The sequence below is a fragment of the Pan paniscus genome, chromosome 8 (genome assembly GCF_029289425.2).
Source record: "Pan paniscus chromosome 8, NHGRI_mPanPan1-v2.0_pri, whole genome shotgun sequence".
In the NCBI taxonomy this organism is placed as follows: Eukaryota; Metazoa; Chordata; class Mammalia; order Primates; family Hominidae; genus Pan; species Pan paniscus.
The window spans coordinates 130,138,721-130,282,899 of NC_073257.2; the positions used below are offsets into that span (position 1 = coordinate 130,138,721).

The 144,179-nt window shown below is 39.2% G+C and overlaps 1 protein-coding gene and 1 long non-coding RNA gene across 6 annotated transcripts; one reads left to right on the forward strand and one right to left on the reverse strand.

Moving 5' to 3' along the window:
- Window positions 1-32,933: 32,933 nt before the first annotated feature.
- Window positions 32,934-68,845, reverse strand: FAM204A (family with sequence similarity 204 member A). Of its 5 annotated transcripts, none has more exons than XM_063607915.1 (9): window positions 64,946-65,082; window positions 60,457-60,635; window positions 59,408-59,646; window positions 58,784-58,871; window positions 58,626-58,656; window positions 58,344-58,443; window positions 49,350-49,439; window positions 34,392-34,498; window positions 32,934-34,095 (listed from the first exon to the last, which is right to left on the reverse strand). In XM_063607915.1, exons 2-9 carry the CDS (start codon window positions 60,467-60,469, stop codon window positions 34,044-34,046), a joined length of 720 nt encoding a protein of 239 aa, XP_063463985.1. In that variant the 5' UTR covers window positions 60,470-60,635; window positions 64,946-65,082; the 3' UTR covers window positions 32,934-34,043. The 5 variants fall into 5 exon arrangements, with proteins under 5 accessions (XP_063463985.1, XP_024786227.1, XP_034787481.1 ...); XM_024930459.4 differs by having other exon boundaries at window positions 59,408-59,649; XM_034931590.3 differs by having other exon boundaries at window positions 59,408-59,649; window positions 60,453-60,635.
- Window positions 65,082-91,487, forward strand: LOC100972217 (uncharacterized). Its single transcript, XR_004664868.2, has 3 exons — window positions 65,082-65,175; window positions 80,782-81,103; window positions 87,949-91,487. It is a non-coding gene; the product is annotated as an uncharacterized LOC100972217 (long non-coding RNA).
- The last annotated feature ends 52,692 nt before the right edge of the window (window positions 91,488-144,179 follow it).

Genomic DNA, 144,179 nt, shown 5'->3' on the forward strand with positions numbered 1-144,179 from the left:
TGGCTCTCTTCTATCCTTGATATTTCCTTTCCCACCCCCACAAAACAATTGCAAACCAAGCCATGGTGGCAGAGTTTAATATGGCCAAAAGGCAGGATATACAGGGCTTACAAGTGTGGCTTCCAAAGTCAGTCTACCTAAGTTTCAGTCCTGGGTTTTCTATATACTAAGTAAATAATGTTAGGAAACTTACTTAAACTCTTGGTATCTCAGTTTCCTCACATATAAAATGAGGATAGTAGTACCTACCTCACAGGGTTGTTGGAAAGATTGAATAAATTAACACTTGTAAGCACTTTCAACAGGCACATAGCAAATACAGGATATGTGTTAGCAACTATCGTTTACTCAAAAAATTCTTACACTAGGCAAGTATCTCATACCCTAAGTTTACTAAGCCATTCTTGCATTGCTATAAAGAAAAACCTGAGACTGAGTAATTTATAAAGAAAAGAGGTTTATTGGGGCTCACATTCTGCAGTCTGTATGGGAAGCGTGGTGCTAACATCTGCTTGGCTTCTGGGGAGGCCTTGTGAAGCTTACAATCATAGTGAAAGGTGAAGGGGGAGCAGGCACATCACATGATGGAAGTAGAGCAAGAGAAAGAGAGAGGAGGTGCCACACACTTTTAAATGACTAGATCTCATAAGAACTCACTATCACAAAGACAGCACCAAGCTATGAGGGATTCACCCCCATGATCCAGATACCTCCCACCAGGCCCCGTGTCCAGCACTGGGGATTACAATTCAACAAGAGTTTTAACCAGGGACAAATATCCAAACTGTATCACTTAGTAGCCAGCCTCCAATATGGCCCCCAGTGTTTCTCATCTCCTGTCATTCATGCACTGCATAGTTCCTTCCACACTGAATAGGGCTACTATGCAACCAATAGCACATTGAGGAAATGATGGGGTGTGACTTCTGAGGGTAGGTTGCAAAGTCACTGCAGCTTCCACCTTGTGCTCTCTGGGATCACTTACTTTGGTTCACTTGCCAGCTGCCATGCTGTGAGGAGACTCAAGCAGCACTGTGGAGTGGCCCATGTAGGGAGGAACCGAAACTGCCTACAAATAACCAGAGTTAATTTACTATCCATGTGGCTAAGCCACCTTGAAAGTGGATCCTCCAGCCCCAGTCAAGCCTTCAGATGGCTGCAGCCCCAGCCAACATTTTGATTGCAACCTGATGACAGACCCTGTGCCAGAACCATCAAGCTAATAGCAATAGATACATTGGGCTTTGCACATTTAGAGGTGGAGGAGCAGGGCCAGAATCAGCAGGGGTGGCTTTATAAACCAGACACTCATGTGTTCACTGCCACCCACAGGTATGCAGAGAGATGCCCAAGTGTGCATCCCAGTGGGGTTCTGAGGTGCCCCAGTGGGCTGTGGGAGACAGAAAGAAATTCAAGGAAAATCCACGCCAGAGGCTTCCTGTAGTTTTGCACCTCACCCTTCCCATACCTTTTCTCCTCATCTTCCCAGGCATCCACTGTGAACAGACCTTAGGAGGGTCAAGCAGGGAAGATGTATATAAGCACCAAAGGCCAGCACTGTGTCCTAGTGGGCATGGCCTCTTCCAGACTTAGATGAGTTCTTAGGGGGACCAAAAAAGAGAGATCTGCTGAGGTTGCAAAGGCATCTGCTGGGCAATAGCATAATCAGGGATGAGGGTGGAGGGATGGGATTGATCATGAGAAAGACCTGATCACATTCTCCAGAAGTGGCACTTTTTCAACAATTGTTCAAAGGCTGTATGTTTACTTACTACTGGTTAGAACCATGCAGGAGGATATGAAAAAAGTGACTCATTAATGTGAAATCGAAACATCAGCAGCCAGACCAGGAGACACATTAAGAAGGTAAGCAAATGCTGGCTGCTTTTCTTGTGCCTCCCTCCTTGCCCCTGCTTCTGATTTTGGAACATGGCTCTTTCTGCAGCTGAGAACCCCTGGCACATTCTCCTGCTGAATCCTACTGCCGTTTTGCAGGCACTCTGAAAGCTTCATCTAAACACCCATGTGAGAAACCAGCCATGATGAGGACACCCCAAGGCCACCCAGGGAAACTTCATTCAGAGAAAACAGGAGACATTCCAAGTGTTGGACTGGAACAATAAACCTCTCAATGTCAAAGAAGCCCTGCTTCCCTTTGTACTCTCCATAGGCTTGGGAAAGCCCTCTCTCCCTCCCCAGGGAGGGTTAGTGCGACAGATTGTTAGATAGGTGATGACTGATAGCACCAAGAGAGGAATCATTGCCTTGTACCTGTGGCCAGGTGCTTTTGTCTCTGGCTCACCAGCTCTCAACAACATCACTCAGGATAGAGCGAAGACCAAAGCTGTGCTGCATCCCCATCTCCACTCTACGTTTTCTCTCTGCTAGTGATAGGAGCATCCTGTTTCTGGGTGCCATTTTAGTACTAAAAGGGGGCTTTCAGTGTGTTTCTGCTGGGTGCCCAGTCTCTCTTGTCATGGCAGACCAGAGGAGGAATTTCACTAGGTACAGGCCTTCCTTCAAAAAGGTCACAACATCCCAGGAACTCACCCACCATAGTAGAACACAGCAGGTACTACTTGACCGACTTGAGCAGGGGGAACAAGGTGCTTTAGGGGTAGAGGGACAGGAGGGATCGATTCTGCTTGGAGATAAGAGAGAAAGGGAAGTGTTTTCAAAACGTAACCTGGATCATACTGTGAACACTGTTGTTTTATCTTACATTTAATTTCTTAATTTTGTAAGCCCATATTCTCTTAAATTTTATTGAAAGTATCAAGCAGAAGCTATCCAAAAACTTTTGTTTCCTTAGATAAACGTTTTTCAAAATATTGATTTTTTTTTTTCTGCATCTTCAGTTATGTTCTTCTCTTAAGCTACAGGCCCATCTTTTCTTCTTTTTACTCAATCAATTGCCCATATTCTCTTTCTCTCTCTCTCTCTCTCTCTGCTTCACTTCCTTCCCCCTTCTTCTCTTTTTTTCTCCCTTCCACCTCCTTATTCTCCTTTATCTGTGAATAAAGAAGGACTCTATCCATGTCTAGTGTTTGCCTAGACCATTGGTAAATCCATGCCAATCCATGCATTGGTAATCCATTGGTAGACTTTCCCTGGCCCCTTCATGTAATAGTTATCTTGCTTTGTGATAAACCATTTTTTCCAGAGCTTGTGGGAGGTTGGTATCGGTTAGCTTTGCTGTGTAACAAATCACCCAGATCTCAGTGGCTTAAGATATCAATGACTTATTGTTGCTCATATCTTTGGTCTACTGGGATTTGGCTGATGTAGGCTGGGCTCAGCTGAGGGCTCTGCATCAGGTATCTTGGCAGCTGTTTCCCACTGCAGCTCTGATGGTTGGTCAAGGCAACCCTACATCATACAGGTTTCAGCCTTCATTGACCAGTGCACTGACCTTGTCATGTTTATCATATCATAGTGATTATAGAGGTACTAAATAACAAGTGAAAACATGCGTCTAGGCTCAGAGTAGCTTACTGTCACTTCCACCCATTTATCATTATCCAAAACAAGTCACATGGCCAAGCCCAAATTCAAGAAGCATGAAACTCCATTCTGCCATTCTGCCCATGGAGATACTGGGAGAGCTATAGAACCACTAGGAGAGGATGCATACAGGATAGGATAAGAAATTAAGGACAATAATGCAATCACCCACAGTGGTTCCAAGATAAATAAGAGATCTAGTGACTTGGAGTCTGCCTTCAATGGGTCAAGAGAAAAGATTGAGAAGGGATTCTCCGAGAGAAGGAAGGGTACAAGACCAGAGTGAAATGCAGTTCAGCCTAGCATTGCTTGTTTTTCTCCTTGCTCCAGGCTTCACTGATCTTCCCAGGAACTGCTCAGAGCCTGCTCCTCTCAGACTTTCCTGGGGTAAGCCCAGTTCCAATCTACTGATTCTTGCTTTCTTCTGGAGTCTTGCAAAGAAAACCCCACACAGAATGGATGACTTCCGAGCTAGCCTAATAAGCCAAGTAGACCCCTCAGTTTGCATGTGGATCAGCTCTTACGCGACTGAGTGCATTTGTCAATTGTGACTCTCTGGAAGTGTCCATTTTAATTGCAAGTACCTGCTCACCAACTGGTACTCATAAACAATTCCCTAATGGGTCCATCAAGTCAATGAGCAGAAATTTTTGTACAGAATAAAAAATAGTCTCCTCAAGGGACAGAGCCCAGCCTCCATTCTGTATTCCAAGGACTTGGTCTCCAGTCCCCATTGTCTCAGAAAATGCCACTCACTGTTTGCTTGGGACCCAAAGACTTTCTTTAAAGAAAACTACATTTAATGCAAACAGTGTATTCTACCTGCTTAGGAAGTCATGGAGGTATTGTGATGAAAGGAAAAGTAGAGATTATCTAGTCAAAAGGTTGGCAAACCTTTCTGTAAAGGGCAAAAGAGTAAAAATTGTAGGCTTTGCGGGCCATACAATCTCTCTTGCAGTGACTCAACTCTTGCCGTTATAGCGTAAAAACAGCTGTAGACAATATGTAAACAAATGAGCATGGCTGTGCTCAATACAACTTTGTTTACAAAAATAACTGGCAGGTCAAATTTGATCCACTGGCAGGGCTATAATTGACTAAACTCTGCTCTGATCTAACCTCCCACTTTACAGATTTGGCAACTGAGAACATTGAGGCATCTTGTCCTGCCATTACTGAACCTGGCACACACATGCACCGTGGCAATGGTCTTTTGGTACTGACTGTGCTTCTTTGCAGGGCTCTACCAGGCTGCGAGGCCCCAGGATGAGTGTGCTGAGGGGTCTGTGCCTAGGCCTTGATGGTTGTGAAACAAAATATCACCCTTACTTGTTTATATTCAAGGCTTCCTACAAGACAGATCTTCTTGACCTTGGAGACCTTGAATCATCCATCTTGTAACCCCAGTGACTTCCCAGCTCTGCCTCTGGTGCATAGCAAGGGCCAGTCAAAATGAATAAATGAGGCCCAGAGAGCAGGAGTGACTTGACCAAGGTGCCACTGTCTGATTAGCAGCAGCACAGGGACCAGAATCCAGGACATGACGTTGCAGGGTAATCTGTGCTCATGCAGGGTAATCTGCTATTGGTTAGATATAAGATTGGATAAGGGGTTGAATAATTGCAAAAATATCAGTTAATTCATCAACAAATACCTACCAAAAGCACCTGCAAGTTGAGAGGCCCTAAGCCAAATGCTGCAGGCAGGGAAGGGCTAACCTGCAAGGAGGCTGCAGTACCAGAGGAGACACATGCAAATAGCTCTAAGCCTAGCGCTCATTTCTAGCTATAGAATAGACTCTGGAAGACTATGATTAACTTTTATTTTCTACTTCTCTCTGCCTCGTGCTCCACCATATGTACACAGTAAGTCCTCGCTTCACATTGTCAATAGATTGTTGGAAACTGCAACTTTAAGGAAAACTATATAGAGTAGATCTTCAAATAACATTGTTTCTTGTTTTTATTGTAATGTTGGTGAGGAAAAAAATGGTTTTGTTATATGTTGTTTCACTTGAAGTTTTCATTTTCAAGAATCTATTGATGATGTTAAATGAGTATTTACTGTAATTACACACACACACTGCACCCACCACACACACTGCACCCACCACACACACTGCACCCACCACACACACACACTGCACACACACACCACACACACTGAACACACACACCACACACCACACACACACCACACACACTGAACACACACACCACACACCACACACACACCACACACACACCACACACCACACACACCACACACACCACACACCACACACCACACATACAGCGCACACACACCACACACTACACACACCACACACACCACACACACTACACACACCATGCACATACACACCGTACACCACACACACAACCACCCCCCCATACACACCACATATCACACACACCACACACCACACACACTGTACACCACACACCACACCACACACCACACCACACACACACACCACACACACCACACACACTGTACACCACACATACACACACACACCACATACAACACACACACACACCATACACCACACACACCACACACATACACCACACACACCGTACACCATACACACACATACGCACACACCATACACCACACACTGCACACAAACACACCACACACTGTACACCACACATACACACACACCACACCACACACACACACCATACACCACACACTCCACACACACACCACACACACTGTACACCACACATACACACACGCCACACCACACACACAGCAGACACACTGTACACCACACACACCCCAAACACACCACACACTGCGCACACCACACCACACACACACACACGCACACACACACGGAGCAAGATTGTCATTGAAGAGTCTAGCATCCAGTTCAGGGTTCTTGACCTAGAGTTTTGGGAATAACTCCCCAAACTCCAAGGCTTTCTGGTCTTCATTAAATTGTATATAAGTTTTTGTGCATTTTATTTTTAAAGAGGGACTATACATTTTTTTTTTCAGATTCTTAAAGGAATCCCTGATTCCCAAATGCTTGACCATATGCAGTGGGTGACTTGGGACCCACGTCCTTGATCCGTGGTACCAGAACAGCTAGGGACGGTTTTAACCCCAATGTGACAGGCAACAAAACTCACATAAATCATACAAGGGGGGCGACAGGAGGAAAACCCTTTCTTTGACAGTATTTTCTGACCACCAATCAAAGTTTGCTTGTTTTACATCAAATCTTGGGCATTCAAACTCGAATTTGCAGACCTCTAGTTGGCTTCAGTCATCAGGGTTGAAAATTTCTGCAATGTGGTGGAGAAAGCATGACCTTGGAATCTGAAGAGTCTGCGGTCTGATCCTAGCACCCCAGCCCCCAACCATGTGCTATTCTGTAACTTAACCTTTGTTGCTCCCCTTCTCCCTGACATCTCAACATCTCAGCTCACCTGTCTATAAAACAGAATAAAAATACCTACCTCACAGATTTATTGCAAACACTAAAGCAATTAGATACTTGAAATGTCTAGGCCGGTCACGGTGGCTCATGCCTGTAATCTTAGCACTTTGGGAGGCTGAGGCGGGTAGATCACCTGAGGTCAGGAGTTCAAGACCACCCTGGCCAACATCATGAAACCCCGTCTCTACTAAAAATACAAAATTAGCTGGGCATGGTGGCACATGCCTGTAATCCCAGCTACTTGGGAGGCTGAGGCAGGAGAATCACCTCAACCAGGAGGCGGAAGTTGCAGTGAATCGAGATCCTGCCATTGCACTCCAGCCTGGGCGACAGAGTGAGACTCTGTTTCAAAAAAGAAAAAAAGAATGTCTAGAACAGCACTTGGTAGGTGCTTAGACTGCCTTGCACATAGTAGGTATTCAGCAGATATTTGTTCAGGTTTCTCTATCCCCACCCAGTCCCCTTTGTTTTTTCATTTATGTGGCACCTAGAGAGAATACTTTGTAATTCATTCCCAAGGTTGTTTTCCTTCCCTTGTTTTTTCTGAAGAAAACAAACAAACAAAAAAACCCCACCTCAGGATTGATAAAAGAAAAGAGTTGCTCAATGGCAAATCTGTCACATACCTCTTTATTTCTCTGGCTTTTGCATAAAGCAAGAAAAGGCAACTACAGAAAAAAATGCAGAATAAAACTGCCCTAGTGTTTCATGCAGGGAAAAAAACCGCCCTGGTGTTTCATGAGTTGTCGTTGTGTGAGGTTTGGCTAATTCAGGAAGACCCCTTTGTTTTTGTTTTTAAACTATCATATTAAAGCATATTTATTCAAAGGAGCGCAATCGCACTCAGAGACCCAATTAGCTTGGGAGGTTTATTCAATGTTGTGGCTCAACCATCTTATAAGTTTCTCTTTTGGAAGTGGCTTTGAAGCCAGCCTGTGAGTTAAGCACTACCATTAACAGTCACACTTCAAACTCACCTGTGTGCAGACTTGGATGGTGTAGTAATTCCTTCAGTGACACTTTGGACACACATTTACAGAGCACTGCCTTGGCACCCTGCCTCCAACCAGGTGCTGGAGACACAGCCATGAACAAAACAGAGGTGCAGTCCTGCCTTCATGGAGCTTGCAGCCCAGTGGAGGAGACACAGTGCAAGGACTCACAGCAGAACATGCTAAGCTTTGTGATAGAGGAGGTACAGGCCCACGTGGTGCATAGGAGAGGGGCACCCTGTCAGGATAGAGAGAGTCAGGGAAGGCTTCCTGGGGGAAGGGACATCTAATGTGAGGCCTAAAGGTTGAGTTGGAGTTAGCTAAATCCTGTGATTCCTGGACCTCTCATTAAGAAGGAGAGTAAAGAGATGCTCAGCAGGCAATGGGATAGCAGGGTCTGAGCTCAGAAGAGTGAGATCTGGGCTGAAGGCAGTGAGTTGGGCATTGTATTAGTCCATTTTCACATTGCTATAAAAAGCTTCCCAAAACTGGGTAATTTATAAAGGAAAGAGGTTTGACTCACAGTTCTGCATGGCTGGGGAGGCCTCAGGAAACCTACAATCATGGCAGAAGGCAAAGGGGGAGCGAGAACCTTCTTCGCATGGCGGTAGGAGAGGGAAGACTGAGTGTAGGAGGAACTTGCCACATACTTGTAAAACCATCAGATCTCATCAGAACTCACTTACTATCATGAGAACAGCACGGAGGAAACCGCCCCCATGATCCAATCACCTCTCACCAGGATCCTCCCTCAATACCTGGAGATTGTAATTCAAGATGAGACTTGGGTGGGGACACAAAGCCAAACCATATCAGACATCCAAGCACAGAATAGGTAAACTAGGAAAACCTCTCTGGGAAGGAAGCCTTTCCCAAGAGAGACTCACACCCTGGATCTCCCTAACCCACAGGGGCAGCCCTTATGGTCTGGAGGCTGGGGCTGCTCTCTCCAAGGCTGGTGGGCAGACTCTTCACCCAGAAAGCTGCTGTTGTCCCTCAACTGCCTTCCCCCACTATCCAGAGGGGATCTGGTTCTCCCAACCCATTCCATGTAGTGTCCCAGGAAGTGCATCCAAGAGCTTTGAGGCCAGAGGACAGAGGCATTCTAAGTGGCCCACAGCCTTGGCATCAGCCCAGGGAGCCCCAGTGAGAATCAGGGTCACCTGCAGACACCTGCACAGTCATCTTTGCACCATGCTGTACTTTCTGGGGTTTCAGGTCCATGACATGATGCTATCTTCTGGGTCACAGGCAAGCAAACACCATGAAGTCAGAGGTACACACAGCTCTCGGGCCTAAGTAGAGGGAAGTACATGCCCTCGCTGTAACAACACCCACTGAGCAGAGTCAGCTCTGACCAGGTTCTAGAAACCTTTGCAATCTTGAGATCCTATTCCCACTCTTTAACAGGAAGCATCCTTGTAAAGAGCTTTTGTCTTGGGGGGAAAGAGGAACAGCCCTCCACACGCCTCCCGACATTCCAAGGTTGGAGAATTAGCCTCCCACAGCTGCTGTCGCAGGAAGCGGGTCGGCCATATCCATGTGTAAACAAAGGCAGTGAGACCCCTTTCCTTAGGGCAAAGCCGGCTTCAAGAGACACAGAATTGAAGTGAGGGCAGGGGGAAATACTGGCCCAGCATGGGAAGGGAAAGGAAATGCTTTGCTGAGCCATTTCTAGCAAATATGCTACAATCCTAATAAATATGTATTTTAAAAATCACTCTGTGATCAAAATAGGAGAACTCTTAATGTAATTTATTTTTTAACAAGAGGAGAAGGAGCTCTGCTATTAGACCACACTTCGGGACTTCACTTTTTAAAAGTTAGCCATGAGTGCATGTTGCTAGTAAATCGGGATCCCCCACCAGGGGCACTAAGTCATTTTGCATTAGCACCTATTCAGGAAATCTCCAGCTCCCGAGGCCAGTCTTTGACCAGGGATCACAGCTTTGATTTTGCGCTCCCTTTTGCCTTGGCCCCCTACTCGAGGCTGTGCACAGCCTGACATGACGTCCTTGTCCATAATAATGACTTCTGAACTGCTTGGCTGGGGCGCTTTTCCAAAGTGGAATCAGGGAATCTCTGACCCCACAGCCTGCTAAGCACTGCTGTCCTCTGCTCAAGAGTTCACCAGATCCTCCCTTCAAAATTGGGCCACCACTTTCCATGTCTATCTAATGAGACGCTGTGCCACAGAGAAGAAATTGCAAGTGTATTGCAAAAGGCACCGGGGAAAGAAAAATGTTTTGGAGCTGTCTCTCTCTATGAGCCACCTATCTTAATTTAAAACCTTTCAAACAAGTATTTGTTTTTCTAGAATATCCAAGTTTATCAGTTAGAAAATCCAGGCAACACTGTCTCCGACAGTTGAGGATTTGTTTGCCTCCTGCAGCAAGAGTTTGCAAAAGGAATTACTGGTGTAGCTGTTTGAGGAGTGCACCAGGGACCCAGATCCTCTGTCTTCCTGCTCCTTGGGTCCTGAGTATGACAAAACAGCCATCACTGTCACGAGACAGCTACAACAATTTCCGCATCTGGTCCAGACATGCAGGAGGAGAAAGATGGAAGATAAAGAACCAAAATCTTTTTCCACAGGAGCCTTGTTTCCCAACATTTTATTTTGCAAATGTTGTATAGATACAGCAAAGTTGAAAGTATTTTACCAGAAACATTTTTTTTACCCAATGCCAAGGTTCTACTGTTAGCATTTTACCGTTCTTGCTTTATCGCATATCTATCCATATCTAAGAGTTTGATCAGTCCATGCAGTTGAACAAAACCTATTCTCTCTACCATACAGGCTGTTACATTGGTAATTATGAATAACATAAGGCAGGAACCAGGCACTGTGCAGTAAGAAATGATAGCCTAAGGGAGAAAGGAAATACTAGTATGTAGGGGATCATTAGTGAAGGGGTAAAAGCTCTACACACACAACTGCCCATGGACATCCCTATACTATGGCGCATACCTATAAATGGCGATTACAGTGATCACTCTGACCTCTTAAAAGGTCTAAATTGGCTGGACGCAGTGGCTCACGCCTGTAGTCTCAGCACTTTAGGAGGCCAAGGTGGGTGGATCACGAGGTCAGAAGATCGAGACCATCCTGGCCAACATGGTGAAACGCCGTCTCCACTAAAATACAAAAAATTAGCCAGGCATGGCTACATGCACCTACACTCCCAGATAGTCGGTAGGCTGAGGCAGGGGAATTACTTGAACCTGGGAGGCAGAGGTTGCAGTGAGCTAAGATCGCGCCACTGCACTCCAGCCTGGCAACAGGGCAAGACTCTGTCTCAAAAAAAAAAAAAAGTTCTAAATTATGTTCAGTTAAATCTGGTTAAGAGGGCAGAGGCATTTTTAACTCATTTTAGAAACATTTTCATAAAATAGTTGAATAGTTTAAGTGCTATTACATTTAAGATCCCTGGATAACTCACTTACACATTTTATTTCATGTCCCAATGATGCAGGGTAAGCCACATTGTGTTGAATGCATCCTATACACAGGATTATAAATGCACTCACTTGTTTACTCATTAAGTAGAGAGCAGAGAGCTTCCTCTATCCAAAGTGCTGTGAGTTCATGAGAGGCACAGAAAAGGTGATGGAGAATTACAGGAGGGATAGACAACCAACTTGAATATCAAGACAGAAATGGCCCTTCTTCCACACCTGCAAAGGCTGCAGCACATCTGATGTGCAGTGATGGGAGGAGGCTCTCCTGGAAGAAACGGGGAGTAGGGGTAGGAAAGGGTAGAAGGTACAGCTAGAGGACAGTGAAGTTTGCTATGGACAGAGGAAAGGTGCTAAGGGGTGGGCTATGACTGATGTAGAAAGATAAGTGGATGTTCTTGGCAATAAAGCATTTTGACTTTTACTTGTAGACTATGATACATGATTGAAGGTGTGATAGGATCAGAGCCGTGCCTTTAGAAGTATGTTCTGCAAACAATATGTAGGCTGCATTGGCATAGGGAGAGGTTGGAGACAGTAAGACCCAGGAAGAGGTCAACTGAAATAGTTCAGTTAAGAATTAATGGAAGTTCCCAAGCAAAGACTTGTACATGAACATTCATAACTGCTTTAGTCGCAATGGCCCCAAACTGCAAACAACCAAATGTCCTACAACAGGATAATGGATAAACAAATTGTGTTATATCCACACAGTGGAATACTACTCAGTAATATACAGGAATTAACTACTGGTACATGTAACAACATGTATGAATCACAAAATCTTTATGCTGAGTGAAAGAATCCAGACTCCCCCCAAAAGAGCATATATTGTATGATTTCATTTACATAAAATTATAGAAAATGCAAACTAACCTACAGTGATAAAAAGCAAATCAGGGGTTGCCTGGGGCATTGGAGGGAGGGATGGACTGCAAACAAGGCAAAAAGAATCTTTTGGGGATGATGGAAATATTTTGTATCTCAATTGTGGTGGAGGTTTTATAGGTGTAGACTTCCATCAGAACTAATCAAATTGCACATTTTAAATGGATGCAGCTTAATGTACATGCATCACACCCCAGTAACGTTTATTTTAAAAACTAAGAGAGACTTCTGGATGAAGATGATAAATGGAATTTATCTACCTCCATTCCTTCTATCAGATAATAGTAAAAACATTGTTTTTTAAAGGCATGTGTCTCCAAGGGCAGTAAAATGTAAAAGGAGTCATTCGCAGCAAAACTAACAGATGAAGAAAAGAATAGAGCAGATTTGAGATGGCCTAATCCTGACAGAACAGGGAGAAAGTCAAGGCCAACCCACCACTCAGGGCGGATGGAATCAGTGCAGGTGAGGTGAGGGCAGCTAAAATAAGGAAGACTGAAAATCTCCTCCTAAGCACTTAGCATTCTAAGCACTGACATCCTTCCCTACCCCTCTCTGGAGAAGACAAAAGGGAATGTCTATGGACTGAGGGACAATAGTCATGGTTGAGGGAGGGGAAAATATGCCAAAACCAGAGGTGTCAAGAGATTGTCTACCTGTAAGAAGTTTAGATCCTACCTGTTTATTTATTTAGGTTCCAGAAAGCTGGTAACCAGGCCTCCATCTTCCAAGGGGAGACCAGTAGAGTCTTTGGATAGTTTGATCAGTCTGAAAGGGACAACTTATAATACCGTCATTAATGTTTTCCCAACTCACAGCCTAGTTAGGTCATCTTACGAAAGAGAAAGCCAAGGGCTTCAGTTCCCCTCCTGTTCCCAGAGCTTTACGTTAGCATTTCATCCCTCCACTCTTAAATATGATGAGACAACCAAGCATTATAATATAAAACAGAAAACAAAACAAATGAATATTAAAAAGCAATCTAGTGGAAACATATAGTATGTTAATTAGAAATAAACTTCTAAGAGATAAGATATTACAATCTTGAAACAAGAACAGATTACTATAAAAAAGGAATATTTTGATTAATAAAAGAGCTCAAAGAATTTAAAATATAGCAGAAATGCAACCCTCAATTGAAAACTTGGAACATGAATTGAGAATATTCCCTAAGAAATAGAGCAAAAAAATTCAAGTTGTTCTAGAAAGAGAGGGTAATTTTTTTAAAGAAGGGGGATATAGCAATAAAATATTTGAAGAAAGCTTCCCATAATTGAAAGGCATTAGATGGTAAATTAAAAGGGCCCACTAAGTACCCAGGACAATGAATGAAAAAGATCTTGTAAAAGTGCATCAACACAAGCTTTCAGAACACAGGAGACAAAGAGAGGAAATTACAAGCTTCCAGAGGAAAAAGAGAAAAAAACCAAGAACACATCATACACAGAGAATCAGGAGTCACAACGTCTTCAGATTTCTCAATAGCAATATGGAACCTAGAAAGCAGCAGAGTAAGACTCCAAATTTAGAAAAAAAAGTTAATTCCAACCTAGAATTCTAAACTCAAGCTGTCAAAACAATTACAGGGTGGATTAAGGCATTTTCAGACGAGATCGGGCACGTTCAGTGTGGTATGGCCATAGATGGATAAGGCATTTTCAATCATGTAAGTGCCAAAAGAACCCCTTCTCCTCTGTATTCTTTCTTGGGAAGCTCTGGAGGAAGTGACTCACCAAAACAAGAGATTGAGTAGGTGGAAGGTGTGGGATACAGGTGATGAGAGCTCAACATGAGAGGGAGGGAAAGGAAATTCCTAGAAGATGATGTAGGGAGACCCCAGAATGATACTTTTGCTCTGCAATTAAGAGTTGTTTTTCCTATTAGGACTTGTAGACACATGGCATCTCTTGTTCATTGAAAGATTTTTTTTACATATAAAAAATAACCTTAACCACTAAGATAGTTTTTAAACATTATTTTGTACAAAAGAATTACCCATAGGCTTACTAAAAATACAAATTCTATTGCTTCCCATTCCAAGAGATTCTGTTTCAGGAGGTCTGGGTGAGATCCCAGGAAAATGCATTTTGATCAGTTATCTTGGGTGATCCAGTGCAGGTGGGTCATAGACCATGTCTGCAAAACATTAGTCTAAACAACAGTACCAATAGCTGAGTAATGTAAGCTCAACTGTCATTTTTATAATCTGCCAATATTTAGTTTTTAAAATTGAGATATAATTCACATACCATAAAATTCATCATCTTAAAAGTGTGCAGTTCAGTGATCCTCAGTGTATTCACAGAGTTGTCTAACCATCACCACTGTCCAGAAGATTTCCATCCCCACTAAAAAAAATTCCAGAAGATTTCCATCCCCCTAAAAAAAAAAAGAAAAAGAAAAAAAGCCCTGTACTCATTAGTAATTAAGTCCCCATGCCTGATTCCTCTTCCTCTGGACATTACTTTCTGTCTCTATGCAATTGCCTACTCTGGACTGTATAAATGGAATCATTACAATATGTGGCCTTTTGTATCAAGCTTATTTAACTTAGCATAATGTTTTCAAGGTTCATCAATGTTGTCACATACATAAGCACTTAGTTTGTTTTTATATCTGAATAGTATTCCATTGTATGAATATACTGCATTTTGTGGATCCACTTATCAGTTGACAGACGTTTAAGTTGTTTCCATCTTTTGTCTGTTGCAAATAACGCTACAATGCATGTTTATGCACAAGCTTTTGGGTGAACACCTGTTTTCAGTTCTTTTGGTATCTACCCAGGAGTGGAATTACTGCGTCATATGGTAACTCTTTAACTTTTTGAGGAACTACCAAACTGTTTTCCACAGTGGCTGCACCATTTTATGGTCCCACTAGCAATATATGAGGGTTCTAGTATCTTCACATCTTCACCAACACCTGTTATTGTCCATTATTATTATTATTACTATTATTATTAATCATAGTCATTAAAGTGAGTGTGACCCGGTGTCTCATTGTGTTTTTGATTTACGTTTCCCTAATGACTTGCCAGGATTTATTCCTGCATACTCCTCATTCCCCCCGACTCCTACTTTTTGTCTGTGCTATATATATATGGTCAGATCATAGAGCTAGTACATATTACAAATGTCCTTTGCTCTTTATTCTCAATTCCACACGTCTCCATGTATAGAGTGCTCACTATCAGTCATGACCATGTCTGACATGGTCTCCATGGGAACAGAGAGATCACATCAATGTCTCTTCAGTCTGAAGTTCATTCTTTACTAGATTCCTTAGGAAGAGTTCATGGAATAATTTTCCCTGTATATTTGCATGATAATAATAGTTCATGTATGAATTATTTTTGTATCTGAAGATCAGTTTTGATAAATTAAAATCCTTGGCTCACATTTTCTTGAGTATCTTAAGTATGCCACTCTGTTACTCTATTTTCTTATGACCCAAAGCATTGCCTTGAAATGTCTAACGGTAACTAATTTTCTTTCCCCTTTAAGTTACAGGCTCTTTTGCTAGAGATTCCTTTTTTTCTTTACCAGCAATTTTACTAGTTTACTGCAATTTGTCTTGGTGTTGGACAAGACCCAGTAATTACATTACAGTATGGTTTTGTGTTCATTATTCTGGGTAACATTCTCAGGTACATAGCATGCTTTTTCAACATGTGTTTTCAGATCATTTTCTTTCTGATTTTTGAAAACATTGCTTGAAGCAGAGCTTTTAGTAGTTGCTCTGTTTCCTTGCATTAGATTTCCTCTTCGGTACTTCTGTTATCTATATTTTGTCTTCTTTTTTTTTTTTTTGAAATTTTTCTACTTTTCCTTCCCTATTTCTCTTAAAATATTACTTGCCATTTATTTCCTCTCTGTTCCTTCTGGATTACTCTTCTTCTAAAATTATTTTTCTCTGTAGTTTTTTTCTTGCATTCTGTCGCCTCATTCCTGAGTTTTTCTAATTCTGATTTATGCTGTTCTTTCACAGCCCATGTCATTTTCTAATGTCTTTTAGCCTGTTTTGAAGGGGTGCATTATAATTTCTGTGAGCTTTATATTTTTTCCACTGCCTGTAGGAATGTCATTCGGCTTCTTATTCTCTTTTAACTTTATATGGCATATTTTTGCTGTTATCTACATGTGACTTTAGTTTTCTTAAACTTGTAGAGGGAAGATTGGCTCAATGAGCTTTTCTAACTTCACAGGGTTCTGAATATTCTCTCTCTCTCTCTTTCTCTTTCTCTCTGTGTGTGCGCGTGTGAGTGAATAAATATGTTGGCTTGCTTTCTGTGAATTTCTGGCTGTTTCCCTCTATAACTGTACCCTGCACCTTCCCTTTCCTTCTTCATCTCTGTTATCCCTAGTCTACTCACTTCATTCTCAGTTTTTAGGAGCTCTGTGGACTCCATTTTGAGAGTTCACAGGGGCCCGGCTGCTCCAGCCCCTAAAGGTTTTATTGCAGGTGTCTTGCACCCACCCTTTCAGCTTTACCTGTTCCCAAATTGTGTTGCTCTGCTTCCCCGTGCATATCTGGTGTCTATTCTGAAGTTATCCTGCTCTCCAGCACATACCTGGTGGCTATTTGGAAGTTTTCTCTGATCTCTCGGATGCCCTGTTGCTTACCTCTGCTTTCTCCTGAAGAGATGCCAATTATAGGCAGGTCTCAAAATTGTCAAAGAGTTTTCCCCAACCACTTGAATGTTGGGGTTCATGGTTTGGGTGTCTAGTTGCTGTGACTTTTTTTTTTCTTTAATGTGGAGATTTGGAGAAATCTAAGAACTATGTTGCCATCATCATCACAATCTTGTGGAGTTCACTAGTTTAATGGGTAAGCAAATAGCCTAGGGGGAAAAAAGGAAAGAATAGGACAGGCACAATTAACAGATTTGTGGATTGTTTATATATACCAGCAAATTTAAAACAACAGTCCTCTTGCAAAATTTTTAAAGTGAAGAATTAGTGAGGTTTTATTCAAATCTGTATATTTGGTTTCTCCTTAAAACAGAAGACCTGGTAATACTGGGCCTCTGTGCCTGGCCTACAAATCCCTACTCCACACATGTTCTCATTTATGTTATTTATGTTATCTGTCTGTTCCCTGAAGGCTCTGGGGTTAGAACCTCCAGTCTAGAGTAAAAGCCACCATGCCCATGTGATTCAAAGCTCAAGAACTATGAATGAAACACAAATTCTAAACAGACATGTTAGCTCATCATAATTTTAAATTCCTCAATTAATTTTACCAAATATATATATATAAACTTATTTTCTAATAAAGTGTGATTAGAAAGTAAGGTTGGCTTGTCTATTTAAAAAATTAATGAGTGCTACTGTCACACACAACATGACACAAAAGGATCTCAGACTTCAAGATTTCATTGATATGAAGCATAAGAACAGGCAAAACCCTCTAGGATCAGAATGGTGGTTACCTCTGGGTGGAGGTGGTGATTGACTGGGAAGAGATATTAGAAATATCTTGATCCAGGAAGAGGTGGTTTCATGGGAATTACCTATAAATTCATCAAGCTATGCACTTAAGATTGATTACTCTTGCTGTATATATATTAAAACTCAATAAAAATTTTTGACTGTCATTTTAAAACCATGCTACAAATATGTACTATGTACATCAACTGGAGGTGGCACAAGAAGGCATCAGTAAGGACCCTCCACATGGCTACCACCACCACCAACTTGAAAATACGTTAATCTCAAAGGATTAAATTCCAATTATGTGCCTAAAAGATGAGAGCACAGAAAAGCAAAGTCACTTTAGAGAGGCCCAGAAGACATGAATCTGATGGAATGTATTGACATGGAAAAAGGAGGAAGGCACCCATCAGAATGGTGGTGCTGGTGCCGGGTGGGTCGAGGGGCGAGGGGTCTGCTGAAGTTTAGAAAAGGAAGTCATCATGGCTAAAGATAGCTGACTGCGATTTTGGGCCTCTTATGTCATTTTCTTAATAAGAGGAGACTGCTAATCCATGGATGCAGGAGTCCAGTTCCCTGCGGAGTTTTGTGTCTTCTTGTAAATTAATCAATTAGCATCGTGTTTACATAAATTGGGCTCTTGTAAGTAAAGTCAACACAAGTCAGCTTTACTGCATGGGAATACCTCTGAAACGCTGGCAAGGCCAGGTGGCTGGGTCTGCACAACTGGGGGCCAGACTCAGACTCTGGCAACTTCCCCAAAGTCTAGCCTTGCAAGAAAACCTCTTTGTGGCCAAATAATGGGGAGTCTTCGGGGTGGCCTCAGCCTGCACCATTGTGGCCCCTGGGCCCTGCCCGGGCAGTGGCAGCACTACTGCCCTGCAATGGGGACATGGAACATGTGTGAGCATGCAGTGTGGGTGGCTGGGACTCTCATGGCAAACAGCACATAAGCTGGAGGCTCTTTGTAAAGAAGCACTGACAGCTCTGGTCACTTCCCATCTGGCAGGAACCCCTAAATATTTATTTATTTGAAAACCTCAAATATAATTCTCCTAAAATTCTCCAGATCAAAAACACTTTGTCCTTTCCTAACAAAATAGAATCATTTGAATGGGATTACTACAACAATGCACCAATTTCAAAGTTCTTATAAGCCACAAAATTAGGGGAATTTGTGTTTAGATGTCTTTCAAAGCAATGAATTTTTAATTAAAAATTGAAAGTGGAGGAAAAGCTCAGCTCTAATGGAAGGGCTCTATAGCCATGCTCTGGGTAGTTTACTACAGTGACAAAGTTGATACAGTTTTTATATTTGCTAACTAGTATCACATTATTCAAAAATTATTTTGCCGATTGCTCTTCAACTGAATCATGCTTATAGTTACGCAGGAATTTTCTGGCATATGTCCTTTTAACTAGTTGATGATAAAAAAATGATGATAATAATAGGAGTGATTTTTCACTAAGCTATATCCACGTCCTCCTAAAGTATCGCATGTCTGCATGGCACCAAAGGCCAATGAACCCTCACCCTCCTACAGAATCCAGCAGGGAGAGTTTGAGGCCAGGGGAGTCTGGTCATTCTAGGAATGAATGAGAAGCACCCTTGTATGGTCAGTGGTCAAGCTGCTGCTTTCCTAGGGATGGTTTTCCCACCTGGTGAAGCCTCTTTTAGAACAATGGTTCCCTTTAGAGCAGTGGGGGATCATAGCAGACGTAAAAGCTCTAAGTAGAAGCTCTTCAACAATAGAGGAAAACAGAGGCTGTGACTCAATGATGCTGCTCAGAGTGGGAGACAGGTGTGTAGAAAGGCTGAGGGCCACAAGCGATGCTCCCAATGGAGCAGGTTGCTGTGGGGATCTGGGGTGGGGTGGGCCCACATGCCCACCCTGCTCCCATTAATTAGCAGCCCTGGGATCCAGGAGCCTGGACACTGTGTGGACTTGACAGATTCTACTGATTGTGCAAGTGCTTTGTTCAAGCTCTAAGTGTACCCTGCCTCCTTCTCCTCAGAGGACCTTTGCAGAGGCTGTTCCCTCTGCACAGAGCCCTCTTACACACTCTCTTGTTCTAGTTCACTTTCTCCCTTTCTAGAGCTGAGCTCCATTCTCCTTTCCTCAAGGGTCTCCCCAATCAAGTCACATTCCCCATCTTACTCTCCCTCCTAAAACCACAAACTCCATTACAGCATTTATCCCAGATAGACTTTCTATTTATCTGGGTGATTCTTTGATGACGTCTTTCTTTAGCACTAGACTGTAAGCTACAAGAGGGAAGTGACTGCACAAGAAAAGGCTAATTCTTCTTCTTCTTTTTTTTTTTTGGCTCACCATTCTATCCCCATGACCTAGTACAGTGCCTGGCATGTACTGGCATACAATACTAAGTGTGTCTTAAATGAATAAATAACTGAATACATTTCTTCTCATTTTGCTGAGTCTAGACAACCAAATTCCTCTGGTTCAAACTTTCCTCCTTCTCCTAATTCATTCATCTACCTATTCTCTACCCCAGGCAACCACAGCGCTCAAATGCACATCTCATGTCTCCCATCCCTGTTGGCTGCACCAGAAAGGGCCCCTTGGTTGTGCGGGTGTTCATGTCCTAAGCATGCTGCCGCTGTCAGCTGCCATTCTTTGCGCTGGGTGAGGCCTCCATAATCCTACACCTCACTGGCCTCTCAGAAGATGGGGACTTGAACTTCTGTGCAGATGTGTGGTTTGCCCAGGCCTTCTTTCCTCTCATTACCAGATGGCCCACTCGACACACCACGGGCCATTGTGTTACTAATGGACTAGCAGAGGTTCGGGCCTTGGGTTTACCATGGGTTTGGTCTTAGGAAAGTTGTGCAACTTCTTTGCATGTAAGCTTCCTCGTGTGCAAGATAAGGATAATAGCATATACTTCACAGAGTTGTAAAATTAAATAAGATAATGCTTAAGAAGTACTTAGCATGGTGTTGGGCACATAGGAAAAAATGGCGGTTCTATCTCAGTACATGTGAAGATCTGCACAGACTGTGAAACTGACACCTGTCACACCGGGCCTCACACCCTGGCAGGTATCACGATAACGAAGTTGGTCCACCCTTGCCTGTAGGGTGTCAATTACTCCACAAGCCAGGTATCTGGCTGGGTACAGCTGAGCCTGGAGTCCCTTCCTGTTAGAGCGCCCTGAGCAACATATATCATACTCTTCTTATCCAGATGAAATTGCACTTAGAGCACCAAAGGCAGCCTGAAAGAACACAAATCTGAAAGGGGCAACCAAAAGCGGTGTTTCTCTAGCTGTACAGGAACAGTATTAGAGGTGTGGGTGGTGATAACAGCAACAATAAAGTAATAATTATACTTAGCTGCAATTGACCATGTTTTATTGCTGAATTGTCACAACAGCCCTGACCAAGTAGTTATTATTGCCCTCCCTTACAGAACAATGACCCAAAAAATTACCCAAGATCAGACTAGTGAGTAGAACCAGTATAGAAACCTAGTTATCTGCGTATTCCATCCTCCGGGCAGCACACTACTGCCATCTCCTTTATCTTAAATGTGTGTGGGAGTGAGAGAGCTAACGTTACATGTGGCTTTAAATTTTTGAGCCCCAGTCCCTGGAACTAACCCATCTACTTTCTTTGAATCTCTTCCTAGACAGGCCCCCTGAGCCAGACAGGAAATCCACTGGTATTTAAAAAGATAGGTTGTGTGCATGGTACATGACGGGCTAGCAGTAACTCCCTTCATCCTGATTTTCCACCCTCTTTCTGGGTACCTCAGTGTCCTCTTGTTGTAAAAGTCATTAGGTATGTTTAAAATCCGAATGCAATGTGTATCTGAATAAAGATGCTTATTCGCTCCTACCAGTTACTTTTCATTTTTATGTGTCAGAAAGTGTTCCTTGCATAAACAGGTGTTATTTCCATGTACTTTTGCTCAGGTTCTTTGGATACCATGATCTTAGCTATCTGCAAAGCTGACCAGGGCTAGAACTCCATTTTACCACCTCTGACATCCACTCTTTGCCGATAGAGAAACTTGCTTCAGGACAAGATCTAGCTTGGAGCAGGTCGTAGCAGAGGACAGACATTTTACAATGTACAGAGATTATTGTTACGTCCACATTATTATTTTTGGCACTAGGAAACATGAGGACCAGTGATGAAATGTCTGGGGAAGAGGTTTCAGTCAACTGTCACTATCTTCGGCATCCACCCAAGAGTGATCTAACCTTTGCACAGCCTTCACTGATTTGGGAACCTCAAATGCGTTTTCATTGTTAGGTTGCACCGTTAATTCTCTGTTGCATTAGCTATCCTGTTTAAAAAAGTAAATTAAAACAATCTAAGAAGGCAGATAATGTTTAATGGAAAAGGGCAGCGATGGACTAATGGTTGCCTAGCAACCACTAGACATTGTTTTGCTGCTTCACTCTAGAGAAGCCAAAATGGTGGCTGTAATCCTTCTCTGGCCCCCTGGACAGTGTACGTGTGAGTGACGGTTCCCTCTGGGCCCACATCATTTTCTTGTCTTGGGCAGCAGATCATTCCTTTTTCAGCTTCCAAATGGGGAAAACTGTCTGCCTGATTCTTGAGTATGCTAATGCCTACACTTTCATCTTCTCAGAAAATGTATGGCTGAACTTTTCAGGTTCTTCCTTTGGGCAGTACTGCTTAAGTGTTTTCATACCACTCTCCATTTCCTGCTTTGAGCTGCCCTTCCTGTCAATCAATTACCAACCCTGCTTCTGTATTTTTTTTTAGGTCAAGCTAGGTACTTGACATGATTTGGTTTTGGAAAACCTCCTCCTTTCTGCTTCCAGAAGGTTCTTTTTTTTTTTTTTTTTTGAGACAGGGTCAAGCTGGACTGCAGTGGTGCGATCACGGCTCACTGCAGCCTCGACCTCTCGGGTTTAAGTAATCCTCCCACCTTAGCCTCCCGAGTAGCTGGGGGACTACAGGGGTGTACCACCACATACGGCTAATTTTTTATTTTTTGTAGTGATGAAGTCCTGCTGTTGCTCAGGCTAGTCTTGAACTCCTAGGCTCAAGCAGCTCTCCCTCCTCGGCCTCCAAAAGTGCTAGGATTACAGGAGTCGGCGACCACACTTGGCCCAGAAAGGTCTTGAGTGCTCATTCCCTAAGGCCGAGGAAAGCTTGACAATTATTGGACAACTGGGTTTTCTCACAACTAGAGAATGGAAAAGAAGAGAAATATGGTTACAAAAAGTACATGTGGAATCTTCAGAATTACAAGCATGATCAATAAGACTGAATGAACCTATTTTTACTAACAATTTTTCCATTAGCACGTCTTGAAAACCACAATTCTGCTATAAATAGGAACCTAAAATACTTGAATTGCTTTAATCCTTTGCTATCCCTAAATCACAAGTAGATTGGAAGTGAGTCTTGTGTGGCCTTGATTATAGAGGAACAAAGTAGCAACTGTATTGAGGACCATCCATGACAGCTTGCTGATTTGGGGGAGATGAGTGGGATGTGATTTCTTGGCCATCTTAATGGGCTGGACACCCTAGAATGGAAGTGTTTAAGCAGGGTCCTCTAGAAGGAAAAGTTCAGGTGGTCTCTGAACCATGGAAATCGTGTGCAAAATGCAGTGCTTATGTTCACATGTCCATCTTTCTAGAGAGAGGGTCTGTAGCCCCCAGCAACTGAAAAACCAGTGGCACAGAGGGAGGTGAGGAAATGAGGAGCTTTGAGAAAACTTGGCTTTCAAAAAAATGTACTGAGGATGATTTAATGCAGAAATATCTTGAAAGAAAAGATGAAAGGACGTATTACTTCTTTTGTTCACTCAAGCCAATTAAATCAACAAATATTTACTGAACACCCACCATGTATGAGTCATTGAGAAATATCCTAGGAATACAGTCATGAAAATTGAATGGCCCATTAAATCATGGTGGTGTAGCCTAGGGCACTGATTAACATTGGCTGAACACATATTAATGTGCTAGGACTATTATGCACATTAATAAAATCATCAAAAACCACCACATAAACTTCAAAGCAGTATATATCATATTAAATCTCTAAGTATATATCCACTGAGAGCTGTCTGACTCTGAAGCCAGTCCTTTAGTCACCCACCTATAGGAGCTTAGCCCTGGGGAATTCTTTGGGCAGAATCCAGGGACATACTGAGTTGGGGTTTGGTGGTTCCAAGGAAAGCAGCTTCCACCTGAAAGGAAGTACAGTACTGGGGCCTTACTTCCCTAAAGACCCAGGGAGGGAGAGAAAGTGCTCTGCTTGTATCCTAAGCACAAAAGCAATACAGCAACACCAGTAATGGTAACTGAGTGCTTACTGCATGCCAGACCCGTGCTAAGCTCTCTCCATGCACTATCTTAATGTTCACAACCTCACAAAGTAAGCATTATTAACAACAGCACTTTACAAATAGAAATTTGTTGAGGCTCAGAGTTGCCATAGCTGGTGAGCATCCACAGCCTACATTCAAACACAAGTTTCATTCCAAAGCTTTGCTTTCCTGCTGCTGTATGTCTTTTGTGTCATCTTCGCATATTTAACCTCCTTGGCTCAACTGGGAACTCTCTGAAGGCTAGGGCCATCAATTACATTTTTGTTTCTTCCAGAAAATTGGCACGTAATGTGGAGTAATAACAACATTAGTACTAACAAACACTTACACACTTTCACAGAATTGTCAAGGACTACGAAGGGTCTGAGATTTCACCCTACTTGCAAGTTAGCAAGTCAGTTGGCCAGTTTTACAAATGCTGATAGAAGACACTAGACTTTCAGTTCAGACATTTACTCACAACAGAAATAGCCATCAGCATTTTTGCATTGATTCCTACAGTATGACAGTAAGAGGGCCAAAAGACACCTGTATACTGCATGACTTTCATTCAAGAACAGGAACTCTGAGTTAGGAAACCGAATCTTTTGTAATGGGAGTAAGCATGTCTGTTCTTTGCTCTAGAGTGAGACACTATCTCAATCTTCCAAGGATGTTATATACAAACATCCTTGCAAAGATAGTTTGGAACAAAAGGGTACTTAGTGCCTTGCTTCCAAGACATGTAGAAATGCAAGAATTGTCCAGAGAATTGTCTCCCAACAAGTATATTGTTTGCTATGTGTGAGAATCTATTCTCAGCACTTTCATATTCATTAGTTCCTTTAATCCTCACATCTCTATAAGATAGCTACTATTATTATCTCCATTTCTCAGGAGAACCCAAGGTACAGAGAGATTAAGTAGCCTGCCGGAGGTTACACAGCCTGTAAGTAGCAGAACTGGGATTCAAATCTGGCTTGCTTCATAGTCCAGGGTGTAGCAGTTTCACTATTCTAACATTTGCTGGCATCAGCAACACACCTGCCTCCGCCCTTTTTCTCCATAGTTTATCACCATATGAGAGTCCAGTGGTTCTCACACTTCAATGTCCCATCAGAAGATACAAGGTCTTGCTACCACAGTTGAATTCACGTCTGGCCTGGCGCCTGAGCACTTGCATCTCTATATTTCCTAGGTGATGTTGTGTGAAACTGCAGAGTCTGCTTATTATGTCTTTCCCTCTAGGATATGAGCTCCATGAAGATCCAGCTGCTTTGTTCAGAGTGGCATCCTCAGTGCCTGCTGTAGTGCCAGACACATCACAAGCCTTCAGTGCACATTTATTGAAAGAATGAGAAAAGGAAATGCAGGAAGAAGGATCCATTTCTTCCAGATTCTGTTATCTGACCTTAACCTTGGAAAATCCTCTAGTGCCATCCTGGCAGTTAAGGCCCTTGAGCAGCCCTCACTGCCACAGGCTACGGAGGTAAAGGAAGCAGCAAAACAAATCTTGAAAAAGGCAGCTTGCTCCTGATGGAGCTGCACGAGTTACAAGGTTTTTAACTGCAAGAATTGTTGGAGCCACTTCTGGTAATATATGAATTTCATAAAAATGTTTTCTAAGGTGCACAGAAACATCTGAGGACTTTAATTAAGCCCTCCACCATCGGGAATGGAACTTTTATGTACATGGACTTTGGATTTTCTTTTTCTCTTTTTGAGCACTGCTGGCAAGGAAGCAAGTACCAAGCGAGGATTCCAATTGAGTTCTTTGACACGGAACCTTTCTTTTCCTTTTTTGGAAAATGGAAGTAATGTACTAGTACAGGCAGTCTGTTTGGGAATATGAGCGTTTATATTAATGGCATTAAACTCAGTATTTATACCACAAGGCACCTCCTTCCCTATGGTTTGTGATAAGACATGTGCAAGTTGCACTGACTTGCTTTCCTCTTTCCCATCCCAGACTCCCCGTGTAAGAAGCGGGTGCTGCTCCAAGACAATGAGTCTTCTTTGTATGCACTAATTACAGAGGAGCTTTTTAAAATGTGGAATCCCAGGCCCTGCCCCCAGAGAGGGACCCTGGAGTTTACATTTTTAACAAGTGATTCTGCTTGCAGGTGGGCATGGATCCCACTTCAAGAACCACTGGAATGGGGTAGGGAAGAGGCAAAGGCCTGGCCTGCGTTCTAACATCAGCCCTTTTATGCTAGATGAATGGCTGTAGAGTTCTCTTAAACTTCCCAGCACCTTGATTTCCTCATCTAAAAAACAAGTATAATGTGTCTTTGGTTTTCTTAGAGGAATAGTGCAAGAGCACTGTATGGAAAGAGTAATGAAAGAAGAATTTCAGATTTTTCAATCTGCTAGACATTTATACGTATGTAGAACCAAGATGTCTCTCCAAGGCAAGGAACATATATAACAATGAATCCTCAAAGTGTTTTTAAAAAATTTACAGAACAATAACAGTACTTCTAAGGCTTATATTCTCAGTCATGATTATTTATTAAATAGTTTAACTGGAAGGACCAGGTATGTATCCTCCACCCCTTCCATCCATCCCTCCTTTCATCCCATGTAAAATGCTGGCCTGCAGTGACTGACTGACGGACAGACTGATACCAGGTTTAAAAGCCAGCTCCAGCCAGGCGTGGTGGCTCATGCCTGTAATCCCAGCACTTTGGGAGGCTGAGGTGGGCGGATCACAAGGTCAAGAGATTGAGACCACCTTGGCCAACATAGTGAAACCCTGTCTCTACTAAAAATACAAAAATTAGCTGGGCGTGGTGGTGCATGCCTGTAGTCCCACCTACTCGGGAGGCTGAGGCAGGAGAATTGCTTGAACCTGGGAAGCAGAGGTTGCAGTGAGCTGAGATCACACCACTGCACTCTAGCCTGGCGACAGAGCAAGATTCCGTCTCAAAAAGAAAAAAAAAAAAAAAAAAAGAAAGAAAAAAAACAGCTCCTTTGCCACAAGCAGAGTTCACAGAGCCCTCTCCCCCCAGCACAAGGCCAAGGCTTTACCCCTTTCAGGCATTCCCCTTCCTCATGGGCTTTGCTCCCTCCAAATGTTTCCTGAAGTGCATACTTTTACAAATCACCTCCACAAGAGATCTGAGGCACTGTTTCTAGGAAATCCAACCTAAGATTGCAATTGCACCATCTATTGCAATTCTGGTCTGGATGTCTGATTTGGCCAAGATCACCGGTGCCATCTGATGCTAACTCCAACAGCCACCTCTCCACCATTATCTTGCCTGACAGCTCAGCGGCATTTGTTCCTGTTGACATGCCACCTTTCAAGACCTCTTTCCTCGACCTATTTTCTGCAACCTCCCTCCCTTCTGACCTCCAGGTTGCTACATACAAGTGTCCATTTGACATTTCCATGGCATTCCACAGGTACCATGACACAACAAGTATAAATATGACCTACTTTACTAAATACTAAATGTCTAACTCTATATTACTAAACTACTAATATAACATTACTCTTTAAAAGCCTGCTCTCTGACTACCTTCTTCATCCCACATCACCATCCATAGACACCCAACTCTTCCCCGCACAAGTCCAATCTCCCCAGCATCTCTCAAAGTTGTGTGTGAGTTGGTTCTGGCCAGCTCTTTTCAACGCCATCTCTTTCTGCTGCTCTACTTCCCTGTTCTCATTCTCTCCCCGGCCCCTGCTAAAGTCCTTGCTGTACCTCAAATGTGTCACGCCGTTCCTTCTACCTAGGATGCACTCGCCTCTACTTGCCTACCTGGTAAAGTCCCAACAGCCCTTTATGGCATAATAAGCACCGCCTTTGCCTCACTGACTGAGCATGCAATGCTCTTTCAGCAGGTATCACACTGTGACACCACACCCACTACACGGTAATATGAACAGCTACTTTGACTCAGCTCTGTCAACACACCCAAGTAAAAATGACTCCATCAACTCACAAATAGTAGTTTGTGCTACTCAACATCAGCAAAATGTAAAGTTACTACATCATATGTGATTGAGGCAATGTGGCAGATACTGCAAGCTATTTACTAAAATTTCTTTCCTCCCAGTCTATATTTTCCAGCTTCCCTTGTGGTTAGTGTGATGAAGTAAGGAAGTCTGAGCCAGTGCAAAGTGAGAACTAATGTGTTCCACTTCCAGGCCAGGCCCGTAACTTCCCGCCAGTGCTCTTCCATGCTTTTTTCCCTTCCAGCTGACTGGCATGGAGGGGACATCCAGGATTACTAGGGAAAGAAGGCGGTGAGTCGCTGTCAGCCTGGGTCTCTGAATGACAGCCCGGAACAGAGCCCTCGCTGACAGCAAGCAACATTCTCCTTTGTCTCATGAACAAGAAATAAGCTTGTATTGTGCTTGAGTCATTATATTTTGGGGGGCATATTTGTAGTAGTAGGAAGCATTACCCTAACATGGGAAGGTACTGTGGCCCACCCAAGCTAAAATAAAGGACACGTTAATGCAGTCTAAGAAAACTTTAAGCTTAAAATCACCGAGTAATGTGCAGAACAAACATTTGCATTCATTCCTGAGTCAAACCCCACCAATGTTCCTCATCTCCAGGGGAGACAGTCAGGACATCAATCCCACCCACTCTGATGTGAGCAAGTATGGATCAGTCACTAAGCTGATAAGCCACTGTAGCTGACTGCCTAGCTAGGAAATTCAGCAACCTGTACAGTAAGTATATACTCAGGTAACTAAAATTTTTAAGTCTACATTACTTCTTATATGTAGATTATGTCTTTGTATTCAGCAAAGAAAAACTCACTGATTTTCTAATAGCCCGCCTGAAAATCGAGTTGTTCAAAACATGGTTTACATATATTTCCTATTAGATTGTGCTTATTCATCCTTGCATCTGCAAGAGTTAGTTTATCTGACATACAGTAGGCGTTCAGGAAATGTTCCTTGGGCATTATGTAGGGAGAAATTCAAAGAAACGCAAAGCTGCATTGTTTCACTATTCCTTGTGACATTCATAATTACTTCTAGTATCACCCATCTTACAAACGAAAACACTTCTTATTGTGGGCAGTCATAATTGTATGCTATCCATCAAACAATAAAACCTTTATAGCTGAGACACATTCAGCCTGAAGATGAAGTGATATATTGACTTCTTGATCAAATGCCAGAACTTACAGATGAATATGAAACAGACATCAATAATTACAGCTTGTACTGTAGCTGTTGGTTCCTAAGGCTTTAAGTTCAATGAACAAGTAAAAACTGGACAGACACACCCTTCAGAAATTAGAGGTAGAAAAAGATTACCTCATTCCATACCTGTCACATAGCAGGCCCCCTGCAGCTATTCAGCAAGAGGCAGCCCAGGGTCCAGGAGGGGGTGTGGGCTGGAGCTGCCAGGATGGTGCCAGTGGGCAGGCACGGGGGAAACCTGGCAGGGGAGCACTTAGGAGCCGAGGTTTCTCTTGGGCACTACCCTCCCTTCCCCTTTCATTCCCTTGTATTCTGCTTTCTTGAGAAACCTGGTCTGGATATAAAAGCACATACTTAAATTCAATTTCTTAAAAATGTCATCTCACCTGGAAAACAAACTTTACTTGAATCTAAAAATGAGTTACTACTACTACTAATAAAAAGATATTCCTCAGCTAATTCTTGATTTTACATGCACATCTAAAAACATAGCATTCTGCATGGCATTTAATAAACTGTCTCCCAGAAGCCTATAGCTGTGTTCCAGGGATTAAGATCATGAAAGCCAATGTGGCAGGAAGCTACTCTGAAGCATCGCTGTATTTGAAGAAATTCCGGAAAGGGAACAGACACCTCCAGAATACTCACTATTGAGTAGGAGATAATAAAGAGACAACACACCTCATTTTAACAGTAGCACAAAATGGTTCAATGCCTTTCCAGGTTTCCTTGTGGCAATCTCCATTGGCCACATGCTGTCATGTCCTTTACTGAAGGCAAGAATCCCTTCCCAGGAAGTCTATGCTGATTACAGCAGTAACACTAGAAAATGTGTGTAGGTATTTTTTTCTTTTAAAGCAAGCAGTGTGGAGGGAGGATGAAATAATAAAGATTAAAGAATGCAGTTCTGCACATTTTATCAAAATCTACAGAGCTCCCCAACCTCAAAAACGAAAAATGGACCTTATTGTCTCAGTATCCTACAAAGGCCAAGAATATATATTGATAAACTTATTCTAACACATATTCTACTTTCTAGCATAAAGTCACCCACTAATTTAAATTTGAAAACCTAGATACTCTGAGTACCTCATAATAAAAATCACTTGAGATGCACTGCCGTGGGTTTACACAGCCTTCAACTTTTCAAAGTATTTTTCGACCCGTCACCATGCTAGAAGGCACTGATGTCACAAATACCAATCTACATTTGGTTCTGGAAAAAGATTTTCATGTACATATTTTGTCCAAATATTACTATTTGTTTCATGAAAGTCAGAGCTAAGACTTTAGTAGAGTGTAAATTTTAAGCCAATGAATAAACAGTTGGCAGGAAAAAATATTAAATTGACATGCAAAGCATTTGTTGCTCTGCCAGATACTAAAAATAAAAGCAACTTCTGCCAAAATGGAAAACTTGGATTCAGTTGGTTCTGGATTAGACTAGGTTTCACTAACTTCAAAATGAGATCTGACATAACATCGGCTTGCCTCCTCAAACTTTATCATCTCTTAAAAAATAATGTACAACTCTCATTTTGTTTAAACAACAACCTCATACAATATGTTTTATATTTAGCAAGACACACATTTCTTAAAAAGTAATGTCTTAACAAAAATTTGGACATTTTATAAATTATATCTTCATTTTTTGAGAATTAAATTCAAACTTGTCTTATTAAAGTTATTAATAAGCTAAAAGATATTTTAGACAAAAGGTATAAAGAAAATCAGAAGATTTTAATGTGAGTTCTAAGTTGTGACTTAAAAGTTCAGATAACATTTTATTCCTATCCTTAGCCTGCTGCTCCCTTATCTGTCAGCCTAAAAAAATAAGTGTTTAAAATATGGAGTTTGAGATTTATGATCAGTTGCAGAAACCTGTTTACGTACTGATTTACAGTCTTGGCTGAGGTATTTAACTCTGTCATCAGAACTAATTATAGCAAACCTAAGATTATATATTCAATCTCTCCTTTCGGTGAAAGACATAGAATGTTCTGCTGAAAATCAGAAACATCCTGAGGGCTCCCAAACAAGAATGCACTGCCAACTTCCCCTTCTCAGAACCAGTGCTGTAAAGCTCAAAATTACTGTTCTTTAGTAAGATGTTTTAGCCTAAAGTACTTAAATAGTAAATCATAGTTACATTAATGCCATACCAACGGCCTGAAACATATTAATCTCAGTTAACAATAACTGACGTTTACATTACTGATCTAACTCAGGCATTCTGGTGGTAGTAAATGCACATATTGAAGTTTTAGGAACCAAAGTTATTACTGATCCAAAAAGAATCCTTATTTTGCTGTGACTAGAATGGAGTGGACAAATGACTACATCCTTTGAGCAGCATGCGTACTCAAGGAATAATGTTCCTAGGAGTAAAATACCTAATTCCTATTAGAAAGGATAAAATAAAACTGCTCTCAAATGACATGTCAGCAGGGCCAATCCAAGACAACCAGTCCCCACAAATCTTCCCTCCAACCCCTTCTTCTGCTATACATAACGTTTTAGAGCTTTCCACAACCCATGCCCAGAAAGGAGTGACGACTTGGGAGAAGTGGCTTCCTTTATTAGATGAGCCCCCGCTACACTTAATTCTGCTGAAATGCCTGCCTTCCGCATAGTTAAAATGTTCCCATCTACATGAGAACCCCGAGGGGATGCTGAGGGGACAACTGCGGGCACTGGAGCAGGCTGAAGAAGGGCTTCCTTGGCTGGACAGGATCCCAAGTCAGACCCTACAGGAGGCCACTCTGGCAAGGCCTCAGTATGGGAAGTGCAACATGCCTGCAGGGGTCACTAAATGCTCTAAGGAGTAGAAACAGAAAAAAAAAAAAAAAAAAAAGAGACTGAAGTCAAAGGGAAATGCCCATATCGGGGCCCCAAGTGTGAGAATATCTATACCACTCGCCTGCTCAAAAATAACATTTTTAGGATCTCAGACAAAACCACTGGATTGTATAGTGAATATTTCCCCCATAATGGATTTTTAGAGGAAAGGTTTCTATACTAAAAGTCTGTATTTACCTAATTTAGCAGTTTGAAATGAATATTGTACGTAAGTTTTACATGATCACATCTGTAAAATGGAACAAGGGATATTAAATCATAAAATAAGACTTTCCAACACTTGGTCTGGATACTGAATTAGTATGACACATAATATTCTAAAACTTTGCTTTCTCTATGCTGGCTTTTCCCAACTAAATGAAAGCAAGATATGATTTTTGGATGCTTAAATAGTAGCTAGGTATTCTCTTATTCCAGAACATAGAAAAAAAAAGCCATTAAATGTGCCACCATAAATAAAATTTTGTTACTATTTTAAGTCTAAAAATAACAGTAATATAATCATGATTCATTTTACATGTTTCTGAATTTATATTATCAACCCAGAGAAAGTTTATATCAGACAGGTAGGAAACCTCTGACAACGACAGAAGAGGTGAACTGACGAAAACCATGCTGAGTGGTTCTTTACCTCTGCTGGGCACTGAGCAGGGAGGTGCCAACACACCTGGTCTTGTTCACCTGCTTGTTTTATGATTTTCCGGAGCCCCTTTCCTGTCAGAACCAGGAAATGTACATCTAATGAAAACGATTTCCCACGTTACCAATCCTCTCTTTCTGCTCATTAATTCATTCAATCTTTTAAGGAGGAATGAGGAATGGGAGGAAAACCAAACAAATCAGTTCTTAGAAGGTTCAAAGTTATATTATCTTGAGTTATAATTGTCTGTTTAATACAATTACACCATTTTCTCTTCTAAGAACCATCTCATAATTTAAAGAATGACATGGCTGAGAAAAATACTTAGGAAAACATTTTTAGGCATTGCTGAATTTAAATCATCTTCCAAATACTACATTCTGCTCCTTTCTTTATTGTAATAGTTTATCTGAAAGTACACAAAAATTAACAAATTGCTTTTACTATGCAATTCTGAAATATCAAGTCTGCCTCCAATTAAAAAAAACAGTAACTACTTTTATAACATTAAGGTCAAGTCATTTGTAAAGATAATATCAACTGAGACTTTTTGGCACTTACGACTAATCCATTATAAACAACTGTCAGTCTTAAAAACACAGTTCCAGTAAACGTGTAGTTACACTGGGTACAGATAAGAAAATACAAGGGCAGCATGGTAGCTCATGCCTGTACTCCCAGAACTTTGGGAGGCAGAGGCAGGTGAATCATATGAGGCCAGGAGTTCAAGACCAGCCTGACCAACACAGCAAAACTCTGTCTCTACTAAAAATACAAAAAAAAAAAAAAAAATTAGCCGGGTGTGGTGGCATTTGCCCATAATCCCAGCTACTCAGGAGGCTGAGGCATGAGAATCACTTGAACCCAGGAAGCAGTGGTTGCAGTGAGCCAAGATCGTGCTACTGCACTCTAGCCTGGGTGACAGAGCAAGCGAGGCTCTGTCTCAAAAAAAAAAAAAAAAAAAAAAGAAAGTACGAGAAGCTCACTGGCTGTGCTAAACCAAATGAATGGAAAGCACCAAAAGTGATTTTATACCGAGGGTCCATCCATACAAATAAACAAAATCCTATCCTCTTCTTTCTATATTTTTTTCTTACATTTCTTATACAAATAACAGAATGCTTCATTTTATTGACTTCAATAGGACAAAGTCCTTAAAGAAAGACTGAGAAGAGCTGATAATCAAAATCCCAAATTTTATGCTTATTTTTGTTTTAGTGCTATCAATTTTCTGACATATTAACATAGGCAGGAAAACATTCTCAGTAAATTGAGCATTTGAGTCTACAAATGTCTTGAAGCACTCTGGCAAGTTACATGTATCCCATGTTGCTTTTGGTTTCCCATCTCTTCTTTGCTTCAAACCTAAAATGAAGAACATACAAATCTCAATTTATTTCTTAAAAAAAAAATACTTTGCTGAACATGTTTACTTAGAGACCAACGCAAAACAAACAAAAATTTTTCACATACTCCAATGATTACAAAATAAACATTAAACAGGATGAAGAAATGCCTCTATATTTATAATCTGATAAACATTCAATGAAGAAAAAAATGTAAAATGAGTAACAGTTATATACGAACTAGATCACAAAATGTATTAGCAGAATTTCTATGAAGTCAGGAGATTTACTACTAAAAATCTTAAGTAAACTCACCCCCATGCAAGTTTCTTCTTTTTTCGGGCAGCCTGTGAATTTTCAACCTCCTTTTTGGCTTTTACAAAGTTGTGGCAGGCAACTGCTTTGGCAATTTTTACACCAAGCTAAGAATTACAAAGGAGAAAAAAAAAAGTGAAAATAAATATTCCAGCTAATACAGTAATTACACTTATACAAATAATTGAGAACTTGTGGGTAAGAAAGCCATGTCTAGAAATTAGAAATTCTATGTTCATTCCCTCTCAAAGTATAATGAATACAAAGATAGGACCCATATCTCCCGTGACTCCCAATAGACCCTTTACCCTAGTTATACCAGTCTCCTGGATGGAAATCCTTCTCAAACTGAGGCCCCTCGAGGGTCCACAAAGGTAGTAATGAGGATCTTCAAGCTATTTCAGCATTGCAGTAGGCTGAACAGGAATTTACCCCTGATAAGGCTACAGACACTGACAGAGACATCAAGTTTCTTTGCTCTGGGCTAGAATTACAGCAACTCAGTATGGTCACACCAGTTATCTCATGCTGATCAGAAGCTCTGATTGGCAGTCACAGATGTGATTAATAAAACATGGGAAAGCTAATTACTACTTCATAAATGCACTTTGTATGGTGGGTAACAGCTTTTAATTCACTGAGAGAAAAAAGAATATCAGGGGTGCTAAGGTGAAAAGGCTGAGCACCAGGACCACAATACTTAAGTGTCCCCTGTGCAGGGCCCTCTGTGTGTGCCCCCCTTACACCCACCTGCCAGTCCTACAAGATCCATTCACCGTGAAATCCCCCCATCCCAGAAGTCTTCTTTAACTCAACCTAAAACAGTCCTTGTTTCTCCAGCCCTCCAGCTTTCAGTTTTACACTCTGCCCTGCACGGCGCTCTGGCTGCAGAGCTGTTCCAGCAAGCATCTCCAGGATAAGCATTGTGATGGTATCTTCTACTTTTAGTGTGCTCTTAGTTTTAAAATGCCCACCAATGCGGACAGCTCAAGAGTATCCATTAAGAACCCAGATTAAACAATAAAAACGAAGTACCTCTTTGGTGTTTCTTGCCTTTTCTATCCCTTGTACTCACCTGATGCATATTAGTAGACAGGCAGACTTGCAAAAAAGAAGAAATGACCTAGAAGCCACTCTAAAGTCAACAGGTTAAGGCCTAAGTTCTAGGGATCTGCTTGCCAATAGTGAGGCATGGCAGGAGGTTAAGAGCACACGTGTAAGGAAAGAAGCAAACTTAGGAGAGCAAGGTTTGGCACGCTTGACATGTCTTTCAGCTTAATCTTGGAGAACAGTTTCCTTTAGGATGAAATCGACAAGTAGTAATCAAGCACTGTCTGTAGTTTATAAATGAGGGCAAAAATAGATTTGATTTTTCAGTACAGTTAAGAACATATATATAAAGAACGTAGACAAATGGAAGGAAGCTGACAATTGAACTACGGTGCCGGATTGGTCAACATCAACAGGAAAGGCGCCGAAGAAAGGATGATCCATTGTAAAGGAGACCAACCTCGGTGTCTTCCCAAAACTCAAACCCATATTTAGCAGTGCTCCTGTCGTCCTCCTCTTTTTCAAAGGAATAACATTCATTCAACAAATTTTACAAAGGCATAAATGCATAATTTTGCCAGGCACTGTTCTAGGTGCTGGAGGTAGAGCATTGAGTGAAACGGGTTGTTTTCAAACTGTGGGGCTGGGGAGAAGGAGTTGGCAGTTACATTTGACTGCTTTAGTATTGGCTTTGTTCTTTTGGTTCTCTTTTCAAAATTTCCAGTTCTTTATTGTAGAAAAGTTCACGTAAGTCAACCAAATAAAAAAGGTTAAGAATCAAAAGCCTGTATCATCATCATCCCAGGAGAAAATGAAACTCTGGAAGGAGGCTGTGGCATAATTTATCATTAAGATGAAGTTCCTATCCACTGAAAAACTATCCATTTGTCATACATGTAAAAAAAAAAAAATCAAGTTAACACCTATCAACTAGTTAGGCTAGTCAACCTTGCAGTATCCAACAAATATCCAAATCTCACTAGCTAACTTCTATTTCTTGTCTCATTTTAAGTCCCTGTGGATGGGCAGGACTCTCCTCTAACCTGTGATGCCAGCATCTCAACATGTGGCTTTCAGGACTATTATGGCAGAACAAGAGCTGGAGGGCCTCACAATGGCTCTTCGATGCTTTAGTTCGGCAGTGACACAAATCATTTCTGCTCAGAGCCCACTGGTCAGAACTACTCACGTGGCTCCGAAACAAGGGGGCTGGGAAATGTGGAGGTACAGCAGGCTATGAAGGGAGCAGTAAATATACCTAATAAACTCTCTTCTGCTGTAAATCATAGCTGGCTACTTGTGTTTAAGATGTATATAGGTCTCTCCACATTCAAGTGGACAATTCAGTCTCTTTCCTCTTCCCCGTCGCCAAAACGTAAAACAGAAAAATCTATATTTTTTCCATTAACTCCATTCCTATCAAATGCAAATTCAGTTTTGCCAAAACCACCCACCAAAAATGACCCACTCAGCTAGCTTCTCTTATATTTCAACTGAGACTATACTGTAAGAAACAAAAATGATCTGAACCATATTTGCCATGCACCATTAACAATGTGAGAAAATTATTTTTTAAAACTGTTGTCAATTAAGACATAGCTTATATTTTTCTCATTGGAATTTCCCAACATGGCTGTCCTGGTTAGGACAGCCAAACCAAGCCAAAGAGCAGCTCCCCATGTCTGGGCATGCAGTCATCTGAATTCAATAGATTCTTCACCTCGACATGTCATGTACTCTAAGAATGTAAAAGCTTTTAGTGCTCCAGCAATGCTAAGGCCAAATCCAGCACAACTAGCATCACAGTAAATCCTTAACAGCATATGTTCCTTAATACAGTATATGCTTGTTAAAAATAATTCATTACAACATATTAATAAGCAGCCATTCACATGAGAGGGCTCCATCATTTTGTGAGCTTAATAAATATAATAAACAACTAGGTACATAGGCAACACTTTCAAACAGACCTGATCCTATAAAAGGTATATTTTCTAACTGTATTTTACCTTGGCTTAGGTTAAATAAAATGTTCTTCAGCTGATAAAACACTAAACAAACCTGGTCTATGTATTTTCTACAGAAAGAAATCTTTTAGCTTGTAATGATGAAAACTCATAGCCTTTTTGTGTCCTTCATATAATTAAAATGAATGTGTCTCACTTATTTCTGTGGAGAAAGAAAAAAATCTGAAAATATAAAAGGATAATAAAACCTTCTATGAAAGAGGCAGTTGAGAAGAAACGCAGTTTCCCAGTCAAGATGACTAACCTGGGTTCCAGAATATAAAAGAATATCGTGCTGTGCTGCAGTATTACAAACAAATAAAATAGGCCGAAAAGAATCCCCCTTCCACTTCCATAAAAAGAAAAATGCATCTTCATGCTCAATGTAAACATCACAAAAGCTTGGTCAATGGTTTAATATTTAAAAAATGGTTTTGGGTCATCAGATAACTATAGCAACACAACGTGGAAAGAAATTTTTTTAAATGAATAAAATATATACAAAATTTCTTGTATGTGTAGCCAAAGTATCAGCATTTTCCATATAGAACATCCAATATTTTGCTGCATTTTAATTAAGGTGTCTAAACATTATCACAAAGAACTGCAAATTGGTCAGAGCATGCAGTAAGGAAAATTAAGCTCTAAAGGCTTTTTATCACCATATTTCAGGAACCAAGGGTGTAAAATGTTCTAATTTGGGATATATTAAAAGCCATAAAAGGTCTTTCAAAAAGATTAATGGTACTTTGCTTGGATTTAAGATAAGGGCTTTAGCTGGTTGGAAAAGCAGGGCCCTGGCTGGACCCTTGAGGCATTCATCTTTACAGCCACTTGGAAGATTTGTAAAAGCGTCTGCATAACCTCAAGCAAATGCACGGCGACATTTTTTTAATTCCTTTCAATTTTACAGGTTTAGCGTGTGTAAATCATATTGGGTTGTAAAATAGATATAATGGCACATCCTTGTAACACAGTACAGATTTTTAAAAGACAAACTTCAAAATAAAGTTAGTTTTTCTTGCAAAATCTTGTCATTATAAAGTTTGCTGATAATCATTTGAAGTATCTGATTCAAACCGCTTAATCTAGCATAACTGTAAATTTCTTATCTGTTTCAGAGTATATTTTACTCATCTCAAAATTACTAGCTTGTAACAGATTTATAAAGTTTTCCTCCCTTTTGAACACTTTCAAGGCACTTATTTAAAAATACCAATTATCATACTTTAACTTTTTATGGAATAATAGGTCTCTATGAAAACTATTTATGCCATTCTCTTTTGTTCTTTAATTAAATGAAAACAGATGTTTTCTGAAGTAAAGCGGAACCATTACTGGAGTACTTAAAGTGTTAAGGTCTTTAATTTTTATATCAGTTTGGTCGACAATTCTTGATTGTCTTTACTCAAGCTCAACATTAATGTCAAGCAAGTTACCTAGGAGACGAAAGAGATCAAAGAGACAAAAACCCCTCCAATGTCTGATTAATCAAGCCTGCAAACAGCTTATTTCTTTTAGCCTGCATGCAAGTATGAAAATGAGATTCTGGGAGCCGAACATTGTGCAGATTTGTTCATTCTTATCAGAACAAAGCCAGCGGCAGCTTATTTCATGGATCATTGGCACTGTCATCAGTGCTACACAGAACGGGTGACAGCTCCTCATTTTGAGGCTTGAACAAAATTAGCAAAAAGTCGGCACAAATTAGCCTCTCATCTTTTTAGTAATATGACATTATTCATTTACTTTTTATCCAATTTTTAATTTTTTCCTTGTCAGCTATCCCTTTCTAGTGTCTCTTGCATGGCATCATAAAATGCCTTCCAAAAAACAAGCAAAGAAATAGCCAAAGTTGAAATAACATACAAAGTTCAAGAAGCAAATAAGAAAAAGCACTTCCAATGACTGGTAACACTGTGTTTTTAAAAAATAACTTTCGAAACTCTGCATTAATATTGATTTTTAAAAAACAGCTCAGAATGCCTTGCAGTGAAGGAGTTTTAAGAAACTGGTGGTATATTTCAACAAAGAATATAATGTGACCAATGTGTTTCACTCAAACCACAATTTAATATGGTATGTGCTCTAGTAAATTCAAGACATCTACATTTGAACTGGTACCTTTCCCTCCATGGTCACACCTGAGATGCCAAAGCCCTGGTGAAGCAAATAAGCTAGACCATATCCAGTCACTTAACTCCTTCTTTAAATCAAATCATTTTCTGTCCTAATAAATAACCTAACTTCACTGTCATCTTAAAATGTGCATGCACAGGTTTGCATATGTTTGCACGTTTGTATACTACATATATCTATATGTATGTACGATCGTATACACAGCTATCATTTATTTTTATACCTACAACTCCTATCACTTTATTTCAAAGCATAACCCAACAAATCCTGTTCTTAAAACACATCAAATAGATATATATACAAATATCTTTTATATGTGTATATCCACATATCATTCATATATGTGTGTATATGTGCATATATGATTCATATACTCTGATTTCATAGTGAAATCATTTACATAACACCTGTTTTAATGATGACTATTAAGGCTTCAAATTATATGTGGATTACTGTATTCCAAAGGAGGGAGAAGATGATGTTCTACTGTTGAAATTACTCCTGGATACAGACGTTTATATTCAAGCAACTTATGCCATTCATAAGGGGAAAAAAGCATTAAAAAATTAACCGTAAGCTGTTAGATGCTTTACACAGCCCCCATAAGAAAGACAGTTTTTTAAAGAACTGTAGTACTGTTTTCAGCAATTTCTTTATCTCTGTTCTTCTAAGTAAGAAAGCCTATTAACAAGCTTTGAACTTAAAATCACATTTACAATAATGTGCCATCAACAGTTTTATAAGCTAATTAGAAAAAGATTAATTAATGACTGGCTGCTAATAAAATGGCAATCATGAAGAAAGAAACCAAGGGTGCTAAGCTTCAACTACCACCAATTAAGAGCTAATTACAAACAAATTATATATGTGTTTTGCTGTGGGCTTTAATTTACTAAAATGGTTTTAATTAAAAGAGAAAACATGCTGATTAATTGAACTGCAGAAAAAATCTACAGTATAAACTGTGCTTTGTCTGTCTCTTTAATTAGACTTGTAACATCTGAAATCTTTTTTTAAGGTTAGTTAAAAGCACAGATAAACATAATTAAAAGAGAGCATAAGGAACACCATTTGAGGTGATCACCCAATCATACCCCAAAGGTTAAAAGAAAACATCCTCAATGTAATGAGATTTGAATAAGCACACCTAAAAACCTGAGAGAAAAAAAACCATCACTGAACACCAGCCTTATTTTTCTGATGTTAAAATGCTGCAATGTCACGGCTGTGCACAATTTTGTATGGGAACAAACATATCTTTAAACTAGATGTACAGAAATTCATCCAGGCCCTCTCTTACTTGGGAAGTCACAGCTTATTTTCCATACATTGTGCCAATTGTTGATCTACATGTAATAACTGAATTACCTGTAAGAACTAAGGAGAACAAGGCTTTAAAGAATTAAAATAGCCCTTTAAAAGCCCCCCAGATAATGTGCGGAATACAAAATGATACACAGAGTAACTTTTAAATTAAAAAGCACTGAAAGATGACCAAAGTTAATGAATGAGAGCGAGTTCTAGATGATCCTCAACAGACACACATACCCTTCCCAAAGGCAGAGTTCCCACATTCCCTAGGTGCTGAATTAGCTCCTGATCAACACAAGCCTATTTGGTGAAAGGTTTTTTCCCTCCCCAGTGTCCTATATTCTTTCTCATTGCTGACTAGTGAAATACACCAAAAAGAAAATGGTCTACTATATTCTTTCTCATTGCTGATCAGTGAAATATACCAAAAAGAAAATGGTCTCCTAAACTCTACTGCTTTACTGGAAAGAGTAATAATAAACAAGCAAACAAAAGAAAAAGTAAGGGACAGAAGGCACAGTAATAAAATTTGAAAGAGAGACATAAAATATATTTTGCCAGACTGCAGACATTAGATGACTCTGTATGAAATAATCATTTAAACAAAAAACAACCATTTGCTTTTACAGCAAAACCTACATTATATTCGTCATACACATCCCTGATACTAGCAATGAAATAAATTCCTTTCCATAAAAATAAAATATTCAAATGGAGATATTAAATTTAAACCCTTAAAATATATATAAATAATACTTAATGCATTTTTTACTATGTTTACCCAATCTTCAGTGGCTAGAAATCACAATTAAGACAACAGAAAAGATCTGCAACCTTTCCACAGGGTCACAGGTTCCAGTGGTAAATTGTTAGAACAGCTAACTGGAATACACCGTTCAGCTTCGTATCTGAGCAAACCGGTTTACCTCAGAAACGTGGCTGTCAAGACATTTCTACACAAAGTATTCACAAAAACAGAAAACGATTTTGTTTTCTGGATTACAGAATAAAGATCTGCTTCACTATAATATTGTCTTTCAATTCAGTTTTTTTCAGTTATTTTTTTGATGCAAACATAATGGCCCTGACTAGAAGTAACTTTAAACTTAGGTTTGAGAACATCTCTAGTTCAAAATTTAAGCAAATGTTTTGAACTCCAGATACAATAACACTCCAGGTACTCTGATCAAAATTGTATTATTTGGGAAGGGCTCTTTTTTTTTTTTTTCCAGGGGGAGGGGACTTCAAGTTCCTTTTCCATCAAGATAACAGCACTTACATCTACATAAAACTAATAACTGAAATGAAAAGGAAGAATTGTAGTCAAACCCTTTCTCAAGGAAACCAAAAGCTAACAATAAACTGACTGGAAAAGTCCTGAATACTAGAGCAAGTGCTACAGCATCCACAGCACTTTTGAGAAAGGACTACTTCTCAGATGTTAATATAAAATGAAAAATCTGTCTCCTCAAATGTACATATAAAGTCCTCTTCTAGGAGAATGCCTTTAGATGTTCTCCACAATTGCTTTACAGAGCTTAGGCTACAAATTAACAGTCTGCCCAAATTTAGAAAGCATTTAATTCACTTAGTTATAAATTACAACTCAATCAATTCAAACTTTATTTTTTTAATGGCCATTCCTACCTTCTTGAAATATTGACAAACTATTACTACTTCAACATTATTAACTTTACCTGTATTTTGAAATCCAAAAATCTAAGCAGTCTACTTCATTTATAATAAAATTAAAATTCAATTTCTGGCACAATTCATTCTGCCAATACAACACTTACATCTATAAAGAGGGTACCATTAAAATGAGATATATTTATCCTTTCTACTTTTGATACACCGTGGTTATATTCTCAATAATATTAAGCTCAACAGCACTAAGGGCTGAAGTAATTGCCTTAGTTCCTTTTTTATAAGTTCAAAAAACAAGCTTTCAAATATGAAAAATTTTATCGTATCATGACTCTAAATCAAAGGGTTTTAGATTCAGCAAAGATGGCAGCGCATTATAACCACAGGATCTGAGATGTAAATATTATACTGAATGCCTTGCAAATCATCAAAAACCAATATGATTACTCTTTGTAGCTTGTGCAAAACTGTTATAATGTTACAACATGAAGTTCTGGTGTTTTCAAGGAGTCAGGTTTTACTCTGCCTTCAAAGACCATCCTGTTTCAGCTACTTACAGAAAAAGCATAATCTTTAAGGGCATAAAAAAGCTCAAATGAAATTCATAGGCAACCTCTCTTTCCCCATTCATTTCTGCCATCACACTATATAGGTATAACTGAAATCAACCTAAGCAATAGGTATGATGCTTTGGATGGCAGAAACTCACTGTTCTGCTGCCAAACCAAGTTGGTTTTTATCTATAGCAGGCTAACATGAAGATGCCTAGAGAGAAATCCCCTTTTATGTGAGGTTCAATCTAAGTAATCGGTAGTAAGCAGTTACTACTTTAACATTATTAACTTACCTGTATTTTAAAATCCAAAAATTTAAGCACTCTATTTATAATAAAAAATTAATTTATTAAATAAAATAAAAACTTTATTTATTAAACAAAATAAAAAATTTATTTTTATTAAAATTTTTAGTTAAATCTGCTTCCTTCGTTAAATCTAGACTTTAGCACTTAATCTTAAAATATTTGTTTCTATCGTTTTCTATAAATTGGTATGATTTAAACAAACATAATGTATAAGAAAAGAAAGTACCAAAGCGTGGCATTTTCAATGATCATTATCAATGAATGGAATGTACATCAAACCAAGTCTGAGTTTAACAAGCCACAAATACACTCAAATACTTGAATGTGTATTTTATACACATACACACACACACATATTTCAAATTAGAACAGTTTCATCAGTATGACACAAACCCAAGTATATGTTTCTACTTCATCTCTCCCCCAAGACTTTTAACAAAGTATTTAATCAACAGGAGGGACAGTCTCAATCACACTACATGACAAAACCAAAGACGACAGCATAATCTAGGCTTCAAACATGTGAACGTGACTGAGACATCCCCCCAAACCAGATTCTACACATCTTAATGCCATCATTAATTTAAGGGAATATGATTCTGGAAAACTATGTTCTTGCTGTATCACAACAGGAGCACACTAACAGTCTTATTTTGGAATACCGTTTTTTTTGTGTGTGTGTGTGTGTGGTTTTTTTTTTTAAGAACTGTTTTCAAGGCCTATTCTCAGACATGGTTCTACTTTTGGCTTCATTTTTCTCAATACTGATGCTGCCCCATTGGTTTCATAGGTTTATAAATGTTAAACATCAAAAATTAGTTTCACTTATTATGGTTGGAAAAGGCTTTAAGAACTCTGGGATCTGTGCCTCTGAGCAAAGGCTTTATCAGCAGGTCCCAGTCACTGCTGCTTGAAAAAAGGAAACGGTACTGATGAAAAACCAATATACCTGATATCCAAAAGGACACCTATCATGCACATATACATTTAATTCATAAAGGGCTTCTGCTCCCAAACTCACACTTAGTTCTCAAAATCCCATCTCTCATATCCACGGTTATTGGTACCAAGGAGATAAATATGTAAAATTAAATCTCAAACCAAACTATTCATTCAAAAATTCCATCTTGATTATTCTTCACGGGTACTTAATGAAAGTAACATCAGTATCTTTCCAATTTGGCCTGTGTCTGAACGGCAAACATTTTCCAGATGTTTTTCCACTTACACAGGGCAAAGAACAGGGCCTAAATTATTTTTCTTTTAATCAGAATGCTATAATCCCACATTAAACACATTTATTTTACCAGAACAAAACATTGTATTTGTATGAATATAAAAAGTACAATGAGAAAAACATTTACTATTCTTATAAGGGCTGAAAATCTCATGTATTTCTGAAGCAATCTCATTTGTCAAAAAGTGTGACAGGAAATAGCCCTTAAAAAATGGAAAACATCTAGTCAGTATCATACAATTCCCATTTCTAAAACTGCAGTATGACAAAGCAAAAAAAAAAAAAAAAAAAAAAAAGAATCCTAATATCCTCAAAGGAAACTCACATTTCTGAAACCTCTAAGGCGCTAGTTCTGTATGTTTTGACAAACAGCTTCAAACTGCACATAGAAAGGAAAGCTTGCAGTGAACAGTAGCGAGGTAGACAAGGACAGAGTTCATATGCAACCGCTGGTGGGCAGAATGTCACATGGTGACCCTACACCAGGCCAGTGCATCATTTAGGAAAACTTTATCCAAGTCCCAATTGTCCAGATTTACTGAGAAATTTAGCAAAAGCACACAAAAGATTCTATAATCCAATAGCTCACTTAAGCCAAGTTTTAGATTTAGTTTGCTGGGTGATGATTAAAAGTACAATGAGATCATATTTTAAAGATCAAAAGTCATTTGGCAGTCACCATAATAAAAACTGTCACAAGCAAGAAAATCAGCCGTGGACACTAAAACAAACAGGGAAAACATGAGAAAGAGAACATTTACACAGTCTCAGATTATCTCCTAACTCCCCACAAGACACTTATTTATTCCAAAGGAAGAAACAATAACGTCACAGTGGAGAAATCTGGAGACACTACCTGAAGTAGTTAATCGAAGTAACACCATCAGGCAAGGGACAAAGAGACAGCACGAGTCTCTGGATTGCTGACACTGAGAAACACACAACATTACTCCCATGATTTTCCTGCCAAAAATGCATAACCTAAAATTAATCACGAGGAAACAGCAGACAAATCAAAATTATAAGGGACATGCTACAAAGTAACTGGCCTCTTCAGAAATATTAAGGTCCTGAGAAACAAAGAAAAACTGAGGAACCATTCCAGATTAAAAAAACTAAAGAAACATGACGACAAAATGCAAAGTCATTGACTAGGAAAAAGAAGTTTCTTTTGCTATAAAGGGAATTAGTGGGACAACTGGTAAATTTAAATAAAGTATGTCAAATTAGAAAACATGAAGGCAAATGTTGTAAAATGTTAGCATTTCTGGTATCTGAGGGAAAGGTAAATAGGAAATCTTTTTCCAAATTTCTCAACTTTTTGAAAGTCTGAAATAATTGCAAAATATAAAGGGTGTTGTTTTTTTTTAAGTAAAATGTGTTCAACTCAAAATTTCAGCATTACTAACTCTACTAAAAGGAACATAGAACCTGCAGTAAAATAAATGCTTCTCTGTGAATTCCCCTTGTTTCAGATGGGGGTACTAATAAGCAGAAAAAGATAAAAAGATGGACAGTTGTGCATGGATCACATGGAGTCCACATTTTAACCCTGAAGACTAGGCTTTCCCTTACCTTTTCTTCCTTTAGCAAAGCAAAATCTGAGGAAACTGACTGACTTGGGGGATTCTGTTGGTCAGTCACTTGCTACTTGGAAGAGATCACACAATACGCAACTCTGGGATCTTCCAAAAGGAAGACTGGACAAGCAACAGCAATAGGACACCAGCTTGTTGAGTCCTGTGATCCTAAAGAGACCAGCGAAGAGAAAAAATCCATACCATTTCTAAGAACAATAGGGCAGCCATACTCTATGTCCCTGCTGGTTTTTCTTATGCGCCTGTCTTACGCTTTACTCGGAACTATCTCACAGACTCCAGAGCAGCTAGCATCTAACAGCAACTGGTAACACATTTCCAGAATTGTTAAAGGGATTCAAGAGACACTTGTTCAACATACAGCAGGACATGGAATGCTTTATCATCACTAGTAATGCACTTAAGTATCAGTTATCTAGAAGGTTCTGTTTCTGATCCAAATAAGGTAGATATTCAGACCAGACTGCCACCACCTTCTGCATCCCTAAGGACTGGTTACTGCTGCCTTGTATACTTTTCAGTCCCTGAAAGCTCCCTTAAATCTTGAGCCACTCCTCACTATACTCCCCCATCCTTAGAGCCATGAAAGGTTATCTACGCATTGGAGTCTCTTCCAACCTCACAGGTACTGCCCCTCCCTACCATTTCCTGACATTTTCATGGTCAAGTCTCCAAAATTTGGAGATCAGATATTCTACTGGTATAATTTTGCTATACTTTCAAGTACAATTACTTGAAAGTATATACTATACTTGAAAGTAACTATACTTCCAAGCTGGATAAGAAATGAAGCTACCATTTCTAAAAGACTTTCTATGGAAATAAAAGTTCCAAGTGCCAAAAGAGTCTACTTACTAACAAACAAAAGATGTTACGTTTGTTGAATAGAATTTTAAAGATGATTTTCGGCACAGAGCTCTTCATAGGGAGAAGGACTCCTAGTGTATCCATATTGAAGAAGCCACTGTAATAACAACTAACACTGAAATCCTACTGAGTTTATGGCACCATTCAACACACTTTCAAATTCACTTTATTAAAATGAGATACATGTACCTTTCTATTCCAAAATAGATTAATAAAATGCTGTTATACACAATGAAAGCTATACTCAGTGAATCAAAATAAGGCTACCTTAGAGATGAAACAGAGTAATAGTCAAACTGCAAGCACAAGAACTTATAAGATGGGAAGGGGAGAACTGTATCTTACAAGAAAAAAAACAAACAGTAAAAATACTTTGTGATCTATCTAGCACTTTCACTTCCGGGTACATACCCAAAAGAACTGAAAGCAGGCATTCAAACAGATATTTGTACACCAATATTCATAGCAGCATTATTCGTAATGGTCAGAAGGTAGAAGTAACCCAAGTGTCCACTGAAAGATGACTACATAAGTAAAATGCAATACAAACCCAGAATGTAACAAGTACATACAATGGAGTATTATTCAGCCTTAAAAAGGAAAGGAATTCTGACACATGCTGCAGCAACATGGAGTAAATTTGAGGACACTATGTTAAGTGAAATATGCCAGATGCAAATGGACAAATATTAAATAATTCCCCTTATATGAGATACCCATAGCAGTCAAATTCATGGAGACAGAAGAGTGGCTGTCCAAGGCTGGGTGGAGGGGAGAATGGGTACAGAGGTTAATGGGTACAGAGTTTCAGTTCTGCAAGACAAAAAGTTTTGGAGGAGGGTAGTGATGGTTGGACAGCAATGTAAATGCACTTAATTCTACCGAACTGCACAGCTAAAAATGATTAAGACAGTAAATTTTATGTTATGTACATTTTACAATTTTAAAAAACCTTATATAAAATGTCAGCTTATTTTCTGAAAGGCCATATAACTGCCATTTATGTTATTTCTTGGCTATTTCCCTAAATGAAGTCCATGGCTTTATAATTTCCTTTATATTAGTCATTAATATATATTCTCTCTCTCACACACACACAAACACATACACACACATTAAACACAGAAGTATTTAATGTGACAAATGATTTTAAAAGGTTTAAAGAAAAAAAGATAATTTCTGAATCCCCTTTCTGAACTTGTTTTTTCCCTACGCCAAAATAAAAAATTCACAAGATACTTAAAGCCTGCAGCCAAAAAGAAAAAGACAAAACAAAAAATGCAAAAATCACAACAAACATCCATCCATAGTAGATATTTTTACATCAGATATAATGATGGAAGAGTGCAACAGTATTTCCATAGAAGAATTTGCTGATATCACAGTTATCTCTGGTCTCAGTTTAGGATAAAAAGTCCACCTGCAAGTCAGAATAGTGAGTGTGGCCAGTAATTTACCCAGATAACCCATGATGCTCTCTATGTAACAAAACACTATGGAGTAGTTAAAGTCTGAGGTGAAGGAGGGAAGGATTAAGGCACTAAAAAAAAAGACTATGGTGGAGATTTTTTCCTAGAAAGGCAAAAAAGGAATTACAAAGCAACAACAATAATAACAAAACACATGCCAATATGAGCTCTTTAATCTATATTGACATTAATTCTCAACTGGGGGAATTTGCCCACACCCCACCTCCAGGAGTATAAGTCAGAATCTTCTTGTGGCCTTCTGTACTTGGCAAAAGAATACCCAATATATCTATCAGTTTTATACTATAGAAAAAAAGAAAAAAGACCCAAAATTCTTTAGGGCTGAGGGGGATGTGCTGAGCAAACAGTAAGAAAGCATTTTACCAAGGGTTAAGAAAAGGTTCAGGGATGTGGCCTTAGAATACACAGTTGCCCTCAGAGTTCAAATGAGTTAAAGATGCAAATGGAAAAGAAAGCTAGCATTTTAATCATACCTGAAACAAACCTCTCTGATCCAGGTAAAATCTAAGGTTCAGTATCAATCATGGATTATTTCTAGCAAGTTTTAGACCCGAATGATTTAAAAACATTAAAGACAAAATAAAACCTAGCATTTCAAAATAAATGACAGAATAAGAGAGAAGAAAATGGACAAAAAGGAAAACCTTAGATGAAATATTTTAATACTGAACTTATTAATGATCATAAAAAGAATACGAATTTATTTTAGAAAATTTGAAAATACAGAAAATGTGTAACCCTTTTGACTCACCTCTCGAGTAGCTAGCTGGTTGCTGAGTTCCTCAGCCTTCTCAATATTCCACTCCTCCACAGCCTGGTCTATCCTCTTTTCAAGGCCTGACTAGAAAAAAAAGAAACCTAAAATTAAGGGCTGGAAGGAAAGCAAACATTTGCTAGCCAAGACCATGTCACAGAATTACACTGAATGTGTTACACATGTAGACCATTAATTCTCACAATAACACCAGAAGGTAGCTGCTACCATTCCCATTAGTACCAGAAGGCTGAGACAGTAAATGGCTTACCTGAGGTCATGTAACTTCTTGAACTAATAAAAATAAGACGCAAATCCAGATTTTTGTGAATCAAAGCCTATGCTTTCCCTTAATAACAACAATAATGTTAATGATAACAATAGCTAAAAATTATGGAGTGTTTATTACGTGGCAGATTCTGGGCTTAATACTGTAAAAAAGCTCATTTAATTCTTATAACAACTCCATGAATAATAATGCTATCCTGTTTTAAAGATGAGGAAACAGAGCCCAAGACTCCTGAACTTGGCCAAAGCCAGCTTCTGTAAGTAGTAAAGCCATCACATGAATTCAGGTTTGCTCAGAGCCTGCATTCTCAACCACAAGTTTCTTCTGTCTCTTTTCTTACTGCCCATTCCTATAGCTCAAGACTTTCAGTCAATAGCCTCCACAGCCTTTGACTATGACCATTAGGCTGAATATTAAACAGCAGAGGAAAATTATACATAAGAATGATTTTATTTTCTTATGTATATGTTTTTATTTACTAAAGATACTTCAGGAAATCATAATTAATATTTTCATGGGATTACCAAACAGACTAGGGTAGAATGCATTACACATTTATAAAAAGATGCTTAGACTTAAATAACTGGAGTTCTAGCTTGTGAAAATAGTTGCTACAGATAATAAAAAATTTAAAAGATGGTCTAATATATGCTTCTTAGAAGCAAATTTTATCCCAACAATGGCTTATCTAGTCCTTTAACTTCCACATTCACAGTTAATACTCTACCTCTTACAGACTTCTCCTCCTTTTTAATAACAGAAGTCCTAAGAATTTCTCTTCCATCAGTCTATTGTTTGAACATGCCAATCAACTGAGAGAATTTTGTTCCTGTGTAGCCTTTGTTGAGATGAGATGTAAAAAATAACAACATAATTTGCCTAAAAAGATTACAGAAACAAAGACCAGTGACGTTGTCACTGATGTCTGTTGCTAAGAGAAGACAATTCCTTCTCACAGACCCCACCTAAGTACTTAATACCTGCAAGGCCAACAGACTTTTCTGCTTGCTTTCCTGTGTAGCTGGAGACCATTCAACAGCGCTTCATAGTCTTTGACCTGAGGCCATATGGATCTAATGCTCACCTCTCATTCTTGTCCTGTGATCATCTACCAGTCTCCAGAAACATCCCTTTCTTCCATTTCTGCAGAACCCTTCTCCTGATGGTCCAAACAACACCCTGGGACCTCTAACTTGATGCACTTCAGAAATCTATACTCTAGGCCAGTGCTGCTTCAGTCGTGGCCTGTGTACCAGGTCTGGTCTGTACACAGTGCCAATCCATGAACTGTTTATTTTGGTCCACGTAAAGATAAGGAGCTTGTGCTAGAATACAAATCAGCTTCATGACTAAACACAGTTTTGTAATGGCCGGCATGTTGACACACACCTTTAGCCCCAGAGCTACTAGGGATGCTGAGACAAGAGGATTGTTTGAGCCCAGGAGTTTGAGGCTGAAGTGGGCTATAATCACACCACTGCGGTTTAACCTGGGTGACAGAGCAAGACCCTGTCTCTTAAAAGCAACAACAAAACAGTTTTGTCTAGATGGCTTTTGCTGGGGGTAGTCGGGGACAAGAATTTCTCCATAAGGAAAGTAGTACACTGAGTTACATTCAGGCACACACTCCTTATCTCTTTGTATATCAATGCACTTGGAGTAAGATTGCTGTATGTCATGTTATAGACATTGCCTGAAAGTTCCGCCTCCACAACTTCATAATCTAGAATTCTACTCCCTGATACAATTCTTCCACTCACCCCAAGTCTTTCTACCTAATGCATCTGCTTTGCCTTTACTGGAACCTCATTCCCTGGCACGGTCCTTCTTAGATCCTCTTCTTCTCCCTCTCTAACTTGCAACCCACAATTACCATTATCAACTAAACTCTAAGCCAGCGGTTCTCAAAGTTTAAGTGCTGGACTAGCAGTATCAACATTACCTGGAAACTTGCTGGAAATGCAAATTCTGTGGAAAAACTCTGGGCTGGCGGCCCAGCAATCCATATGATTCTGATGCATGCTGAAATATATGTCAACTGTGTCTTTTTTTTTTTTTTTTTTGGTGACACAGTCTTACTCTGTCACCAGGCTGGAGTGCAGTGGCGCAATCTCAGCTCACTGCAACCTCCACCTCCTAGGTTCAAGCGATTCCCCTGCCTCAGCCTCCCAAGTAGCTGGGACTACAGGCGTGTGCCACCATGCCCAGCTAATTTTTTGTATTTTAGTATAGACATGGTTTCACCATGCTGGCCAGGATGGTCTCAATCTCCTGACCTCGTGATCTGCCTGCCTCGGCCTCCCAAAGTGCTGGGATTACAGGCATAAGCCACCACACCCAGCCATGTCCTCATTCTTAAAACTACCCACTATCTCCTCTGGTTGTCCCTTAATCACAGTGTTCCTCAAGTTTCTGACTAGCATATTTTTCGTCTTACTTTTTACCCTCCCCAGTAATCTACTCTGTCCTGGAGCTTCAATTACTTTCTATGAGCTGGTTTAGCTCTCTAAATAATTAAAAATACCTGACTTCTCCCCTGTACCAATACCTACATCTCCAGCTACTTGCTAATCATCTTCACACTGAAGGCCTACAAAGGCAAGGTCTTCAATTTCATGATGTCTGTAACAAGCCCAACACTTGCTGCCCTGCTTCTCCTCCTCCTTAGTCACCCTTGATAGAATCCTCAGTTATCTTCAATGCTTCCAACCCCTTGCTCCTATCTGAACTCTATTTTGGCAAAAGTCTCTCATTTCTTCCTTCTGTGCTTCTTCAGGGACATGCGATCCCTTATTTGGAATATTATAACCATCTCCAAACTAGTCTTCTCTTTCTGAAACAGGCATCATGTCATTACCCAGCTTAAAGCATTACTTCATATTCCCTCTGAATAACATCCCACTCCCTTCACAATGGGGTCCCCAGATGCTTTCTCAACCCCACCTTCAGCAATTAAAAAGCTATGCTTTTTAATCTCTGGTCACATTTACCATTTTCCTAATGTTCCCTGTGCCTCTGATGTGTTTCTCTTTGAAAAATATTAATCATCCCTTTAGGCTCACGTCGAATGTTACCTTCTCTATCTATGCAGAGCTCCTCAGCCCTACATTCCTATGACCCCATCACCCTCCCCAAACCCCACACCAGGCTCTCCACTCTGTGCTGTTGCTGTACCTTGTGTCCCTTCCGCACCTAACTTGTCTGACACACTACAGTGAGTTGCGTATTCTCCCCTCTTGGGTCCTATACTCAGTGAGAGCAGGCTGTGTGTCACTGGCTTGGTGTGTCCCAGAATCCAGCCCAGTTCCTTCTACATAGAAGACATTCGTTCAGTCTGTGCTACTGAGCTGATATTCACACTGCCGTCATCCATGTTTGCATTCATAGTGAAAGGACCCCACTCAAACTGGGAACATTTATTACATACCAACTACTCTGAGAAGCTTCCAAGAGAATTCACAACTGTAATATTGAAGTAATAATGCCTCTATGGTTAAAAAAAGGTACACGTATTGTACTCATTTATATATACATCTATCCTGGTACTAGAATATATACATTCCTCAAGGGCATGGAGAGTATCTTCTCCATCTTGGGCTCCCAGAGCTTAAAATAGTACCTGCACCTAGAACTTTATTTAATTTTTACTGAAAATAGTTATTTTCTTTAAAAAATGTAAATACAACAGCCTCACTTTCCTGTGCAGAATATTAACCATCGCCTCAAATGTCACTGACACATATTTGTATGTGTCAAAATCTATTTGTACAAAACATTAATATCAAACTACAAGTTTCCTTGCACTGCAAATTCTTGCATAGCCTGATACCTCAACTCAGAACTTATCCAATCTCACGCAGGGAAGCAATCAAACTAGACCTGCTCCAACCATTCATCTCAACAACCTGCTCACTAACAGCTTCCATTCTTTTGCCTGTCCATTCCCCCAGCCATTAAGATCATAATCTAAAGGTAATAGCATATTACAGTGGAAAGAGCACAGGACTAGAAGACAGGAGATGTGGTCAAAGCTCTGGGTAAATGACATACTTGACTCATAAGCCTCTGTTTCCTCAAAGATAAGAAGAAGACTGGCTTGAATGAGTAACCCTCCTAGAAATAAAAATTATAGGTTTCTATCACATTTTCAGCTTTGTTTTTAGCCCTTTTCTCTTTCTGACAATTTATTTAAATAAAATGTACTACCTTCTTTTAGCTCTGAAAAACTCCTGGTTCCATGTACACCCAAACTTTGTTTCCATAAGAACTTATTAATATTCCAAATACACTCAAAACACTTAGTAAAACATTCCCATCTCCTTAAAGACTGTAAGTTCACAGCAGCTCACAAAGAGCACAGCTGGCAGGGTCAGACCTAGGTTCAGACTAGCTCCTCCACTTATGAACTAAGCAACCCTGAGTGAGTTTCTAAACCTCTGTGGGTTGCGGTTATCTCACATGCAATAAAATGAGAATAAAACCACATTCTCTGCAAGATTATGATGAGTCAAAGAACATATATATAGAATACCTAGCCACGTTTTTAGAATATAGTAGTCATTCAATAAATAATAAGGTGCTCCTATTATTAAACCTAAATATCAGGATACCATTATTGCAAAAGAGAAGGCTTATCTCTATAAGGCTACAGACTGCATTATACTTCTTCAAGCTCAGACCCAAGTACAAGACCCAAGCATTCCACTTTGTCAGTAAGCAATCTCATGAAATAGAGTCTGAGTATTAAGGCTTTTTGAAAAGTTTTAAGCTGGACTCAAGAGTAGCCTTTATTTGACTTATCTAGAATGTCTTCCATACTATAGGAGTGGCAGGAGGCACAGAGGAGCTACTGATAGCCTGCAGCACCTTGGTGTGCTTCTAAGTTGCCTTTTGGCTAGAATCAAAACATAATTTATGATATATCTCAACACAGACAAACCTAGGAATGGCAATTTGGCCACAGGTGAAAAATTTATCTAAACGAAGTATCTAACCCACGAGGCAACAATTGCCAATTAATTAAGTTTTACTATAGATGTCAAGAAGACAGGACTACAAATATCTAAGAAACGTATGGGTACTTGGTTTAACATTGTGGGCTAACATCTATATGTGCATATGTAGAATATCTTTTATATGTGGTTAAAGCTTTTAAAGTCAAACTATACCACAATATATTTATATGAAAATTCTGCTATTAAATATTTATTGTTAATATATTCAATTTTTAAAGCTTAACACAAATGAATTATCCATTGAAGTTTGCATTACTGAACCTAAATATCTAGGAAAAAATGAGGCAATCTCTTCATAAAGAAAGGCAGTGGAGGGGCGGAAGAGGTACTTTCATACATAAATGTAAATCATATATTTATTCATAATTTTGTTAACTTTATATATATATATAAAATCATACCCACTTAAAATCAATTGAGTCGGCTGGGTGTGATGGCTCATGCCTATAATTCCAGCACTTTGGGAGGCCAAGGCAGGCGGATCACAAGGTCAGGAGTTTGAGACCAGCCTGGCCAATATGGTGAATCCCCAACTCTACTAAAAATACAAAATTAGCTGGGCGTGATGGCGCACACCTCTAGTCCCAGCTACAGGAAGCTGAGGTAGAAGAATTGTTTGAACCTGGGAAGTGGAGGATGCAGTGAGCTGAGATTGCACCACTGCATTCCAGCCTGGGCAACAGAGCAAGACTCTGTTTCAGAAAAAAAAAAAAAAAAAAAAAAATCATATGAGTCAGGTAAATAAAAACCAGGTTCAGAAAAAATCTAGATTTGGGACCAAATGACTTGGGTTTAAAGTCTCATTTCACTTCTCACCTGGTTTGTTTTCTTAGGCAAATTATGTTGAGCTTCAGTTTCTTTATCTGTATTATGAGAATAACACTGGACCTATCAACCTACCCCACAGAAATCACACAGGAACCGAGAGGCAATGGTTTGCAACTGATACCAGGGGATCTTCATGGTACCACTACAACACTCCCCATACCTCTCTCACCACACCCCTAAACCTCCCTCTCCTATACCTCCTCCCTCCACATCCCTATGCCCCTCCCTCCACATCCCAATGCCCCTCCCTCCACATCCCAATGCCCCTCCCTCCACATCCCAATGCCCCTCCCTCCACCCACTCAAGGAAGCCAGCCTTTTAACTGATCTATGTATTGGAGAACCATGTAAGAGTCTGTTTGGAAAAAGCACTCTGCTAAAAAAACAAACAAACAAACAAACAAACAAACAAAACCAAGTTTGAAAAAGCTACACTATACAATAGCAGTTTCCTCTCATAAAAAACTTGAAAAATTCATCAAAGACATTGTACAATTACTCTAACATTTAATAAAGTACCTCTGGTTTTTCATGCCAAAAAGTATCCATTAGGTATACATAAAACTACTTCAATAATGACTGCTGACTAATCAAACTGATTCAACTAAAGAATACTTGAGACATTTATAGTGAAATTAATGAGTGAAATTTATTCTAAAGAAATTCCCACAGATTCAAAATAATTATGTTATGATTACAGAATTACTAGTAAGTCCCAGAACTGTTGCCAGAAACACAATTATAGCTGTATTTAATACAAAGAACACTTTAAAACAGCTTTGGATATTAGGAAGATTATGTTTAAAAAATACAAGCCTCTGCATTGTCTGAGAGGCAGGTGACAGCAGTGCTGTAAACAGACATTCTTGGTTGAGCAACAGTTTCAGCTTGGCAGTGTTCCAAAAAAGAAAAAAGGGGGGGGGAAAAAAAAAGACTGCACGATAGACACATATTAAGAAGTTTGCTTTGTTTTACCATCCTAGAGGGTTGAGTGAATACAAAATAAAAAGGTTCTCTCAGATATGGTAACAGATTAGCCTCTGCTCCAGAGAAACAAAATAGTGGATGGAAATTCATGCTAGTTTTGTTCTAACTGCATCACAGATTTTCATAATCATCTCTAGATTTCATGAGCAGTCGCTACTATGTGCTGGACTTACATTTATTTAGTTTTTATCTCAGCATCTCCAATGTGGACATTCTTTAAAGTTTATTTACTCTGTTGGATTTGCAGTAGAAACTTTAGGAGGACAGCCAAAGGAGTACCATTTAAACAAACGATCCCAAACCAAAGAATGAGTAGGAACCTGCTGGCATGCAATTATACTGAACTACCAAGAGAACAGGAAACATGCAAGAATCGGGCTTCACTAAGTCCTTCCTTTCCTCTTATGCTTGTGTTTATTTGTGGAATATCAAATGCAGGAAAAATCCCAGACAGATAGAAGCCTAGCCAGCTCAGGCTCCTTGTTTAGAAAACTGCCATAACTTCCTTAGCCAGATGTAATTTATATGGATGAATATAAATTACATGCAAAATTCTGTTTTGACAGTTCCTTAATGTGTGCACCCTCAATAACACAGTACCATGCAATGATGGATTTAAAATCAGAGATACTTTAGAAGAAATACAGATGGATCAGAAAATGACAAAGGTCTCTAGGTACACACATAGTCTACAGCAATGATCCATGAAAGAGGCATCTGTCTATTACACACAGGATACAACATACTTGGGCTTCAACTAGCGCCCTGAGCCTCCAGCTCTACCACTCGGCACTTGATTTTCATGCTCCAACATTTCCCTGTGTGAATAAGTGAGTTACTCGTTCACACAAGCGTCTACTAAGTATTAGTATGTCTAGAGACTGACAACTACAAATGTGCATCTCAAGGTCATTATACTAACCAACAACTCTGCTCCTGCTTTCCAATAACACTCAAGTCCCAAACTGAACTTTGGCTAGGTCCCACTCTCAATCCTTTCCCTTCCCCAAATTTATCTTCGTAACATCACTATCCACACCACTGCTTAAGCCAAAGCTTTCAATGATTCTCTCTCCTTCCATACGCCCCAAACCCTCCCTATCACCTCGCAAGCAATCCAGAGGCAAATATCATCAATTTTACTTCTACAATACGCCTCAAATCCATCCACTTTTTTCTTTCTTCAGCAGAACCATTCTGGTTCAATTCATCATCATCTTATGCCTAGAAGTCTCTTAACTGTTCTGTTCTCATGTATTTTTGCTGCCTCACAATCAGTTCACCAGGTAACAGTCATATGAATCTTTTTAACATAGGTCATGTCATTCCCTTGACTTAAAAGCCTTTATGACTCTCAACTGCATTGTGAATAAAACCCATTTCTTTACTAAGCCTTTTGAGGTCCTACACAATTTGGTCACTGACTGCCTGCCTCTATAATCATATAGTGGGCTACCCTCCTCCTCGCTGACCCCATTCCAGCCAGGCTGGCCTTCCTACAGTTACTGGAATGTCCCAGGACGACTCTTCCCTAGGATCTTTACCCATGCCTCTGCGCTAGCATTCTTTATATAGACAGTTTTTTCCATCCTTCAGGTCTCAGTGACATGGCACCTTCTATGAAAGGCTTTCCCTGACCATCCATGCTAAAGTGAAGCCCCCATTTTAATATTTTCACAACAACCTGTTCTTTCTCTTAACAGTTTTTTTAATAATTAATTTCTAACTATATATTTACTTATCTAGCACCCTTTTTGGTATGCAGTAGGCATCTTTTTAACTGAATGAATTAATGAGGACAAGTACTTTAGGCGAGGCTAATCACAAACGTATCCTACTAGCTGGTATAAGATGCAATAACAAAGATATTACCTTCTCAACTTTTTTCCTTTTAACAGGCGGGTCAAATCTATCATTGACTCCAAAATACTGAGTAAGCTCTTTCCACTGGGTTTCATTTGAGGACGGTTCACTAAAAGAAGATAGTAAGTTTTGTTTTATACAATATATACTGTCTTTACTTTTACTGTTTTTAATCGGTTACTACAATTATACTACAATTACTAGTTCATATGTTTGATTACTATCAGAAACGATTAGTTCAACAATTTCTACAATGGCCTAAAATAGATAACTATTTTAAATTCTACCTACCTATGAAATTCTTTTTCATTCTTCAATTTATCTGAAAAGAATTCACAAAGTGTCAATACCTAACTTCAGTAATTTCAAAACCATATTTTTAAAAAATGGTTAAACTCAGTCACAACTTAGCATTAGCACGACTAACAACCTGAGTTAAAACAAAACACCTTTTCTGGAGCGTTTTCTTCTTTTCCCTCTGAATCTTGAGGTTGTGCTTTTCTGTTCGGAATGTTTTTTATGCAATTCTTGAAATTTCTATGTAAAAGAAAAAAAATTGAGAAGCAAATATACTTTCCAGAAAAACATGCATTTAAAAAATAATGAAGTAATAAAACAATTATATTTCAGCGTGTATAAAGATACCAATTAAATGATGGTAGTCAGTTCTTGAGATGCTCTATTCTCTGAGACTCACAACCTGAGTTTTGATATTCACTTGTTTTGAAATAAGTCATTTGATAATTTGAGAGTGAATCTCATGTAGGTAACAAAAAAGATAAATAAAAGATAAAATAAAGACAGAAACTACTCATGTACCATGCTAGGCAAACAGCTAATACTACATAGTGGTTTGGGTTTTTTTTTCCCCCTTCGTCTTTCTATGAAAAACAAAACAAAATAAACGCAAGTATCTAAGTGGCCGATGCCTCAGAGAACAGTAAAAGCATTCTGAGTCCATCTCCCTCCCTGTTAAGTCCCAAGAATACATGCACATTCTGACCAGGGCAGAGACACACAGAGGCATGTGCACACGCACAGGCTGTAGCAAGAGCATTTCAGAGAAAACCTACATTCCACATATCTATGGGAATTCCAGAAGGACACTCTTCATAGGCATTTACATTTGACTCTGTTTCAGTTTTTGGTTCATCTGTTGAGAAATCTATGATTTCTGTTTTTCTGATGCTCTCATCCTCTTTATCTTCCTGTAAGTTAAGTCCAGAGTTCTCCAACGTAGCTTCATCTTCCGAGTTTGACTCAGCATCACTTTCATTTAGGCCAGGAGGTAGCAGCCCACTCCACATCTTTTCTTCTATGAGGAAAAAGATTAATTTACACATATAGAATAACCATAGAAATAATTTTAAGACCATTTGAAGACATTCCAGGTGCCTAATAATTATAACAATGGTTTGGGAACAGTCCATCTAAACTTTTTTTTTTTTAATCTAAAATGGCATAGAATGAACCTGTTATAAAATAATTAAAATCTTCACTTGTGTAAGTAAAAAAAAAGTTTAGAAGTTTAAAAGCTGTTTAAACAAGTTTGTTACAACATACACCTACAGGTAAAGAAAATAGAGCCTTGATTCTCTAATATATGAGTAGTTTTGTCTAAAAAAAACATGAAATTCAGTAAAGCATTGCTCAAGAATGTTAAAAACCTAACAACATACTTTGCAAGCAATTTAGGATTAAAATACCATATTTGAAGCTATACCAATTAGAGAATAAAACTGCATGTTTCACCTATATTTAATGGACAAAGCTTTCAGAGGGTGTCTTGTCTAAGGAGCAGGAAAATAACTAAAGGAAAATTTTTAAGCTACATAAGTAGTTGGAGGAAGGTATCGTAGTAAAAAGGATATCCTACTTTTCAGTTTAATACTGTTTGCTAAAATAATATTAAATGAAATATAATCCTAACAATTTAACAAAAACGTATAGCTTTTTAAAGTAACAATACTATATTTGGGAAACTAATGGTCAAGTTCAAGATAATATTTAGCATTAGCTATACAGTCCATTAGTAGAGAGAACCATTAAGTTTAATAAAATGACTTAAAATAGCAGAATTGTTATCATTTGCTAAAAGTATAATACTCAAGTACATACTCACTATTGATCTTCATGGCACAGTCTATTTTAGCACATATATTGAGCCAAAACCAGTTCCTTCAAAAGATGCTTAAAATAGAGAAGCCGGTTGTACTGCTCATGATTTACTATCAATATGAAGGAATAAAATGGAAGGACGGAAATTTGTTTTGCAGTTTTCTGTCCCATATTGTGATTAACCTAGTTAAAAAACAAACAAACAAACAAAAGAAACCACCATTCTGAGACAAACACATCAGGGATTTTGTGATAACAGATTTCTCTTATCTTTTAAAGACCTCCTTCCAGGTCCAAAGAATCAGATCTTACTTTTTGTGGCTTTGGTCCAGCCTCATCAGTTGCTGACTCTCTGAAATATCCTCACCAAATATTCTGTTGGCTTTTTATGAGGAAGGACTCTGGCATCTAACTGCTCCAACTAGAATCTTAACTCTGCCACTACTAGTAGCATGAGGAAATCATTTGACATCTCTGACCCTCAATTTCTTTATCTGTAATGCAGGGATAATTATACTGCTTATAGGGCTATTCTGAGGATTAAATGAGATAAGCCCCTCAACAGTGTTTAGGAGGTCCTAGGGGCTCAATAAATGTTAAGTTCTCTTTGCTATTATTATTTCTGTGGCCATGTATTACATTTTTATCATTTCTATTATGAGTGACAGGGTTCATAAGATAGTTTTGAAGTTTCTAATAATTGTGGTGCACTCATTTAGCAACTGATGCAATCATTTGCTTCCTTGATAGTCACAATCTGATGTGAAGTGTCTATAACAAATGTTAGTGTTTGGTTTTCTGAATGGAGGAATAAAATGAGGGCAAATTACTAGGAAGATAATGGTAACCTTATGCTCCAAGATTCCTCATCTGCACAGGTCCTTCCAAAGCGTTGTACCTAGTTTTCTATTCAGAATTTGCATTTCTTTGTTTAAAGGAAGAAACCCGAAGTTATATAAGCTCCAGGCCCCATAAAACCCAGATCTATCCCTAAACCTGTCTGTGGATTTTTAAAGTTGGGACAGCAGTACTCTTGAAATACTCCAATAGCACAAAAGACATCATGTAAAATATGCCAATATTGAAAAACAGGTGTCATGCTATTAATAAAAAAGATTTCTCCTGTTCTGAGAGCAAGGGGACGGAAGCAGTAATAAGTTCCAGTATGACTTGGCCACTGCCATATAATACACCTTTAGGCTCATTATCATTTAAGGACTTAAAACAGTAACAAATTTCAGGTTTGGATTTCTTAGCATCACTGGAGTCTATGTTAGAAATAACTCTTTCCCTTCCTGTCCATAAAATATTTTACATGCCCACTTATGTGCCAGACACTCTTCAAGACCCTGGGGACAGAAGTATATAAAGCAGGCAAAAATCCCTAGTCTCACGAAATGACAGCTATACACATAGGAAGTTTCTGTTCAGTTTTTGAGCCAAGTATTCCTTGACCTGGACTTTAGATGTGACTGCTCATGAAATGTGTATGCCTCTCCAATGGGCAGTGGCACAGGTCTCCTACTAAACCACTGTTTTAGCATCTCTGCAGGGTGATAGTCTATGCTCTGGGAACACAAACATGCTTCCCTCTGGGAAGCAGTCTCAGTTGCCCCGAAGAAGGCATGCTTTTTGCTGTTGTTGTTGCTAATCAGCCTTCAAGTAGTTAGGCATTTTTTATGGCTTTTTAAATTTTCTCAAAATTATATATTTTTAGCTCCTGCTCATGTGGCATTAAAAACTGTCCTCAGTGTGGCATCTGCCTGGTATGATAATTTCTTGAGTGTACCCAAAGGAAAAAAAATTAAAATAGTTTGAAAAAGGTGGAATCCACCTCTAAATCCAGGCAAAATTCAAATCAGGTAGGTTTTGAACTCCACTCTTTAAAACCTTTAGTCATGTGCCATTTTCCTGTGACTCTCAAAAAAACAAACACAAGGGAGACTGAGCAGTCACTGATAAACACGGATAACTGCTGCCACTCACTGTGCAGCCTGCAAAATGGAGTTGCCCGTGTAAGCAGCAGCCCAATTACAGATCAGCCAATACGGAGTGGCTGCTTAGTGACTTTTGCTTTGGAGTCATGTTTCAAACAGTCTTTCTATTCATAGCATATACTTGTCATTCACAAAGTTTCCAACTGGCACCATGTTAGGCCTCCTGTTATTCTTGTTTTGGCTGCTGTGGAGAATGATTCTCTGTAAGTGTCTCTTACTTATGCCTTTCAGAGCGTATTTCTTTATTTTAAGGCAGATAATCCCAAGTTACCCTTTAACTGTGAAAATTCACTCAGCCTGTCTCAAGAAACGTGGAATATCAGAGAAACAGAAACTTAAATTTGTTTAGTATAGATTATAGCCAAGTCCATATAACAGCCAATGTATTAATTCATAAGCTTTCATTTTTTTACCCTGCAACCCAAATAATTTTCAATTTAATCATTTTAGCCCCAAGGAAAATGTAAATGACTCAGAATCCTTTTTCTCTCTATGGTTTTGAATATCACCTTCTTCATTTTACACACCCTCCACCTCTAGAGTTAAGATTTATTCCATCCCACAATTATCCTCAAAGACATTCTGTGTGTACTATGCAGAACACATCTTTAGTCCTGGGCTAACACAATTTGCCATGAACTGAAAATATTTATATACTGTCCTAGTCTGAATAACTAGGGTTTCTTGTTTGTTTGTTTGCCCTTGAAAACCACCCATCGTTATTATTTAGCATACTTGGTCAGATAACAATGAATCAAAAACAGGGTACAGTTCAGTGGTTCCTAATCTAAGTATGAATGTAGTAACAGGAGTCTCTAAGCTAATTTCAAAAAGCCCAAACTATTTTATTTTTCCCCTCAGTAAGACTGTACTATTCACCATTACAGGAAAAGACCAATTTAGTGAAGCACTATTTTTCACATGTTAATCAGAGGTTCACTGGTAGTTATAGGTCTGATTTTTATCAGAAAAAAAATTCATAAATAAGGTTTAGTAGACACAATCTTTCAAAATAAAGCAGCCAGGGAGAAATCAAATAATAATAAAAACCGTTCTAGATTGTGCACTGGTTACAGGGGGAAAAAGTCTTCAAAGTTGGAAAATGGTTTCTAGTCCTGAGCAACATAATTAGGAGAAAGCCACTGCATTTGTCTGGGCCTCCATTCTTAAGCTATAAAATAAAGGTTTGATCAAATGATCTCTGAGATGTCTTACAGCTCTAAAATGCCTCTTTATGATTTTGATATTGTAAGTGCCCTAAATGCCCAGAGTCACCTCACTCCTGGATGTATCACTCCATTCTCTCTAGCACTGCAATCCTGATTAGAGCCCAGTATCCCAGTAGATAAGGTTTCTCTCCTCTACCTAGCAACTCAGCCAAGAGGATGTTTTCAGAGAAACTCTGTACACTTCAAGACACTGAGAAGGGGAAGGAACCCTAGTTACAACAGGAAACACTAGAACCAGAAAGGGGAAACAAAGCAAGTCACTGCTGCACATGGCATACAAACAGTGTGGCAGGCCTTGGTTTTCCATTAATTTTCACAACAACCCTTCCACTAGGAATTACTATCTATATCGGCCCCTCCCCTACCCGCCCCGCCCCCAATTTACAGATGGGATAACTGACTTGCCTAATGCATTCTGATCCATTTGTTTTACAAAAATATCCCCATGGCTTTAGATTATGAATTTTACAGAGCAGAGTTGTAAGCGGGGACAAGGATTTGCAACTGGGGCTGAGAATGATCTTAGCCTATAATTACAGACTTGTTAAATTTGGTTAAGAATTTTTTTCTGTACTTTTTGAGTACAGAAAGCTATGCAAGATGCTATACTAAGTTGCATACATCAAAGTCAAAGTCACAGTCAGAGGTTTGAGTAATAATGTCATATTTTCTGGACAACCAGGCAGCTGCTTATAATCAAAACCCAAAAGATATATTTGAGCAGCTCGATGGGTAAATGTTTTCCATCTCTATTCCAGAATTTAAATTCCATTTTCATCGTACAAGGCTGTCTTATTTCCTATATTTTGTATTTGATTAGAAATAATTCCAGAAGCCTGAACTTCGTCTGATCTAAAATTAATTTCACTTGTATACGAATTATAAGCCACCACAATTATTTAACAATCTGAAGATTGTAATTTACATCATAATCAGAGTCTGTGACTTAAAAATAGTTACTATTTTCAAGCATGTTAACATCAATATTAACGTAAATATCCTATTTACTTTTATGAAATGAATGTGTTCCTTTTCTCAAAAAAGGTACAGAAAGGACAACTCAATTACAGGCCTGAGAGCGAATCCAGAAAAACTACTTATTTAGCAAGATTTTGCATGTATTCAACTGTTTTAATTAAAGAGAGTGGTCGTTTACTTGAGGCCTGGAAAACATTTTCCCAGACCCAAGATCCTGCATGGAAAGACAATAAACCAAGTTAACAGTTCAAGGCTCATTTTAAGTCGATTCCGCTGTGAGAATACTTACAGGGTCCAAGATTGCAAGACGATGGGTCTAGAAAGGTACACCGTTCCTGCTTGGCTGCACAACCCGGAATTCTGCAGGCTTTCTGGCGGCAATGCCACACTCCAATCCCAAAACAGAGAGAAGCCCCTCCCGGGCACAGAACTAAGCGCTGCAGATCCCGGCGAAGGATGTCTAGCCTGCTGGCAGTCCCATTAACTGGAGCTGTTTTCCGGAATACAGCAACTGTAAACGTGAGCCTGTTTTCCCTATCGACAGCCTCCTCAATCCCCTCTCACTTTGACCTGGGTGGGACGGAGAACCCCCTCCACATAACAGGCTGGGGAGGCCGCTGCGACGCCCCTTTCGAGGAAGGCTGAGGGCGGCCCCGGGCCGGGGGCTTTTCTAGCCTGTTCCGGGAGGCTCGGCCGAGGAGCTATGAGGCCGCCCATGCCGCCTCCCTCGGCTGCCCACAAGAGGCCCTCCCAGACTCATCATGCCGGAGCCCGAACCGGCGGGTAACCAACCCTCCATAAGCCGTACTCACCTGTCAGGAAGCGGTCGCCCAGCAGCCATCTTAGGACCCCGTCAACATCGCGCCTTCTCATTGGCTCCTGCGTCTCAACCAATGGGCTGGGGCCGTTCTGGCCCTAGGGTCGCCTTAGCAACCGGCCTCCTGGGGCTTTCCTTTTTAGTCTGCCCGAAGGAGGTGGTTCCTTTCTTTCTTTTTTTTCTCTCTTTTATCTTGCCGTTTTCTCTTTCTTCCGAACATTTTTAAAGACTTTGTTCTTTCTTCATTCCCTGCTGTAGGCCAATGCGTCTGGGCAAGGAAAGGGCTGACATAGACCTTGAACTGAGAGTTGATGCCACCAGGAGGGAGAATCTTGCAGAGTGCTTTCTTTCTAGGCCCTTCTGCAAACGTCTTCATTCATTCATCCTTTCCCCTCACTCTCTTCCTTTTTTTTAAATTTTTTTTCTTTCTTCACCTATTTATTGGGCGCCTACTTTGTACCAGGCATCATGCTAATCTCTGGTTAGCAGAAAACAGGCAGACTCTTGCTCTCTTGGCGCCTACCATCTGGTGATGGGGTCCAAGGTGCTTCACTGACTGGACCAAAAGTTTACCGAACTTTTTTTCTTATTTGTGGCAGGCACTGTGTTATGCCCAGAAGTGGGTGCTTGGGGAACATAGAAAATAAGGGGAAAAAAAGAGAGAGAAAAGCACTGCGAAGAGGATAAAATATGCTATGTGATAGGGATGGGAATAGGGCTATTTTAGAAATATTTGCATTTTCCGAAATACTGTTTTATAATAAGAATAACATTAAGTGTACCTGTTTGCTAATTTTGTGATGATTATATAAGAAAAGCCTGGGCAACAGAACCAGACCCTATTTCAAAAAAAGAAAAGAAAAGAAAATACAGTAGGCTTCCCTCATCTGTGGCTTCTCTTAGCCTGATTTCAGTTACCTGGGGTCAACCAAGGTCCAAACACATTAAGTAAAAAATTCCAGAAATAAGCAATTCAAATGTTTCATTGCAAGCCCATTCTGGGTATCCTGATGAAATCTGCAGTGTGAATCATCGCTTTGTCCATGCATGCTGTTAGGCTACCAGGTTCTTAGTCACTTAGTAGCCATCTTGGTTATCAGATTGAAAAACTATATGTGGGGTTCGCCATTATTCCAGGATTCAGGCATCTACCAGGGAGTCTTGGAAGGTATTCCCTGAGGATAAGGGAGGCTACTGTACACATAAAGACTTTAACATGTTACCTGGCCCACACTAATTTTCAATCTCAGCTGTTTTTTGCTGTTAACATTACCAATAATGTCTTTCTTCAAAGCAAGCTAAATGTGTATAAAATTTTGCATTGCACTCAGTAATATATCTCAATTTCACATCAACAGATGGTTAAGCCTATTAACTATCCACTAAACCACCTCACCTCCAACATCTTCCAGAAGATGCGCCAAGTTTAGAGAGCAGTTTTCTATAACCCCAGAATCATAGTAAAACCTGAATCAACAAGTTTGGATCGCCGAGGTCCCTCTTCCTGTTCACATTCTCTGATTCTAGAGTAGAAGCAAGGCTGAATGAGTTAAGGATCTGTGTAAAACTATTTTGGCCAAATCTGTTCAGCTTCTCAATAGGATTTTCCTTGAATCCAAATCTTTAAAAAGTTAAACAGTTAACAAGAAGGTGTGCCTGAGAGTGCTGTTGTAACTGCATTAGGCCTCTTAATTGCTCTTCATCTGCTCAGGCTGTCATAGCAAAATACTACAGACAAGGTAGCTTAGGCAACAGGAATCTATTTCTCACAGTTCTAGATGCTGGGAAGTCCAAGATCAAGATGACAGCAAAGTAGGTTTTTTTTTTTTTTTTTTTTTGAGGCCTCTTCTCTTGCGTGGTAGGCAGCCACCCTTGCCCTGTCGTGCTCCCATCACCTTTTCTTTATATGCACAGTTTGGGGAGCTCTCCAGTGTCCCTTCTCTGTACTTAAAAAGACACTAATCCTGTTGGATCAGGGTTCTACCCTTCTGACCTTATTTAACCTTAATTACTGCCTTAGAGGCCACATCTCCAAACACAGCCACACTGGGTTATGGCTTTAAGATAGGAATTTTAGGGGTGCACAAACATTCAGCTCATAACAATTGCTGATGGTGGAAATGTGACCGGAATGGGGAAAGAGATAGCAGAGGGGGAAGAACTGAGGCATGGGGTAGGAAGGAATTAATGTTTGTATGTTTAAGAATGATCTGGGGCTGGGCATGGTGGATCACGCCTGTAATCCCAGCACTTTGGGAGGCCGAGGCAGGTGGATCACTTGAGGTCAAGAGTTCGAGACCAGCCTGACCAACATGCTGAAACCCCCCCCTACTAAAAATACAAAAATTAGCCGGGCATGGTGGCATGTTCCTGTAATCCCAGCTACTCGGGAGGCTGAGGCACGAGAATGACTTGAACCCGGGAGGCAGAGGTTGCAGTGAGCTGAGATTGCGCCACTGCACTCCAGCCTGGGTGACAGGAGCGAAATTCCATCTCAGAAAAAAAAAAAATCTTGATTGTTTCTATATGGATCCCATCAAAGGATGCTCATTATTTAGTGCATATATTAATAAATGCAAGGGATAGAGGTGGCATATAATTATAACTACTACAAAGATTTACAAACACCAGATTTCATAGCAAAGGTTTTTGGAAAATCTTGCTTCAAAAATATCTAACATTTTAAAATTAAGTTTCTCAATACTGATTTGAGAATTCTTAATTACCTAATTGTTTATCACATTACTGGATGCCTATAATAAATGTAAATAATAACTCAGACTTTTCTTCTCACTCTGGTTGTAAGAACTTCAGTTTCTGAATATTATTGTTTTGTCAATTTTCTAGGGAAAATGTCAGTCCTTTGATTTATGTTAATCAATAAATTTACCTTTCTTCCAGCAAATTCCTGCCCTGGAAGCCTGCCAAGCCATGAGTTTTGTGAATGAAATACTTGTATTTGTGAGATTTCTATGAAATGTAGAATTGTTGGATACCTTTTACTAAATCATAGTGAAATATCTGATGCAGCTAGTGAATTGTGCTTGAATTGTGTTGCATCTGGCACTAATTTCAAGCATGTAGCTTTCATTTAAATTCTCAACCATATCTTTAAAAACACAAAGCAGTTTTTCTTTGCCAAGAAATATTATAGTTTATGAACAGTTTTTCCTTACATTTAACAATTTTTTAGTGTAGAGATTATAAGTCACACCTATGTTATGAAAGATTAATTGTGGAGTTCTTTTTGGTGGCTGCTAAATCCTGGATTGATGAATAATTTCTCAAAATATAATGAAACCCCTTAAATATTTTTAAGTTGGAAAAGTGAATACAACTTTGTTGAACATATAATAAATGTGCTTCTTGCTGAAACTGAGAAAGAGAATATTAATTTCTTTCTATACAAACACCTCTTTTTTGGCATTCAGAGGAAAAAGGGATTTAGTGACTTAAGCAAAAGAATTGAAACCAGGGAGCTCTGAATTTCAGGATTCATGTTGATATCCTTCATGATTAAGGAATGACAATTTATCTGTTGTTGTTGTTGTTGTTGTTGTTGTCGTTGTTTGACGGAGTCTGGCTCTTTTGCCCAGGCTGGAGTGCAGTGGCGCGATCTTGGCTCACTGCAAGCTCCGCCTCCCAGGTTCATGCCATTCTCCTGCTTCAGCCTCCCAAGCAGCTGGGATTACAGGAGCCCGCCACCACGCGTGGCTAATTTTTTTGTATTTTTTTTGTAGAGACAGGGTTTCACCGTGTTAGCCAGGATGGTCTCGATCTCCTAACCTTTCGATCCGCCCGCCTTGGCCTCCCAAAGTGCTGGGATTACAGGTGTGAGCCACTGTGCCTGGCCTTCTATCTGGATATTTTTAGGTTTGCAAACTGAAGCATCTATAAACAATGTTAGTCTTCCAAGAATATGTTGAATAACTAACACTACGATATCAACAGGACTTGACATTTGAGAAAACAAAATTTCTGTAATATAGAATGTTGCCAAAGAAAAGCACTTTTTATTTATTGGTCATGTCTAGTACTTCCAAATTTTTCGGTTCCAATAGGTTGTACATAGGGAGAAAACAGAACAGGAGAGGGAGGCTTATTGAGCGTTTTTGTATGCTAGGAAATTTGTATCTAATATCTTATGTAATCTTATGAGGTGGCTGTTATTGTATCCATTTTATAGCTAAGAAAATTTAAAACTTCAAGAGCTTAAGAAACTTGCCTAATGTCACATGCTTAGTAACATGCAGAACCAGAGTGGGGAAGTTTCACTGGACTCAAAAGATCCTGCTGTCTCCACTATCCACATACTGCCTCTTTTAAGAAGAGGCTCCTGATGAATGTCATCACAATGCAATCAATAAAGTATGGATATCACTACTGCCCAGTGGCATGGTATACCCCCTGGGAACTCACAAAATGAGAGGCTTCGGGAACAAAACATCTTCTCTCTCTCCTTCCCCCTCAGGACCTAGTGAGTGATCAGATCCCATTCGAGGCATCCTCTTCAATTATTCCTTATTCGTTATATTAAAATCTATGTTAATTTCCTTTTTCTTAATACCTTCATCTTCCAAAAACATCCCACTGTCTGATTAATGTCTCTGAATGAAGGAATACATGTAAAGCTTTAACATAGAGCCTGTCATGTAGTCAGTGGCTAACAAATATTAGCTTCCTTCCTTCCTTCACGTGTAAAAACTAAGAAACCCATAAATGTTGGTAGAGTATTAGATTCTTCTGTCAATATCTTCATCGTTGTTACTATGTGCCCAATGCTCAGCACTATGCTAAGGGTTGAAGATTCAAAAGAACTGTATAGAAACTGGCCTCAAGAAGTTTGTAGTCTGAGACATAATAATATTTAAACCATAAGTACTAAAATTGTGAGGTTCATGATGTCAATATGAACTATGGAAGTCCTAAGAATGGAAAAGTAATCCAAGTGGAATTTAGTATATACTATTTCCTTTGCCTGAAATAACTTTCTCTTTTATACCTGGTAAATATCTTTTCATCCTTCAAAACCAGATCCTTCAAAAAACCAATGTAAACGTTGGCTTTTTATCTATACCTTGTTGTCTTTTTTTTTTTTTTTTTTGAGATGGAGTCTCGCTGTGTCTCCCAGGCTGGAGTGCAATGGCGCGATCTCAGCTCACTGCAAGTTCCGCCTCCCAGGTTCACGCCATTCTCCTGCCTCAGCCTCCCGAATAGCTGGGACTACAGGCGCCCGCCACCACGCCCGGCTAATTTTTTGTATTTTTAGTAGAGATGGGGTTTCACCGTGTTAGCCAGGATGGTCTCGATCTCCTGACCTCGTGATCCACCCGCCTCGGCCTCCCAAAGTGCTGGGATTACAGGCATAAGCCACCGCGCCCGGCCCTTATTTTTTACTGGTCACTCTACGGATTACAGTACTCATCCTTTCTACAGACTACTTAAAGTTAACATTTTAATAATTTGTGTGAAATGTAGAAACATTGGAACTGCATGGGTCCTTTCAAAGCTCTTGGCCCACTCTTAATGTTGTCATACGCACTGCATCTACACACATTGTAAATCTCACATTATTTTTATTTCCTTGAAACTATTATGTATTTTAAAGAAATACAGAGGAAAAAATAGTTTTTTACATTTACCCACATAGTTACTGTTTCCGAGGCTCTTCACTCCATCCTGTAAATCTGAATTTACATCTGCTTTCATTTACCTTCATTCTAAAGAATTTCTTTTAGCATGGCTTGTAGTGTAGATTTACCAGCAATGGATTTTCTTAGTTTTCTTTTATCTGAAAATATCTTTATTTTACCTTCAATCTTTTTTAAAGTGAGGTTTATTGAGGAATAATTTTATAGTTTACATACAATATAAATTCACACCTTATGTGTACACTATGATTTTTGATAAATGCATATAGTGATGTAAACACTACCATCATCAGTATACAGAATATATCCAAGTTGCCATCATGCCCATATATAGTCAACCACTTCTCCCTCCCCAGCCCCTATAAACTACTGAGATGTTCTCTGTCCTCCTAGTTTTGCCATGTCTGGAATGGAGTCATATAAATAAAATCAAGTAGTCTAGTCTTTCGAGTCTGGCCTAGTTCAAGGAGCTTAATGCATATGAGGATCATGCATGTTGCTGCATGTATTGGCAGATTGTTCCTTTTTATTGCTAAGTAGTATTCCATTGTGTAGCTATGCTTAGTTTGTCTATTCACCAGTTAAAGGATATTAGAATTGTTTTCAGTTTTTAGCAATTATTAATTATAAATAAAGATGCTAAAATGCTCACATAAAGGTTTTTGTGTAAAAAAAAGTTTTCATGGCCGGGTGCGGTGGCTTATGCCTGTAATCCCAGCACTTTGGGAGGCCAAGGTGGGCGGATCACGAGGTCAGGACATCGAGACCATCCTGGCTAACACAATGAAACCCTGTCTCTACTAAAAATACAAAAAATTAGCCGGGCGTGGTGGCGGGTGCCTGTGGTCCTAGCTACTCGGGAGGCTGAGGCAGGAGAATGGCTTGAACCCGGGAGGCAGAGCTTGCAGTGAGCCGAGATCGCACCACGGCACTCCAGCCTGGGTGACAGAGCGAGACTCCATCTCAAAAAAAAAAAAAAGTTTTCATTTCTCTTAGGTAAATACCTAGGCACGGGATTGCTGGATTATATGATAAGTTTTTATTTAACTACATAAGAAACTACCAAAGTGTTTTCAAAAGTGGCTGTACCATTACACATTTTCATCAGTAATGTATGAAAATTCCTGTTGCTCCCCATTCTTCGGTATGGACATAAAAAATAAGTGGGTTCAAATAAATGTGTAGTGGTATCTCACTGTGTATCAATTTTAATTTATCTAATAACTTATGATGTCTCTGTATTGTCTTTTGACTTTTTAACAGTGTGTTTCAAAGAGCAAAAGTTTTCCATTTTGATAAAGTTTAACATCAATATTTTCTTTCATAGTTTATGCTTCATGTGTTATGTCTAGGAAATTCTAAGAAATCCTTGCCTTGTCCAAGGTCACAAACACTTTTTTTGCTTTTTATTATAACTTTTTTTTTTTTTTTTTTTTTAGAGACAGGATCTTACTTTGTAACCCAGGCTGGAGTGCAGTGACATAACCACAGCTCAAGGCAACCACAGCCCACTGCAGCCTCAAACTTGTGGGCTCAAACCATCCTCCCGCCTCAGCCTCCTGAGCCTCCATTAACCACGACTGGCTAAATGGTCACAAAGATTATTTTCGGTTTTATTATTTTTGTTTTATTCTACACATTTTTGTAATTTTAGATTATGGGTTTATGATCCATTTTGCATCAACTATATATACAATACAAAGTATGTGTCAAGGTTTATTTTTTGGTACCTGGATGCCCAGTTGTTCCAGCATGATTTATTGAAACTCCTTCTTCCAGTGAATTGCCTTTGCACCTGTGATAAAAAACAAATTGACTATATATATTCTAGACTCAATTCTGTTCCTTTGGTCTATGCATATATTCTTTCTCCAATATACACTGTCTTACAGTGGCTTTATGATGTGTTTTGAAATCAAGTAATGTCAGTCTTCCAACCACATTCTTTTTTAAAAATTGTTTTTATTATACTGGCTTGTTTGCTTATTCATATAAATTTTAGAATTAGCTTGTCAGTTTCTACAAAAATATACTGCTAATATTTTGATTGGGGCTGCATTAAACCTATAGATCAATTTGGAGAGAACTGATATCTTAACATTATTGAGTCTTCTAATCCATGAAGTTTACCTCTAGATTTATTTAGGTCTTCTTTAATTTCTCTCATGAATATTTTGGGGTTTCAAGCATATGATCATGCACATATTTTATATTTAAAACTATTTCTTGGCTTTTATGCTATAAATTGTTACAAACTGTGTTGGAACTGTTTTTAATTTCAATTTCCAACTTTTCATTGCTATTATATACAAATAATTTTTAAATTTTTATTATGCATTTTTTGTTGTTGCATGGATTGTTCTGCAAACCTGAGTTAGCGCAAGTTGCTGGTGCTGTTCAGGTTTAGTATTTCCTTATTGATCTTCTGCCAACTTGTTCAATTGATTACTGAGACAGGAATGTTGAATTCTCAAACTGTTATTATGGGTATGTCTATTTCTTCTCTCATTTATATCAGGTTTGCTTCTGGTATTTGAAGCTATGTTTTTAGGTGCCCATATATATAGGGGTTTTATGACGTCTTTGTGAATTGACCTTTTTGTTACTATGTAATAGTCATCTTTATCCTTGGTAATATTCCTTATTCTGAAGTCTATTTTGTTTTATATCTAGATAGCCACTCTAGGTTTTAAAAAATTTGTATTTGCATGGCATATCTGTATCCATTATTTTATTCTTAATGTATATATGATTTACATTTAAAGTGTACTTCTTGGCCAGGCATGGTGGCTCATGCCTGTAATCCCAACACTTTGGGAAGCTGAGGCAGGTGTAATGCTTGAGCTCAGCAGTTCGAGACCAGCCTGGGCAACAGAGTGAGACCCCGTTTCTTAAAAAAAAAAAAAAAAAAAAAAAAGGGCAAAAATTAGCCAGACCCAGCTACTTGGGAGGCTGAGGTGGGACTATCACTTGACCCCAGGAGGTTGAGGCTGCAGTGAGCCAAGATCCATGCCTCTGCACTCACATCTGGGCAACAGAGCAAGACTCTTTCAAAAAAAAAAAACTGTATTTCTTATGGATAATACATACTTGGGTCTTGCTTTTTTGTCCTGTCAATCTCTTTAAATTGTTGTAGCTGGAGCATTTATATTTGATGTAATTATTGGTGTAGTCATTTAAATCTACCACCTTTCTAGATATTTTCTATTTATTCCATTTCTTCTTTGTTCCTTCTTCCTGTGCTTTTCCCAGGTGAGTCAGTGCTCCCATATCATTGCTCTCTGAAGGAGCTTGTCATTTCTTAGATTTATAGCTATTTGTTTGCTCTGTGAACTTAGTGTTCTGGGTTCAAGGAAAGTTATACTTTTGTCATTTATATGACTCTTTCTTATTTTTAGGATGGTATTAATGCTGTTTGTAGCTTTCTATGTCTTTGGTAGAAGTGGAACTCATCTTTATTCTTGAAGGCTATTTTTCTGGATATAGAATTCTGGGTAGATAGGTTTTTCATTTATTATTTTAAAACTGTTGTTCCATTGTCTTTTAGCCTCTGTTATTTCTGATGCAACCTTTGAGGTCCTTCAAATTATTATTCCCCGATATGGAATGTGTCATTTTTCTCTGGCTGCTTGGAAGACTGTCTTTTTATCTTTAGTTTTCAACAGTTTGACTGTAGTTTTTCTAAATATGCTGTTTATGTTTTAAATATTTTGCTTGAAGTTCACTGAACTTCTTAAACTACAAAATTTATATCTTTAGCTAAAATTGAGGAATTTTCAGCCATTATTTCTTCAAATAACTTCTCTAGTCCATTCTCTCATTACTTTTCTCCAATATTAGATATTTTAGTATTTGTTTGCAGGACTCTGAGGCTCTGATCATTTTTTAAAATAGGCCAGGCATGGTGGCTCATACCTGTAATCTCAGCACTTTGAGAGGCCAACGCAGGAGGGTCACTTGAGCCCAGGAGTCTGCAACCAGCCTGGGCAACATAGTGAGACCCCATCTCTATTTAGAAAAAAACTATGTGTTAAAAAAGTTTTCCCTCTGTTCTTCAGAGTATATTATTTTTATTGGTCTATCTTCAAGTTCTCTGATTCTTTCTTTTATCATATCCATTCTGCATCTAAGCCATCCAGTGAACTTTTTATTTTACATATTTTATTTTTCTGTTTTAGAATTTCTATTAATTTCCTTTTTATAGTTTATGTCTCCCAACTAAGGTTTTCTATCTTTTCATTATTATATTTTCATTTCAGTCCTGAAGCATAATTATTTTTTAAATTCTTATCTTTTGATTACAACCTTGGTGTCATCTCAGAATTAGTCTCTATTGATTTTCTTTTTCTTTAAAGCTGCTTCATGTTTATTTGTATCTTTATATGACAAGTAATTCTGGACTTTATGCTAGAAATTGTGATGGATATGTTGTAGAAACTCTGGATTCTATTATGCTTCTTCAAAGGAATATACATTATATATAAATAAATGTATAATGTATATAAAAATGTATATATTTTATATAATATATATATTTTTTTTAAGCAGAGACAGCTAACTAGGTTAAGCCCAAAGTGCAAGCTGTGTCTCCCTGGCAATAGGTGGCAGCTCAATAGGTGGCAGTTATTTTAGCCTTAGCTGGGCTTCTTAGAGTCTGCCCTTCACTTGCATAATTCAACGGTCATCCGGAGATTAGTACATAGAAACATAGCTTATATGTAGAACTTAGGCTCACCCTTTCTGCCGCTCTTCTTTTCAAGATTCCAGTTCAGTTTCTAGCAGCTGTTATTGACCCAAACTCTTTCCCCAAGTAAGATTTCTATTCAGTTTCTAGCCTTCCTACCCAGCTTTGGCTATGACCTGGTCTCAGGATAAAAGCATGGAAAAAAAAAAAAAAAAGGTAAACTAATCCCTTGCCTTCTGCTTCTTCTGAGTATCTAACCTCTCCAGTATTTGCCTGCTTCTGTTTCTTCTCCAATGCCTTCAAACAGTTATTTTGCTTCTTTCTAGAGTCTACAGTTATTATGTATGGAAAGGTTGGTAAGACAGAAGCTTATTTGGGAAGTGTGTTTGTAATTCAAACAGGTACATATCTCCTTAAACATCACTTGTGTTTTTCATGGAGTCTTTTCATCCTCGTTGTTGTTGTCGTTGTTAGGGTTTATTCATTTTAGTTTATATTATTTAAGATCAAGGACTGTTACTTTTTATGTTCAGTACCACTTTGACAATTGTATTATCTATCTATAGTGGAAGATGCTGGGAACTTGGTAAATATTTAAATGATGAATAATGAGTAAACTTGGCATACGTTTTTCTTAGCTATACAGAACATATCCTTGTTGAGAAAAAAGTATTCTGTGTAAGAAGACCTAATTAATAATTGCTATTTTTCATTAAAAATTGCCATTAGAACAGAAAAAAACACACTCAGATTTCTTAAAAAACAGAACCTCGCTTCTCTTTTAAAATAAAATTATAATTCCATGTATTTAACATTGACTTAAAATCTACTGGTGTCAAAGCACTTTGGAGAACACTATTTTTGTGTGAAAGGGGAGGATAATTAAAAAAGACAGATAATTCTAAGAACCCTTGTCTGAAAACAAAATTTGTTTAAAAAGACAGATAAGACATGCTCCCTGCCATCCAAGAATCTAAAATCAAGTTGGGGATACAGACAGAAGTAAATAACTTTAATATAAAGCAAAAAAATGTTAAGTGCTATATTGAGAATACAACAAACTATTATGTGAGAAGACATGGACACATAGAGGGAGCAACACACACTGGGGTCTACTGGAGGGTGGAGGGTGGGAGGAGGGAGAGGTTCAGGAAAAATAACTAATGGATACTAGGCTTAATGCCTGGGTGATGAAATAATGTGTGCAACAAACCCCCATGGCACAAGTTTATCTATGTAACAAACCTGCACATGTACCCCTGAACTTAAAATAAATGTTAGAATAAAACTATCAACATCACAGTAAATAGAAAGCAATGCAATCAGTTCAGGATTCCAAAGAGTTTTTTGGTAAAGGTAGGATAGATACTGGCCTTAGGAAGAAGTAAAGAGCTTAATAGGTATATATGATAGGAAAATTCATCTTAGAAAAATTTGGAAAATTTTAGGCCATGTTTAGGAAAGAGTAGCATGGTTTAATGATAAGACCTAGGACTTTGAAATCACAAAAATATGTATGGCTATGTTCAACAATCTAAACTTCCCCAAACCTCAGTTTCATCATCAGAAAAATGGGAAAGTTGAGTAGAGTTCAAATTGTGGAGACTCTGAAAAGGCGGGTTAATAGAGGCCCATAGACTGTAGTCAGGGAAGCCTGCTAGTTGGCTATAGCAATAATAAAGTAAAAAGTATTGGCAATAGGACTGAATCCAAAAACAAAAGACTGTGTTTTCTGTTCCAAGAATAGACTGGAAAAAGATGAAAAAGCAGGAAAAAATATAAAGGATTTGGCCATTGATTCTATGGAGAAAGGAAAGAATGAAACTCAGGAAGTTTAATGGAAACAGCTAGAACCGATTTAATGAAACAACTCTGAAACTATTGTAAAGTAGATTATATATTATTATTTTATATGGTATATACACAGGATTCATTTTTTCTGATAGAAAGAGAATTATTTAAAATATATTTTGAAATAATCATAAACTATTTTAACTAGTAATAGGACTTGAAAGATGCTGCAAAAAGAAACAATTTTCAATGTTTGCTAATTTTTTCAATTAAAACTCAAAGACCTTTCTCCATAATTTTGCTTAACAGAATTTATATATATATATATTTTTTTTTACTTTTCTTGTTCACTGAGGTCTTATTAACATATACTTCATGTTTTCCCATATATTACATCTGTTTTATAGCAACAATCCACTCATTAACGCCTCCTTAGTACTTCATTAAAATGTTTTATCCAAATATACTATTGGATTTTTTAATTTGTTTGTTTTGGATAGTGGGGAAATAGTCACAGAAAGGAAATGATACCTACGGTTCATAAGCCTGGAAACTCTTACTAAATACAAACAAGCTGACATTCATAGTTAAGTGACTACAAGAAGCAATAGCTTAAAAATCGTGCTGTTGGACTTCAATATATTTATCTTTTGCATTTATTAGCATGAATAATAATTCACTAATGTGTGTCTGCTAGGTACAAAACACCATGCTAAGCATAACATACACATTATCTCACTTAATTTTCATGACAACCATGTGTGATACTCTGATTATCCCTAAATTAAACTAAAGGAAATTAAACTTCAGAAAAGGTTATGTGCTCATGATCGCATAGCTAGCGAATGGCAGAATTTAGATCTGAGTCTAGGATCACCTAACTCCCAAGCCCATATGCTTTCTCCTATACCTCATTGCCTCCCCTAGGAAAGAAGAGAAGGGCGAGGATGGAAGAATATCTAAAAACGAACTGAGTCCTTCCTAACTGCCAAACTATTCCAAGTGCTTTTGCATACACTGGCTAATTGAATTCTCACAACAGTCATAGGAGGGAGGTTTCTTATTATCCCCATCTTGAGTCATAGGAGGGAGGTTTCTTATTATCCCCATCTTGAGTCATAGGAGGGAGGTTTCTTATTATCCCCATCTTGTATATGAGTAAACCAGAAAAGGTACCCAGATCTTCCACATGGCATTCAACAGTTCTACAACCAAGATGTGCATAACAATTGAGAACTTTGAGCCAAATAACATCATTTGATGGTCACCAGGAACGTCTTCCTGGTCCCTAAATATCTTCTCCAAGGTTTTCCCCTATCGAAACAAAAATAATCCTGGGGGCGAGAACACAATAAACTTCATTATCCAACTGCACTGCAGTGAAACTGAATGACCTTCTGGGTTCAGGGGAGGTGGTTTTAATGAAAGGACAAGTAGCAGGCCAAAGGCACCCAAGAAGAAAGGGCTGGGGCACACTGGGAGGAGGAAGAAAGGAGTTACTGAGGATGGTTGAGATGCAGAAAGCCACCCTCGCCTACTTCACGTTTTTCTGGGCTTGGTCTTGCTGCAACCAAACTCACATTTGCCATTCACAAATGGAGATAAGACAATTAGGTGAACACACTGTGTTCCAGAGAAGATGCTGAATTCAAGTATTTTGTTTTTATTATTCTTTATTTATGAAGAACATAAAGCACTTTGCGTGAGATTAGATGTTAAGAGCTATCCATCTGGCTCTGCCAAATATTAAGTCAGGTTAATTGTAGGCTGCTCAATCTATCATCCATGTGATGGCTTCACATTTTCAAACAATGTACTAAATGTTCCTCTAAGTTGATATTATTCCCATACTATATATCACATGGGATTTGCCATCTTAACTGCATGAGTGTGTAATGCTGTAAGTGACCCTGTGGCAAAAAGACAAGCGCAGAGTGGGAAGGACTCAGCTTGGGCCCTGATCATACTACATCCAGGTGTGATAATGAATTAAGTTAATCCGTGAGTATTTTCTTAACCATAGACTGGAAAACTCTTATTCCCAAGAAGTTATTTTGACTTTTAAGCAGGGAATCCTGTAAAAGGTAGACTATTATAAACTCTCCTCAAGCAAAATATTTGCTTTATGTAAATAGCCTTCTCAAGGTAATAAATAATTAAGGAACTTCAAAATAAAATAATGTATGAAGCTCTGAATCCCTAACCAAAAAGATTTCCAAAGATTTACCTTTGGAAATAATCCATCTCTAAGGAGAAATACTGAAAACATACCAACTGCCCTAAGTTCCAAAATCATAAGCAACAATTAAGAGCAATAATTAAAATGGAGAGTCCTGTGTTGAGGAATTGCAAAGACCTGGGTACTAATTCTTTTCTCCCAGGCAAGTTACTTAACCTCCCAGAGTTTAGATGTTCATCTGCAAAACAGGAATAACAGCACCTGCTCTGCCAGCTTGCACAGCAGTTGTGAGGATCAAATGCAGAGGCGGCAATAAAAGGGCAGCACCACCTGTACCTCCGAGACAATCCAGGTATACAAGGTACAATGAGGTCTGGCCCAAGGGCTGACCTCAGACTGTGCCTTAACACTCTGTGTCTTACTGCATCATTTCTGGAAGGTTATTTCAGAAGGTGGTAATTACAGAGAGTAAATTAGGGCTAAAGCAGGATGAGAACTTGCTTGGATGTTCTGTTGAGGAAAGAGAGGTGGAAGGAGCAAAGGGCTCAGCACCCAAAACTCTGGGAATCACTCAACTTTAGAGAAAGAAAGCAAAAGCACTTTTAAAATGAGTTAAGTGGAAGACGAACGGACAAATGAGGTAGGCACCCTGTCCTAGAACCTCTGGTTGGAGTGGGTTGAAGAGGGACCTGATAAGACTAGTGATTTTGTTGTCATCTTAAGAGAGTATAGTCTGTAAAAATAGATACCAGAAACGAGTTGTGCCTGTCACTGGGTGGTGGGACCACTGGTGGGAATGTGTGATTTTTATTCTTTTTGTTTATCTATATTTTCTACTATGAGAATTCCACGATGAGAATGTATTATTTCCATAATGAAATTGCTACTTCTGCAAAAAGTAAAAAAAAAAAAAAAAAGATTTTAAATTATATATTATATGTAAAAAAAATAGATTTTTTTTTTTTTTTTTTTTTTTTTAGTTACTGGGAGCTTTATTTTACAGGTAACTTCTACAAAGATGGAGGTTGCTTCTGGCTCATCAGCCATCGTTGATGGTAACCAGTCCTACAATTCTCATTAGGCAGTTCTGTTACCCCACTATTTCCTTGGGGTCTGTTGTGCTAAGGACAAGACTGGTTGGGTAAAGGGGTGTGGCACAAATAACCCTCAGGAATACAGGCCACAGAGCTAATGAAGGGCCCCAAGGAAAGAAAGACCTGCCCATCAGCGATGAATTCTCTCCCCCAGTGCCACAGACCTGAGGGCACATGACCCAGGAATGTGCATCCAAAGATAATACTACCTTCAGAGAACTCTACTTATAGGTAAGTAACTCTCCTTTATAGGAGGTATCTTTGTGTGGCAGACTGTTTATGCGAGCAATTTGAATTGAACTTTAAATGAAAAAGGCATATCTCTGTAAGTGGTAATAATTTTAGTCATCTCACTGTGGCTAGGGGTTGTGGAATTCATTAGCACAGATTAACATATAAAGTGGGTGAGATATCTAATAGCAAACGGAGAGGTTTAGGGGCCTTAATTCATCACTGAATGAACAGCGTGTACAGTATTAGGGACTATGAAATTTTTAATTTACACAAAGTGTCCAAGAATATAGGGAATAAATTTAAACCCAAAACAGATAATGGAGCTATGCCCTACCTGGCTGGCAAGTTGAATTGTTTTTACACTGAGTGAAGAAAGCTAATTATCCCAAGCACAAGGAGACTGCTAAAAATAATAAGATTATAAGGAATAATTTGCTGATATAATTACAACAAAATTGGGTACACACAATCGTCAGATACATGTATTGCTTGACCTGGGTGAGAAAGTGAAATAAATCCTTCTTCTATAGCCTTCGTAAATTTGTTTTTATCATCTCCAAGTGGTGTTTGCACAGGCAGCACAATTTGCATGTGTAATGTGGCTGTACAAATTGACAACAAGTAAATTATTCAAGGAAATAGGCTGGTCGCGGGTCTGAACTATCTCGCAAAGCCTATTCATTTTGAAGAATCACTGAGACGTGAAGCTCATACATCAACCGTTTTCTGACAATCCTCAGACTTATTGTCTCCTAAAATGTCATTATGGCTATTATTTATGAAGCTAATTCATTTATTAATATATATTTAACTCTGACTTGTCATGCACCTTAGCAGACATTCTGTGCACTGCATATTTTTGAATAGATGAAAGGCTTTTGCATGCTTTAATGATTACTGTAAGCTGCTATAGATTTATAGAATGCAGCTTTATTATCTACTTGCATTAATACCTTTTTATAAGTTTTTTTTCTTAAGGCCATCAAATATAAATGGCAAATGACATATTCAAAAGATTGTGTGGAATAAGATTTTCCTAGAGTTTGTTGAATTTTAGAACAAAGTGGGTTATCTGTCAGTTAAGGCCTAATTCACCTAAAAAGATGGGTATATACCAATTATGTTGAATTTTCCTGCAAAATATAGGCTGTGGTTTTTCAAGAAAAAGGAAAAGATTCATAATTCATTGAGCTCTTTCCTTGTAAGAAGAAAGGCCACTCTTTTGTGTGCTGAAGTTGGACAACGGTTCCCAAGGAAGCTGAATTCTAGCTGTTTATTGTTATTGGGTTTTGCACTATGCCCTTTATGTTGTCATTAATCAATAAATATGTGTGGAACAAATGATTAACTAGATGAATGATCTCCAGGTTTTCTGATAATGCCATGAGTAAAATCAGTAGAATCAAACATCTACTTAGAATACCATTTTATATAGTTTTGCTTTCTGCTTTAGCACTTCTAACCTCTAGAGAATGTTCTGTAACTCCCACCATGATTTAAAAATAAGCCATATGTGCATGTAATCAAAATATACAACACACGTTATCTTTACAGTCTGCATAATAATATATCAATACTAGACATGTATTGCTACTTCTTGTTGTCACTGGATAAATTCTGCTCACTAAATGTGACCTTGACTACTGTGTGTGTGTGTGTGTGTGTGTGAATGTGAGTGTGTGAGTATGTATGTGTCTGTGTGTGTGAGTGTTTATGTATTGGGAGGCAGGGAGAAGAAACTGAAGAATAAAAAGGAAGGATGATACAGTTGCCTCAGCTATTCTGCTGTGAGTATGTTTCATGCTAACCATTCAAATATTCACCATATTTCTAACTAACATTTCTGCATTTTTGTAGGTGCAAATGTAAAGCTCTTAAAGTACCAACCAAGCAGAAAGGCAGCCCAGGCAAACCTAACATTCCTGCCATTTAACTATGGATTTGAAATTGTGACAAGCCAGATGATTCATTTTAAAGATAAAAATTGTACAAAGATGAAAAATGTCATTATATACCTGAATATTATGTTGAATATATTAGTTTCAATAAGGTCATGAAATCACCAAAACTTTGAGATAATTAAGATGTGTTGCTAAAATGTTGCTTAATCTATGAAGATAGAAAGTAGAATTAGCTGGGTGTGGTGGTGTGCACCTGTAGTCCCAGCTACTAGGGAGGCTGAGGCAGGAGGATAGCTTGAACCCAGGAGGCAGAGGTTGCGGTGAGCTGAGATCATGCCACTGCACTCCATCCTGGGCAACAGAGCAAGACTCTGTCTCAAAAAAAATATGTAGATTAGTGGTTGCTTAGGGCTGATGGGAAGTGACTGCTAATGGGCATGGGAGTTCTTTTGGGGGTGACAAAAATGTTTTAAAATTAGATGGTTGTGATGATTACACAACCCTGTGAATAGACTAAAAACCACTGACTGAATCATGCTCATTAAATGTGTGAACTATAATGGTATGCCAATTATATCTCAATATGGCTATTTAAAAAGTACTGCTTGATCTATGCCAAAATTAGTGTAGTATATATAACCAATGCCATATACTATGAATAGTAGCATAAGAAATAATTTAAGAAACTAGCTTATGAAGGAAACCAAATTTAAGTATAAGATAAATGATCTATCCACAAAAGCATAGGAAGGAGGGCTGCTTTCCAGAAATTCAATCTTCAACAAGAATTGTATTCATGTTGCATGATCTGATTAGAGAGACAAAATTCTTATGTCTCAAACACTGATATAAGCTACCAAATGTAGTCAGGCAAAATCTTAAGTAAATGTACAGGAAGATACAATTTTTCCTTTGGAATTATTGAATAAGAACAACAAAGCATCGAGAATCTATTTTTAAAAGTAATTTTGTTACATTAAGTTGTCTCTCAAAATGTCATATTAGATATGGAAAGCAAACCACACACGTACATACAAAATGTCTTTCTAACTGCATCCCCCTGGCAGGGAAGGCTGATGACATTTTTATTAGTAATATTAATCACGTGCTTAAAGGGGAAATATCTCACTTTTTCAAGGACCATAATATTTACCTATTTACACCTTTTAAAATTTCAATAAGTCTAACTTAGAACCCTTAACCCCCATAACCTTCAAAAAACAAGTAAGATGAAAATTAATAAATGTTCCTTAGTGTGCTATGAACCACTAATTGTACAGAATGAACAGCTTTAGCCTAATAAGAAACATGCCTTCAGCAGAAATGTGAAAGTCACCTGATGCTTATGATTTAATGATAAAAATGTGTAGTCAATTTGCAATGAAGTTAAGACTTACAACCCTGGAATATTTTAACTACAAATTCTTGCAGATACCTGAGGAACTTTGAAAGGTGAACAACCCGAAGTACTGAAATGTTCTCAGCATGAATTAAGTAATTCATCTCTAAAGTGGTCTGAAGATAGAGGCAATAGAATTTCCAGTAATAACAAATGATCAGAGATGGATTTGGCCTGACACTCCAAGAAAGTACAGGTGTTGCATTAATCTGGCAACAAAATAATTGTATCAGTAATTTTTTAGAGAAGAGATATCATAATATTGGAAGTAAAGACATGTTAATAGCATCATTAATCATAAACCTCACATAAATTTTTAAAATCAGCTCTAGGTTTAGCAATAAAAGTCCTAAGTATAATTCATTCATTCAAATAAATAAATACTTATGTAATTCTTACTATGAATGAAGGCTGGTGTAGACAATCTGGCGCTAAAGTGGGCAGATTCCAGGGGATATAAAGATGAATTAAACACAGTCTTGTCTTTGAGGAACTTGAAATGAGAGGAGTGTGATGTTTTTACCAAAATTTCACCATTATTGTTTGAGTCATTTCCATTGAGCAGTGTTTTACCTTTATAATCAGAACCAATAGTGTTGATTTTTTTTTAAAGGGATTTAAGTGTCATTGAGTGAGATGCAAAGTTTTATAAGAGTTCAGAAGAGAAATCCCTGTCAAAGAAAATTTTCAAGGAAGAGTGAGCGTGTGAGCTAGGCATGGAAAGATGGCCAGCTTAATGACAGACTGAGTGGGGGAAGGCAATCCAGGTGGAAGGTATCATATCAGCTAAAGCTGAAACATGAAATTAATGGAAAACAATGCAGTATGGCTGCAGGTTAGGATGCATATAGAGCAGAAAAAGCTAGCATGTAATATTAGGGCTCAATGATAGGAGGCCTACACTATCACACTCAGGAATTCATATTCAGTTTGCCAGGTCATGTATGTAAGGTACTTAGCAAACAGTGCCATGGGCATCAAGATATACGAGCCATTATCATTAGTGTTCAATGTCTCATAAGAAGATGGCGCAGAGCAAAGGCTATAGATAATCCTGGGCAGCCAGTTCAGTGTCCTTCCGTCTATCCCATAGGTAGGCTCTAGATGAGAGTGCCCCAGCAAGTAGGTCTGTACTGGGGTGTGACTCACTTTCAGATTGTCCCTGACTCACCATCTCCCCCAGCACTCATCATATTCCTCAGCGGCAAGCATTGACACTCTGAAAGTTCTTTCAGTGCAAAGACTATGTCCTCTTCTATATCTTTGTTTCCATGGCCTTAGCACATATTAGGTGTTCAAGAAATGCTTGTTGAACCAACTCCACATTAGGTATGAATACTCCCAGACAAATAAATACATTGATACTCTGACCAATGTGTCAGAACAGATGGCCTATTCATTTAGTAATTGAGTTTGTCACCACTGGACATACTAATGATAGCTAGTTTCTGGATCTGCCAGGTTCCCAAATGAGGCATTGTCCAGAGAGGACCTGGCTTGCAATCCTCTGGATATTGACATCCTCTCGGTTCTCCTCCTTTACCCCTAAACTACCACACCTACCTCCATAGGGATATTGTAGGTGAAATAAGGGTTTTCACATGCCTTGCATTGTGCGTGATGCATACTAAAATTCACTAAGCATGCTCGTTCCCCTAAACAGAATTTCTGACTTGTCCACCCATTGGCTACAGCATGGTAGACCATTTAGTGTACTGTTTTGGAGATGAAAGAAGTAAGAGAAGGCTCTTTCACAATTTTCATCTGAATGTCTCCTTTAGACAGACGGAGCCACCCTTGTGGACATTGACATACTCTTCCCTTTTCTACGATGGTACACAACTCCTTGTGGCTGAGCTCAGTTCTTGAAAATTCAGAATTATAAAGTTCAGAGCTGCAGTATAGGTCAAGTTCCTCTTCCCACCGAGATCTAAGGGATTGAAGTTCACAGTGAAGAACTAAAGGAGGGATTGAGGCCCAGAGTGGTCCAGTGACTTGCCTCTGCTGAGCACTGTTATGAAGTGGGAGAGAAGAAGAGTGTTCAGTTTTAATCAGAATCTTTGCCATCATGGAGACAGTGAAGCCAAGTGGATAAGAGCAGGGGCCAAACTGACACACAAATCCCAGCCCCCCATCTATTTTTACAAATAAAGTTTTACCAGAACAGGGTCATGCCCCTTAATTTATGCATCATCTATGACTGCATTTGCACTACAGCAGCAGCAGAGATGAGTGGGTGCAACAGAGATCGTAAGTCCTACAAGGCCTGAAATATTTGCTATCTGGCCTTTTGCAAAAAATGTGCGCTGACCTTCTGTTAAGAATAATGACTTTGTTAAGCAGAACTGAGTTTAAATCCTAGTTCCAACTTGGGTGAGTTAACCACTTTACACCTCAGTTTTTCATCTGTAAAGTGGGAGTAATAAGAGCATCTACTTTGAGGGATTATCATGAGGATTAAATATCCCAAAGTACCTAGCACAATGCTTGGACCATAGTAAACTTATTGAATGTGAGCAATGACAATGATGATGGTGTACATATATGTAAAATTTGTCATACTGAGGACACTGTACCTCCAAAAGGCTTTAACAGTGTGTTTTAAAATGTACCTGGAATTTGTTTTAATCAAGTATGCTGAGATACGCGGACACAAGAATAACTGTCATGAAGGAGGAAGTTATATTCACGGATCTCTAGAAACAGGAGGCAGGGTACACCAGGAGGCAGGGTACACCAGGAGGCAGGGTACACCTTCGGGCAGAAGGCAAAGGGAGTGAGGGGGAAACGTGGGCAGGAGCCTTTACTGAAGTTTCTGTGAGAAAGACAAGCAGGGTAGGCAGTTAGGATGGGCTAGTTCGGATAATTTCCCCAGGTTCTGAGGTACAGGAACCACCCCAAGTCTCCTGATACCTGGCCCTAGGGTAAGTGGGGCAGGGGGATAGTGTCCCTGAGAGGAGGAGCTTGATAAAGGAGGTGGTTGAGGGTATGGGCTCTGGATTGGTTGGTTTGTGTATGAAAGGTTCACTCCTGGGGAGGTGTTTACTATCTCTAGGTATTGACTACCTCTGGAAGGGGCAGGCTGTCCATGATCAGCAAGACTCCAAAATGTCAAAGCATGAGAAAATAAGAAAATAATTAACATGAAACGGCTTGTTGAAGGCCTATAATAGATACACCCATACATACATATATACATGTAATACATGAAAAAGATATATGTATTAATGTGAGTAAAATACATACACATACACATATATATTACATATAACATATATGAAACATACAAGTATTAAGGCAAGTAGAATACACACACACACTCACACACACACACAAATAATCTGTGCCCCCACAAAAAATACTTTCTCAGTTTCTAGGAATAATACTACCAGAGTGATGAAACTACTCTACCTGATTGTATGATCCTTGCACTAAAAGTAAAATAGAGGTCACATGGGAGTGGAGAGTAGGTTGAATTTTTCCTTTGCCCTCTATCCCTTTAGGATTCCTCTTTAGCTCCTTCCATTTTTTTTCCCATCCAGTGGTGAAATTGAATCACTGAAGCAGCTGAGGCAGGGAGCTTTTCCTTCAGGATTCACGGCCTATTTCTCAGTTCTGGGAAGACAATTCTAACAACTCAACAGACTGAAGAGAGATAAAGATGTTGGGAATGACTGATTTCAAACAATCAAAACTGCTTTGGGGATGAGGATGAAGTTGGGACATTACTGCCTTGTATACCACATACTATAATATTTATTATGTCTATTGTTTATTGCGTGTGTCCTTCTTTAGAATTTTAACTCCCCAAGGGCAAAGATCCCTGACTGTTTTGTTTATCAATGTATCCAAAAGGCCTAAAACAGAGGCCTTGTACCTTATACACACTCTGCAAATATTTGCTGAATTGAATAAAAGGCTGCCGATATATAAACTATGCTGCTTTCAAATAAAACTAAGACAAGGACATTGATAGCATATCCTCATCCCCTGTCTGGCCCCTTGGATTTGATTTGAGCCTCTGTGATTAGAATGATGAAGTCTGTAGGGGCTGTTTTCAGGAGAGGTTGTGAGACTCTGGGCACCAGAAGAGCTGCCCTGGGACACAGAGAGGAAAAAGTAATAAATAATGGAGAAGAGAAAAAAAAAAAACCATGGGAAACAAACAAACTCAAACTAGAAATGAAATAAGCTATGGCTTCTGTAATCCTCCTGCACATAACAACTATGGGTTTTGGACAAAATACAAAAAGCAGCTATCCAGAGGCACTGAAGAGAAGCCAAGCAGGCAGACAATGGAGGGGAATCTGCATATGGAAGTAGGAGATGACAGTGGGAAAGTTCCCATTATTACAGCTCTTTGCTGGAAAGCTGGTCCGAATCCATGCCAAATAAAGGTTACTAAAACATGAATAGAAAATCTGTAGTCTTACTGGCATGAAGAGCCAGGAGACAGGGTTCATGGTGATTATAGCAACCAGAAAGTGAGGAGGGGGAAATCTTGGAAAAATGAGAGCCAAAGAGGGGGAAGTAACATGTTCTATATATAATCTCTGCACAAGTCATTGGCTGACTCATGAACCATGTGTGCAAATAGCCCAGCTAAGGCTAGAAGAACCAAACAGAGATTTCTGTTGCTGTGCACTGGAGACAGTTTACAGTTTGAAGTAGTTAAATTAGCTGCCTGCTTAAAACAAATCGTCACTCTTCAGAGGAATATAACAGAACCCAGAGGCTCTGCAACATATTCACAGTTTTCTGGATAATATCTAAAATACTAGGCATATGAAGAAAAAAAGAAAATGTAAGCCAAAAACAATCAATGCAGACTGACACTCAGATAAATAATTAGCAGACAAAAATTTTAAATCAGCTATTTTAACTATGCTCATGAATGTAAAGGAAAATAGGTTTGTAAAGAATTAACAAATACAAAATCTCAGAGAACTAGAAACTATTAAAATGATCAAATAAAAATTCTAGGACCAAAAACTGTAATAAAATATTTGAAATAAATGTTGCCATATGGGCCTGACAGTAAATGGAAATGACTGAAGAAAAACTGAGAGAATTTGAAGACAGATCAATATAACTAATTCTATCTAAAGAATATAGAGGAAAAATACTGGGAAAAATGAGCAGAGCTTCAGGGACTTGTGGGACAATACTGAAAGATCTAGCATACATATAACTAAGTTTCAGAAAGAAAAGAGACAGAGAATGGAATAGAAAAAATATTGAGGAAGATGTAATATACACGATAAATGTATATTAGCAGAAGTGAGTCTACTTTAAAATGTAATTTTAGATTTCAGATATATATGTGGTAGAAATAAAAAATTCAAAGATAATTGATATAGAAGATAATAACAAGGATATCCAAATTGTGTGAAAAATGTTCTGGAGATCGAACAAATAGCAAAAGTACAAAAAGATCAAATCACACCAGAGTAACACTTTTCAGAACTGAAAAAAAGTAATATCATAAACCAAGAAATATCCTTAGACACTTATAACTGAGACATGAGAGTTTTCAACTTTTTTTTTTTTTTTTGAGACGGAGTCTCGCTCTGTCACCCAGGCTGGAGTGCAGTGGTGCGATCTCAGCTCACTGCAAGCTCCGCCTCCTGGGTTCACGCCATTCTCCTGCCTCAGCCTCCCAAGTAGCTGGGACTACAGGCGCCCGCCACCATGCCCAGCTAATTTTGTGTATTTTTAGTAGAGACGGGATTTCACCGTGTTAGCCAGGATGGTCTTGATCTCCTGACTTCATGATCCGCCTGCCTCAGCCTCCCAAAGTGCTGGGATTACAGGCGTGGGCCACCGTGCCCGGCCCCTTGATTCTAATGAGATTGATCACCTTTCTGTTTGTTAGTCATCCATATTTTTTCTGTGACATGTCTGTTCCTGTCTTTTGTCCATTTTTCTATTGGATTGTCTTTTTTCTGACTGAGTTCTTTATTCATCCTTGTCAGTTAGATGTTTTGGGAATACCTTCTCCTAGTCTCTGGTTTTTTGTTTTTGTTTCTGTTTTTTACTTTTAAATGGTGTTTTTTGGTCAACGAAAGTCTTTAATTTTAATGTGTCATATTGATTATTTTTCTGTGTGCTTTGTGATTTTTTCATCTGACTTAAGCAATCCTTTCCTACCATAAGGTAATAAAGATGTTCTACTTTATTTTATTCTAAAAGTCTTAACATTTTCCTCTCATATTTAGATCTTGAATCTACATTGACTTTATTATGTACAGTGTGAAATATGAATTTTTTTCCATATGGATAAATGATTGTCCCAGTTACAGTGAATACGTAGATTTTAGGAAAGAGAATCAACACCTTTATAGTACTGAGTCTCCCTGTTCCTATTCATGATTGTGCAATTTGTCCATTTATTTAGGTCATTTTAAATGTATTTCAATAAGATTTAATAATCTTTGGTAAACTTATTCCTAGATATCTTATATTTTTAGTTGCTTTATAAATAGTACCTTTTAAAAATAAGTTTATATTTTCCAAGTGTTTGTTTCTGGAGTTAAAAAAAAAAAACAATTTTTATATGATGGTCTTCTAGCCACCAACCTTACTTAACATCAAAATGGTAAAAACCAGACCACATTTATCATATTCTGCTATAGCAATCATTACAAGATGCTGGACTAACATCTCTGGAAAGCTTAGGAAAATAGTGGGAGACCTTGGGATACCCCACTTAGGGAAGCTGTCATTCAGACATAAATGCAAAAGAAAGGAGACTCACAAATCCATAAAGTCTCAGACTGTCTTTTTCACAGCTTACTCGAGGCCCCATACCAAAATATTAGGAAATGAATTAGAATTTTTAAATAATGGAGATATTACTGCTAAGACGAATCTGAGGTAACCCCTTGTCAAAACGGAAGTAAGTAAACAAGAGCTCAAACTAGAAGGCCGCGGCTGCTGTCTGGTTTAAGTGACTTTAAAAATGGTAGTACACAAAACAGAAAAATATCCTGGGATCAAATGGGGGTGAGGAGGACATTCAGAACTTTAGATTCAAGAAATGAAGGATGGAAAAAGTGGAACCAGCATGAAAAATCTCTTGTTTTCCACCCAGAAAAGCAACAAGCCTATAGTTTTTACCAGATACATTTAAAGTGTGAAATGCTGTCTTATGTGATGGTTTGAGTGAAAAACATACATGTCTACAATCCAAATTGTTTTAAAACATCAAAGGAGACAATACTGTGCATGTGCTAAAAGTTATATAAAGGACAACAAAGTATTAAAATGGGAAAATAACTATATATAACGATTATAATGAATATAGTTATATAAATTCCCCATTGGCTCCTATCGAATAAAAAACTTTAATAATATTTTGCTTACCAGAATTTTTTCAACCAAAGCACTACAAACATGATTAAAAATAGAATGATGGTTATTCCATATACAAAAAGCCTATTGAAGAGAAGAGAGTTGTATTTGGGAAAAAGCTTCTGAAGATTTTTGCTTTGTATGACAGAATACTGAAAGATATGTTTAATGTCGACTACAAAAAAGTTTCTAAGTCTCATTTATTTTGTTTGTTTAGCAAATACTTATATAGTGCTTACCATGTGCCAGCTATTATTCTAAGTGCTTTACAAAGAGAAACTCATTCTATTAGTCCAGATCCTGGCAGGAAACAGATGGCACGCTCAAATTGGATAAAGTGAAGCGAATTGAATACAAGGAATATTTACAAAGGTGTGAGTGGGATTTAGAAAATGCAATAGGGGATTGTGCAACACCCTGGCTCACAGCAGCAGGGAGCCTATACCACCCCAGGGCCTGCCTGAAGGGCCTCGGAGAGGGAGTGGTTGGAGGTACCTAGAGAGAGCCTCTTCCTAGAGGCTGCTTGGCAGGAGCACTGGGTGGCAGACAACCCATGGCAACCTGACAGGCAGGGAACAAGGGGAATAATCACCCTGACCTCACTGTCCTCCTCCCCCTGGCTCTCCTGCCCATACTCTCATTAGCCAAACCCAACAGAAAGCCGGAGAGCAGAAAGCTCATTGATGCCTCTTGTACAGGTCGGCCTCCCAGGGTACAGAAGCAGGTTGGAGAAAGGTTGGAAGTGGAACTAAAGGAGCAAAGAGAAGATACTCCACATACTTATAATAACCCTATTTAGTAGGTACTATTGTTGCATGCATTTTATAGAATCTGATGCACAGAGAGGCGTCAGTTGCCCAAGAACTTGCCCAAGATCACAGAGCTCATAAGTGATGGATCCAGGATTTTAACCCAGGCATTTAGCTATCTCTCTTACAATATTATCATACAGAAAACCTATGTAATCATCCTCTATATTTAAAAACATTTCTTAATGCTGCCCGATATACTGAAATTTAAATGGATAAAAAAAGACCATTTTAAGAGTCATTTCTGACTTCTTTCTACCACCTGTTTAAGGGCTGGGAGGAGTTTTTATGTTATTGGAGGCACTTAACTACCAAGATTTCCATTATGATTCAGAGATCATTATGAAAATTGAGCAATTTTCATGATAGGCATACTTCCCAGCAGCTTCTTAGTAGAGTTGGGAGGATTATAGCTAGGGGAAACGCAGGAGGTGAAAATGTGGTCTCATTGGAAAGTGTTCAGTTGTGAATGTGGATGGTGGTTTTATTAAATTTGTACACTTGAAGTCTTTTAATTTTCCAATAGAATTGTAGGAATCTGGCACTTCCTAACAATCAGGGCACAAATCCTTTCTAGTTTTTTTTTAGTAAGTATTTTCCAATATTAAAACTAAGCCATGAGTTCTGTATAAAATGAGTGTGATACAGCAAATAAACTGTAAAGCATGTTTCTAGAGAGAAAGATATATTTTCTTGCTGATTTCTATTATTTGGTTAGTATCCCTTGAATAAACTACTTACTAGAAGCTTCAGAATTGGGAATAAGTACAAGGCTAGAATGGTTGCCAAGTCCAATATTGTTTTCCTGGACACATTTGCATTTTAAGAGCTTTTTTCTTTCCCCAGAACTTTTCCGCTTTACATCTACCCTTCCATGTTGTACCCCTGCCCTTGTTTCTGCTTGTTGGTCATACACTTGGTGCCCAGGCATGTGTTTCCCCTCCCTCTTTCCCCAGAGAACGCATTTCATACCTTTGTGCCTTTTCATTTGCTTTTCCCTTGGCCTTCCATGCCCCTCTCTTATACTTGGTCACTCCTGTTCTTCATTTAGGAATCTAAAGACTGTCTTTTGTGAGAATGTTTCCCCATCTCCCCTAGAAAGAGCCTATCACTCCCTTCCATGAGCGTCTAGGGTTTTGTGTACATACCTTGTTTGCAGCCCTCTACCATATTGTATTAACCGTATTTGCTGGCTTATTTATTTATTACACTGAACTGTGACTTCTTGGAGGCCAAGATCCTAGTCTACTGAAGAGTTTTACAAAAGTCGTTGGATGAACAACTATTTCTGAACCAACTAAAAATAGTTGTAAAATTCTTGGCCATCACACAGGGACCAGAAACCCCTTCAAAGTCTGTTTATATTTTTCTGTGTCTGCCACTTGCAGGAAGAGATTCAGAAACTAGCCCAAGAGCATGAAACATCATATCTATCCTGATTTGCATTTTACTAATATTAGGGTCAGTGAGTTAAATATAAGTTTGGTGTAATTCTTCAGTAGGTAGATCTAAAATTTCAGAATTCCCAAATGATTAATAGCTTCCTTAGCTATTTTTATAATGATGCTTTCAGTAAATTCACTTCATTGGAAGTATACTAAAAATTAGATATATGCTCAAAATAGTAAACGATTATTTCCAATAGCATTCTTCTGAACAAGTATTAAAACCAGAATACGAGTTAGGTTCATATTATCACAAATGGGGAAGAAATTTTGGTTTAGAAAAATACTCTTCAGTCCCCTGAATGACATTATAATTACTCTTCAGTCCCCTGAATGACATAACGAGCACAATATCTTTGTGTTTAATTTGAGTATAAGGGCTGGTCTTTTTAAAAGAGTGAGCGAGCCTCTCTCTGGATCTCCTTTTGGGTTTCAGATGCCTCCCTCAGTAGGTGTCATTTCAAACTGCTCCATCATGAGTGTTCCAGTTTCCATCTACCTGGTCTACCTGCCCACTCACCCAGTTTTCCCAGGCGCTCACTACCCACACGGCTTACTTTCAATTCCGTTTATGGTGAACCACTAATTTTCTTTTATCACTTCCACCACTGGCTCCTGACCATGCCTCCCTCTACTTGGGAGCGAGACAGAGTGACTCCAAGGCCATGCATTGTTTAGTGTCTATAGGTGGCACTGGGGCTGGGGAGGCAAGAACAAAGTAGCAGCTGTTTCCATGACCCATTTCTCCCCAAGTGCTAATAGTAAACTCTCAGTGGTGTCATAGAACCTTATTCTACTTGAGATTTAGTTTAGGGAAGATCATTCACTAAGATAGCCTCTTCAGTTCTCTTTCTCCATGGCCAGACATGTCCCCAGCATCATTTATCAATGAAGACACCACGTGCAGAAGTGTATGATCAACCATGAAACAGTAGTAGAGGGAAAAACATTATCTTTACCTAAACTGTGAAAGAACAAGGAAATTTGTAGATGTTTTCGAAACTAGAAATCTGTGTGGTATAAAAAAAAAGTGTTCTGTCAAGAGACCTCAATATGTAGCATGAGGACTTAAAACTCAGTAATATTTTTCTTGGTTTCTAGAACTACATTCCGGTTTACTGAAAGTTTGTGGCTGAAGAAGTGTTATCTGAATCCTCAAGTTGGCTAATGATTTGGAATCTTTCTCTGCGTTGTTAGTATGATTTTCCAGTATTTTTTCTCCCTTAATCTGCCATATGGCATATATTTATTCTTAACATTACTGTAAATTAAAATTAATTTTGTTTTAGGAATTTGAAAGAATTCCATAAAATCTCTTGAAGTAGTTGGAAATGTCCTGCAGTTGAAACAAACTAGGGTTGGGAGACACTAATCTAGATTAATGTTAATAAGCAACATGTTGGGATTAATCATGTGTTTTTGCATTTTCTGTCTTGAGACAGAGGGCCACAAAGTGGTGGAGTTTGCAAATAATAGTTAATCCCAATGTACTGAAAATAACATTTCGTTCTTTAATATATCTTGGAATGCAACCATCACTCATTTTCTTCTTTTGGTTTATAGCTCTTATTTGGATGTTAATAGTAAAGGAATTATAGCTCACTATGAATTACAGCAGAAATCTACCTCATGGTTTATGCAAATGAACAGTCATAAGATTTTAACCAAGTAGTTTATGACGAATAATTTATAACAAGATCAGTTTTACCATTAAAGAAAAGCACAATAAATTGAAAAGGATAAGATGAATGAGAAGTGCTTGGCACTTTGCTTTGTTCTTAGCACGTTGGCAATTCCTGTCATTAATAACACTTGGCTTTAATGTGGCAAATTTCATTTTGGATGTTTAAAGTACTTCAGAAACATTTGTTTGTTATTCTTCCCAGCATCCCAAGTCCATGGGTGCACTACCTCAGAAGAACATTTGTTTTCATTAGGAGTTAAAAGTAGGGTTAGAACCAAATAAAAGTCAACAAGCCTTTTAGAGGGGAAATAAGGATTACATCAAATTCCCAGTGGCTTCTTCTTTACTAGCTCATGGGGAAATATTTTTTCTGCAGCCTCGAGGCGAAGGAGGCAAAAGTGACCCCTTCCTTACAGCTTCGGAATGAGATGAATTATTCCACCCTATGTGAACCCACAAAACACTTCTGTCCATGAGTCTAGGATGGGTCAGTAATGTGAACTGAGTTGGAAATTGTTGCTCCATGAGTTATATGCTCAAAGTGCTCCATTCTTTTGATTCCTCCAATTCTTCCTCGTAGTTTTTAATTTTTTTATTTTTTTTTCCCCATTGCTAATAGCTTGTGTTCTCTAAGCAGTAATTTTCTGTTGAGAAAACTATGAGACATCCATCACCTCTGTTTGGGTGAGAGCTTCCTGAGTGCTGGGATTTTACTTTTTTATCTCTATATAATCAAGATTTAGCACAGAGCCTGGGATGGACAGTACACACACACACACACACACACACACACACACACGTTATTAACTGATTGACTAAATGGTAAATATCATCAGTAAGTCATAGAGAAATTTAGCCCCTCAAGCTCTATAAATGCCATTTAGTGTGCAAAATGCAGCAATACATCATAAAATCAGGGCAGACACCCCTGCTTAGTACAATCATCAACAATGGCATTGCTTATCATCTCCAACAGCCACCCCAGTTTTCTCTTACATCTATTTGAACCTTTGCAGGTTAGTGGTCCTTGTAATTTAAGCCACAGTCACAATAAGCACATCCTTTAGAGTCTATAGTTTGGGTTCAGCAAACAATGATTACTCATACTTTCTTAGTCTCCTTCAGTAGTCAACAGGTCTAGCAATTTTGTGGCTTTTCAACAGCCTAGGCAGACACTGACAAAATGCTTTAGAAGGACTTAGTCTTATTTTTCCTCTTAGGGCTAGAGATGATCTTCTCATTGCTAATAACAGCTTTTGAAAATTTCAGGAATGTTGAAGACAAAAAATACAAGTGGGAGTGAAGGGAATGTTGGAGCTGATTCCACAATTTTGCAGGTGGATTAGATACTGAAGTTAGATGTTTTCAGATCATATTGTACTTCGTAGGCATCAAACTAGCCAAACAAAATAAAAAGAACCTGCCTCGCTCTTGTCTGTATAATGTATTCCTGTTTAGTTAATAGAAACACTGCTCCTCCAAATTTCCAGGTTAATCTCCAATTTTGTAATTACATTAGAAATTAGTATAAATTAACATAATTAATTGAGAATTAATTAACACACTTGAGAACTATTTATCCAGGAACTTTGAATATTATGGTATTCTATATAAGTCAGCTTAAGATATTAACTGGACCTGCAGTATCACAAATTTTAGAAACCATTCACCTTAAATATATGAAATCTTTCAAATTTCCTTTAAAAGAGACAAATTGTGGGAGGTTATTTCCAAGCATTATTTTGTCATTCTAAATCTATGTTTGTTTCCTAGATTGCAAGATGACTAGTAGTGATTACAATTGCAGCTAAAAGTATTCTCATTAAACATACCTAGAAATAGGCAGGGTGAGGTGGTCCATGTTTATAATTTTAGCACCTTGAAAGGCCGGGGTGGGAGCCTGAGCTCAACTCACTTGAGCCCAGGAGTTTGAGACTGACCTGAGCAACATAGGGAGACCCCTTCTCTACAAATACTTTAAAAATTAACCCAGTGTGCACCAGCAGTCCCAGTTACTCAAGAGGCTGTGGCTGGAGGATCCCCTGAGCCCCAGAGGTCAAGACCATGGTGAGCTGCAATCACACCACTGCACTCTAGCCTGGGTGACAGAATAAGACCTGGTCTCAAAAAAACAAACAAACAAAAAACATAGAAATAGTAAATATTGTCTTCATTATCTCAAAGAAATAAGGTTAAAGATGGCTGCTCTTTTCTTGGGCTTAACTCTGTGTCATAATTTCATATCTGGGGCATAACTCATATGTTTAGATTTAGGGTGGAAATAAGCATGCAGGATAAGAATCACATTAATGACAACCCAGTAACTATTTGATCTTACCTATTCAGGCCCTCCATGCCCCCAATCAAATATAATTTACTTAGTCACTTTCTTCACTTCGGCTATGAAAACCATAGTTTGCTAATATGATTCTTATATAATATTTCAGCATACTGTAGAATTGCATTTGGCAAACTTGAAACCTAGACTAATAATTTATTACCCTTTTTAGTTCACTTAAAAAAGTAGATGGGATATTGGAGGTGCTGAATACTCAGACTGATTTTTCTCTGGCTGGGAAAATGAGGAGGTCTCTAACTGACTTTTCCAAGAAAAATATGTTACCATTCTGGAGAATAATGTTGGAAACAGAAACCATGCAGGGAGGATTATAGAGAAAAACAAAAATAAGACATAGCAGTGAAAGCCTTGCCATTCATCACAAAAGACCAGTCAGGTGGGCGAGGAAAACAAGCATGTCTGGGAAGTCCCAGTTAGGTGCTCTTCCTCCCCTCACCTACCTTTAAGTAGAAGAAAATAAATTAGGAAGGATTTAAAGCCAGGCAAGTTGAAGCAAACAATGCAGGGATATACAGACTAGACTCGTAGTTCCTCCAGATCCACACAAAGCCAGTCCAAAGAGCTGAAGGAAACCAGAGCTTTCAATCCAGTACGTCAACCAGAATGGAGTGGCAAGACGAAGAGTTAAGGGAAAGATGTGGTTCAGGCTTATTACAGTTATTTATATTGAAGACAATGACTTGGGTATGGGACATGGGTTTGGATTCCAGTTCTACCACACATTCACCATGTGATTTAATCTCCTTAAATTTGAGTTTCATCATCTGGTAAATGGGGATAATAATTGTATTTAAGTCTTTTTTTTTTTTAAGATAATCTCACTCTATTGCCCAGGCTGGAGTGCAGAAGCATGATCTTGGCTCACTGCAACCTCCAACTCCCAGGTTCAAGTGATCTTCCCACTTCAGCCTCCCAAGTAGCTGGGATTACAGGCACACACCACCACGCCTGGCTAATTTTTGTATCTTTAGTAGAGATAGGGCTTCACCATGCTGGCCAGACTGGTCTCAAACTCCTGGCCTCAAGTGATCCACCTGCCTCAGCCTCCTAAAGTGCTGGGATTACAGGGGTGAGCCACCGTGTCTGGCAAGTAGTTAACTCTTAGAGTTATTCTCAGAGTAAAAATAACAATAGCTGATATTTACAGAACATTTATTGTGTGTCTGGCATTGTACTGATCAGGTATTTGTTATCTGTCTTAATACTATTTTTAGTCTCATTGTACAGATGAGGAAACCAAGGTTTGGAAAGATTAAGTGTTTTGCCCCAAGTCACTCATCTAAGAGGTGGCAAGGCCTTGACTAAGTGAAAGAAATCCATATTGTATACAATATGGTGCAAGCATCACTGAATACTGAAGAAATGGCAGCTATTATGATTTCCCATATATCTGTCTAGACGTGTTGTGCCATCAGATAATATGGCAGAAGTAGAGAGAAGCACCAGCCTCCCATCAACTCTTGGAGTTGACCAGCTGGCAACTTTCAGTGGATAAGGTGACACTAGCATTTTGCATGGTGCCGTAGAAAATCAGCCCATTTGCCTTCTTAGCCTCTATCTCGGGTTTCCATCTTCTGTTCTAATAAATAAAGCACTCAACTGGGATTGAGGAAAATTGTGTTCTAGCCCCATAGTTGCATACACCTTGATTGTATCCCAGGCATACATCAGCCATGTGACATCTTAGGAGATCAACAATCAAGAGCATGTTGCTACCTGATTAATTCTGTCTCTCAGGGGTTGGCATTGCAGGAAACTGGAGAACCTGCACTGTGGGGCACCCAGGTGGGTGTAGGACAGGACAGAGGTCATCTGGCTGTTCCCTCAGCTAAGACATTATTGAAACTGCTACTGACACAAAGGGCAAAACCAAGGATATCGGTCTTACTTTGAAGTTATCTTCATTTCTTAATTAGATTGAGATTTGATAGAAACACCTGGTAAAACAAAGAGAGTTTTTATAAATTAAACATTTTTTAATTTCTATTTTTTTTCTCACTCTGTCTCATGGTGCTGATAAACTTGTTTTAAACCAATAAATTATAGAATGCTACATTTCCCAGTATTATTTTTGCCATGATTTTTGCTTCAGTGGCTGACCCCAGAAATTAGCAAGGGAAAAGTATTCCCATGAAGCTGGCTCATCTCGGATGTTAAACAAAACTACTGTAACCATTCTTTAGTTCATAGGTAAGTCTTCCATCGATGTCAAAGGAAATTCAGGATACCGAGAAGGTGATATTTTCTTACAGAATCCAGCAAGACGATGTGTAAAGGTTTTAGACGTGTAGCTCCTATCAGAGTTAACACGAGCTGTGCTGTTAAAATCCCCTCCTGACACTTTGCATTCTATCCTGGGAAGTCTGAAGAAGTTGCAGAAGGGTCATCAAAACATCAGCATCACTTTGATAAACTTGTCAACAGATAAAATAATATACATGTATGTTTGCTTCTTTTCCTCTGAAATCTAAAGTAGTCACGACTATATAAAAACCTTTTACCATAACTAATTAACTAGAAGCTCCTCATAAACTATGTGTCGACAGCACCGAATGTCTAATTATCTTCTTTCACTTTGGAATTGTGATGTTGAATAATGAAGAAAACATTACCTGATGAAGTCTTTTATTTTATGATGATATCTCAGGAGACAAAGGAGACACAAAGGCTTAAATGCCATCTTCAGTTACATCTTGGCCTTGGCAATCTTTTAGCTGGTTTTGATTTGCATGGAAACCACGTTATATTTTTTAAAGCGTATAGAAAGATGGAAGGAAGGAAGGAGGGAAGGAAGGAAGGAAGGAAGGAAGGAGGGAAGGAAGGAAGGAAAGAAGGAAGGCAGGCAGGCAGGCAGGCAGGAAGGAGTTGTAAGATATTCTGTATAGCTGTTTAATTGCACTGTTGATTCTAGGCATGAGGAACCCTTTTCACATGAAGAAAGCCATGGCATAGCTGTTAACTGCTATGCTAACTGCTAGCCTATTCTGCTGGACATTGTGGCTTGGGTTTTGCCAATTCCGTTAAAATGTCTATTCTCTCCCTGCCACATAATGATCTACTTTAATTCAAACCAGGCAAGCATGAACTCATGTGACAGATATGACAGAAACAGGGAGGTGAGTGGCTTTTTTTTTTTTTTACTTTTGAAAGCAATGGATCAAATCCATACCTGCAGACACTTATGTGTAGACCCAGACCTGCTAGAGAGGGCATTTTCAATCCTTGCCTACTCCCAAACCTGTGCCCACCTTCTAAATATTTCTATATTTCTGTCAAAACTCGAGAATATATTTCAACATAGTTGGCCATTAAGTGGCACTTTCCTTGCTTTCACAGCCACCCCTGTCCTTGGATGCTCTATGCAAGGTCCATTAAAGTACAGGAGATCTGGCAGAGGGAGAGACTTGGGGAGTACACAGCTACAACTGGGGCACCCCAAGGGCCTGAGTTTCTTTTCCTCAGGGTTTCTGTTTGATGCTTTCTATCTTGCACAGATGGGCTGGGGTCTTCTGCCATAGTGCTTCCTACACTGACATGCACATGAGCCACTTAAGAGTCTTGTTAAAATGCAGACTGTTTTTTATTTTCTTTCTTTCTTTCTTTCTTTTTTTCTTTCTTTCTTTTCCTTCCTTCCTTCTTTCTCTCTCTTTCTCTTGCTCTTTCTTTCTTTTCTTTCTTTTCTTTTCTTTTCTTTCTTTTTTTTGAGACAGGGTCTTTCTCTGTCACCTAGGCTGGAGTGCAGTGGCATGATCATGGCTCTCTGCAGCCTCAAACTCTTGGGCTCAAGCAGTCCTTCCACCTCAGCCTCCCAAGTTGTGAGACTATAGGCATACGCCACTGTGCCTGGCTAATTTTTTTGTAATTTTGTAGAGAGAGTGTGTCACTATATTGTCCAGGCTGGTCTTGAACTCCTGGGCTCAAGTGACTCTCCTGCCTCAGCCTCCCAAGTTTCTGGGATTACAGATGTGAGCCATCATGCCCGGCCAAAATGCAGATTCTAATTTAGTCGGTCTGAGATGGGGCCTGGGGGTCTGCATTTTTTATAAATTTCCAAGGGATGCTGGCATTGCTGGCCCAAGGACCACACTTTGAGTGTTGACACTCCCACTCCACTGAGCCAATTCAGGACTTTCTCTCCCCAAATCCGTTTTTTGGGTTTTTGTTTTGTTTTGTTTTGTTTTCCGATACTCTGTCATGTGCAGGCTGGAGTGCAATGGCGTGATCTTGGCTCACTGCAACCTCTGCCTCCCAGTTCAAGGGATTCTTCTGCCTCAGCCTCCTGAGTGGCTGGGACTACAGGTGCATGCCATCACACCCGTCTAATTTTTGTATTTTTCGTAGAGACGGGGTTTCACCATATTGGCCAGGCTGGTCTCCAACTCCTGATCTCATGATCCGCCTCAGCCTCCCAAGTGCTGGGATTACAGGAGTAAGCCACCACACCCAGCCCCCAAATCCTTTCTTTTCCTCCTCAGTCCCTGCTCTGAATTTTGGGAGCACCAATGGACAATACTTAGTACTAATCTTGGTACTTCTCAGCCTCTGTCTCCTGGGTATGAAGCTTAATGTTAAGCTGCATAAGTAAATGTTTCCTGGGTGTGAGGTTTATCTTTGTAAGTAGATTCTAAGCTCTGCCACCTCCCTTTACCTGCAGACAGCAGCAACAATGATGACACAGCACAGAAGGCCATGGTAATTATTGTTGAATTGAATTGAGTTGGATTGGATTGAACTGACCAGGCTTTCTTACACTATGTTGAGAATACGTATCTTCCCAAACCGGATTCAATGACTGATATGGGAGACCTTTAAGGCAGGTGTGATGTGTTTAGATGTTTGCAGCAGTGATGCTCAAATAAGCAATTGAATTCCAGCATTGGATCTCATGCCTTGTCTCCCTGGTCCCACCAACCTTTCCTCAAACACACAAGCCAAAACAGAAAAGTAAACACAACCAGCAACTGAGTCTATTTCTACTTCCCCAAAGAAATTTCCTCAGGTCCCCATCCTTCCTACCCCATCTCTCTGACCCCAACCAAGTGTCTTGCAACTTTCAGAAAAATGAAAGAAGTATCTCCTCCTCATAAAAAGAAGAGAGAGAGAAACTATTAATTTGGTAACTTAAATGTATAACGAAGCCCTACTTACTATCTTTTTCTCTGAATCAACTTCCAGCCAAGTGGGTTTAATGTATATGCCCCTCCTCCAACTTAAATGAAACCATGGTGATTTGTTGTTTCCTGCCATTATTTCGTCGTCTTGTAATACCCCATCTCTTTGTTGCCTATCCCCTTGCTACACGTCCCTGTGGCTCCAACGCAAATCCAGCCTCTCACAACCAGTTTTTCCCCCATGCTTCCCCAGCCTGAGGGAACTCCACTCTTCTTGGAAATTGCAGAGCTGTAGTTTAGAGTATATTCAGCCATTAATTGTGCAGTATCCAGTGCCATATTTTTCTATGTTGTCTCAGCCTGCTTTTTAAAGATTTTATTGTTAGCTAACTTTAGACATATTTATGCCTTATTAAAAGAGGGTAGATTAAAATTTGCTCAAGAAATCCATGACCTATACCTGTGTTCCCTTTGGGTCTGGCATTCATTCACCATTCAACAATTAATATCTGAGCACCCTAACAGTGGAGTGATTGATGAATAACCAAAATAAAGTGAATATATGTACATAATTGAACTTAAAACCTGATATTTCACAATCCAAGTACTTTCACATATAACATCTCATTGTCCTTGTGACATCCTTCTGAAGCAAATGGGAAAAGGTAATATGTCATGCAAAGCATTTAATTAGTAAATTCACTTTGACAGTGTTTCAAGCCAGCATGTGGGGGGAAAAAAGTTATTAAGTGAAATAATATAAAAGTTAATTGTGACATGTCAAACAAACTCTTAGAGAAGATTCATAAAAATACCAAAGAAGAACAGTGCTCCAAAACCTAAACAACGGTGGATCGATTTATGGCTTATTTAACCAAATCAACAATCTGGAAAAGGTACCTCTTAAATTTGAACTGAAAGCTTGACAGAGATTAAGACAGCCTGACCTCCATGGTTAATAAATTCCATAAGTAGAGAGCAAACATTAAAAATGCCCTGTAGCTCAATGTCTTCAGCCAAAAAGAACTAATCCAATTGAGTGAGACCAAAGAAAACGACTGGGGATGTATGGTTCCAGAATGTCTCTGAGGTATTCAAACCCAAGTCAATTTAAGGACTTGTGAGTTAATAACTAGGACTTTACACATAATCCTGTACTTTACAGGTAGCCAGTGAAGGTTTTATACAACCAGGGTAATGTGATTTTCATGCTTGGTGTCAGTCAAAATGTCAGTAACTGAGTTCCAGACCAAGAGAAGTTCCTCAATCGGTCCATTATAGAGTCCCCCGGAACAGCGACAGGCGGGGGCAGCAGGGGTCCCAGGAAGACAGGAGACACAAACACATATAAAGAGGAGAGAGCAGTGGACAGCAGCCATGGAGAGGGCTGGTTCACAGGGGCTTTTAATGGTGGATCTGGTAAATAATTAAATAGGAAGCCTTAAAGATATGTCAGGATCAAAGATTAAGTACAAATTCATAATAGAAATCTTAACGAGCGAACAGCCTTCAAAGCTGTAGTTCTGGGCAATTTACGGATTTGCAGTAATGGTGAGAACCCAGAAGCAATGAGAGTTTCTTCTTAGCATGATTCATCATCAGCTTTTAACAGTCAGGCTGAGAACATCCAGAGTTTAGGTGGTCAGAGAGTGAATTTAAGTTTCAAAGGGGTGAGATGACTACTTATTAACATAATATGTAATGTTAAATGGATATTTTAAATGCATTGATTGGATTCCTTTTTTACAAACATCATTTAAGAGCTCTCTGTGTGTATGCATGTGTTTTAATTTCCCAGTGGAAATATTATAATGTCAGATGATAAAATCTTTCCAGATTGGATACTGACTTATGTTTAAAAAAATAAAATGGGAAAAGCAACCAGACGATTAACTGAGCACCTAATCTGTTCCAATTACAAGACCAGGTACTTTATACACATTCTTTTATTCTTATTTTAATATTGCAAGGTAGATGGGATTAGCTCCAAATATAAACTAGGAAATGAAAGCTCAGAGGAATATGTCGCTCTGGCTCCTGACCACTCAAAATTTGCAGACCTGCACCATTAGCATCACTTGGGATGGGGTTAAAACGCAGAATTTCAGGCCCTACCCTAGACTGACTGACCAGAATCTACCTTACTCAGTAGCTGTAGCATTCTGAAAGGTCCCTTCTATATATCACTTGAGTAAGTTCTCACAGAAAACCTGGGGCAGGAGGCAGACCAGTGACCAATGACCAGCTACCAGTAACCAAGCTCAGGGCTTGCCAGCCACCTCTGCCATGCAAATGAGCTTCAGCCCCTGGGGCTCCTCACCGAGGAAATGCATGTATAGAAGATCCCTGGGGAAGTACCTGTGGTGCAAAAGGAAGAAATGAGGCATCTTTGGGCTGGCTTTGGCAGACAGTGCAGGAGCCCATGGACTCTCAGGAAGAGTCATTCCACACAAATTTACTGAGCAGCAACCATGTATTACCAAAATAGAGGTTAAGGCAGTAGGTTCTGGAGCCAGACTGTATTTCAGATCTGCTGAGTGCTGGCTTTGGGCCTTGCGCAACTTGCTTAATCTCTTTATCCCTCCGTTTCCTTATTTGAAAAATGGGGATACTGATGGAGTCATGGTAAGGCATACAGAAAGAGCTCATTGGACATTTGCTTTCATTATTTCCCATGTTGTGCTATGGGGACTATGTCCGGTGTGGAATAAGACTGCTGTGGCCCCTGCCTTAGGTTTTAGAGGAGGAGGCAGACATTACTAGGTACAGTTGTTACAGGTGCTATGCCAGAAGAGCTGGGAACTACGGAAACAGGTAAGAGAGAAGCTAGACTTAGAAAGCAATTAAGGAATACTTCTTATGTAATTGACCTTTGCTTGTGATCTGAAGCTTGAGTAGGGAGAAAGACCAGCATTAAACAATCAAATGAGGAACTGAACCTTGGAGGAGATGCAAGAGGGCCTGTAGGATGAGGACAGAGAGCGAGGGGGTTCTGGAGAGGCAGAGGAGTAGGCAGCCAGCAAACAGCCCTGCCCAAACTCCTGGAAATGACAAATATCCTCTTTGCTACGTAGTAGAATCCTAAAAAATGGGAAACCCTTAGTTGCTAGAATTGATGAAAGAACTGAGTAAAGCAGTGAGCTACACCCTGGCTGCCTTGAAGGAGTTATTGATCTCAGTAACCTCAAGGCTTAGCTAGGAGATGATGAGGCTCTGGGCTGTAGGTAAGAAGTTGTAGCTGAACCCCCTTCCTGAAGCTGAGACATTTAAAGGGTGGATCAGGAAAACTCACTGAACAGCACAGGGACAGAATGAGGAAATAGTCTGCCTTCTTGGGTGGAGAGAAAGACAGAGGTCATTAGATTCATATTTCAAAAATACCATGCCAGCTGCAGGTTGGAGGAGGGCAAAAGTGGTATGGGCATGTGAAGCAGGAAGTTCAGCATTCAGGGGAGACTTTCTCATGGCTCTGACTAGGACAGGGGCAGTGCAGCCAGTTCACACAACTGGTAGCATGACTGATTCCAGGTCCAAAATTGTCACCACAAGTGAATGATGGAGCTTAACAGGGAGCTTATGAAATGATGCAGAAACATGAAATGGATCAATATCAAGGGTCAAGCTTCCAGAGACTGGAAACATAGAGGTCCATAGGATCCGAGTTGTGGGAGATTTTGGCATAGTCAATGCAAGACAGTCCAGGAGAGGGGAACAATTGCTAATTCACTAGGGTTAGACAGGAGGGAAACTTCACATCCCAGAGGGTAATGGAAGATAACCACCTGCCACAGAGCTGCAGAGCAGCCCGGAGCAAGGTGGGGGATGGTCTTTGGGCTCACGGCTGGAGCTGAGACTTGGAAGAAAATTCTGGAGGTGGGGAAGGAGCAGTGTCATTGACTCAAAATTGTTTCAGTCTAGGAGATTGAGTATTATAGCATTTCATACACCTTGTACAGCTGAAAGAAATGAGATGTGTAAAACCTAGTCTGCTACTCAATGTGTGTGGCCTGTAGACGAGCAATACCAGCGTCACCACGGGGCAGGTTAGGAATGCAGAATTTTGGCCCCACCCTGGGGCCTCCTGAGCAAGAATCTGTATTTTAACGTGGTCCCTAGGGATTTCTACATGCATGACCATTTACCATGTGTGGCCGTAAAAGATCATGTCACTTGCGCCATCTGTGACTGAGGGCATGGGAGGTGTGACCCAGGATAAAAGACACTCCTTAATGGAGTATGTGAAGATAGTTTTGAAATATTTCTGACTCATGTCAGGCAAACCAAAAATTGGAGAGATTTGGCCACATCTAGGCAAAGAAAACCAGAAATATTGGAACCCTCCTACAAGTCAGTCTGGGTAAGCACAATGACAGGACAAAACCAATCTAAAAAAAAGTGAGGTGGAATGAGATGGAAAGAAAGATGCAACCTTGAGAAGTAGTTAAGATTGTAATTTCTAATTTCTTTCCACTCCCTTCAAATTACATGAGTAGCCAGTTCACATCAGCCTCAAACTTCCCATGCAACTTTAAAATGCTTACAGGTGTAATTATTTTGGATTCAAATTCACAGCCATAGCAACTTTGCACTGAAGCTACATTTTTTTCAATAATACATTAAAATCCTCCTATATTACTCCGATGTGAAATCTTTTGCCCTAATGCAGTTAGAATGATTCTATAACATCGCTAAAGTCAACTTGAGTTGTATTACTATTCATTCATTCAGCAAATTCAATTGAGCACCTACCACGCACCTGTGCTAGACACTGGAGATGCAACAGTGAACATGATGTTCACTTAATGTAGTCACTGCTCTCAAGGTGCTTTGAGTCTGTGAGATTAAATATAATCATTACAGTTCTAGCGACTTTCCTAAGTGTTATTAACATTTGAACTGATTTCATTATTCTAATGCTTTGTGGTAGCCCAAGAAACCTTTATATTTGCATGTCTGTTGTTTTACTATATACCTACATGACGTTTGCATCAGAAACCTCTTCTGTGCTCTATTTTCAGCAATATCTTCTTTCAGCTTCAATATACTCCTTTCCTGTAGTGAAAAAGTCCTTAGCTTCCTAAGGGATGGCAATTAAACACATAAGGATGTAACATTCTCATTGAATTAATAGACCTGCTTTGGGTTTTTTTGTTTTGTTTTGTTTTTTTTTTTTTTGCTCGTTAGAATATATAAATCTGGCAACTTCTCTAAAACTCTATCGTTTCAGTCTCTTGGGGGAAAATGTGAGAATCGAGGAGTATAGTGTAAGCGTCAGAGTCTTTGTGTCTCTAGATAGCTCTGCCGATTCTCCATGGGCTGTGGAAGATAATTTGTCAGCTTAACTTCAGCGGCAGCCATTATGGAAGAAGACTATGACTTCTCTTCCAGCAATAGATGTGCAGAAGTAGCATCCGAAACCAGAGAATGTAGGCAGGTGGGAATTTAATCCTCCCCGCTGTATCCCTACCCTATCCTGGCCTTACATTTCTTCCTTCTCTATTAGTAATCACATGTCTTGATAGGTGCCTGTGTCTTTAGATATATTTAGGTTATAGTCTATATGTAAAGAGACCAACAAAACCTGGGTTCCTTGGCAAAAGGCAGGTAGCATTTTACACTTTGTGCTTGGAGAGATAAGACAATAAAATTAGGTAAGAATATCCATTGTCATTGATTTAATTTTGATAAAATATAGAAAAATATATCCTTTGTATCTTACCTTTGTCTTTTCCCCTTCCTCTGTCCCTATTGATTATGCATTAACTTAATCATTGTCTCCATAGAAGGGAGACAGTCTGTAGAGGGGTTTGTATTCTCAGACATCTAGTACCCAAGAGCCAATTATAATAAGCTCAGTTTTGTTGGTGACACTCATATTCATCTGGTTGGGAGATGAGAACACATTCTTGGGTATGTTAGGATAATGAGAAATCTTCTTCAAATACCTCGTTACTGCCAGCAGCAGCACAGCGCTCTTGTCTTCCCAGGGTAGACTTTTTCTGTCCTTCACTGTCTTTTTCCAGCTATCACTTTGCACTGACATTACTTCCTTTATACTGTATTTGTATTCACCCCCTTCCTCTCCATGCACATAACTACATCCCCAGTCTAGACTCTAGTTTTCTCTTCCTTGCATTATTGTATTAGCTGATCTTTGGGGTCCACTCTGTCTCCACACCCATCCATCCCACTAGGATGATCTTAGGTAAAGGTCACTTTTGTTCTATTACTTCTTGGCTTCAACATTCTAGATGAAAGATAGTTCTGTACCGTTCAGCTTAGGTCTTATGTGTCTAAGAAATACAGACCATAGAATCAGAAGGACCTGGGTTTGAATCCCATTTCCACCAGTTACTTATTTGCAAGTTCTCTCATCTCCCTAATCTGTACGTTTTTTATTTCTCTGTTTTGTTGCTGCAAAATATAGATAACATAAAAAATTTGCTGTTTTAATTATTTAAAGCATATAATTCAGGGACTTTATTTACATTCACAATGTTGTGCAACCATCACGTGTGTGTGTGTGTGTGTGTGTGTGTGTGTGAAAGAGAGAGAGAATATGATCTATCATGCAATTTAGCAATGGGTTGGTCCCAAATTTAGCTGAATAAAAATTTATAATGGATAATTTACTATTTTTCCCTCTCTTTAGGCAATTCTTACATACAAACTTTTTACATTTTTTTATTTTGGTAAAATATATATAACATAAAATTTGCCATTTGAACAATTTTTAAGTGTACATTCAGTAGTATTAATTACATACACAGTGTTGTGCAACCATCACCGTTATCTTTTTCCAGAACTTTTTATAACCCCAAACAGAAACTCTGTATCCATTAAGCAATAACTCCCCATTTCCCGTCCTCACCGTCCGCCCCTAGTAACCTCTAATCCACATTCTTTCTCGATGAATTTACCTAATTCTAGATATTTCATTTGAGTAGAATCATACATTTGTCCTTTTGTGTCTAGCTTATTTCACTTGGCACAATGGTTTCAAGATTCATCCACGTTGAACCTTGTGTCAGAACTTTATTCATTTTGATGGCTGAATAATATTCTGTTGTATGTATATACCACCTTTTGCTTATTCATTTCTTGATGGACACTTGAGTTGTTTCCATCTTTTGACTATTGTGAATAATGCTGCAATGAATACTGGTATACAAGCATCTACTGAATCTTTTTTTTTTTTTTTTTTTGGCAGAGTCTCACTCTGTCACCCAGGCTGGAGTGCAGTGGCATGATCTCCACTCAGCTGTGACCTCCCGGGCTCAAGGAATCCTCTCACCTCAGCCTCCCGAGTAGCTGGGACTATAGGTGTGTTCCACTACGCCCAGCTAATTTTTAAATTTTTTTTTTAGAGACTGGGTTTCACTCCTGAACTCAAGTGATATGTCTGCTTCAGCCTCCTAAAAAGCTGGGATTACAGGCATGAGCCACTGGGCCCACCCAGAATCATTGTTTTCAATTCTCTCGTGTATATACCTACAAGTAGAACTATTGGGTCATATGGTGCTAGGGACCGAATTGTGCCACACCAAAATCCATATGTTGAAGCCCTAACACCCAATGTGATGGCATTTGGAGATGAGGCCTTTAGGAGGTAATTAGATTTAATAAGCTTGTGAGGGTGGGGCCCTAATAGTGGGATTAGTGCCCTTATAAAAAGAAGAAGACACACCAGAGCTCTCTCTCCACCATGTGAGGACACAGGGGGAAGGTGGCCATCTGCAAGCCAGGCAGAGAGGTCTTACTGGGAATTGAATCAACTAGCACCTTGATCTTGGATTTCCCAGCCTCCAGAACTGTGAGAAATAAATTTATCTTGTTTAAGCTACCCAGTCTGTGGTATTTTGCATGGTAGCCCAAGAAGACGAATAAAAATAGTAACTCTTTGTTTAGCTTCTGAGGAACCACCAAGTTATTTTCCACAGCAGCTACACTTCACCATTTTACATTTCCTCAAGCAATGCACAAGGAAGGGTTCCAATTTCTCTACATCCTGAACTTTTGTCATTTTCTGTTTTTGTTTTGTTTAGCAATTCTAGTTGAGGTGTATTGATATCTTGTGGGTTTGATTTGCATTTCCCTAATGACTAATAATGTTGAACATCTTTTCATGTGCTTCTTGGTCATTTGTATATCCTTTTTGGGAAAATGCCCATTTTTTAAATTGTGTTGTTTGTGATGCTGCTGCATTTTAGCAGTTATTCCTATATTCCAGATATTAAATCTTTGTCACCTGCATGTTTGACAAATACTTCCCATTCCGTAGGTTGTTGTTTCTCTTTCTTGATGGTGTACTTTGATGAATAAAAGTTTTAAATTTAAGTACAACATGTTATTTTTCTTGTTTTGTTTGTGTTTTTAGGTCATATCTAAGAATACATTCTGAAATTTAAGGTTAAGAAGATTTACCCCTATGTTTTCTTCTAAGACTTTTTTGGCTTTGGTTTTAATATTTAGGTCACTGATCCATTTTGAATTAACTTTTGTATATGGTGTGAGGTAGGCATCCAACTTCATTCTTTTACATGTAGAAATCCAGCTGTCCCAAGACCATTTGTTGAAGAAACTGTTCTTTTCCCATTGAATGAAGTTGAAATCCTTATCAAAAGCCAGTGGGCCACAGATGTTTGTGTTTATTTCTGGACTCTTAATTCTATCCCATTAATTTATCCTATGACATTACCAAACTGTTTTGATTAATGTACCTTTGTAGTACATTTTGAAATTAGGAGGTGTGATTCCTCCAACTCTGTTCTTTTTCAAGATTGTTTTGGTTATTTGGTGCTCTTTGTAACTCTATATGAATTTGAGAGTTTGCAAAAACAAAAAAGAGGCTCTAGGGAATTTGATAGAGATTACATTGAATCTGTAGATCACTTTAGAAAGCATTGCCATCTTAATAGTATTGTCTTCAAACCCATGAACATTGGGTGTGCTTTCATTTATTTAGATCTTTTGACTTTCTTTCAGTCATGTTTCATAGTTTTTATTGTACAAGTCATTCATCTCCTTGGTTAAATGTATTCCTAAGTATTTTAATCTTTTAGATGCTATCGTAAATGGAATTGCTTTCTTCATTTCCTTTTCAGATTGTTTATTGTTGGTGTATAGTAGCATAGGTGAGTTTTGTGTGTTTATCCTGTGCTCTGCAACTTTGTTGAATCTGTTTGTTAGCTTTAGTTTTCATGTGAATTCTTTGGGATTTTCCATATATAGGATCATGTTCTCTGTGAATAGAGATAGTTTTACTTCTTCCTTTCCAATTTGGATGCTTTTTATTTCATTTTCCTCTCTAATTATTCTGGCTAGAAAGAATTTCCAGTACAACGTTGACTAGCCGTGGTAAAAGTAAACACCCTTGACTTGTTTCTGATGAACAATTTACTTTTAAAATACACATTAAATAGAAAAATTGTTTAGAGCAGTTTTACCAAAGCTAATAGTCATTGAATTCAAAAGTATCTTTTAAATTAACTTCTCATCTATTTGAAGATGAATTTGCCCATTTGGAAAGGACAACATTAAGATGAATTATCACTAAGTGAACGTGCCCATGTCACCACAACCAGCTAAAAAAATGAACATCACCAGCTCCCTAGAAACCCCCTTGGGCCCCTCCCAATCATTACCTTCTTCCTTCTCCCCAAATGGAATCATTATCCTGACTTTTAAAATCATCAGTTACCTTTGTTATTTTTTGAGCTTTGTGTAAATGAGATCTCACAACATGCACTCCTCTTGGCTCTTCTTTGGCTTCTTGTGCCCAGCTTTTCCTATTTTTAACATCTTACATTTGTATGGTACATTTGCTACAGCTAAAGAACCATCACGGATATGTTATTATTAACTGAAGTCCATAGTTTCTGTTTCCTTAGTTTTTACCTTAATGTGCTTTTTCTCTTCCAGGATCTCAACCAGGACACCTTATTACAATTAGTCGTCTTATCTACTCAGGGTCCTCTTGGCTGTTTCTCTGATTCTTCTAGTTTACAATGACCTTGACTGTTTTGAGAAATACCGGTCAGGCATTTTGTGGCATGTTCCTCAACTGGGATTTATTTGATATTTTACCACATGATTAGACTGGGAATATGGACTTTGGAAAGAAAAACCCACAGAGGTAAAGTGCTGTCCTCATCATATTAAGGGCACATGCTATCAACAGAACTTATTACTGTACATGTTAACTTGGGTCACCTGGCTGAGGTCGTGGTTGTCAGGTTTCACCCCCGTAAAGTTCATCTTTTTTCCCATTTTCATACTGTGCTCTTTGGCAGGAAGTCACTATGCACAACCCATACTTAAGGAATGAGAAATTATGCTCCACCGTCTTGAGGGGAGAGTATCTACAGAAATTATTTGGAATTCTATTGCATGTGAGATTTCTCCCCCACTTATTCATTTACATAGTCATTTACATCAGTATAGATATTTATTTATACTGTGGGTTATAATTCAACTAATTTATTTGTTTTGTTGCTTAAATTATTTCAGCTTTGCAGAAGTCTTTTTCAGTTTATTCCTGTGTCTCTTTGACGTATCACTCTTATTGTGAGTTTTTTTTTTTTTTCTTAATTGCTTCCTTACTGGCATGGACTGAATGTCTGTGTCCCCCACAAACTCACATGCTGAAACCTTAATCTCCAATATGATGGTATTTGGAGATAGGACCTTTAGGAAGTAATTGGGTTACAAAGATGGAGCGCTCATGATGGAATTAGTGCCCTAATAAGAAGAGACAAGAGAGAGCTTGCTTCCCCGCCTCTCCCATGTGAGGACATAATGAGAAGTCATCTCCACAAGGCAGGAAGAAGGCCTTTGCCAGAACCCTACCATGCCAACATTGTGATCTTGGACTTCCCAGACTCTAGAACTGTGAAAAAAAATTATCTATTGTTTAATCCACACAGCTTATGGTATTTTTGTTATAACAGCCTGAACTCAGTAAGACACTTACTTTTGGGCACTACAAGATGCTCCAGAGTCACTTTGTCTGTTTCTTGCCCCAGTTCTAAAATGTGCCATTTCTCTAAGGAGACCTGGTTCGTTTTGTTAGAGAATGGTATTGGAAACCAAGATCTAGGCACTTGGTGAGCTCACTGCTACTGAGATGTCATTGCTTCTAGAACCTCTCAGTTGCTGGAAAAATGAAATATGTGTGTACACTAGCACACATGTATGTGTATGTGTTGTGTATGTATAAATATTTCTATGTTGCTATTTATCTCACAATGACCTGCAAATGTCAAGTTAGCCTGACTGCTGGTTTTGGTAGCATGATGGAGGTGGAAACCAGGTTATAGAGTACTGAAGTGGCACTTGATAGATGCATAAGAGATAGATTATTTCTGTCCTGATAAGTTTAGTGCTGAAGGAAAGCTTGCAAGTGGGAATTATAGTGTGAAGAGGCAGTATAGCCAAGGAAATGGTTTTTAAGATCAGTAAAACTAGTTCAATTTTTGGAGAAGAAAAAGAACAAGCTGAACTGGAGAATGAAAGAAGATCAGCCAATAATTGGGTGGGTTTGGGAAGAGCAAGGACTCACCCCATTAGGGAACAGAGCCCTGAAGGGGGCAATTGGTTCATTTGTAATAGCCCCTTTCCTCCCTAAAGCTCATGAGGAGGTACATTGCATCCCCATTTTACAGATGAGAACGTTGAGGCTCAAAAGTGAGGTAAACTTGTGTGAGCCCTCACTGCTAATAAGCATCAGAGTTAGGATTCAGCTGGTGCCCACCCTCTGCTGGTCCTTAGCTCTTGAAGGCCTGTTAGCCTTTGCAACGTCCAAATGCAAATACGTCCAAAAGGTCAAATGACTCCTCTGCATTCCTGAATACCAAGAGTCAGTGGTTTCCTCTAGGAAAAAGCCAGAGGGAACGCTTGTTCTGCAGACCCCAGAGAAAGAACCAGACCCCATACCCAAGCAATAAATCCAAGGGGCCTTTTCTTGCTTTTGGCACTGACTCTTTGGCAAGTTACTTCTCTCCTTGCAGTGTGACCTAACCTTCCACCCTTCCCTGGCTCCACTTAGGAGCTCTCACTAAGACATCTGTTGAGGACAGCCCCCGAATGAGTTTCAGATTTGGTAGTTAAGCTCTTGGATGTCATGCTCTCATTCCCGGCTCTATCCACAAGGGAAGTGAGCAACAGGCCTCTCCGTCTTAAAATTTGAGATGAAAATAATAGTCTGTTGGGCAGAGCCTGTGAGAGCCTATAGAAATACTTCCCCACCGCCTTGATTATAAACAAGTAAATGTCCACTGGCATTCTGTACATTGACAGCACGTCCATATCCAGAAAATATGTATGACGGAGAGAAGATTTCAATTCTGAGGCCCAGAGCCCATTGTAAAACGCATACATACAAATTTTCTTTCAATCATTTTTCTCTCTACTTGCTGGGAACTATTTACAACTGTGAAATGTGAGAGTTATTAGGTACGAATTTTAAAATTCTTCATTTCACACATGAGGAAACGGAGGTAGACAACTGCCTTGCTATATTGTGTATACATTATGTAAAGATTTAATTAACACTCTATTTATGTAAGAGAGAAAACCTTATTGTGGCTTAGAAGAATTACTTAGTCTTTTAAACTTTAGCTTTTAATAAAACTTTATTACAAAACCTTTGCATTAAATGGGATCTAGAGCAATCTGCAGATATTTCTAGGCTGTTAGGCAAGGAAACAAGGATATTTGTATCCTTTCCCTGTATCTATGTTTAATTATTGACTTTAAATCACAAGGGATGGAAAACGGAAGCTTTATGACATACTCAGGTCATTCTAAGAAAAGATTACACATAGAAATCCAAACTTTCGAAGCAGATACATTAAGGAATTATTCTGTACAGTACAAGTAAATTACCTGCCTTATAAAATTAATCATTTTATTTAGCATATGTAAAAATTATTAACATCAAAAATATCTATGTAGGCTATATGACTAAATTTAGAAGGGAGGTACACCAGCACCCAGTTATAAATGTAAACATTAAGAAATTTATTAATCCTAATATGATACAGAGTCTTATCTTCTAATTTATTTGTTTTCTTAAAGTTCAATTATTATTTTTTTAAATCCTTGAAGTTTTTGTTCAGTAAATCATACCTGTAATCCTGTTTGGTCTTAGAAAAGAAAAACATAAAACTACTGTTTCAACAAAGTGTATTCCTGAGCCGCAGGCTAAGCTGAAATCCATATTTTACTGTCAACAGAGTTAAGGAGATGCATGATCTTTATGGCATAGAAACTCTTTCCTCATATCCTTGTCATCAAACTGTCATGAAAACTATTTCATGCTATTGTGGGTCAAGATAATTATTATATGCTTTTTCTCAACTTGGAAGAACTAATCATATTATAGACCTATCAAATTGCACATATATTATGAGGAGCATTTCTCAAATGTTTCATACTTAAAAGAAACTTCTAGAAGTCCAGAGGTTGTTTGCAGAAGTTCAGTCCTCCGCTAGACCTCTCATTTCCCTATCCTCCCTCATTAGAGCCTGCAAAGGGAGCCCTACTCTCCTAAGATTATGAATAAACAAATGATGGGTAACAGACTGATCCCAGATGAGAGCATTTCCTTCAGGCTCTCGTGTTAAGATGATAAATGGGTGGACCACTTGGCCTTAAACAAATGACAGAGATATATTACAACTGATTATGGGGTATTTTCAGTTTTGTTATATGTGTCCACTCTTGACCCTTTAGATACATGAATAAAAGAAAATTTATATTATCTCTGACATTTCAAGACAAAAGCTCTAAGGAAGCTTCCTCTATTGGACTTCCTGCTTTCAGCAGTAGTAAAACAGGGTGTGGTTTTATTAAAACAACAAAAGCCTGCATGGCAGAACTTTCTGCCCTCCTTTTGTATTATAAACAATAGATAAAACCAGATTCTAATTCAGTCTTTGCCAGTGATTATTTCCCATGCCTTCTTAGCAGACTCCAGGTATTCATATTTTTGTTTCTGTTCTTACTCGATTGCATGGTCATGTTTGGAGCAGGAAGGGGGATATTTTAAACACATTTAACCAGGTCTTCAGTTTGGGGTCAGAAATGTGCTGCAACTCCCACACCAGTCTGCAAACATCTGGCGTCCCAGATGGGAGCAATAACAACTCCGCTCTTATTTTCATAACTGCATTGCAGAAGATGTTCACTGGTTTCCTCCTCGGTGAGTTTAATTCACACCAATATTTTAAGGAAGATTAGAAAAAGAGAAAAAAAAAGAAATGAAAGAAAACATTTCTGACAGCACAGAGAGTTGGGTTTTCATGCTCCCATTGTACAAAAGATTCTAAGATAATTATAACATATAACAGATCTCTTAGGCTTATTTTGTGAATCAACTCAGCTATATATTATTTTCTATGCCAAAGTTTTATACCCACCACAAAAATGCTATATTTTTCGCCCAGATTTAGGTATTATGTTTTTCTTTTAAAATGATTTTTACCAGTTAAATGGCTTTGTTGTTGTTGTTGTTGTTGTTGTTGTTTTGTAAAACCAGTTGCAAATCAAGCCACATAGTAGAGTTGCTTTCATTCAGCCTCACTGGAAATATTGACATTAAAAGGTGCCCTGTCTATTGCATCACCAACACTTTTCAACAGCTGCACTAAGGAGGAATAGTGTTATCTTATTTCTTGCTTCTTCCCTGAGATAATTTTCAACAGTATTGTCCAGATTTGCTGAAGTCGTTTTGCTGCCGAGAGGTTGTAAACAAATCAGGGACCCACAGGGAGACTGGCAGCTCCTGGCTAAGAGGAGTCCTCAAGGGGCAGACCACAGGATCACAGATCCAAAGCTGGACAAGGCCTGGAGTCACCAGCACAGTGATCTTCATTTGCAAAGGATAAACTAGGGGCAGAGTCATGTCTGAACTCAGGACTAGCAGCCTAGCATTCCTGAAAAGTAGACCACTAAATGCAAGGGCTGCGAGAACTGGGGTTTTCGTCCCTTTGGTTGACCGATGGGTCCTAAGCAGTGCTTAGGAAGAGTGCTTGGCACATCGTGGGCACTCAATAAATATTTATTGAATGGATGAATATAACACCCAGCTTCTCAATCAAGTTCACAAACCGCTGGGCGTCAGACTTGACTTTCTTGTGTAATCCTACATAACCGGCGTTGGCAGCATGAGTGAGTGAGAGGAGTACCCAGATCCAATTCGTCACTCAGCCACTCACCTATGTGACCTCAGCCAAGTAATTTGGGACTGTATTTCAAAGAGCAAGTGACTCACAGCCTTAGCTTTCTCATTTGTAAGCTGAAGTAATACTGGACCTACCTATTTCATAGGATTGGATGCACATCAAATTAGCTAGCTCACAACAAACTCTACAGTGCTCTAAGCATATTGTTACTATTGGCAAATGGACTCTGAGATGTAGTCATTTTATTAACAGAGGTGTTGGCTGCAGCTAAGCTTGCGCAGGAACTCTCCAATGTGATGAAAGTCTTGACCAAGGGACATGCTAGGAGCCACGATGTGGGCTGCTGGTGAGCCGGAACCAGCTCCAGCAGAAGCCAGGCAATGAACGCACCCCATGATGAGTGCAAGGTTGGGTGGAGGAGCTGATGGGAGCAGTCACAAAGAGGGTAGGACTAGGCAGAGGTTCAAGTTAATTATCCCAAATATAAGATATAGAGCACTTTAGGCGGCCGAGGCAGGTGGATCACTTGAGGCCAGGAATTCGAGACCAGCCTGACCAACATAGAGAAACTCTGTCTCTATTAAAAATAAAAAAATTAGCCAGGCCTGGTGGCACATGCCTGTAATCCCAGCTACTCGGGAGGCTGAGGCAGGAGAATTGCTTGAACCCAGGAGGCAGAGGTTGCATTGAGCCAAGATGGCGCCATTGCACTCCAGCCTGGGCAACAAGAGCGAAACTCTGTCTCAAAAAAAAAAAAAAAGAAAGAAAGAAAAGAAAAAATGTAGAGGATACAATTACAATAAGCAGTTCAGGTAGCAGGCTAAAATGCAGTGTTGAGAATTCTGGGTGGATGTAGTTGTCAATATCCAGAGACATTTAGATCATTGGTAGACAAATCTATTCTCAGGACTAGGTAAAGTCATCTGGAAACCACGGCTAACTATAACGGAAGGAAGCTGGCAGATTCTAGGAGACAGAAATGGAATTTGGGCTCTCTTGGGTGCCGGGAGTACACCAGGTAGCAGAGGCTGAGGGGCAGGCTTGTCTTGCACTGGGGTAGAGGAAGGAGTTCAAGACTCACGTGATGCCCAGGGCTTTGTCCACTCCAGTGCCTAGACATTAGAGGTTGGGTTTCAAGCCTCACTGAATCCTGGGGAGGGTTTCCTAATGCACCAGCAGACCTAGGCAGGGCTAAGCCCACAGAGGTTCAGGTGGAAAGGTCTGGGTTCTCTGATGCTTAGAACTGGTGCTGACGGGAAGAAAGCAATTAAAAAAAAAAAAACTTCAAAGGATGTTGTCTTTGCTGTGGGGTGATGGGAAACAACAGTTGTGGACAAACTGAAGATGCTACTTGGTGACATCTTAAAGCACGGTATTATAAAGCAAAATCCTGAATGCATACTCACCAGTTTTCAAGCGTTTATTCTGAAGGAAAAACATCAGGAAGTCAGCACCATCACTGATGCAGCAGACCAAAGAGCAATGCTTGTTTGTAGACATTGTTTACTGAGCCCTGTAACTGGAAGTCATTCCACCTTGTTCATGGGCCATCTAGTTGACAGGCATTAAGGGAGGCCAGGGTTCGTGGCTATTACCCAAAACTTCCTCATCATTCTCATCCATTCCAGGTCTACCAGGATTCTGACAGGTGCCCTCCAAGAACGGTGGGTGTCTCGGCCTCTGGCTCCATCCACTCCTGGACATCTAGCTGGGTGGTGCTTTGCTTAAGCTCTGACCCTGCCGTCACACATAGCCTGCATCGGCCTGATCAGCACCCAGATGGGCTCACTCCAGCTACCGTAAAGGTGCAACATTGCAAACAACCTGCCTCAGCCTCTCTACTGGGGTTCCTCCAACCACTTCCATGAGAGACCTTGGACAGGAACCCAAAGCTTTTTGCAGGCACTGCCTATCAGATGTGGAAGAAAACAGCAAGGCGAGAAGAGGCAGTGACCCAGGAAAGGCCCACCAGCTCCAGAAGGTGCCTACTCCACAATACGGAGATTGCTCATTTCTTTTAAGGACCATTCATTTGAACTATGCAAATAATTCATTGAAAGTTGGGAAATTTTAAATTCCTAGTGGAAATACACACACACAACTATCTAGGATACTAATGTTCCTTTTTTGAGTTTTTTAAAGTTAGCTCTGGTTAAGAGCTATTTCTAAACTTCCTGAAGATTGGGCTGGTAGATTTCACAAAATGGGGGCAAGACATGGAGGGTGGAGAGAGAGAGAAAGAATTAAAAAGTAGAGGACACCCAGTTAAATTTGAATCTCAGACCATGCTATGCTCATTATTTTTTACTCCACAATGCTTAAAAAACAGATTTGTATGTAGTAGTTTTCCCCAAAGTTATTTGTTAAACTGAATTGGACATCATTTCAACGTATTTGCCTATTTATTAATGTAGCACATACATAGCACTAACTAGGGGCTAAGCACTCTTCTAAGTGCTTTACAAAATTATTTATTACAAATTTATTTACAAATTTATACAACTTATTTAATAGGCAACTGAATCACGAATATAGAAAATCACAGATAATAGTTTCTCTCTCTTGAGAATTTTAGATCTCCGTGGTATATTTCTTCATAGGATGAACACAATTTGAATCTGCTTGCCATCAGTGTAAAGTTTTGTATATGTAATTTTTCTTTGATTATGAAAGTAGTACATGTTCCAGTAAAAAATTAGGAAAATACAGAAAAGTGCAAAGGAGATAATGAAATCACTCTTCACAGAGATAATCCACATTAGAATTTTTCATTAGACATACATTTTTGAATAGCTATGAAATAACTAGCTGCAATTTCTGCACATGTATCCAAATAACATCCCAGGCCCAGTCATTCTCCATCCTATCATCCTATTTTATTGCAGTCATTACAGTTATCACTATCTGGAATTACCTCATTTCAGAGAGTGAAAACTAAATAGTTTTCATTTCTGCTGTCTCCTGCTACTAGAATCAAACCCCACTTTATGTCCCCAGTTCCAAGTACATAGTCGATGCTCAATAAATATTTCTTTTTTTTTTTTCCAGACAGAGTCTCGCTCTGTCACCCAGGCTGGAGTGCAGTGACACTATCTTGGCTCACTGCAAGCTCCGCCTCCTGGGTTCACGCCATTCTCCTGCCTCAGCCTCCTGAGTAGCTGGGACTACAAGCACCCGCCACCACGCCCGGCTAATTTTTTTTTGTATTTTTGGTAGAGGCGGGGTTTCACCGTGTTAGTCAGGATGGTCTCGATCTCCTGACCTCGTGATCTGCCCGCCTCAGCCTCCCAAAGTGCTGGAATTACAGGCGTGAGCCACCGCGCCCAGCCTAAATGTTTCTTAAATGAATGAATATTCTCCATCTGTTGTGCATCAGGTCATTGTGATCAATTCAGTGTGATAACATCACATTGTGCCTCTGGTGTAGGCACATCTGAAATCATTCTCCTCAAGATTTCTTAGGCTCATGATTGAGAAAAGTTAGAATTTTGGCTAAAATTTAGAGTTCACCATATCTGAAAAAATTCTATACACACTGAAGTGTGTGAAAGCATTTGCAAAGGTCTTGTTCATTTTGGAATGTTATGGATTAATCCTTTCCTTCCTGAGACTCTCATGGGCAGAAACTTGACAATACAAATTTCAAGTGAGAACATATTTAACAAGGTCAACAGAAAATGTCATCTTCCTGTGTTCTATGAAGCCAAAATTTTGCTATTTCCCTAAAATCTTATTTGACAGAACAGCATTGTTAGGTATGAAAAATTCAATACACCAAAGGAATTCAGAACACTACGGGAAAATCTAAATAGGGGCATTCATTTAACAATAATTGGTGTCTGAAAAGATGCCTTATCATGGTCCTAGGACACACTGGGATGCAAAGAAGAGGGCCTGATTTGCTTACGGATCTTTCCATCATTAAAGAAAATTAAATTTGATCACATGTATTATCACAACATTTCCATGAAGAAGATGATAAAGACGCTATAATTGTTCCCATACTGCAGGGTTGTAAACTAACAAGTACTTATTAAGCATTCATTGCTTGTCCAGTTCTGTGTTAAGTAAAATGTGCCTAAGAAAAAGTTTGGTTTAAAGCAGTTTTAGATATAAAGCAATTGGAAAAAAGAGCAAAACTGAGTGGCACTCATTTATTACACAAGTTTCAGGGTAGGAGAAGTAGGCCTGGGCAACATGGAGAAGTAGCATTTCCAGAGATGAGAGGGAAGCAGAGAAGGGAGCTGTCGCAAGGACAACTATAATAGAGCCTCACGTGGATCGAGAGCTCACCATCTGCCAAGTACTATCCTAAGTGCTTTGCACAAACTCATGCAGTCCTCACAAGAACTCATTGAAATTGATCCTTTTCTGATCCCCACAGATGAGGAAACTGCAGAATAAAAAAAAAAAAAAAAAAAGTTGAGCTGGGCGCAGTGGCTCATGCCTGTAATCCCAGCACTTTGGGAGGCCAAGGCAGATGGATCCCTTGAGCACAGGAGTTCGAGACCAGTCTAGACAACATGGCAAAACCTCATCGCTACAAAAAATACAAAAAATTAGCCCCGCGTGATGCACTGTGCCTGTAGTCTCAGCGACTTGGGAGGATCACTCGAGCCCAGGAGGTTGAGGCCGCAGTGAGCCGTGATGGCGCCACTGCACTTCAGCCTGGGTGATGAAGTTGAGATAATAATATCCCAGTTATGCAGAACTTTGAGTCCTAGTTTGGGTTCAGTCTTATAAGGCAGCAGCTCTTAAAGTTTTTGGCTTCAGGACCCTTCATGCTCCCAGCGATTATTGAGAACCCCAAAGAGCTTCTGTTTACATAGGTTTTACCTATCAGTGTCTACTACATACAAGTTAAAACCAAAGCAAATTTTAAACATCAACATTTTTAATAGTAAAATATTAAATGACAGTGATAAACCCATTACATGATAAAAATAACACTTTCCTGAAGAATAATTATATTTTCCAAAACAAACAAAAATTCTGAGAATATTATTTCTATATATTTGCAGATTTCTTTCATGTCTAGCTTAATAGAAGGCAGCTGGATTCTCAAATCTTCTGCATTTAGTATGTTTAGCATGGTTGAAGCATATGAAGAAAGTCTACTCTAACACAGATACATAGTTGGAAAAAAGGAGTATTTTAATAGCCTTTTCAGGTAATTGTGGATCATCTTCTTATGCATACTACACCAAAACTTGAAAATTTCTAGTGTCTTTTTTCTTTTTTGTTAAACTATTATTTATACATGAAAAAATTTACCAGTTTTAAATGTACAGTATGATGAAATTTAGTGCTGGTCTCAAAGTACGAAACCATTTCCTAATCCTCAAAAATACCTTCATGCCACTTGGCACTCACTTTCCTCCCCTCACCTCTAGTTCCAGGCTACCAGTGATCTGCTTTCTGTCACTATAGTTTTATCTTTTCTAGAATTTCATGTAAATGGGATCATTCGTAGTCTTTTATGTTTGTCTTCCTTCATTTCCCATGATTATTTTGAGGTTTGTCCATGTTGTATATATTAATATCTGTTCTTTTTTATACCTAAGTAGTATTCTATTGTATGGATATACCACAATTTCTTTATTATATTCAACAACTGTTAGATACTTGGGCTGCTTCCAGTTCTTGGTTATAAACAATAATGGTGCTATCAACATTTACCTACACATTTTTTTTTGTGGATGTGTATTTTCATTTCTCCTAGGTAAATACTTGTGAGTAGAATTGCTGGAACATATCGTAAACATGTTTAATTTTATAAGGCGCTGACATAGCAGTTTTCAAAAGTACCTTCACCATTTAGCATTCCAGTCTGCAGTGCATGAGAGCTCCATTTGCTCCACACCCTTCTCAACACTTAGTATTGCCAGTATATTCCCTTTTCTAGTGGGTGTGTAGTGGTTTTTCATTGTAGTTTTAATCTGCATTTCTTTTATGACTAGTGATGTTGAACATGTTTTCATGTGCTTATTGGCTATCTTCTTTTGTGAAAATTTCTGTTCAATTGCCCATTTTTAAATTGAGTTGTTTGTCTTATTATTAACTTGTAAGAGTTTTTTAGATATTCTGGGTACAGGCCATCTGTTGGATTTATGTCTTGCAAAATTTTCCCCCTGTCTGTGACTCTCCTTTTTGTTATCTTAATTATATCATTTAAAGAACAGAAGTTTTTAATCTTGATGAAACTCATTTTATCAGTTTATTCCTTTTTGAAAACATTTTTATTTGAGTTAATTTTTGTATATGGTGTGAGGTAATGGTTAAGGTTCTTTTTTATATAAATACAGATATCCCACTTTTCCAGCACCATTTGTTGCAAAAACTATCTTTTCCCCATTAAATTACCTTGGCATCTTTGATCAAATCAAATGACCTTATAATTGTGCATCTGTTTTTAGACTCTCTATTCTGTTCCTTGATCTATTTTTACACTAGTGCATCGTTGTCTTGATATATAGATTTATGGTGAGTCACCAGATGGGGTACTATAAGTCCTCTAATTCCGTTCTTTTTCTAAATTGTTTCAGCTACTCTAAGTCCTTTGCTTTGATGTATACATTTTCAAATTAACTTTCTTATTTCTTCAAAAATGCTTGTTAGGATTTTGGTTGGTATTGCACTGAATCCATGGATCAATTTGGGAGGATCACCATCTTATTGCCATCTTAGCAATATTGAATCTTCTAATCCAGGGATCAACAAACTACAGTCTGCAGGCCAAATCTAGCCTATTTCTATATGCCTGTGAGCTAAGAATAACTTTTACATTTTGAAAGAGTGGTAAAAACAAAACAAAGAAGAATATTCCACAGAGACTATGTGGCCCAAAAAGCCAAAAACATTTACTATGCGGCCCTTTATAGAAAAAGTTTGCCAATATCTCTGGTAATGTTTGACTATGGTGCATCTCTCCATTTATTTAGTGCTTTGCAATGTTTTTTAGTTTTCAATGTACAGGTCTTGCACATCTTTCACTAAAGGTATGCCTAAGCATTATTGTGGACCATACTTTGAGAACCATTGCAGAAAGCAGTGGGGGCAGGGGACATTAATAGATTTTTTAAAGTCAAATTACATGGTAAAAATACCGAAGTATTATTTTAATAATGCTATGGAAAGACCCACAGAGGCTAGAAGCAGGGCAAATGGGAAATCTACAATATTTCCATTGACAGGTGCTAGAGACATGGGTTAGGGTAGTGGGAGAAAATAAGGAGTAAATGTTAAAAACATTTCAAAGGCAGGAAAAGCAAGACTGGTAATGGATTGGATAAAGGCGACGAAACAGAGGGAAGAGTCAAAGACAACTTCAAGGTTTCTAGCCTGTGATGTTAAATGGCTCGTCCATGGTGATTTTTATTTGGTTTCCTTTTATCATCTGGAGGCACAAATAGGATTTTCCCACATCTAGCTATTGTAGTTCCCTATATTCAGATTTACCATTGAAATTGCCTTCTATCTCTTCACACCCTGTTAGTGAACAGGTAGTATTTTGATGGATGTTACATGATCAGAGAAATCCCGGGTCTTGGCAGCATGAGGAACGTAGCTTTCTTTAAATCTTTGTCTTAATTAATCATTTTTTAGTATTTTGAAAGCTTTTTGGTGTTGTAGCAACCTAATAGAACATTATTTTTACAACCTTGTTTGTTCAGAAATCATTAGCCCTTTAAGACATTTATGTTATTGATGACATTTATTATTTTTTTCTTTTTCCATCCTTTGGCTTCCTTTTGAAGTCACACTATTAAACCTCCTTAAAAATATTTATGTGTGTTTAGTTAACAAAAGCTCCTGTAAGTTGAATCCATGCTGGGAAAAGGTTCAGGTAAGCTCTCTATATAAGCTTACAGACAATTGTGTAAATCTTCAGCCATTAAAGAGAAAGGAGAAAAAAGCCACCCTCATTACACTGCTGTCATTTACTCTTCATCTCCTGTCCTCTTTAGCAGCATTAAGATGGGATGTAAATTTGCCAGTTAATGCTGTTAGAAAATGGATGGTTCAAGAAGGGCAGGAATTAGAGATCAGTATTAGGTGCAGATAAGCTCCTTTGCCTCCGCAGTGGCGGCTGTTTAACATTCATGGGAAAATCATCATCAAACAGCGTTATCACAGCTCTGTTGATGGCTGAGGAACTTCATCACTATGATAATTTTTTTTATAGCTGTGAGCCAAAAAGCTCCCTTTTATTTCTGCTGTCTAGAGCTGTGATAGAGGTTTGTTTGTGTGGGTAGGAGACAGCAAACCCTGGGCTCCTCAGCCGGGTTTGATTTCGCCCCCACCCCCCGTCTCTGTTCTTCCCTTGTGCATGTTGCACTAAACAGTCCTACTGATAAATATATATATATATATAAATGGAAGTCCTCCAACAATCCTTCAAAGCATAACAGATATTTTTATGATCAGTAATTCAAAGTTTGACAAGTGATGCCATTCTGTAATGAAACTGTCATCCATTTTATTGTGAGCAAAATGCTAACTTGATAAATGGAAGGTGGAGGGGTGGGAGCCAGCCCAAAGCAGGGTAAATAAATGCCTGAGTCTGAATACCTGGAAAGCAAACTATTCAAAACAGTCCAAGTATCCCTCAATGGCATATTTCTCATCAATAGGCTAAGTTGTCAAAGCTCCTTGCCTGTAATTATTCCTTTCTGAGTCAAGCAGAGTAAACCGGAGCCCGGCTCCTCTGTAGTCCCTTTTTGGTTCTATTCTATGTTTATTTTTAGAGTGTTTGGGGACAACATTGGTTATGTTATTCTAAACCAACCAAATTTGCTTTAGAACACACAATCTTTGCACATGATATTTCCCTGACATGTTTAGACATCTTCAAGTATATTAGAGATAAAAGTCACAGGCGTTGCTTGCAGCACATATGGGGCAAAGACGTCCGGTATTCTTCATAGATAGATAAGGAAACGATTCAAAGAAAATTTACATTTATTAAGGTGCTCACGCTTGTGCTTCTTTGCAGCTTTGACCTCATTTTTGGAGGCTTAACTGCTCTAAATGACTTTTTCCCCTTTTTGGAATGCAGCTAAAAAGCATAGCACTGAAAAGCAGTTTTGTAGTCTGGACAGAAAGGTACTATCATTTAAATAGTTGGGATTTGAATTCAGGATTGATTTAACTACTTCAGTAATTTACTTTCAACCCCAGCTCATTCCCTTTCTTTCCCCGAGAGCAGACTTCCAGTCCTGCCATGATGGGCTGAAATATGCTTGGAGTTTGGAGATAAGGACTTTTGTCTATGAGGCTCAGCTTAGACGACCAAACTCATTTCCCAGAAGACTAGAGTTTGAATCCAGTTAGGATCCTGGAGGTGAAAGGCTAGCGCCTTATCATTTAAGTATAGCTATTTAAACATAAGTTTAAAAGAGATACTGCAGGATGGAGGGACAGCGTTTCTCCTCGAAGGATAATCTTGGGGACAAGCTGGCTGGCTGTTCCCTAAAGATCAGATAGCCCTCTCCATCCCCAAATAGCTTTGGCCACCTCTGACTTCTCCAGATCAAAAGACAAGAATGCTTCCTCATTCCAAGATTTTCTGTTCCATGCTTGTTTTAAAAAAAAAAAAATCTAAGGAGGTGTTTAATTTTTGTTCACACACTCCATCATAAACTGACGATGGGTTTAAGTCTTAACTCCATGCCTGAAGGGAATTCCCAGTATTTCCTCTCTCAGCTGAGGAAACTGCACGGTGCTTACCATCATCCTTCACTTGCTTGTTGCCTAGATCTCTCTAGTGTCATGTAAGTTCAATGAGGGAAGACTTCTTTCTCTCTCTTTTTCCTGTAGTATTTCCAGTGCCTAGAACAGAGAGCCTGACATGTGGTAAATATTTAAGAGATATTGAGGAACAAATGAGTTCTTGTCTGAAGCTGAAGCCTGGGAAAACTTCATGGTATTGTAGCAAGAGGTTCCAGGAGCTAAACCTGGCTGATAGCCAGAGACATCTCAAGAGCAGCAGGGACATTCCACAACACGAGAAGTGAGAAGCAGGAAAGCCCCTTTGGCTTCCCAGGTCTGTGAAGGAAGGAGGGCAGTTGGCTCAGTTCTGAAGCCGAGTCTAAAGGAAGCAGATTCTGAGGAAGCTGTGTTTCAGATGTCTATTGCAGTGGCATGGTGCGGAAAGGGAAACTGAAGTGGGGGACTAGTGGGACTCCTTTTTACCAACAACGTCAAAAAATAAATGTTTATTGCCATTGGCCCCCTCTAGCCCTTTCTTTCTGTGGAAATACAGATCAGGGATTCCCCTCCTTAATGATAAAGACTGTATAATGATAAGTCTTGCATCATAAAGTGGCCTTTTTCCAGAGTAGATGAAGAAGAAAGGGGACCCAGGGAGCAAGCGGGAGGGAGCGGTGGCATTAGAGAGCCCACCAGCATGTGCCAGCCCCAGAAGGAGTCAAGGTCATCATTGCATCAGCCCACAGAGGCTTATGAGCAGCAGTATGAGCCACACAAAGTAGGCCAGGCTGCATTTAGCCACCACCGAAATCACACATTCTCTAATTTAGTTCATTTTACACTAACAACTACAAGAAACAGCTTTGAGGTCACAAGAACAAAAGACAACGATGATAATTTCCTCTGGCTCTTTTGCCAAGCCATCAGCAATTTTCTAGCTTTCTTTCCCCCACTTAAATCCACCCATCTATCTCATTATCTTGAATTCACCTTATTTTTTCTTGGAAATAAAGAAAATTAATTAACCTTTTAGTAACTAGAACCCATTATAGAGATATCTTGTATTCACAGTATGTAGGCTATGACTCAGTTATTAATTAATGCATCTTTTACCTAATTTTGACTTTGGAGCTAAGCATAGTTAATCTCATAAAAATTGTATTTTAACTTTACTAGACATACCTGTCTAGTAAAATCCATGTACACCCATGTATTTGACAGATTTATAGTACAGGTCAGTTTTGCTGCAAACCCAAGTTTATATAAATCTTTGTATTTTCAGATTTCCTGTGGATATCAGGACTTCCTCTGGAAAATGTAAAGATAATCTTACAACATCTGAGTTTATGTCAATTAACAAATGAGGATAACAAGCTGGTTGTTTTCATTGATACTATCTGATACGGCATTGGGGATTCTTATCTAAATCTGTTTATCAACACTTTCAATCAAATCAAAAGGAAGAGATGCTTTGTAATGCAGAAACCATTCTTTTGTCTCAGGGGTATGAGGAAACAGTTCATTCTGACAGAAGTGGCTATTGGTGAGGAATGCTTGGTAGCACTTTGGGTGGAAGCCAGATTTCCAGAATGTTATTCTAAGTGGCCTATTTTTTCACCTGGTTCCCCTACTGTACATTCTTTAGGAAGAACATTGGCACTAAGAAATCACAAATAGTCATGCGTAGGTCTTCAATCATAGGATCTTGAACCAACCTTTTGTTTTGTTACCCAATATAATGGGGGGGTTCTGCAATTCCGCTGAACTTACATAAGAACTGAGTATCTGCCCTTCCCCGTATACACATAACAGAGATGCTGCTGAATACCTCATCCAAGTCAGTTTCCTTCATGGAATGGATAGACTTGTTCTGGTCCATTTATATCCTCTTGCCCCTCTGGACCCAGCGCACACCACTGAGTCAGCTGACCGACTGATGGAGGCACCGGAGATCATGGCATGGTGATAAGCCAATTGGCCCATTTAGGGTCAATCCCTGAATGTTGGAGCTAAGTCGACTAGCCACAAACTCCAGGGAACACACGGCTGCATCTGAAAGCATACAGGTTCATCTGCATTGCAGCACTGCCCATTGCCACACCTGCTACCCACTGCAGCCAGTGAGAGGTGCTCTTTGAAGTTCCGCCCTTCACACGGTGCCTCATTAGTCATAGACCAACCAGGCCATGAGAAAACATCAGAATACATCTGTCACCTCTAACAATTCATGGAGCAGATTCTCCATTTCCTTTGTTATGCTATGAATAATTCTGCAGCTTCTCCGATTTTATTAAGAAGCCTTTCCCTTGGTTTCTCTTTGTTCTTCTCATCTAATCTCTTAATGGAAGTTGCTAATTAAATTCCTATAGCCATTTTTTTAACAGTGTTTTGAATAGCAAAGTCTGTCAACTGCAGAAAGTGTATATTCTTATCAACACGCCTGTTGCCTGGAGGAGCGAAGGCCTCGCTGACAGATGGCTGCCGAGGAAGGCCCAGCAGGCCTCACATCTGCAGCACCTGGTGGTGGGGGCACGGGAGCAAGCGCAGGGCTGGAGACGAGGGCCTGTTTGGGCTCAATCATTAGAATCCAGGTTGCTGGAGAGGTTCTGTGAATCTCAAGTGGAACTTGGCAAATTTCAGCAAAGTATTCTGGGCATGTAGTTGTTTCTAAGCATCTTTTGATGCTGTCCCATTAACAGTCTCGTATCCCTTTAAATCTAAGTGATAGCACGTCTCTAAAGGGAAATTTTAAAAGCCAAGTGCCTGACATACTGTATACCAACACGTCCTTTTATGGGACACGAGACATCAAATTGAGTTCCATTAAATTTACTTGTTGCTGTCTGGTAGGAGGTTTCAAGGCCCTCTTGAATAACAAGGAATCATCCTTTAGCCTGAATTTATATGGAAATTAAGAATGCAAATATGTTCCTTTAAAGCAACTTCGTTTTTACCCCCACATAGGTAGTCAGCAACACAATATCTTGTAGTTGTGAGTGGTTAATTGAAGGATAATCCAGTAACACAAGAATCAGTACTAAATCAGTCCCTTTAAGGGATCATTGGTCCTTGATCAAATGTTGGTACCTGCCTAAAACAAAAATTCATTTATTCTCTCAACAAATACTTTCTTCTTGCCTAATAGTTGTCATATAATGATGCTGGGTACTAGACATACAGAGGTTGTGACAACCTGGCTCAAGAGAGCAGGCAGAGCCCACAGGTCTGCTGGCTCCTACATCCACATTTCACAAATCATCAGAACAGAGATGTGAGTGTGTGAGTGACTGTGTGATTGAGTGAGTGAGAGAGAGAGAGAGAGTGTGTGTGTGTGTGTGTGTGTGTGTGTGTGCACGTGCATCCTCATAACAGTGCTGGAAACTACGAGAGACTGACCAGGGCTTTAGGAAATTTCTGAACAATAGAAGGGATCAAGTCTATGGAAAAGTACACTAAGAGTCCAGCAGAAAGTACCGCTCAAGAAAAAAGAGGGGGAAACGCCCCTGAGAGAGAAGCCATTTGGGGTTCAGCTCCAAGTTCAGAGGCAAAGGATGGAGGGAGGCAGGCAGGTTCCCTGTGGAAATTGTTTGAGTGGTTAAAAATTAACTCAGCAATTATATCTGTCTGAAAGAAATACTTACATTTGTGCAGTCTGTGTATGAAAGAGGGTGAGCCTTGCTGCATGACTCGTAATGTGAAAACAACCTGATCGTCCATCTCTCAGTGAGTGAGTTACTATGAAATTATGTAGATCATCATGTGTCAACATGAAAAGATCTCCAAGTCCTGATGTTAAAGGAAAAAAGCAATTTGTAGAAAACACACAGTAAAGGGAAAGAAAGAGAGAGAAATGATGATAGATAGATGATAGATAGATAGACAGATAGATAGATAGATAGATAGATAGATAGATAGATAGATAGATTAATATAAATGATAGATGGATGAATGGATGGAAGGATGGATAGAGTGTATGTACACACGTTTGTGAATGGAAAACTACAGGTCTGGAAGGAGACTTACCAAATAGTTATTAAAGACTACCTTTTAGACACTGAATGAGGGTGTAGTAGGGTGGGGTGGACATTCACTTTTTATTATCATGTTTATGTAATGCCTGAAATCGTATGAGGCCATATTAACATAATACATATGATTACAGGTATATAAAGTGCAAAAAAAAAGAAAAAAAACAGACATACTGCCCCTTCCCAAGGAGCTTACATAGGAGATAAAGGCAGGTAGGGAAAAATTATTGGCAATTCAGTGAAACAGGTGCACTGATAAAGTAACATCAAGGTGGCTTAGCTCCTCAAAAAGGTGCATGACCCGATCTAGATCACAAAGGGCTCCCCTGAAGCAGTGACAGCTAAGCTGAACTCTGAAGTTCCCACGAAGAAGTGGGGACAAGAAGCAGGGGGCCAGTCAGCAAAGCTGAGGTGCTCAGTTCAAAGTGCGTATCAAAGATGAGCCTGGACAGGGATCAGGAGGAACCTGAGAGGTCGTGAAGGTCCTTGTAAGCTGTCTTGAGCCATCTCACCTCCCTCCTGAGCCTCTCACTGGGGCACATGGTGTGTCGGAGCCCCAGATGTGAGGGTGAGAACTATACCGGGGAAGCAGCGTCTTCATCTCCAGTGAGCTTATCTCACTGTCTCCCTTCTCCAACAAGACACTGACTGCTCAGAGACACACAGAATTGCGTGGAAGTGACTGAGACAGCCTCTCTGGAGGTTGGGTCATCAGTTGGAACTCTTCTCTCCAGTTGGGCCTTTGGGCCACCCCCATGACATCTTCATTCTTTCTTTCCTGCTGGCCCAAGCTGCTCTCTGCTGGTGGTCAAGATGATTCAAGTAAGGATGACAGAGCAGGCACCTCTTTCTTCATCCCTTTTCTCTGCCTTCTGCTAAGATCAGCCAACTACTAATAAACTCCTGCCCAGAAAATTTTACTTCCTGAAACCTTTCAGAAAACTTACAAGTGGACCAGTCACTCCTTCAAGAAGCATGGACTTGAGGTCAAGAGCACGGACTTTCCATGATACCAAGAGGGTTTGGGGGTAGGGGAGTTACACAGTCAAGGCAGGAGAGGAGAGCTGATTTTCCTGAAGTAGCAGCTCATACATTCCCCACAGCACTGCAGCTTTCCAGAAGGTTTCATGCTTGGTCTTTCCCGAGTCCAAGCTGGCATCGGAGAAGAACAGGAATGGCTCTCAGTGTTTGGCATAGCCCCGTGCAAACTCCAGTGAGTGTGTGCTTGAAGGACAGGTGCCACATCAGCACTGGATCGGCTTCCTAGGGCTGCAGCAGCAAAATGCCACAAACCAGATGGCTTAAACTGACAGAAAGTTATACTCTTGCAGTTCTGGAGTCTAGAAGTCTAAAATAAAGGGGCCAGCAGGGCCGTGCCCCCTCTGAAGGCCATAGGGGAAAATTCTTCCTTCAGTCTTCTGGCTCTGGTTGCCTCCAGGCCTTCCTTGGCTTGTGACTGCATCACTCCAATCTCTGCCTCTGTCTTTACTTTGCTTTCCTTCTGTGTCTGTGTCTTCTCTTTTTCTGTCTCCTGCAAGAACACTTGTCATGAGATTTAGGGTCCGCCCATGTAATCCAAGATGATCTCATCTTAATATCTTTACCTTAACTATATCTGCAAAGATCCTTTTTCCAAATAAGTTCACATTCATAGGTTCCTGGGGTCAGGATGTGGACCTATCTTTTGGAGGGGCATAATTCAACCCTCCATAGGTGCCTAGTAATCTTGTTGCTATTCTTGAGGTCTTTGCTCTCATTTTCTTCACCAGGTTCAGAGTCGGTTTTAGCCCTCACACTTGGTTTAACATCGATCTAGGATGCTATTTTGCATAGAAGGAGAACAGCAGATAAAATGGTGTGGCTTTAGAGATGAGATTCAGTACGCTCATTAGTTAGATGCAAAAATAAGCCAGAAAAATCTACTTGCTTGCCCAAAGTCACAGTTTAGACACAGAGCGGAGACTCAAATTCAGGAGACCTTTCCACCACCCCATGTTTTGGAGGTACAAGGTTCTAAGTACTTATGTTTGACCTCGGGTTCAGGCTGGGTATTAGGCAGATAACAGTTATTTTGAGGAGAAAATATTAAAAATAAATAGCACGTTCATCTTGCAACTTCTTATCCTATAGCAGGGCCTTGAAAATTCCACTCCTGTTGGGCAGAACAGAACTAGGATCACTCAGATTGTTGAATACTTTCTTGGTTATTTCTTACCTCGTCCCAGTAAAGGAATCTGTCTCTTAATTTTCAGAAAGTTTTGGTGTACTAAACTGTGCTTTGATCCAATTAGAGAAAAAACTACGCCGAATGCTATGAAAACAAAACATTTTAGTTCATGAACTTGAAGAAGTGTTATCAAGGCCTTTAGCTCAGTCTGGTAAACCAAGGAGTAGGATAGCACACTTCAAAGACTGGGCAGTATTTTTCTTGGGACCTGAATTAGGAAAGAATGGGGCTGGGGAGGAGTGGGTAGGTGGGGGCGGGTGTCCTTTGGACTCGCTTACAAGGCTTGGCTTGATAGGAGCACTGGGTGCCTGTGAATATCTGTTATGTAATGCATACCCCAAGCAGTTGTAAAGTCATTCAGACAATGGTCACACTTGGGAAGTTTCCAACTCATGAATACTGCAGATAGCCCATTTTCTTCACCTTCAGTTGAATCTGATACTTTTGAATAGACTGTGAGGTGTTCGGGACTTTATCTGAGCCAGAGCCGCTAAGCTGAAAGGAGACGTGAATGGAGGAGGGAGTCATTCAAAAAACGCTTTCATTTGGTTTCAGAAACACTTTCTTTGTTTTGATGTGCTCAGAACATCATCTATTTGAAGTCTGGCTCCACTAGAGTTTTTATCTCCAAAGCAAGAAAAATATGGTAATTTTAAATAAATAAGCCACCACAACAAAATGTATCTGGGGAGAAAAAAAAACTGTTTCCAGGAGATTTGTGCATTTTGAACATGGGTGATGCCTGTATAAAAGTCTAAATGAGTGACTCTAAGCTATAGTCTGTCTTTCTCTTTGTTCTTTAAGAAAATATTCACATCTCTCCAACTAAATTAACATATATTATCACAAATGTGTCATTCTCAAATTTCCTGAGCTTGGCTTATCACTCACCGTTCTTTTTTTTTTTTTTTTTTTTTTGCTCATGACTGTCTTTCTGAAAACAAAACAACATTATTCACACCAATAAGTGTAACCGGCACAATGGGAGAAAGTGCTGGAAGCGACTTCTTTGTACTTATCGGGGTGACCTCTCACTCTTGGCTTTTCCTTTCTTCGCCTCTCTGGAGTCACGTCTCTGAGAAGGAACTGTGGAACTCTATGTTCCATTAATGTCCCCACACCCATTTGTCCTCTACACGCCCTTTGTGCTCTGGGAGAATTCAGCATCCAGGCAAAATCTAACTCCTGACTTTATTCTGCAGCTGACAACAGTGTATCTTGTTTAAAGAGAAATACTCGATTCCTTTCATTATCTTAATTCATAGGTGGTTTAAATGGCTAGAGAAAAAGCCTAAGTCTCCTGAGCTTGAATAAAGAATAAAATGAACCATTTACTTAATGCCCCATTTGAAGCCACGGGCCCTTTGGAGCGTTTGGCCAGACCATTTTTAAGATTGGAGATGGTATTTGCATACATTCCCACACCTGGGAGTGAATCTGTGTAATAGACACTTGGATATATACCAGTGAGAAATACAAGTTGGGAGTGTCTACCAGGGAGGAGATCTCAGCCCATACTAAATTCTAATTCAGGTCAGGAAAAGAGAGTTCCCTAGAAAGATTCCTTTTATATCCAAATTTAAGATTCAGAAACAACACAGTAGAGAAAGAGAATTCAGAATTTTCTGTCTAATGCCAGTGGGATACTAAGAGTATTACTTTCAGATTCACCATTTAAAGCAACTTACCACTAAAAATATCTTCTGATGAAATGGAAACTGAACCCCCTACCAGGATATTAGAAATTATGCAGAAACAGGTTATAGTTTTCTGACTTTATTAAGATAGATTTCTTTGTGTGACCTGAGAGGCAAATACCATTGACACAGGTTGCTAAATGCTTATGGATTCGGATAATGACATGAAATAGCTTGAGCTCTGCTATTTTTGCAATTGACAAATTTAGGTATAAAGCATATTACTTATCTTTGCCTGATGTTTATATTTCTCACAAACTTTTCAGTCAATCTAATTTTTTATATCAAAATATAACCAAAGCCCTAGAGGTTGCTCAGGTTAAAAATATATTTTAACTATGACTATCATAGGAACACTAGTGACCAAAAATGTATTTTACCAATGACTCCCAGAAATCTAAGCTTTCAGAATTTTCAGAACCACCAGAATAGAAACAGACTTTGGTGGACACCGGATTTTTATTTTTGTTTTTGTTTTAACAAACCCCACCTCTGTCTCCAGCATCTTATCAGTACATGCAGGCCATTTATGATTTTTCCTACATATTCATTCCTTTCTCGGAGAAATTTAAGACTTTATTACCAATTTTGGTGGATATTCTGTCTAACTTTTATGTTGGACAGGACTTAAGAGACCCTGAGCCAAATGGGGCCCCTGTTTCTGTTGCTTCCAGACAGTGAAGGACCTGAAGGCTGAACTGGGGTGTGTGTGTGTGTGTGTGTGTGTGTGTGTGTGTGTGTGTGTGTCTATGTGTGTGTGTCTGTGTACATGTGTGTGTGTCGGGGTGGGGGAAGTTGCTCTGTCTTTTCCTTAAATTTTCTTATAAGTCACCTCTAATGAGCAGAAGTTGTATGCAAACTCCCTAAAGAGAGGGCAGGTAAATTATTTCTTAATTCTGCTCAGCCACCACGGATCAACATTTATTCCTCTGGCTCAAAAATTACAAAGTTGGTTCATGCCTGGATGCTTAAGCCTGTGGGGACTCGAGAACTCTAAACCGTACTGGGCCTTGACAGGCAGAATGCCTGTAAAATTACTCTGAAAACATTAAATCTTCATGGCTGGGAGATTAAGACTCTCTTCCTCAGTGTAGGTATTTTTTAGTACAGAGTGTTAAAATCGACTTGCCTTTGTTAAAGCTTCCATGTTCCTACGGTTTCCACCTAAGCCAGTAAGGAGACATAGGGATGTATTTTTGGTGCTAGAACACTGTAAAGACCGTGCCCATATCACGGGCACGCACAGAGCTTTTCTTGAAATAGACTTTTGGTGTAAGCCTTTTTCTGAAATAAGGCTTTGGGGAAAACAAAAAGAAAGAAAAAAAGCTACCTGCTCTGATTAGGCTCACAAAGAGACTACAGTACTCCACATTATCTTAAGAAAAACAAAAGCCCGAAAGCACAGCCCACAGCCTTTCCATCAAGTAGCAGGCATTAAAGTACATTAGCTCTATCATTTGTATGTCTATAAATATCAATAAAGTATGTGATTTGGCTTCACTTTCACACAAAGAAGGAGGACTATCCTTTTCAGGAAATTTCGCAGAGACACTCACCAACAAAAGTTCAGTAACTTAATCTTTGGAAAGCTCAGTAATGCTGAGTTCAAAATTGCAGGTTTTAAACTAATGTACCTGATAAGTGCTGATGGCAGAACTAAAGCGAGCCATTATTAGGTAATCCAATATTCCCAATCCCGGTTATCTGTGACAGAGAAGAGCCTCCCTAAAACAGCAGTAATGTGTTCACATCTACATTCATCTCTGAAGTCAAAAAGAGGCATTCTTCATGGGCTTTATCTGTTTCCAAATGTCTGCCTCCACAAGGAGTGATTTCGCACTGCTGAGGCAACTATGCAGATGACTCCAATATCTTTGTCCAATGGGTGCTATTTCTTATGGATCTCCGGGACTCTGTCCTACAGGCTGGACTTTCACAGCTGTCTGGCTTTTATGTTGAACAGAACTTGGAGACCCTGAGCCAAATGGGGCCCTGCTTCTGTTGCTTATAAGGGGTGGGGGAAGTTGGTTAGGGTTTTTTTCTCTTCTATGTGTCATACTGCTTCCAACTTTTCTCCAGCACAAGTTTTCCCTTGCAAGGTGTCATGATGCCTATGGAGAGGGTTTGTAGAGCATCCCTCATGCAAATTTATTTGCACAGGGCCACTTATCACTGCTATTGGTTTGAAACATCTATCTTGTTTCTCCTGAGTGGCAGACCCTACTTCCAGAGCTGAAATAAACATGGTCCTCAAACTATTCGTTATTCAGTAACACTTTAAGAGATAAGTTGAAAAAAGGTAAAACTTATTCAAGGTGCCGCATTTGTCCTGCCTCCCTCCTATGGCAACGTGGACAGCGACTCTTTTATTACATTTGTGTGTTGCACAGTTTTACGTGTTCTAACTTGGAATTAAATTTATTTTTTAAAAATATTTTTAAACCAGAATCTAAGCCTGAATTAAGATAATCCCAATAAGATCCAGAGTGTAGGATGGCAGGTGGATAACTTAGAATGGGGCTACCACTTTTCTCCACAGTCTCGATGGGTTCTTGCCTGGAAACACACATTTTCATAAACAAATATATTGACATATGTGAATTTGCATGTTTCATCTTACGAGTCCAACAGAATTAAGTTAATAAGTACAATCTTTGGGAAATGCATGCAAGGGCAGGGGCAGTGACAGGAGCCTGCTGAGTAGAACATTAGTGTTCTTTCACTAGCCTCCCACCCTGGACTAGTTCACAGGAGACATCTTAGGACGGAAAAGAAGGATCAAAACAAGGACTCTCCCTCAAAAATAGGCACTCTGATAATTTTGTTATGAGCCACTTATGATCCTACAATCTCTTTTCAGAAGTTGTGTGTGTGAAGCAGGAATTCTCTAAGAATCAGTAAGTTTTTCTATTTTATAATGACCATCTGAAGAAGGCACGTGGCTTTCTATTAAAAGTTTGGCAAGCTCCAGAGTGAAAAGAAGTAGACAGCAATCTCCCATTTACTCAGAATGGTTTAAGAACATTCAACTATTTCATACTATTAAGAGTTATCATCCATATCAAATACAGATTACCAATTTTTAAATAACCTTATCAAGCTAAACTACACCAAATTCTAAAACTATATTGAATACACTTCACCTAAAGTCAGGAACTTGCACCGCTGCCGAGTCAATGCTGAGGCCATCGGTTAACATCCTATAATCCTATAGCTGTAGAAAATGTATGAGATTGAGCTGAGCACATGTTGAATTTATTAGGATACACCTGGGGGAACTGGCATTTTAAACAAGCCTGAGACTTCAGCTTCTTATTGTCAACTGTTTCTTGCTAATAAAAGTAGAGCACAGAATGTGAAAAAATTCAATTAAGGTGTTGGAGATGTAGTAGTGTGGAGGTTATGAGCTCAAATGGACACCATAAGTAACATAAGTTACATCTAGAGCAGAGATCCTCCAACATGCATGTACAACAGAATTATGGAGCCTTTGTTGAAACAGGGTCTCAGCTCCACCTCAGGGATTCTGATTTAGTAGATTTGTTCTGAGAATTTACATTTCTAGCAAGTTCCCCAGGTGATGCTGATGTTGTTTGGTTTGGGAACCATATTCTGAGAACTGTTGCTCTAGAGTCAAATGAAAGTTTGTTTATTCATTTGATTGCTTATTTCCCATTAACTTGATTAGGTCAATGCCAACTCAAATAAGTCTGTCCATAAAATTCCCTTTTCTCCCCTCAGAATTATAGGTTGGCCAGACTGATTAAAAAAAAAACCAACAAATTTTTATTTTTCTTTTGTACCACCTTGATAAGGAGTCATAAAAATGTCACCCTATAACCACAAAGAGCATTTAAGCATTTCAATATGTCCATGCAGCAGTTAAGCTAGATAGCCTTGGATTCATAGTTACTATGTCCTTTCCAGCTGTATGACCTTGGGCAAGCCATTTACTAGCTCTAAACCTCAATCTTTATGAAATAGGACTAATAATTTAAACTCCAATGGATTGTTGTGAAGATTATAAAGTCTTTATGTAATGCACCTAGCATAGCTGGAGCATAATATTATCTACTTGTTTCAAAAGATTCAATCCAGTAACATTCTAATAACTGTAGAGAACTGTAATAACTCAGATAACTATGGATTACTCAGAGATGAATAACTCAGAGAGTTATAGATTACTTAGAGAAAGCCATGGAGTGTTCTGTAAAGATGCAACTCCTCAATATATAATATTACAACATTCCATTAAATATCAATTAGTTAGAATATGGGAATTGACTTAATTTTCTGATTAGCAGAAGTTTTAAGAAACTTCTTGCTTCAACCTTGGCTGAAATTCTTTTTAACTCCCCTGCCTTGTGATATAATACGCATATCCAGGTAGTCTTTCATTGCTGAATTAGGGTCACTCATTGCCTCAGAGTCATCACTGTAGACCAAATTGTCATTATAATCATAGAAAGTAGTGGAAAGTATATTGAATAAGTTGTAATTCTAAAATATAATTTATTTTTAAAATAAATTAGATTTGTGTGTGTGTGTGTGTGTGGTGCTTTCCTCACCATGGACAATCTAGAGAACAGAAAAATTCTAGTAAATAAATGATGTAGCTAGTTAGGGCTTAGCAAATTGATAATACAGTGAGATTTTGTAGGGCACTGGAGGACTACAAAAGATACAGTTCAACTGGGACATATGAGTGTTCAAACAACATGTGGCTCTGCTGATTGGGTGGGAAATGGTGTTTTGGGGACCTCTTCCTCCAGATTCATCAACTCAGTATGTTTCATTGTCTGATACCTTCCGATGCAGCTCTCCACTCTACACTTCAAATTCCATGGATCCCTCCATAGTTGGCATTATTTGGTCCCATTATGTACAATCCAAATGTCAAGGCAAGAAGCCCCAGCCCACTCCGCATCTGCACTCCAGAGGTTCCCAAATGAAGAAGGTTTGCGTTAAAAGAAGAGTTTCTCCACACGGGCCCTACTGGCATTTGGAGCCAGACCATTCTTTCTTGCAGGGGCTGTCCTGTGCATCAAAGGAAGTTTAGCCACAGCCCTGGGTTTTACCCTCAAGATATCAGTAACACTCCCCTTCCCAAGTTAAGATAATAAAAAATGTCTCCAGACATTGCCAAATATCCCATGAGGGGCAAAATTGACCTCACTTCCCCCAGTTATGAACCACCACCCTAAAGACCAGTCCTCAATTAGAATACTGAGGGGACCATTTTCTCCCTGCCAGTCCCTCTGATGTTAATCATGTGGAAATGACCAATGACAATTCTGGGAATCTGCCCATTTCTCTCCTCCTACTAATTATTTTGATTAGGCCAGCAAAGCAGAGAGATTTCTTCATTCCAACAGAGTCTTATGGAACAGACAGTTTATGTCAGATAAAAGCACACTTATGGTATGGATTTCAGAGCCTGTCACTCAGGATGTATGTATATCTTTGACAACAGATTCCTGAAGGATTTGCATTTTACAAAGTACAGTCTAGGCAAGCCTGACCTTACTGGTTCCTTGAATCCCTTGATTAACTGAAAGTCAACAAAAATGCCTTACCAAAAACCTAGATGTGAAGCATCTTCATAAAATTCTTCTTATGCTGATAATTATCAAAAAATTATTTATGAGTGGCACACTGAAAGTGACTCAAGGTCCCTGTTCTGGTTATGAATTTTCATTGTAATTTAGTGGCATAAGAAGTTGAGCTGGCTATGACTACCTTGAAAATTCTTCCTTCCTGTGTCTGGGTATGTGTGTTTTAAAATGAAATTCTCAATATGGGCTTTTGAAAATGATTTTCATCCTATTCCTTTAAGTATAATACAAAAAAGAATATGGCATATTTTATGTTTCAGGTACTGTGTAGCATATCAAAGCAGGAAAGAGGCTGCTACCCTCAGGCTTATTCCCTATCCATGTGGGCGGATAACACCAATACCCATGAAAGAAGGAGAGGAACGTACTGCTCTGGAACAGAACAGTGCACGCTCTGTATGATGCAGAGTACAAGGTATTCAGAGAATGGGACTCTGTGAAGGTTTGGGTCCTCAGGAAAGGCTTCGCAAAGGATATCAACCTGAACCAACATGGCCACATGGTGCTGCTTTCCCCTGCAGACGACCCAGACTTGGAGGTTGAGAAGTGGCCGAGCAGTTGGACAGAATCCAACTCATTTATGATCATGACCAAGAGGTTATTTATAAACAGCCAAATAAGACAGAATAGTAAGGATGTTAAAATATGCCATGTTCTGGTTAATTATTATTTCCTTGTAATAATAAGATCAGAAAGGAATCCAGGGACTAAAATATTGACATAAGTCATAAATAACCTGAAGTTTGAGTTATTTATTTCTATGCTACCATTGCTGTAAGGTAATTAAGAAGTGCTACTATTCACAATAGTAAAGAATTGGAACCAACTCAAATGTCAATAATAGACTGGATTAAGAAAATGTGGCACATATACACCATGGAATACTATGCAGCCATAAAAAAGGTTGAGTTCATGTCCTTTGTAGGGACATGGATGAAGCTGGAAACCATCATTCTGAGCAAACTATCGCAAGGACAGAAAACCAAATGCCACATGTTCTCACTCATAGGTGGGAATTGAACAATGAGGACACTTGGACACAGGGCGGGGAATATCACACACCGGGGCCTGTAGTAGGGTGGGGGAAGGAGACGGGGATAGCATTAGGAGAAATACCTAATGTAAATGACGAGTTAATGGGTGCAGCACACCAACATGGCACATGTATACATATGTAACAAACCTGCATGTTGTGCACAAGTACCCTAGAACGTAAAATATAATAAAACAAATTAATTAAATTAAATTAAAAAGGTAAGTGAGAAGTGCTAAACGAACAAGGAGCCTCTCCTATTCCTTTGGTAGTTCACGTATCTTATCTATTCGGTTTGGTAGCAGGATCTAGATTCTCTCTATATTAATAGAACACCAACTGAATAACAACCATCTAATGCACCAGGCATGGGACTGTGGCACCTATTATTATACCAGGAGCTGGAGACGCAGGGGCAAACTGAACAGACGAAGCCTCTGTTCTCAGGACCTGCCTTTTCTACTGTGGGAAGGCTGACAATTGAACCAGTAAACAATCAGAAGGTGATTGTGTCCACTGGAGAAAACTAAGCAGTGTAACGTGACAAAACAGGGGTCTGCAAACTATGGCCTACAGACAAAGCCAGCCCACTGCCTGTTTTTCTATGGCCCATAAGCTAAGAATGGCTTTTATACTTGAACCCCAACAAGTGGAATGTGTCTTCTCATTCATAGACCTACATTACAAAAAAAATTATGCTTAATTGTCCTATTTTGAGTTTCCTTTTTTTAAAAATTGTGCTAATTTTTTTCTCTGTTGTCATTTAAGTACTTACATGATATCGTCAATTTTGCCTCTTGGCCTACTGTGCGTCCCTTTACATAGAAATGTTGCCATCTGCTGTGTTAGAGACCCACAACACTGGTAGAAAATGACCCAAGGCCAGAACTGCGAAGGAAGACCTTTCTGAGCAGGTGACATCAAGGCTGAGACGTGAATGACTACAGGGCATCCTGGGTTCTCGTCCACTTCTGCCAGGGCTACGTAACCTCTGGGTCTCTCTTTCCTTATTTGTAAAATATCTCGGTTGAACTATATCCTCTGCCTTCCCCAAACCGCTATAGCTCCATTTCTATGTTGACTGAACATGGCACATCCTTCATCATTATTCATCTTTCATCACACATCTATGCCCATTTCATGAGTATGAAGAAGAAACAGATCAGCAGAAGAGACATTTCCAATTCTCCACTTTTGCACGCATCATACAGTTTGGCAAGATTCACAGAAGTCCCATAAATGAGAGTTCTACAATTAACCTCCAATACCTTGATGAAGTATGTGGAAGTTTGTCAGAGCACAAGGCCAGATGCCTTACAATTTTCCAAACATTACTAAAAAAACAGCCCACGCTCACTCTGAATTATTGGGGTCTTTCAAAGTCTATACAAAGTAATATGCAAGGAGACAAAGCTATTTTACCAGGCAGACAGATATTCCAAATTACTGGTTCTTAACAAGCATGGTAATACATCAGTCAAAAGCAATAAATTTAAACTTAATGAAATCTCAATTT

Coding starts and splice junctions, on each gene's coding strand:
- FAM204A (XM_003825640.5), bottom strand. CDS start 65,529: ATGAGAAGGCGCGATGTTGACGGGGTCCTAAGATGGCTGCTGGGCGAC. Junction 59,650..65,468: donor GGGCGACCGCTTCCTGACAG/GTGAGTACGGCT, acceptor TTTTCCTCATAG/AAGAAAAGATGTGGAGTGGG. Junction 58,872..59,407: donor TTCCCATAGATATGTGGAAT/GTAGGTTTTCTC, acceptor TCTTTTACATAG/AAATTTCAAGAATTGCATAA.